General features: G+C 32.4%; 21 protein-coding genes and 1 long non-coding RNA gene across 27 annotated transcripts; 10 read left to right on the forward strand and 12 right to left on the reverse strand.

Annotated features, from left to right (window-relative positions):
• Window positions 1-4,133: 4,133 nt before the first annotated feature.
• On the reverse strand, window positions 4,134-5,157 carry LOC134831537 (lysozyme-like). Of its 2 annotated transcripts, XM_063845286.1 has the most exons (4): window positions 4,940-5,157; window positions 4,723-4,878; window positions 4,350-4,662; window positions 4,134-4,284 (listed from the first exon to the last, which is right to left on the reverse strand). In XM_063845286.1, exons 1-3 carry the CDS (start codon window positions 5,094-5,096, stop codon window positions 4,376-4,378), a joined length of 600 nt encoding a protein of 199 aa, XP_063701356.1. In that variant the 5' UTR covers window positions 5,097-5,157; the 3' UTR covers window positions 4,134-4,284; window positions 4,350-4,375. The 2 variants fall into 2 exon arrangements, with proteins under 2 accessions (XP_063701356.1, XP_063701355.1); XM_063845285.1 differs by having other exon boundaries at window positions 4,145-4,662.
• A 1,571-nt stretch (window positions 5,158-6,728) lies between these two features.
• Window positions 6,729-9,431, forward strand: LOC134829194 (slit homolog 1 protein). The gene is made up of 4 exons (XM_063842192.1): window positions 6,729-6,759; window positions 6,831-7,423; window positions 7,485-7,651; window positions 7,710-9,431. The coding sequence occupies exons 1-4, from the start codon at window positions 6,729-6,731 to the stop codon at window positions 9,139-9,141; spliced, it is 2,223 nt and encodes a 740-aa protein (XP_063698262.1). The 3' UTR covers window positions 9,142-9,431.
• Window positions 9,432-9,607: 176 nt separating this feature from the next.
• LOC134829195 (uncharacterized) lies at window positions 9,608-17,957 on the reverse strand. Its single transcript, XM_063842193.1, has 3 exons — window positions 17,257-17,957; window positions 10,224-10,669; window positions 9,608-10,161 (listed from the first exon to the last, which is right to left on the reverse strand). Exons 1-3 carry the CDS (start codon window positions 17,955-17,957, stop codon window positions 10,001-10,003), a joined length of 1,308 nt encoding a protein of 435 aa, XP_063698263.1. The 3' UTR covers window positions 9,608-10,000.
• On the forward strand, window positions 11,700-17,182 carry LOC134831950 (carbohydrate sulfotransferase 11). 2 transcript variants are annotated; one of them, XM_063845796.1, is made up of 4 exons: window positions 11,700-11,864; window positions 13,769-14,252; window positions 15,653-15,803; window positions 15,864-17,182. In XM_063845796.1, the coding sequence occupies exons 2-4, from the start codon at window positions 14,097-14,099 to the stop codon at window positions 16,646-16,648; spliced, it is 1,092 nt and encodes a 363-aa protein (XP_063701866.1). In that variant the 5' UTR covers window positions 11,700-11,864; window positions 13,769-14,096; the 3' UTR covers window positions 16,649-17,182. The 2 variants fall into 2 exon arrangements, with proteins under 2 accessions (XP_063701866.1, XP_063701867.1); XM_063845797.1 differs by lacking the exon at window positions 13,769-14,252.
• A 79-nt stretch (window positions 17,958-18,036) lies between the features above and the next one.
• Window positions 18,037-22,299, forward strand: LOC134831948 (DIS3-like exonuclease 2). 2 transcript variants are annotated; one of them, XM_063845794.1, is made up of 5 exons: window positions 18,037-18,246; window positions 18,418-19,400; window positions 19,459-21,278; window positions 21,553-21,928; window positions 21,991-22,299. In XM_063845794.1, the coding sequence occupies exons 1-5, from the start codon at window positions 18,147-18,149 to the stop codon at window positions 22,171-22,173; spliced, it is 3,462 nt and encodes a 1,153-aa protein (XP_063701864.1). In that variant the 5' UTR covers window positions 18,037-18,146; the 3' UTR covers window positions 22,174-22,299. The 2 variants fall into 2 exon arrangements, with proteins under 2 accessions (XP_063701864.1, XP_063701863.1); XM_063845793.1 differs by having other exon boundaries at window positions 18,037-19,400.
• Window positions 22,202-24,739, reverse strand: LOC134831949 (DNA replication licensing factor Mcm7). The gene is made up of 3 exons (XM_063845795.1): window positions 24,584-24,739; window positions 24,424-24,527; window positions 22,202-24,359 (listed from the first exon to the last, which is right to left on the reverse strand). The coding sequence occupies exons 1-3, from the start codon at window positions 24,615-24,617 to the stop codon at window positions 22,332-22,334; spliced, it is 2,166 nt and encodes a 721-aa protein (XP_063701865.1). The 5' UTR covers window positions 24,618-24,739; the 3' UTR covers window positions 22,202-22,331.
• A 1,361-nt stretch (window positions 24,740-26,100) lies between these two features.
• Window positions 26,101-26,849, forward strand: LOC134832023 (uncharacterized). Its single transcript, XM_063845910.1, has 2 exons — window positions 26,101-26,343; window positions 26,464-26,849. Exons 1-2 carry the CDS (start codon window positions 26,250-26,252, stop codon window positions 26,712-26,714), a joined length of 345 nt encoding a protein of 114 aa, XP_063701980.1. The 5' UTR covers window positions 26,101-26,249; the 3' UTR covers window positions 26,715-26,849.
• Window positions 26,850-28,650: 1,801 nt separating this feature from the next.
• On the reverse strand, window positions 28,651-104,782 carry LOC134832671 (large ribosomal subunit protein uL2). Of its 3 annotated transcripts, none has more exons than XM_063846778.1 (3): window positions 104,771-104,782; window positions 29,452-29,605; window positions 28,651-29,383 (listed from the first exon to the last, which is right to left on the reverse strand). In XM_063846778.1, exons 2-3 carry the CDS (start codon window positions 29,587-29,589, stop codon window positions 28,736-28,738), a joined length of 786 nt encoding a protein of 261 aa, XP_063702848.1. In that variant the 5' UTR covers window positions 29,590-29,605; window positions 104,771-104,782; the 3' UTR covers window positions 28,651-28,735. The 3 variants fall into 3 exon arrangements, with proteins under 3 accessions (XP_063702848.1, XP_063702847.1, XP_063702849.1); XM_063846777.1 differs by lacking the exon at window positions 104,771-104,782 and adding an exon at window positions 29,917-29,971; XM_063846779.1 differs by lacking the exon at window positions 104,771-104,782 and having other exon boundaries at window positions 29,452-29,623.
• LOC134832744 (NEDD4 family-interacting protein 1) lies at window positions 30,125-37,268 on the forward strand. Its single transcript, XM_063846875.1, has 2 exons — window positions 30,125-30,327; window positions 36,187-37,268. The coding sequence occupies exon 2, from the start codon at window positions 36,245-36,247 to the stop codon at window positions 36,914-36,916; it is 672 nt and encodes a 223-aa protein (XP_063702945.1). The 5' UTR covers window positions 30,125-30,327; window positions 36,187-36,244; the 3' UTR covers window positions 36,917-37,268.
• LOC134832742 (muscle M-line assembly protein unc-89-like) lies at window positions 30,313-34,623 on the reverse strand. Its single transcript, XM_063846872.1, has 4 exons — window positions 31,261-34,623; window positions 31,089-31,138; window positions 30,653-31,028; window positions 30,313-30,589 (listed from the first exon to the last, which is right to left on the reverse strand). The coding sequence occupies exons 1-4, from the start codon at window positions 34,121-34,123 to the stop codon at window positions 30,567-30,569; spliced, it is 3,312 nt and encodes a 1,103-aa protein (XP_063702942.1). The 5' UTR covers window positions 34,124-34,623; the 3' UTR covers window positions 30,313-30,566.
• Window positions 35,337-35,983, reverse strand: LOC134832123 (uncharacterized). Its single transcript, XM_063846022.1, has 2 exons — window positions 35,894-35,983; window positions 35,337-35,839 (listed from the first exon to the last, which is right to left on the reverse strand). The coding sequence occupies exons 1-2, from the start codon at window positions 35,973-35,975 to the stop codon at window positions 35,454-35,456; spliced, it is 468 nt and encodes a 155-aa protein (XP_063702092.1). The 5' UTR covers window positions 35,976-35,983; the 3' UTR covers window positions 35,337-35,453.
• Window positions 37,507-38,892, reverse strand: LOC134832743 (2-oxoisovalerate dehydrogenase subunit beta, mitochondrial). The gene is made up of 3 exons (XM_063846873.1): window positions 38,681-38,892; window positions 38,268-38,625; window positions 37,507-38,212 (listed from the first exon to the last, which is right to left on the reverse strand). Exons 1-3 carry the CDS (start codon window positions 38,796-38,798, stop codon window positions 37,588-37,590), a joined length of 1,101 nt encoding a protein of 366 aa, XP_063702943.1. The 5' UTR covers window positions 38,799-38,892; the 3' UTR covers window positions 37,507-37,587.
• Window positions 41,905-42,578, reverse strand: LOC134829968 (RNA-binding protein 8A). The gene has a single exon (XM_063843289.1). The coding sequence runs from the start codon at window positions 42,480-42,482 to the stop codon at window positions 41,991-41,993; it is 492 nt and encodes a 163-aa protein (XP_063699359.1). The 5' UTR covers window positions 42,483-42,578; the 3' UTR covers window positions 41,905-41,990.
• Window positions 42,589-43,094, forward strand: LOC134829969 (ubiquitin-related modifier 1 homolog). The gene is made up of 3 exons (XM_063843290.1): window positions 42,589-42,755; window positions 42,818-42,899; window positions 42,955-43,094. The coding sequence occupies exons 1-3, from the start codon at window positions 42,641-42,643 to the stop codon at window positions 43,070-43,072; spliced, it is 315 nt and encodes a 104-aa protein (XP_063699360.1). The 5' UTR covers window positions 42,589-42,640; the 3' UTR covers window positions 43,073-43,094.
• On the reverse strand, window positions 43,086-44,152 carry LOC134829967 (copper homeostasis protein cutC homolog). Its single transcript, XM_063843288.1, has 3 exons — window positions 43,970-44,152; window positions 43,826-43,905; window positions 43,086-43,772 (listed from the first exon to the last, which is right to left on the reverse strand). Exons 1-3 carry the CDS (start codon window positions 44,031-44,033, stop codon window positions 43,140-43,142), a joined length of 777 nt encoding a protein of 258 aa, XP_063699358.1. The 5' UTR covers window positions 44,034-44,152; the 3' UTR covers window positions 43,086-43,139.
• Window positions 44,263-49,676, forward strand: LOC134830760 (protein Daple). The gene is made up of 5 exons (XM_063844336.1): window positions 44,263-44,533; window positions 44,845-45,414; window positions 45,482-48,207; window positions 48,271-48,334; window positions 48,397-49,676. Exons 1-5 carry the CDS (start codon window positions 44,459-44,461, stop codon window positions 49,063-49,065), a joined length of 4,104 nt encoding a protein of 1,367 aa, XP_063700406.1. The 5' UTR covers window positions 44,263-44,458; the 3' UTR covers window positions 49,066-49,676.
• LOC134832842 (uncharacterized) lies at window positions 49,899-61,685 on the reverse strand. The gene is made up of 4 exons (XM_063847035.1): window positions 61,439-61,685; window positions 54,337-54,528; window positions 51,578-51,810; window positions 49,899-51,523 (listed from the first exon to the last, which is right to left on the reverse strand). Exons 1-4 carry the CDS (start codon window positions 61,541-61,543, stop codon window positions 50,377-50,379), a joined length of 1,677 nt encoding a protein of 558 aa, XP_063703105.1. The 5' UTR covers window positions 61,544-61,685; the 3' UTR covers window positions 49,899-50,376.
• LOC134829512 (cyclin-dependent kinase 14) lies at window positions 62,311-66,005 on the reverse strand. Its single transcript, XM_063842600.1, has 10 exons — window positions 65,730-66,005; window positions 65,190-65,267; window positions 64,979-65,134; window positions 64,713-64,903; window positions 64,432-64,523; window positions 64,192-64,366; window positions 63,868-64,129; window positions 63,593-63,805; window positions 63,347-63,526; window positions 62,311-63,285 (listed from the first exon to the last, which is right to left on the reverse strand). Exons 1-10 carry the CDS (start codon window positions 65,809-65,811, stop codon window positions 63,215-63,217), a joined length of 1,500 nt encoding a protein of 499 aa, XP_063698670.1. The 5' UTR covers window positions 65,812-66,005; the 3' UTR covers window positions 62,311-63,214.
• On the forward strand, window positions 66,688-67,554 carry LOC134830851 (zinc finger matrin-type protein 2). The gene is made up of 2 exons (XM_063844450.1): window positions 66,688-66,872; window positions 66,944-67,554. Exons 1-2 carry the CDS (start codon window positions 66,767-66,769, stop codon window positions 67,432-67,434), a joined length of 597 nt encoding a protein of 198 aa, XP_063700520.1. The 5' UTR covers window positions 66,688-66,766; the 3' UTR covers window positions 67,435-67,554.
• Window positions 67,485-69,474, reverse strand: LOC134830850 (phosphatidylserine lipase ABHD16A). The gene is made up of 5 exons (XM_063844449.1): window positions 69,311-69,474; window positions 69,158-69,211; window positions 68,025-69,076; window positions 67,693-67,963; window positions 67,485-67,624 (listed from the first exon to the last, which is right to left on the reverse strand). Exons 1-5 carry the CDS (start codon window positions 69,374-69,376, stop codon window positions 67,523-67,525), a joined length of 1,545 nt encoding a protein of 514 aa, XP_063700519.1. The 5' UTR covers window positions 69,377-69,474; the 3' UTR covers window positions 67,485-67,522.
• Window positions 69,880-70,497, forward strand: LOC134829196 (leucine-rich repeats and immunoglobulin-like domains protein 3). Its single transcript, XM_063842194.1, has one exon. The coding sequence runs from the start codon at window positions 69,880-69,882 to the stop codon at window positions 70,495-70,497; it is 618 nt and encodes a 205-aa protein (XP_063698264.1).
• On the forward strand, window positions 74,377-79,314 carry LOC134831961 (uncharacterized). Its single transcript, XR_010162031.1, has 3 exons — window positions 74,377-74,600; window positions 74,798-75,045; window positions 78,803-79,314. It is a non-coding gene; the product is annotated as an uncharacterized LOC134831961 (long non-coding RNA).
• Window positions 104,783-104,990: the final 208 nt, after the last annotated feature.

Below are 104,990 nucleotides of genomic sequence, written 5' to 3' on the forward strand. Positions count from 1 at the left end.
TATAAGAAAAGAAACGACACTAAACACTAAAAAAAAGTATAATTCAGTGAGAGATTAATAATAATAACAGAAACAGAAACAAACGACCACCATACGAGCAACGCGACACAGTTCATTCATAAAAACTGGTTCTCCTACACCTGATTGCAAAGTAACTCAATGTTCGTCATATACGGTCTTAATCGCATTATTATCCCATTCAGTCGTCAGTTCTGTGCGAGACATTGTTCTGATCGGTTGTTCATGCACTCGATGAAAAAAAGTGCTTTAACGTAAAAAAAAATATTTACATAAATAATTATTGGCGCACCATATGTCGAGTTCTAATTTTTTTTGTGTGTTTGCTGATTACAACATTTCGGGCGAACCAGATGAAAAGAGAACCTAATTAGCATTCAAGTGTTAAAAAATTAAAATTTGAACTATTTTAAGTAACATGTCACGAAAAAGATGTTAGAAAAAAATCTGAACATAATTACTTAGTTATCATAAGTGAACGAAAAAAATTAAGAAGTGACTTGATTTTGTGTAACAAAGAGTTCGCAATAACAAGAGACGAACCTAAAATGTGATCCCTTTGTTGGGATTAACAAGCAGAGTAAAATTCAAAAAGTTTATTGTCATTCACTTAAATTGATATTCAAAAAATAAAAAAAAAATATTCATCATGCCGCAGATAAGAAGGTAAGCGAACCGACGAAAGAACTTTAAATGTTTTATTTATTTTTGACGCATTTTTATCGTTTGCGGATGTTGTTACATTGATATCCCATTGTTTGCACAATCAATCGTTGTTGAACAACCGTCAAATAATTCGACGTCGTCGGTGAATTGAATTTGAAAAATTGAAGTTGGAAAGGTGTGTACCTACTGAGTTTGAACGCATGATTCAGTCAAGTGTCTCAAGGGAAAAGGAATTAAATGTATTGAAAGAAACACTTGCAATACTTTGAAGAATAATAGCGAAAAGTTCAAAAAGATATTTTTAAGGTCTACTGATTCGTCGTTCAATGTCATGAAAAGTTCAAATTACTCATGAAAAAAAAAATTAAAAAAATAGTAAAAACAATTTTAAAAAAATATTTAAAAAATTATTTAAAAAATATTAAAAAAAAAAATATTTTAAAAAAATATTCAAAAAAAAAAAATATAAAAAAATATTTAAAAAATTTTTAAAAAATAATTAAAAAATTTTTTAAAAAAAATATAAAAAAAATATTTAAAAAATATTTAAAAAATATTTTAAAAAAATATTTAAAAAATATTTTAAAAAAATATTTTAAAAAAAATATTAAGAAAAATATTCTAAAAAAATATTTTAAAAAAATATTTAAAATATTTTTAAAAAATTTAAAAAAATAATTAAAAAAAATATTTTAAGAAAAATTTTAAAAAAATTTTGATTTTTGAAATTCAAATGCTTGGTTTAGGATAATTTTAATTGATTTTTAACATAATTTTTTCAAATTGAGACAAAAACTCTCTTTTTAATATAAAATTTTTAAAAATTTTATGAAGAATCGAAGTAATTTTTCTTAAAATGAAGACTCGATAAAGAGTAAAAGGACAAAAATAATGAATTAAAAAGACAATTTTGGACATTTTCGATGTTCATAAATCCATTGAACAAAAAAAAACTTTCAATTTGTTGTTCAAAAGTGAATGTCATGCTTCAACTCCATAATCGCTTCCATAAATATCATTAAAACTCCCATAAATTCCATAAATATTTCTTCAATTCCCCAAAAAATGTTCGATATCATAAACAAAACCTACCTTTTATGTCTCTATTCTCTCCTATTATGATGTCACTTTACTTTCTTGCTACTTTGTTTGCCACACACAACAACAAAGCCCTCATTAAATTCACTCCGTATCTTAATTCCATTCCACGTAAAAACAAAATAATAAAATTAAAATTCTAGATATGCTCTTGCACACACAGAAACAATTTTCAGCCGGTGTGGCGGAAGTTTAATTGTTACATAGTTGTTGCAAGCTAATATCCTGTCTTTTTTCGTATATGATGGTGTGTTCATTGTTCTAGCTATTAAAACATTCTTTTTGTGCCTTTTTTCCCGTGTGTGTAAAATGCATTCGTTCACATGGTGCGTTAAGTAATCTCGATAAACCATCAAAATTATTGTAGCAAAACGGAGTTTACGTTAGTTTATTATTATAATTTCTTTCATTTTTTTCATCATTCATTCATTAATTTTTTTTTTCGTCTGTTCCGATTTGAACGTTTCTCGGAAAGATCAAATTTCAATTCATCAAAGTACATGATGGGACTTGCTTGTTATGTTTTTTTTTTTTTTTTTTGGACAATGGAACTTGTGTCATTCTTCAGACACACAAAGAATACTCGGGAAAGGAAAGAAGCAAAAAAAATTGTTTTATTGTAATAATTGTGTCTTGTCTGCCTACACGTATTAAGTAAATGTTAAATATGTTAATTTCTTGCTTTGTCAGAGACTTCCTTCTAACGCGTGTACATCGTCGTGTCTTGAGTATGGGATGAATATCTCTGCAAATCTGCATGACCCACGCGACAAGCGACAATTTTTTCGCATTACTCGCGTGTAGGTAGTTTAAATTGCGACGCGATACAAGCATTTGAAAGTTTTTTTTTGTGGAAAAAACTCCAATCTCCAATAATGTAACGAACGATGTCTCTAAAAATTGTCACAATTTTCAGGTTTTTTATTCTGGTTTACTTTCTCCGTACACACGACGCTCGACGAGACAGCTTTGTATTTAAATGAACGAAGGCGGACAAGGCGCCTTATGTTTCACTGCTCGTTTTACTACTCGAGTAGGTAAATAATAACAAAAAAAAGAGATCATGACAACAAATAAAAGACAAAAAAAAAAAATAAATAAAAAAATACAAATAAATATATAAAAAAAATATTTAAAAAATTTTTTAAAAAATTATTAAAATGAAGTTTACAACTTCTAAAATAAATTAATGTTGAAAAAAAAATAAAAAAATAAAAAATAAATAAATTTAAAAAAAATGTATTTAATGAAGTTTTTATTGGATGAAAATTTTTTGAAATTTTTTTTTTCGCGCTAAACATTCCTTGAGTCATAAGAATCACTTTTCTCCATGAAACATATGCTCGAAAACGCATAGTTTTTGCTACAACTGCTTAACTTCAATTTTTGTAGGGCAAAAACAATATAAATTTTATAATAAAAATAGTAGGAGGCTTCGTTAGAAATTATCGAGAAGAAGGCGAGATGACATTTCAATGTCTCGCTGCAAAATAATTGATATCGATGGCTTTTTTGCAGTCAATTAAAGTGATTTACAAACTCACAAAAAGCCCATCAATTAAATTAAGTACAAAATTGTGTTCTTTTTTTGTTTCAGAAATTGGTATGCGAGCCTCGTTGATGAAACAATGAATGAATTTCGACAATAGAAACGTGATCATTTGTTTGTAATTTCCGTTCTCGCATGTCATTTGAACGAGCGATCGCGATGATTGATTGTTGAAATGAAACTTTGGGACATTAATTGATTCGCGGAAGGTTACGATGGCACAAAAGTTGAAAAAAAACTATTTAAAAAAATTTCATAGACTAAATTCTTCGACATAAAAAAGTAAAAACGGGTCCAATGCATGCTGCAAGCTCTCATTAGTAATTTAAATTAGGCGAAACGACGTTAATTGCAAGAAATCTATGTGTGTGTGACACGAAATCAATCGCGAGTGGGTGTCAAGAAGGCGTCAAAATATGCTTCGCATGAATGAACGAACGGATTAATTTTAATTTAAATATCTCCCTGTATCATGTTTGAAAAATGTTTCTTAAACGTTCAGAAAATTATATATTTTTTTTTTAAAGAGATAAAAATTAATAAATAATTTGAGACAAGATCACATCACGACAGTATATGACAGTGAACTATCAACATTAATTTTGTCTCTCGCGAGAAATCGCTCCGAATACGAAACAAAAAATGAATAAAGAAAAAAAAGAAACTCACGAGTAATCTTATTTGGTTAAATATTTGTGTGGGCGGTTGTTGTAGTTTTTTTTTCATCTCTTTTTCTTGTCTTGTCTCTTATTATGTTTTGATCATTGTTATTTATTTTATTGTAGAGAGCAAAATTATTATAATAATCTTCAGCAGGAACATTTTTTGTTGAGATTTCAACTCAACGTCGACTGTTTCTTTGTCTTCATTTGTGTGAACTTCAATTTTTGGCTTCGTAAATCGTAAATTTTACAAAAATGCGAATATCCGAGCAATATTTGATCAATACTTGTCTACAATTTTATTCAAATGTTAAAAAAATACTTTGGCAAATATCAAAAAATGTTGAAATAATCACAATAAAATCTTTGTTTGTTCAATCAATCAATGAAGCATTAAGAGCGTCGTTGTCACAAGTAAGATGCCTGTAATAAAACTACTTGTATTGATATTTGCTGCGGAGTGGTCGGGATCCGGAATCAATTGCGTTGTGTCAAAGTCGTTTCTCATGAGAATTTTCCCATTTAAGCACTTATTCACGTCATCGATCCAACTTTGGAGATGCACTCCTTTGCATGAGGTTTCGTATTTAGGCCATACTTTGAACCCATGGGCAGCTTGAATCTTTTTTGCGCACGTCATGTCATCCAAAATGTTGTCGTTAATGAAATCTATGAAGAAATTTCGTGTTAAAAGCTTAAAAATTGGAGTTAAAAGTTGAAAAATCTTACCATTGCAGTCACTTTTGCACAATCCTCCTCCATTTTTCTTGCCGGGCGTGCAATAATCCATGCTCTGAATCGCAAATAATCCGTAGCTTTTGTGATAACCGTGCGTTGTTATCTTGTCGGTATTCCTTCCGCTCTCCGCATCCACTAAACAAACCCCTGTGTGAAGAAATTATGATGAAATTCCAATATTTACTCAAGTGTCAAAGTGTATGGTTACATGCAGGAAGTAACGATCGATCAAATCCATTGTCTTTCAGAATGTTTGTTACTTCGCATCTTTTGTATTCTTTTGCCGAAACGCTTTGAAGCAGAAGAACGAGCCCGAAAGCAACTAATTTAACCGTGAAATGATTATTGTTGTTAATTAGACACATATTTTGACGAGAGCAAAGCAAAATGAGACACGAACAGAATGAGAATTCGAGTAATACTGAAATATTTTCTCACATCATGCTTACGCAGTAGCTCTCAGCTTGATAAGACAAAAAATAAACAATAAATTGCGTCAAAAATAATCGCTTGAGCGCATTTTTGATAAAATTTCAGCTTTTACGAAGGAGTCAAATTCCAATCGATATCTAAAAATCGAGAAAAAAATGGTAATTCCCAATTTTGTGCTGATTATTCAAACGAACTTCAATTAGCATGTCATAAACATAGCAATAAATAATAATGAACCGAGAATTGTTTTGTAAACAAAAGTGTTCAAACTGTATCTATCTGTCGTTCTCAAAGAGTTACTCACATATGACGTCATATCACGTTCTTATCAATCCGCGTAAAATGTAGACAATTTCTTAATAAATTCATGTTTATTTTTCAAACTGACACTGTTGACACTTTTCTCGCAGGCTGATAAAAGAAATTTAAAGCCGATGATGCACTTTTCGCCGTTTGCAAACACTTTTTGACATCTTCTACCCATGGATTCACGAGACTTCCTTTGCAAGATGTTTCGAATTTGGGCCATGCATTAAATCCCTTGCGTTGTTGGATGAGTTTTGCACATTGCATGTCGTCGTTTATGTTGTTGTCAATGAAATCTGTGTGAAAAAAAATAATTAAAATTTAATAAAAAAGTGAATTTTCAAAGAAGATACTTTTGCAATCTTTTTTACACATGCCGCCTTGTTTGCCGGGTGTACAAAAATCTGTACTTTTGATTTGAAATAATCCGTAATACGTATTTCGGCCTAAAACAGTGACTTTTGAAGAGTCTCTTCCGCTTGAAGCGTCAATTAGACAAACCCCTAAAAGAGAATTTAAATTAAATAAAAATTTAAAAAAAAATTCATAAAAAATTTTTTTTATTTTTTTTTTTTTGTATAAAAAAATATTTTTAATTTTCATCAAAAAATTAAAAAAAAAAATTATTTTTCTTTCCATAAAAAAATATTTTTTAAAAAGCTTTTTTTTTATTAAAAAAATTATTTTTTTCTTTTTCATAAAAAAAATATTTTTTTATTTTTTTTTATAAAAATTTTTTTATTAAAATATTAAAAATAATAATTAAATTGATAACGAGAGGATTCCCTCAAGATCAAGCGCCGTTGATTAAAAAAAGTTCACAAATTACTTACAAGTTGGTAATAATGCTCTATCAAATCCATTTCTTTTCAAAGTTTTGGTAATTTGACATCTTGTGAAACGTTCTGTTAAACAATTTTTCAAGAGAACACAGAAAAAAATGAGAAAAAATAGTTTCATTCTCAAAATTCTGAATTGGATTAATTTTTGACGCAGCAAAGTTCGATTCTTATCAAGTAATGAAGGTCTTTCTTCAACTGTCGTCGCATTTATACCTGAATAAATTAGAGCGGAAATCTATGCAAATATTCATTTTGCTCGATTAAGAGAAATAATCGATTAATTGATTTGACAAGCTTTTTCATCTGTTCTAACATTTCATTTCAGATCCATTCCGCAAATTCTCCTATATTTGCTTTCGATAACAGTCTCTCATCACGCGTTTCGAGTAGAAAGAGGAGCCGTTATTATCAGTCCTGATGATCTTCATAATCTTCTACCATCGAGAGCGTTAACTAAATTAAATGGTAAGCTTTTAATTTCTAAAAAAATCAAAAAATAATAAAAATTTTTTTTTTTAGAAACCAACCAAAGTACAGAAGTCACAGTATTACCTTCAATAACAACATCTTCGACAACATTGTCTCCAATTGAGCAAAAACCCTACATCCAAAAGTCGAAAAACATCAAGTACGTCAATAAATTCAACCTGAAACAGCAGGAAGCAATTGTCTCAACGACTCCCGTCGATCCAGGTTATTGGGAGTGCCCGCTCGTGAATCAAACCAAAAATTTAGAGTGTGGATGCGACTTGAAATATACGTTGCGTTGTAGCGGAGACATTCGTAGCTTAGATTTGATAGCACAGAGTTTGAGAGAAGCCAAATTCGCTGTTTCTCTTCTCGATTGCACCTTGAAAAATGTCACAATTTTAAGCGAGGCACGTGTTTTCGAGAATATATCGTTACACGGTTTGGTAATTTCATCCGGCGAGATCAAGAGACTTCACAGAACGATCTTTGCTGGCATGAAATCTCCCGGATTATATGAATTAGGATTGCCAAATAATGCATTGACTGTCGTTCCATCGACATCTTTGCAAGTTTTAAGTAATTTGGATCGACTGGATTTGTCGAATAATAAAATTAAGGCGTTGATTTCATCGGATTTCAGTGTAAGTTAAAAATTTTTCTTTAGAAAAAATAAAAATTTTAATGAAAAATATTTTTTTATAGAACTTACAACAATTAACGTATCTCGATTTGACGGAAAATTTGATATCCAGTATTGCTGCGAGAACATTTTCGCCTTTACAGAAGTTAACAATACTGAAATTGGCAAATAACAGACTTGGCGATGTTGTTTCAAGCATTCAAACTGTCAGCAAGTGTTCAAATTTGAGGTTTGTATATTTTTTCTTTATCTTTTAATAAGGTTTTAATTATTTTTGTCATTAACAGGGAACTTGACTTGCGTGGAAATAACATTCGGGGACCTTTGGATGCTTCAATTTTGCCGTCTTTGAAAAATTTGCGAACTCTCAACTTGGATCGAAACGTTATTGGCTCGATAAAAACAGCAACATTCAGTAATTTTTCATCGCTCGTCTTATTATCGCTTCGTCAATGTCAAATTGATGTTTTGGAAGATCGTGCCTTCGATGGATTGAATTCCTTGCAAGAGTTGGATTTGGGTTATAATGGAATTGTATCGATTTCATCACTCATAAACTTACCAAAACTCGTCGTTCTTAATTTAAAACACAATTTCCTGCGAGCTGTGTCAGCTGATATGATTTCTCCCTTATCGCTTATTCAACAATTAGATTTGTCGGATAATGATATCACCACTGTGCATCCGAATGCATTGCGAAATGTGACGACATTAAAGAATTTATCACTTTTGAATAATCCGCTTGATTGCGATTGTAATCTCCGTAATTTACGAGAGTTTTCAACGCCAACGAAGATACTTTATGGAGCTGTTTGTCAAACACCGCCGCGTTTGGAAGGAGCTCCATTGTTGCAAATCCCGCCGGAAGCATTAACGTGCGATAATCAAGGAATTCCTGATACTTCGAGTTCGATAACGAACCAAATGAACAACACTTTTTTGAATTACAATCAAAATTTTGGAATGATCGAAGATGCGAGTGACGAAATAAAATTGGAAGAAGTACATTTGAGTATCGATTACGGACTTTTGATGATATGGTATATCGCAAATCCCTTAAAAGGATATAAATGTAACACATTATTCGTGTTCGAAGACATCGAAGGACGAAATGTTGTGAGAAACTCCTCTCCCGTAAATTGTGAAAACAGTCGTTCGAACCGTGCAAACTCCTTTACTATCCTGATTCCTGATGGATTTGACTTCAATCGAGGCGAATTGTACAAATTTTGTTTGACTTTGAGTACTGCGAACAGCAATTTCAATGATAATGTAAATAACGAACTCTTATTTGGCTGTTCTGACTTCATTGATGTAACGAAAGATGTCAAAGTAGCTCATAATACGATCAATAAAAGTACGAAACCATTGCCGGAGAAACTTCCATTGGAATCAAATGTCTCAAATAGCACCGATATATCGACTTTTGATAAAATTTCCGAAAATCCAGAACCAAAACCGATTCAAGCGCCGAGAAATGACATTCCCGATAACGATGAAGATGAGGAGGAAATTGAAGAAATTATTGATGATGACCTGAAAACACGTCGTCGCGTGTTAATAGCTCTCGGGGCAACAATTCTTATTGCGAGCGTGTGTATTTTTATTGTTGCTGTATTTAAAATATATGCACAAAAGCGTCGAAGACACATAAGTGCGGATATTTGTCACTCCATTGATAGCGAATATGTGAAACTCGAAACAACCACAACGTTATGAAATTACATTTTTTGTATTTATTTGCACAATTGTTCAAGTTTTGTGTGTTTAAGAGAGCAAATTTTCTAGTTTATGAACGTTGGGGAGAAGAAATGATAAGAAACTTTCAAATCCCAAGCGTTTTATATTTTGTTTTGTTTTAAATTTTCATTTTTTTTATTTGTGAACTGTGATAATATATTTATAAATGTAAAAGAATTTTTATAGTAGATTTACGAAACTAACAGAAATTGTAAGAAAAAAGACGTCGAAATTCAAAGCTTAGACTAACCAAAATAAAATCTCAAGACTGTGCCATTTTTGTACATAAATAAAGTTAAAATAAAGAGAAATTTTAAAAAAATTTTACCTTTTTTTTAATTTGACTTCATATTAACTATATTTTTCTTTGACATTGATTAAAATCACAAAATTTTTGAATAAAAAAATATATTTTGAGTAATAAAATTTTCATTTTTCGCATGCATTTGTCGATAAAAGTCTTTCACAAGCAATATCTGAAAGAATTTCTTTTGAACTTTGATCTCTGATGAACTTTTCAAATCCATTTTTGTCCTTTTCTGTGCCAATTATGTGTTGTATCTCATCAATTAATGAATATCGAAGATTTTGAATCAATTTTTCTTTTTCTACTGCATTTTCTCTCATTGTAATTTTACATTTTTCATCGAATTCTGATACAAAAGTCTTCACAAGAGACACCAATTGAGTCTCGTTTCCGTAAATTTTGACATTGAACGTTGTTGAAGTTGATTTTTGCACACGAACAACCATTCCTTTTAAAATTCCTTCATTTTGGTACAGAAGAGATGAGCTTACAAAACTTTCGTTCATTGGTATAACTTCAAAAAATGTTGTTTCAATTAAATTTTCTGAAGTTTTTATAGGTATGTAGTTGAATCCAAAATTTTTTACAAGAAAATCCTGAATTTCTGTTTCTTTTAAAGGGATCAAAAGCATAAACGAATGACAGATGAATAGATGATGTACTTGTTGTTACTGCAAGAAGATCAATTAGACCTAAAAAATAAAAATTTGTTAAGTTTAAAAAAAAATTTTAAGAAATTTTGATGAAATATTACATTCTTGTTTAAAATTAATCCATAATTCGGTACAAAAAAGCTCTTTTTGTGTAATTTGTACGTCACCAAAGTGCAATTGAAGATCGTGTTGAACATTTTTCTCGTCATTTACGTGATAATTTACAAAACAATTGAACGTAAAAACATCTTTTTGTAAGTTCACAGCCTTATCAAGTAATAATTTGACATCCATAGTAACAATCACGATGCCTGATTCCTCGCCATGTAAGTTTCCATTTTCACTAACGGTCCATTCTTCTTCAAATTTTGGATCTCGATGTAGATCCGTGTAATTTTCTTCTTCATTTTCAAAATTTTGTAACTTTTGTTTCAATTCTTCCACAGAATGAAAATCCTCAGCACATCGATAAAGACAAGAATTGTACTCGAAATCCGTTATTTCCTCGCAGAAAACTGTTGCTGTGATGTTTAAAGCTGTTATTGGTCTGAAATGAAAAGAAAAATTCAATCAACAACGGTTTTATCCAAGTTTTTTCTCTCTCAAAGGTGTTTTTGTCTCTCACATAAAACTGCGCATGCGCAGAAATCAGTTGTACAGGTACAAATAATCAGTTTGAAAGCCGCACACGAAACAATAACGGACCTGTGTTAATAAAATTGTTCGACAATATCAAAGGTTGTATCAAAAGATCATCGCGATGTGAACCGTAAAGAAATTTCCAAACAAAAAGTAGGTGAGTTAATTGATGATTTCATTAAAATTACGCATTTTAATGAAAAAAACTGACATAATACTCGTTAATTTTTAGCTTTATGCATAACGTCAAGTCGCTAATTGTCGTTGAAGTTAATTAACTCTTCAGTCCGTGTCATTCAGTCTCAACTCAACTAATCAACTGACATAAATATCGCTGTAAAATTGCCGCTTGTTGTCAGATTTGCTGCAAACAATACACGTGTGAGTTGTTCGTGTCGCTCATTTTCATTCATTTATGTGTTCCAACATCATACAACACAGCAAAAAGGCAGAGCAGAGAGAAAATCAGATAATGTTCGGTCTCTGGCGAATTTTCCGAGCTATGCGTGTTCGTACAATGCGAAAATTGAATGAAAACACGATTAGTGAGGAACTGTTGGAATTAATTTCCATAAATTTCTCCCCCATCAAGATCGACCAACTCCAATTGTCTCTCCCTATCTACCATATACACATCCGTATGGCATCTTCTGCGCACGATTGTTATTTTTCCTTCGTTTCCATACAAAACAGAATGAAAATATAGTACATCAGCAGCTGAGTTCCATATAACACACATAAAAATATGAATCTGATGTACGATTCTCTCTCCGCGATTCTTTGCGTTTCCATATACGAGCGAGTATCTTCTTGGTTGGAGACCGTAGTCTTGTACAGATATTTGTCGGATACACACACACAAGAAAACTGCAATTTTCTTTTAGTTTTTTCATTCATCCAATTCTATGAAAAGAAAAATAATAAAAAAAACATTAAAAAAATATTTAGTAAAATAATTTAAAAAAAAAAAATAATAAAAAATTGATAAAAATCGAATAACAGCAAGACAATCATTGAGAAAAGACTAAAATTGTGTAAAAAAGTGTTATATTTATAAATAACTTGACAATACTAAATACGCTGTCGAAGAAAAAAAAACTAATGTGAGAACCAATTTTGCAACAATTGAATTTTTTACTCATTTTCATTTCACTCCGTTCTTAGAAAGATAAATATTTGATAAAAATCACTTGTCAAGTAAAGTGTTTTCAATGTTTATCTTTTGGTCGTTGATTTTTTTCCTCTTTCTTTACGATTCGTATCTTTTGCCGAAAATTGTAAAAGTAAATAGAAACAGTAGACGAGTGAGAGATAAATTGATCAATTATCGCTAAAAACGACTTTTGTTTAAAATGACGTGAGGTTAAAAAAGTGACTTTAATTTAATTATCGCTCTACTGGATTTGGATAAAAAGACCTTGAGACTCCTTCAATTTTTTAAACAACAATTAGCTTCGTCAGTTGCATGTCATTCCCGTTCTACCTTTTTGCTGTTACTAAAGTCATTATTTATTTAGAAACTTCTATTGACAATCGGACAACATTATTATTATCGGTAATTTGAGCGACATTAACGTCGATGCATTTCATCGCAGCTCGCTGCCCTCCTGATAACAAAACTCGCACATAAATTATTCACAAAGCACATAACGATGATTTATTGGAAACGTTCTAATGTTTAGCTCACTTTACTCGTACGACATCATCATCATCGTCTAAATTTCGCTTGAACGTATTAAAAAGTGATAAAATTCTCACAAGGTCACTCGAAGCGCATAAAAGCACGAAAATCAACTTCAAGCACGTTTCATTGATTCCTCAACGTGCTTTAGATTATTATTTTTTTTTTTCGTTAAAAACCAGCCTTCTCCATGAAACTTTAATTTTAAACGAAACGAGTGTCTATTATACGTTCTTATGACTAACCAAGTAGCTAATTAGCATTCAATTCAAATTTATTTAAAATCCCACAAAAACAACTTTGATCCATTTATATAACGTTTTGTTCATCGCATTGATGGTTCGGTCATTGTGATGCATTTATTCGATTTTGGAGAATGAGAATTCAGTAGTAACAGCTCGACAGACACTTTACATATTAATGACTTGAAATTGTTTGTGTTATTGAGAGTTTGCCAACAATTGACGATTAGAATTTGGAAATTTACCTTTTTTTAGGCTGAAATAAAAATTTAAAATGTTTCATGTTAGAAGAAATTTTGTCTTCTTTTGTCAAAAACTTAAAAAAAAAAGAAATAATTTCTAAAGTAAATTTAGAATTTTTTAAAATTTTAAATTTTTCGAAAAAAAAAATAAAAAATTTTTTAAACTTTTTCGAATTTTTTTTATTTAAAAAAATAAATTTAAGTACAGTTCATTAAGAAAATTTAAAATTGTAAAAAAATATTTCAATTTTCAAAAAAAAAATTTTTTTTTGAAAATCACTTTTTCAAAATTTTTTTTTCATTAAAAAAAATCATGAGCTCATTAATAAATTAAAATTTTTATATTTTCGACAATAAAAAAATTAAAAATTTTTTAAGTCGAAATGTTTTAAAAATGTTTAAATTAAAAAAAAATTAATTTTAGTAAATTTCATTAAATGATTTTAAAATTTTCGAAAAAAAAAATTTTTAAATTTTAATTTAAATTATTTGGTTCGTAAATTTTATTAATTTTTTTTTAAGAATTTTTTTTTAACTAAATTTAATTTTTTACACTTTTTGAAAAAAAAAACTTTTTAGACCATTTGTTAGGATAAAATACGAAATATTTTTGTTCATTGCTTTATCCTTCAGCGGTGTCGCTGTCATAATTGCGGGCACTTTTCGATTTCATGCTCATCATTTTCCCATTATCTCATCATCATTCTAACTAACAAGCCACAAAAACAGTTCATCATCAGCATGTTTTTTCTTGTTGTCGCTATGCATTTAATGAAACATTCAATTAGATCAACATGAACAAACGCAAACATTTAGATAACTATCATTTTCATTTTCGATAGAGTGTAACGACGAAAAAAAATATCAACAATGTAGCCATCACATCAACTTCATCCGCAGCAAAAAAGAAAAATATCATTGCAGAACAAACAAAAAAAAAAGTTAAATAGGAGAAACTTTTTGTTATCCCAACAATTTGTGTCATAAAGTGATCCATAAAGCGGCAGTTTGTTGAGCAAACACAAAAAATCAAACCAAACATCGACGAAAAAGGTTGAGAATCGAACGGTTTTTCAATAAAAATGTGACACAGCTCGTATCAGTCACCGAAAATAGTTGATTTTTAGGAAAATTTTCGAGGAGAGGAGAAGAATTGAATTTAAGCGACGAATGAAAGCAAGTAATACATCGTGTGGTTGCAAGCCACAATGTCGGATCCTGAAACGATGCTTTTTGTTCTTTGCGACAATTTCCATCTTACCCTTTGGACTTATTTATATGCTTACCACAAATGACGGAAGTTATCGGATTACGAAGCATTATGAGGTAAGTTAAACCTGTTTAGATAGATTTTCATGTAATTTCCGACAAAGTTCAATAATTTCCGTGAAAACGCCCGGCAATTCACTTCCTGACGTTATTTATGATCCCCTTAAACTAATTATCTCTCTCCAATTGGCAAACAGCGACAAGTGAACTGAATAACAATAAAATAAAAAATAAGCACGAAATTCGTTTGATTGGAAAATCAATATATGAAAATTCGTGTTTCGTACGAACAACAATAGATTGCAATAATGACTATCTCTCCAACAACAACAATAATAATGCCTAATAATAACACAACAATGTCGTGCCGTATTATTTGAGCAACGAACAGAATAAAAATATGCCTTTTAATGCAGAATGTTCGTTTTTTTTTGACACCCACGTAAAAGCGAATGAATGAATTTTCCATTTTTTGAACTTTGCTGTCTGTATTTCACCCGAAATTGACACAAAAAAATTTTTCACGTACATCATATTCGAAAATGCCATTAAAAGTTGTGTAACTTGTCTAAAAAGTTGGGGTACGACGAGATTTGAGTTGACAAAAAGTTGTTGGAGTGTAAATTTGAACAACATATGAATGGAAATTTCACACTTTTCTTGTCTCGCACAACTCACAAGTCAGAATGAATTAACGCAAATTTACGGAAAATCGTTCAGCGGGAAAATTAGCTACCGTCTTGCGTGTTAATAAATTCACACGTGGGTCCTTTGCTAAAATTCGTTCTGCTTAATGACATGTAATTATAATGAAAATCTGACCGAAAGATGATTTTTTTCGGAAAAAGGCCATTCAAAATTTTTTCCGATGCTTTTGTCCCATATCCCGTTTTAAAAGTCGAAAATATTTTTTCAAAAAATTTTCAAAATTTTTTTTAAATTTTTTCGATTTTTACGAAATTTAACATGAATTTTCTTCTTCAAAATTTTTTTCATAAAATTATTTAACAGTAAAATTTTTTTGACAGTTATTTTTTTTTTTTTAAATTTTTTTTTTTTTGAATTTATATTTGAAATATTCTGAGATCAATTTAAAATTTTCACATCTCAATATTTTTAATATAAAATCAACTAATTTATTAATGATCAAAAATTGTTAAAATTTTGTCATTTTTTATGAAAAAGTATTTCAAAACTTTTTTTTATTAAAATAAAATTTTTTAAATTAAAAAAAAGTTTTTGGGACAAAAAGTTTTAAAAAAATTTGGAACGCCCTAATTATTTAACGAAACTTTCCATTCATTCATGTTTAATTTTTTTTTGTGTTGTTGTCGGGAAATGTGCGTGTTGTTGCCTTGTCATCAAAAACTGTTTTTTATTTCTGACCCGCCTTAACCTTTTATCGCCTTTTAAATACAGGGAAAAATGAATTAATTCTTCTTTTTTCTTCGTTTCAGTCGGAAAATGACACGTTCGATGGTACACATTCGCATCGCATGGCACAAAAATTGTTTCCGCCCGAAATGGAGGAGAAAATTGAAGAGCGAATGAGTTTAAGGGCAGCAAGACTTGCAGAGAAATGTTCCTATTATGGATTGGATGTACATGGTAAGTCTTATTTTTATATGTAATTTTAGAAAAAAATCGATAAATTTTTTGTTTTAATAGGAAACGATTCTCTTCACAAGCCAAATGCATGGGAATTTCTCATCAATCACAAACATCATCTGCTTTGGTGCAACGTCTTTAAAGCAGCTTCTACATCCTGGATGTACAATTTCAACGTACTTGCCGGTTATTCTCCGGAATTCCTGAAGAAAACGAAACTCGTACCTTTGATTTTAGCACGTAAGCGATATCCGCGACCCAGCGTCGAAGAACTCATCGAAGCACAAAACGGTTCAATTACCTTCTTAATTGTGCGACATCCGTTCGAGCGATTACTGAGTGCGTATCGAGACAAACTTCAATTTGCGCTTCCGCACACTTTGCATTCAGCACTCGGGCAAAAGATCATCCGAAAGTATCGCGAGAAGAAATTTCAACTAAAACCCTCAAAATACGCCATTCGATGGCCCATCTTCGGGGAGTTTGCGGAATACCTCATCGACGAATACAAAGCGGGAAAAATGCTTGACATGCATTGGACTCCGATCACGCAATTCTGTACGCCGTGCCAAGTGAAATTCGATGTAATCGCGAAATTCGAGACGCTCGACGAAGATCAGCAATATCTCATACACAAAGCGGGTTTGTCGCATCTCATTGCGCCGCAATGGAAAAATAGCGGAAAAGGCAAAAATACGTCGGATTTGCTGAAAAAGTACTATTCGACACTTACACAGCGACAAATTCGGGAGATATATGAAATCTTCAAATATGACTTTGAACTGTTCGGATACGATCCGCAACCGTACTTTGAGATGGCACAAGCGGATAATCCCGTAGAATAGAGCTGCTCATCATATCTCAGCTAATTTCTTAGTTTTAAACAACGTTAATAATAAACAATTGTGATACTTCAAAAAAAAAACTTCAATAATTAGAATGTACTAAACTACTTTTAAGCGCTAAAAAATTTAATTGCGTCCGTAAGAAAAATATATTTAGTAGTTGTAACTAATTAAGTAACAATTTTCAACTATACACTGATTTAAATCTATTATATAGGTGATAGGAAAAAGTTTCGGGACTAAAAAGCTAAGCAAATGTTAAGTTTTTGTTGAAATCCAATAATTTTAAGTTATCTGCTTTTAATTTTTTTTTATCAAAATTCTTCAAAATCTATCAAACCACAACTTATTCTATACTACTTAGGCACTTGCAATAGAATTTTCTCATAGATCTTCTCTTCATAGACATTCGTAGAACAGTTTTCCATCCAAATTTTAATAGTCGGTCAAAAAATATTTAATCTCAAGTTACAAATAATCGAATTTTTAAATAAAGTCAGTACAAAATGTTGCAATTATTGCAAAATTATTCGAAAACTGAGACAGCTTTGTTCCTTATGTGATTGAAAAATTAGATAAAATAAATATATACAGAAAACAAAAAATACCTTTGAGATGTAGCATTAAGAATTGGAAGGCCCAAGATGAATTTTCCATTATGAACGCGTTTCCAATTGTTTGCGTAAGGTACGAGAATGACTTTTTCCAATTGATTTTCACTTCTTAACCGTTTTGGAGCTGTTTTGAGTTCATCACATACATTTTGATAAAGATTCGCATACGAATCGAACGATTCTTGGCATTTTACTTTTTCCTCATGAAGTAATTCTTTCGCTTTTTTGACGATTTGATCATCAGGCTCTTCGAATGGAGCATTTTCCGTTGGATTTTCATCGTCAATGAGGTTTGTAACGATAGTTGATGAGTCTAAAAGACGAATTTCGATGCTCGGATGTCCTGAATTTGATAAAATTTTGATACTTTGTACGTTTTCATAACAAGTTAACAGCTCAAGGGTTGATTTTCGTTGAATTATGTTCAAATATTTGCCGGATTTGATCAAATAAAATACATTTCTCGATGAATTTTGGTAGTTGAAGAACAGTTGAAACTCCAAGGTGCTTTTTGCATCGATTTTTTTCAAGGTACAATTGTTTATTACTCCTCCGTCTTGTATTTCAAAGAGTTTTCCATCTTTGGAAATAAGAATATCGATATTTAACACAGGACTGACACGAATTTTCCGTAAAAATATAGAATTTTTGAGCAATTTTGCGGGAACCGCATTTTGTTTTGTTTTTGCTTTCATTTCTGAAACGTCAAAAAATCAGCTGTTCGTTTCTGTTTACGTTCAGATTAGAAAGCAAGTGCACGAATTTCTTAGATTTTACGCTTAAAATCGCTTTAGATTTACAAAATCACTGTAAAATTTGTAAATATTCTAAATCTACACGAGTTTAAGCTTAAATTTAATGCAAAAACCTGTCAAAGTTCAACAATGAACGCAAATGATGAAGTAACAAAGTCGACCGCGACGTCGACAGAAGAAAACAAAGCAGCAACAGAGGTCAGCGAACCCTCAACCGAAACGTTCAAAGGTAAAAACTGTGATGTCCTGCGTTATAGTGTGTCGTTTTTGCTTGATATGCGTTTCAAATGCGAGAAATTTGCACCTTCTGACGAGTTGGTTCTGAAATTAGTCCATTTTCGAATCCAAGCTTGTCACACGAAAGAATCGACACAAATCAATTTATCGTCTTCGCACTTAGATATGCTGATGGATGAGGATTTGCAACAAATTGTCAAGAAATATGAATCGGAACGAGCAAAGTCATCGTCAGCAGAGTCAAATTTGGAGTCGAAAACGGAAAATGTTGAGTTGTCAAGTTTGCATCTCAATATGTTGATGGACAAAGATCTATTTCGAGTTGTGACGAAATACGAGCTGACTCGTAAATTGTTGGCGGATGAAATTACAACAAAGAAAGAACCGAAATGGTTGTTAAAGGATACGGAATGGACAAAATCAAAGCCCGGGACATCATCAGAGTCGCCCAAAAAGTCGGATTATTTGCTAAATTTGGTTAAAAACAACAAACCAACAAATTTGACGTCGCTTTCTTCCATCGAAGAGCAGATGACACGAGAAGCGAAAGCTGAATTCCTCAAAAAACAGATTCAGGTAAACATCAAAGTAGCAAATGCACAACTTGAAAGGATCAAAAAGGCACACAAGGAACGCACGAATGCAAAAGAACCCAAAATTCAAAGCAATATTGCCCCAACTGCCAATGAAATTGCGAAAAAGGAGACAGTTCGTTCTCGTACAGAGTCCCAAAGTTCTTCGAATACGTCGAGCTCAACGAAAAAACGCAAAAATAAGGCGGAAAAATTGGTTCAGAAGCCATTGTCGATCAATAGCAGTCCTCTCACGAAGGAAGAATACTTGATTTTGTCGATGTTGATGTTAAACACGCCAATTGAACGTGAACAATATCTCATCAAAATCGCAAAAGAACGAAATTTATTGCAAAAACATTCATCAAACAGCAATATTCTCGTCATGAATCCCAAATACGGAGGGATTCTTCCAACTATTCGAGAACAGGCGAAACAAAATATTGATCAGATGGCGCCTTGTGTCTTGCAAGTCAATGGGCAACAACGACTTGTATCGAAAAATGGGGAACAAACGACTTCAAAAGCTCGAATGATTGTCAAGAACGGAGAAAAAGTCATGTTGAATGGAGCGGTAAGATTTTTTAATAAAAATTTTACAAAAAAATATTTTAATTTTTTAATATTTTTAGGCAAAAGATTCAAAATCCGAACGAGAATCCGAGGATAAAAAGCGAAAATTCAAAGTTGACAGTATCAAAAAGGAACTTTCGTACCAAGAACAAGTCATGCAAATTGTAAATGAAGTTGAAGAGCTTCCAGAAGATCCGTCATTGCTAAAACATAACTTTAAGATGCCCCGATTTCCCGTTAACGATGCCAAATATCAAGAAAATGTTGATAGTTTTGTGAAAAAGCTCGTTTCGGAAAACGCGGGACATTTGCACAAAGGCGAAATTCGTATCAACGCTAAAAATTACGGACAAGCCTTCGTTTGTGACAAAGAAGCTCGTGATGTGTTCATTGGTACGCCATGTCTTCGTCGTTTCGCATTACAAGGAGATGTAGTTGAAATTTACGTTCATCACGGCGTCGAAGTAGAAGTGCCCGAATCTCCGAACGATTTGAATGTAAGTCGAAGCGAATGTGAAGGAGGCGCCGCTAATGTTGAAGTCGAAGCAACTGCGCCGACAAAACCAAGGAAACTTGGATTCGTTACGCGCATTATTCAGAAGAAGCATAATCGACAATGCATCGGAACATTTTCAGAAACATTTTCGAAAGAAACCAAAATGGCAAGATTCGTTCCGCGTGACATCAAAATGCCTGTAATTTATATTCCGAAGCAAAATTGGCCAAATGCGTTGTTGTTGAATGATCCAAAAGACGTTGAAAAAGTTGTATATCTTGCGGAAATTATCGAATTCAAAGGCGAAAAGGCGATTGGAAATATTTTAAAGCCTCTTGGAAAGTGCGGCGAACTTGAAGTTGAAAACGAAGCAATTCTCGTACAAAATAATCTTGACATCACACCATTTTCGGAACACATTATCAATCAATTACCGAAATCTCCTTTCGTTATACCCGAAGAAGAGTATGCGAAACGAGAGGATTTACGAAAAACGACAATTTTCACTATTGATCCGCTTACTGCACGTGACCTGGATGATGCACTTTCATGTAAAAAGTTGGAAAATGGAAATTATGAAATTGGAGTTCATATTTCCGATGTGACTTATTTCTTGAAAGAAGGTACAGAACTTGATGATTTGGTTAAAGAGAAGGCAACTACGATTTATATGGTTGATAATGTGTATCATATGTTACCAAAGCCTCTGTGCTTTTTGTGTTCATTGCTTCCGGGCGAAGATAAGTTTGCATTTTCGGTCTTTTGGGAGATGAAGGAAGACACGACGATCGTGAAAACGAGATTTGCTCGCACAATTATCAATTCTTGTACACAATTTGCATACGAGCATGCACAAAAAATCATCGATTTGCCCGATGATTCTCCATTAGACGAAAAAGATTTTCCTCAAATTGCTAACGGAGTGTCGTTGAAAGAAATTCAAGGCATCATTAAAGTGTTACAGCGATTTGCAGTCAAGTTGAGGGAAAAACGGATGGCAAATGGAGCTTTGAAAATCGATCAACCCAAATTAAGCTTCCGTTTGGATCCAGAAACAGGAAAACCCGTGAGTTACAGCGTGTATGAACTAAAAGAAGCGAATCGTATGATCGAGGATTGGATGTTTTTAGCAAATTGTTCTGTGGCAGCGTTTATCTTCAAATATAAGCCTAAACACAGCATTTTACGAAATCATTCAAGACCGAGTGACAATGCGATGGATAATTTGGAAAATACGTTGAAGAAATTCGATTATGTCTTGAATGGAAGAACGTCGACAGAGTTGAGAGATACGATGGAACAAATTATTAATGCAAGTGCCTCGCCTGATGGAGCAAGAACAGTTATGAATGTTTTGTTGTCAAAACCGATGCAACGTGCAAAGTAAGTTTTTTTTCATCAAAAATTTTTTATTTTTAAAAAAAATATTTTTCATCAAAAATTTTTTATTTTAAAAATTTTTCATCAATTTTTTTTATTTTAAAAAAAATATTTTTGAACAAAAACTTTTTATTTAAAAAAAATATTTTTCATTAAATTTTTTTTATTTTAAAAATTTTTTTTCAAAAATTTTTTAATTTTTAAAAAAATATTTTTCATCAAAAATTTTTTATTTAAAAAAAAAATATTTTTCATCAAAAAAAAAAAATTTTTTTAGATACTTTTGCAGCGGAACAGCAACCCAATTGGAAGATTTCTACCATTTCGCACTCGCCGTCAAAATGTACACACATTTTACAAGTCCGATTCGTCGTTACGCTGATGTTATGGTTCATCGTACACTCGCAGGCATTTTGGAATATGCTCCTCCAAGTAATCGAAGCACGGAAGAACTTCAAAATCTCGCGAATATTTGCAACATGCAAAAGTACAATGCAAAAAATGCCGGAGACGAGTCCTCAGATTTGTATTTCCGCACGTATTTGAATCAAGTAAAGAGTATCAAGACCCGCGCTGCTGTAATTTCGCTCGGAACATACAGTTTGGAAGTTGTTTTGATGCAAACGGGACATACTGTTAAAATATTTTACAAGGTAAAATTAATTTTTTGAATTTTTTTTTGGTTAAAAAATTAAAATTTTTAATTTTTTGACAGTACCTCGAGCCTCATACGAAAGTAATTGCGGGACAAGGAGAGAAAATCACAAAAGTGTTAATGTTCTGGCCTACAAATGCTGACATCAAACCACGCAAAATAACACTTTTCAGTGAATTAGTTGTCGAAGTCACAACTCAAAAGATGAAATTGGCTATCAATCGTGTTTTTCCTGAAGACTGAATAATATCGTAACAAAAAAACAAAAAGCTGCTTTAACATGAAATTTTTATTGATATTTATTTTTCTTGAAAAAAAAAATGACAAACGAGTAAAAAATTTATTAAAAAACAGAAATACAAAAAGTTAGAGAGGAAAAAAATTAATACTAACAATTTATTTTAGATAAAAGTGATTTTGGTGCGTGTTTGATTCACTTGCCACACATTCAGCTCTTCATATTCCTCCAAACACATATCAACTTGATCAGGTTTGAAGCCTTTTGTCGTGCAGCGATCCATAACTTCGCTAACTTTGACAGTTTTGCTTTGCCCGGCGAGTTCTCGAACCAAAGCGAAGATTTTGTCGGAGGTATTGGGAATGTGCGTGCGACGTTCATTCGTTGTTGTTTGATTAAGTGAATCTTTCGACATTTCCAAGAGTCGCAATGCTTCGGAGACATCATCTTTTTCCACAGCATCAGCAAGACGAAGACGTGCAAGTGCAGTTGCAAGTCGTAAAATACCCAAAAGGTTACGAGGCGATGTGAATGTCATATCGCGATTATTACGAGCTTCACGACGCAACTCAACATAAGCTCCAACAATGTAATCCGTAAGTTCGTCAGGAATAACGGGATTCTTTCGTTTACAAAGTGAGATGTAACGACGAATGAGATTCATATCCATCGTTTTGACATTCGAAGCTGGTTGTACGCCATGTTGATGTACATACGTGATATGTTTCGCGAGACGCAAATCGTTATCGCGATCTGGTTTGTCTTGAATCAACCACAAAAGATCGAAACGAGACAACAAAGCGGCGGGCAATTGAATATTTTGCTCAATCGTACGACGAGGATTGTAACGACCAAATGCGGGATTAGCAGCAGCGAGAATTGAAACACGAGCATTTAAGCATGTCATGATACCCGCTTTAGCAATACTGATAGTTTGTTGTTCCATGACTTCGTGAATGGCAGTACGATCAGCTTCAGCCATTTTATCGAACTCGTCGATGCAACAAACACCCATATCAGCAAGAACGAGAGATCCGCCTTCGAGAATCATTTCTCCCGTATGAGGATCTTTCATTACAGCAGCAGTTAAACCAACGCCAGATGATCCTCGTCCCGTTGTATATTGACTACGAGGCGCCAATCGATCAATATAACCCAAAAGTTGAGATTTTGCAACACCTGGATCTCCCATCAAGCAAATATTGATGTTTCCACGGATTTTCATGCCATCAGGGCGTTTATCGACTCCTCCAACGAGAAGTAATAAAAGTGCTTTTTTCACATCCAAATGCCCATAGATCTCAGGAGCAATACTGCTTGCCAATCGTGTATAAAAATCATCTTGCGACAATTCTGCTAATTCAGCAGGCGTCAATTCAGCTCCCAATTCGCTTTCATCCGTTTTATTCAAACATGCGATGCGATGAGCTTCGACATATGTATCTGACAACAATCCTGAAACCATTTGACGGAATCCCGATCGTACAAGAGGCAAGAAAATTCCCGTAATAACAACATGATCTCCGGGTTGTCCGATTCTCGTGTTCTCTCCGCGACACAAAATCGTCAATGAACGCGGGATATGACCAACGGGAACTTGATCGCTGTGTTCCTGAATCTTGATTTCTTGGAATTTCATGAATTTCGATCCACGCGTTTGCAAATACAACCGACCGCCGGCTTTATTGACGCGACAATCCTCCGAAGGGCAATCTTGAACAGGCATAAAGCTCAAACTGTTCACGGGTTGATAAGTTTCGGCGCCGCAACGATCACAAGTGTAGGTAGCAACAACCATCATCGGCTTGACTTCTGTCGAACGCGTAACGATACCTCGAACAGTAACGAGTTTTCCCATATTTTCAGCTTTTACGTCACGAATAGCAACTGCCTTATCTTTGCTCGGAGCTTTGAAATAAACTTCAAAACGTTTCATGAGTTCTTGCGGAAAATTGTTGCGAGCGTCTCTGTCTTCGTTGACACGACGATTACGTGATTCCATGAGCAAACGATGCTCAATGTAAACATCCAACGCGTCTTTGGCAATTACTTCGCGTTCCTTGTACGTTGGAAGTAACTCGAAAATGACGTCGGAAAAGATGGAACAATAACGACGAGTGTTTTTCATGATGTTTGCCGCGAGTTCTTCATCTTGTTCAGCAACATCGTCAAGTTCGATGGTAATGGCGACCTGAGACAAACAAAGAAATTTTAACGAACTTTTCCTTACAGATTTTTTTTTTTTTGATGCTTACTTGTTCACGATGCGCCAATTTGTTCAATTGTGCAGCATATTTGAAAACTTTCTTGTCATCGTCATCCGTAACGCAGTATTCAACGAGAAAAGTTTTGATATTTTCTGCAAAATCGAGAGCGTCAAACAAAAGCAAAAGATGCTTGATGCAAGAAATTTACCTCTATCAGCAGCATATCCATCCTTAGCAGCCATTCTTTGATATTTTGTACTTTTATACGGTTAGTTTTATATTTTTAACTATTTATAATTATATTTTTAGGAATATTTATCGAGATATTCGTCAAAATTATTTGGCTTTGTGGTCTTCGTCTCGATTGAGCGGGAAAATAATGAGTAGGGATGTCAAGACTGCGCTTTTTGAATATTCGAAAGGACAGAGTGAGACGATCGAAAGTGATACTGTTCAATTTCAGCCGACTCACTCAGTCACTATGGATTTCGCGCGCAATTCAGTCACGAGCCTCACAACTTAACGATTAAGTCAACTCTTAAGTTGAAAACTTAAAATTAATTGTCTTAAGTTGAAGATTCAAAAAACTAAATTTTTATGTTGAAAATTAAAAATTATTTTTTTTTGTTAAAGATTCTAAAAATCAAGTATCATAAGTTAAAAACTTAATAACCAAAAGTCTTAAGTTAAGAACTTAAAAACCTAAGTTGAAGATTCAAAGTATGAAATTCTTAAGTTAACGATTCAAAAAATGAAAGTCAACTTAAAATAACGTAGCTTAAGTTGATGACTTAAAAACAAAAAATCTTAAGTTGAAATTTTTTTTTTCAAAATATTCTTAAGTTTTGTTTCCGTTAAACAAAAATTTTTAAGTTTTAATTAAAAATTTTTATTTAAAAAAGGTTGAAAAAAAATCATAACAAAAAAAATTGTTCATAAAGAAGACTCAAAGAAATCTTTAAAATTCAAAATTTTGCTCTTGTTTATCTAGTTTTAACCAGTTCTGCATTAATTTTTAAGAAACAGCTGTTCGTCGTGTGAAAGTTTATGCAAATCTTCAAAATTGATCCAACTTATATCATTTCGCGATACTAAATAACAAACATGAATATTACGAAAAAACTAAACAAAAAACAAGAATTTGTAATATTTTGTTACATAAAATTTGTTACATTTCCAGTTCTTTGTTATTACTTCAAAAATTCGTTACAAACAAACTTTTTGAAGGTTACTCAAAAATTCTTAAAAACGAATCTTCTTTTTTTTCAAAGTTGTTAATGACGTCGTAAATTTTTATTTATCGATAACTGTTTTGACTGTTAATTTGCTCACGTACATGTTTAATATTTATTTATTTACAAAAATCCCCATGTCTTATATGGCGACAAACTCAACTGTAAGAATTAAGAAAGATACACGCGCAAATAAGTGATTTCTGATCAAAACAGGTTGGATGACACAAAATGCCCTTTGAGTTGCATAAGAACAGCGCAGAAAAAGGTGATTGAACGAGAAAGTAAACAACAAATCAAAACCTGCTCCTTCTTTAACTTTGGGTTTTTACACAGAGTGAAATTTTGCTCATATGTGTATCACACGTTAAAGAAGTTTCCCATATTCCGGCATGCGTCAAAAAATCGAAAAATACATACTAATTTACTTACAAACAAAAAATAAAAAATAAAGACCGATAAAACTCACATGAATAACCGGCTTTTTTAAAGTTATGACTCTTCGCATATGGATATACGATACAATTTAACGTTAATTTTTACTATAAAAACGACGTTTGATTCGTTGGTCTTCTTTGTTTCTTTGAATCCGTAAAGGTGTGAGCACTGTTTCGTGTTTTTTTGGGAAAAAGTTCAAACAAGATGAAATTCTTGATCGTTTTTGCCGTTGTCATTGCTGTTGCATTTGCTGCTCCAGCACCGCAATTCGGCGGATTTGGCGGAAGTGCATCGAATGGTAAATAAAAAATAAAAAAATATTTTGAAAAAATTTTTTTTAAAAAAATCAAAAAAAAAAAATTTTAATTTTTTTTTGAATTCGTGGCAAATTTTTATAACAAAATTATAATTTTTTTAGCTTTCTCTAACTCTCAATCATTCGGCGGAGGCTTCGGAGGAGGCGGTTTCGGAGGTTCAGCTGCTAATGCAGGAGCTTCAAGTCAATCGTTCAACCAAGGAGGATTAGGCGGCGGTTTTGGAGGATCTGCTTCGAATGCATTCGCCGGATCTCAATCCTTCGGAGGCGGCGGTCTTGGCGGAGGATTCGGAGGTTCAGCTGCTAATGCAGGAGCTTCAAGCCAATCTTTTAACGCTGGATTTGGTCGTTAAGATGCTTTCTTTTCGAAAATTATCTCTTGACCATGCTTAGATTAACGTATTAACATCTTTACGAAACTTCAATTGGACCTCAATACTCAGATATAATGCTCAGAATTATTTTGTAAATTAGCTGTTAAGATTCAAAAATACAAAAAAAGCAAAAAAAAAAAAATTATTTGTGATATTTTATTTGAGAATCTTCATGTTTTTTTAAAAGTTATTCTTTGTAATTCATAATTAAGAAAAGCTTAAGTTGACTTTTAATAACGAGTTCATGAAGTTAAATTTTATCTCATCGTTTTTTTTTTGTACTTTATAAATTGATAAGTTCATTGAAGAAAAATGAAAAAATGAAAAAAAAATCGTTAAAATTCGTTAAGACAAAAATTTACTCAAGCACTTCAAACGATGAAAAAATTTTCAAACATTCAAAAAAAAATTTGGAACTTAGCATTGCTTTTTTTCAAAATTTAAAAAAATAATTTTCATTTAAAAAAAATCTTAAATTTTCGAAAACTGAAATTAATTAATATTTTCGTCAACTCCTGTTTTGAAGTGCAAAATTAAATCAAAAACTGTGTCAAAGCCATTTTTGTCAAATCTTGCTCCAAATGGATAAAAATTTATCAGAGGGGCTCTAATTTATCATTTTTAATCATTTTATAACACAAAACTGCAAAAAAATAGAATCTGAAAAAAACATTTTCCTTTGACATAGTTTTGTTTTGAAAACTAAATCAAGAGCAAAAAAACTGTGTCAAAGCAATTTTTGTCAAATTTTGCTCCAAATGGATAAAAATTTATCAAAAAATTTATCATTTTTAATCATTTTGTAACTCAAAACTGCCAAAAAATTGAAACTGAAAAAAAATTTTTTCTTTGACATAGTTTTGTTTTAAAAACAAAAAATGTGTTTTTTGTCAAATCTTGCTCCAAATGGATAAAAATTTATCAGAGAGGCTCTAATTTATCATTTTTAATCATTTTATAACTCAAAACTGCCAAAAAATTGAAACTGAAAAAAAAATTTTCCTTTGACATAGTTTTATTTTAAAAACTAAATCAAGACAAAAACTGTGTCAAAAACTGTGTCAAAGCAAATTTTGTCAAATCTTGCTCCAAATGGATAAAAATTTGTCAGAGGGGCTCTAATTTATCATTTTTAATCATTTTATAACTCAAAACTGCCAAAAAATTGAAACTGAAAAAAAAATTTTCCTTTGACATAGTTTTGTTTTGAAAACTAAATCAAGAGCAAAAAAACTGTGTCAAAGCAATTTTTGTCAAATTTTGCTCCAAATGGATAAAAATTTATCAAAAAATTTATCTTTGTCAAAAAAAAAATTTCTGTGTCAAAGCAAAAAAACTGTGTCAAAAACTGTGTCAAAGCAATTTTTGTCAAATTTTGCTCCAAATGGATAAAAATTTATCAGAGGGGCTCTAATTTATCATTTTTAATCATTTTGCAACTCAAAACTGCCAAAAAATTGAAACTGAAAAAAAATTTTCCTTTGACATAGTTTTGTTTTAAAAACTAAATCAAGAGCAAAAAAAACTGTGTCAAAGCAATTTTTGTCAAATTTTGCTCCAAATGGATAAAAATTTATCAGAGAGGCTCTAATTTATAATTTTTAATCATTTTATAACTCAAAACTGCCAAAAAATTGAAACTGAAAAAAAAATTTTCCTTTGACATAGTTTTGTTTTAAAAACTAAATCAAGAGCAAAAAAACTGTCAAAGCAATTTTTGTCAAATTTTGCTCCAAATGGATAAAAATTTGTCAGAGGGCTCTAATTTATCATTTTTAATTATTTTACAATTTAAAACCAAAAAAAAATTAAAAATTTTATGCTTTTGTGACAATTTCAGAGATTTCAAAAAAAAAAAAAAAATTTGAAAATTAAAATTTTGTTTCGATATGAGAAAAAATTAAAAAGACAAAACTTCGTATCAATTCATTTGACATTTTTTTATTGATGTAATATTTCGTGAATCAGAGAAGCAGAAGGTTGTTCACTTATTTATCTGCTTATTTCTTGTCCTTTTCCTTCAATTTTTCATCTCCCTTTCCGCCACGAATACGACCCGTACGACGAGCAGCAATAAGACCAACTTTGCGACCTGGAGGAGTTCCTCGTTTAACTGTCGAGGCTTTACCAATATGTTGATGGTTACCACCGCCGTGAGGATGCTCAACGGGATTCATGGCAACACCACGTACCTTGGGCCAGCAGTTACGCTTAACCTTGTATTTGTGATAAGCACGTCCTGCTTTCAAGATTGGTTTGTCGATACGACCTCCGCCAGCAACGATTCCAACCATAGCACGATTGAACGATGGAATAACTTTCTTGGCGCCCGATGGCAACTTGACACGAGTCTTGTGTGTATCGGGATTATGGGCAATGACGGAAGCATAGTTGCCTGATGTACGGGCAAGCTTTCCACGATCGCCGGTTTTCTCTTCCAAATTGCAGATGATGGTACCTTCAGGCATCAAACCAACGGGCAAAACATTGCCGATTTGGAGTTGAGCCTTCTTTCCGCAATACACGAATTGTCCCGTGTACATGCCTTCGGCAGCGACGAACAATTCCTTGCGCGTCTTGTAGCGATAAGGATCACGGAAATGAACGACAGCTAATGGAGCTCCGCGACCTGGATCGTGAATGATTTCCTGAAAAATTAGAAAAAAAAATATTGAATTTTTTTTGTTGAAATTTTATTTTTTTTTCAAAAACTCACCTTGACGACGCCCTTTAAGTATCCGCGACGTTCAGCAAAGTCAAGAGGGCGGAATTTAGGAGCTCCCTTGCGTTTTTTTGTATGGGCCGTGAAAACGGAACCCGCTCCCTTACGTTGTGCACGAATCACACGTCCCATTTTTTTGGGTTATCTTCTGAAAAGAAATCAAAAATTATCAAAATTAGTCACAATTTTTAACAAATTTTTAGATTTTTGCGAATAATTTCAAAGTATCATGTCAACATGCTCTCATCAATACTACACAAAACATTCGTATGCGGAAAGTGTGTATGCACGTGGCTATATATTTTCCTCATTTTTCACGTTTTTTGCCAATTTAAATTAACATTTTTCACTTTTAAATCACAAACGAGTGTCTCAACGATACTTTGCAACATTTTTTCGTCAAGAAATCACGGGAAATTGATGAAAATTCACGGAAAAACGACAAACACAATTACCTACCAAAAAAGCTGGAAACGAAAAGGCCTGTCAAACGAGCTGTCAATTGAACGATCCATTGCGCAATTCAAATTTATCAACATTGTGCACTGGGACGAACAAAATTTTCAATTGTGCATTGGGAATGGTATCTGAGACGAATGAAATTAATAAATGACAGACCCAAGGCACAAACATCACAAATTTCCAATTGCGCAATGGGAATGGGTAAATTTTCATCAAAACAATCAAGGAAGCAAAATTATATCGTGCGAGAAAAATTGAAATTAGAGCAATTTAGAGCTTTGGAAAACCTTGAAAAAATATCGGAAAAATCTCCGAAGACGAGTGCGATTCGTGTCAACGTGTTTATCTGACAAATTATCAAGAAAAAAGGATCAAAATTCAAGAAATTTCATATGAGGAAGTTTTAGTGTGAGTAATTAAAAATATTTATTAAGAAAAAAATTATAAAATCAACACGGGAAGGAATTTCGTGCTTCGTTGGTCATCGTTCGATATTAGAACGTAAATTGAACGCACAGAAGGACATTTCCGTACTACTCGTTATCTGCTGTTTGCTTCTCTAATTGATTGTGCATACACACAGAGACGTACAAAGCTGACTAATTATTGTGATAATTTCTTTGTTTTTTCACGTTCACTCAGGTAATCTAGTCGTCTTCTTCGTCGGAAACTAAAAACGCATCAAAATTTTAATACAAATACGTGAGTGAGTTACAAAATTTTATTTGTTTACCAAATTCTTCGACGACTTCTTCTTCTTCGACGACAACTTCTTCTTCTGCTTCAACGGGAGCTTCAACAACAGGTTCGGGCGTTGGTTCTTTGGGTCTTGGATAAACTCTTGGCTTGGTTTCGTTCTCAATCTCGATTGTGTAGATTTTTTTGGGTTTCGCGAGCTCTTGATACCCTTCGAATACCATTTCGTGTGTGAGTTCTAATTCACCCGCAGAATTTTTCGCAATGAGAATATATTTGCCCGAATCAATCATGCGAGGACGATTCACAACAAGTGTACAAGTGCCATCATCTTTGTAATAATATTCGTATTTGTCGGCAAATTCGACAGTCAATCCATCACGAATCCATTTGATACGAGGTTTTGGAGAGCCCTGTAAAAAAATTAAAAATCCTTCTTGACACATGTTTGAATTCTCACGTCATGTACTTACCGTAATTTTGCATTCTATCACAATATCATTGAAAGCAGGTCGATAATAGTCTGTTGTTGTTGTTGTTTTGCATTAAAAATTAAAATAAAAGAAGATGACGTAGAAAAATGAATATAAAGCAAGTGAAAGTAAACAAACACACACACTCACGTGACATAACACAAACACTTACCTACGAAGCCCGTAACTAAAACGGGCGGTGCATCAACAGCTGTTGGAGCTTCGAGCTCATAGACCTTCACTGTGCTTCGAGTTTTTGCTTCGCCTTGCGGTGTTTTCGCTATGCACTCGTAAACTCCCGAATCATCTGGCGTGACTTTCAATAACTCGAGTGTGCAAAATCCCTCTTTCGTGAGATTTTCTCGTATGCGAATGTCTTTTTCAATTGGCTCGCCATCTTTGGTCCACGAAACTTTTAATTTAACCGCATCCGATGTGCAACAAGATAATTTAATGTTACTTCCTTTAACGACAGTGTGATTCCGTAACGTTGTGATAAATTCAAGCTTGTATTGTTGCTTCTTCTTTTCCGCTCGACTCATTTCCGGAGGCATTTCAAATGGGCGATAACGTTTCTGAGAGCTTGATTCTTGTTTTGTCGTTTCTTGAGCAGTTTCATCTCCGTAAATGAGTTCATTTCGTTTGACAGGAACAGTTTCCATTTTCTTCCATTTCTTCTTTGGATCGGCATGTTCAACGCGATTCGCATGAACAAAGTCATTCTTGTCCCAAAACTCGATTTCGTGTTTCAGTTGCTCGAATCCATAAGCGTTTTCGACTTGAACGACGTACGTGCCGCAATCTCGTCGAACCGGCGAATCAATACAAAGTTTGTAAATTCCATTTGGCTCGCGTGTCAGAAGATATTTCTCGTTATTGACAACTTCGCGACAATCCTTGTACCAAATCATGTTAGTTAAAGGTAATCCGCTGATTTGTACTTCCATGATAAGTTGATCGACAGTGACGTCATAATAATGCCTTTTACGTGTAAACATCGGAGGTTGTCCTTTTTCTTCGGGTTTTCGGATGACTTCGACACGTGCCTGTGTGGAAATCTCACAGAAACGATTTGAAATGTAACATTTGTACAATCCTTCGTCACTAACGCCAACTTTTTGGATTGTCAAGCCGCCAATTGTGTCTTTCGAGATGTTTTTAACGTTCCCCGAGAACTCCAAAGGCTCGTCATCTTTGAACCATCTGCATTCGGGACGATATCCATCGATAGAAAACACAAGACGAGCTTGTCCTCCTTCAAGCACACAAACGTTCTTCAAGTTACTCAAGAGTTTGATGGCGAATTTCGGATCTTCGGGAATTTCAGGTTTACGTTTTTCTTGCGTTTCCCCATCTTCGCCGGTTTCTTCTTTGATTTCTTCCTTCTTTTCTTGCACTTTTGCAACCATACTTGAAATTTGCTCCAATTGTGATTTTCTTCGTTCGGCAATATTTTCCTTAATTTTCTTCTGTTTCACATCAGCATATGTAATTCCATGTACATGAGCATATTCCGTCTTTGGTTTAACTTTAACATCGTGCGCAATGTCAACTTTTCCTCCGGGATTCGACGCCATAAACACATAACGTCCCGAATCTCCTCGCTGTGGATCGTGAATTGCTAATTTGTAGACGCCATTTGCCTCGCGAATCGGCAAAAACTTTCCCGGCGCGAAATATTCGGGATTATCTACTTCCAAGCAATCCTTGATCCATTGAACTTTGGGACGAGGATTTCCACGAACACGAATTTCGAGTACGAGATCATCCGTTACCGACGTGTAATATTCCTTTATTGCTCGTGTGATGGTCGGAGGCTCGCAATTTGGATCTTCGATTTGTAAAACTGTCAATTTTGCTTCAGACTCGATCGTGAACATTTTGTTTGAAACTTCACATTTATACGTGCCCGCATCTTTGGAAGAGACATTTTGAATAGTTATCGAACCAACATTCAATTTTGAGTCATTTTTTAAGGTTTTTGTGAAATTTATTGGTTCGTTGTTTTTGAACCATTTGAATGTTGGATCAGGTCCGCAAACAGAACACACGAATTTCACAGTTGTTCCTTCCATTTGGATGACATCTTTGAGAGTTGCTTCGAAAAATAAGTGATTTCGAGCTTCAAGTTTTTCTCGTTCGCGTCGTTGAGCTCTCGTGAGTTTCTCTGGTTCAGGTTCTTTTTCTCCTTCGTCTTCGGGCGTTTCATTTTGAGGCAAATTCGCGCCAAGAGCTTTCGCCTTTTTGTATTGCTCACGTTTTTCCAATAATCTCTCAAAGGCATAGTCTCGCTGTTGTTCCTCTTGACTATTTTTCCTTCGACGACGATGCGTTGGCATCGTAATTTTCTCTTCGCCCATCTTTTTGTGTGATTCACGTCCCAAGAATTCAATTCGATGCACTTGCGTTTCTTCGCCTGCATCATTTTTCACTTTTATCGTGTACAAGCCGCTATCTTCGTGATTCGGATGCGAAATAACCAACGAATGTAACGTATCATTCTCTTCGACAGTTTGCGAATACCTGCCGCCGTTCAAGTGCAAATGATTTCCGTCTTTGTAGAATTTAACGACAGGCTCGGCAACGGAATCAACGCGACACGCCAACACAAGTTCGTCAAATTGATAAACATAGTAGTCCGTGACATTCACGAAACGCGGTCGAACAAGCGGCATATCCGGATTCGGCAACACTTCAAGGTGACATTTTGTCTCGATGTCGCCGTGAGCATTTTGTACGATGCATTTGTATTCGCCCGCATCCTGAGGCGTTAAACGAGCAAGACGAACGGTTCCAATGACGCCTTTTGTCATGTTCAAGCAATTTGTGTTCCACGAAAGGGGACGAGCATCTTTGTACCATTTGAAAACGGGATCGAATCCTGTCACAGAACACGTTAATTTCACCGAAGTGCCTTGTTTGGCTTGCACGTCTTTCAGTTCGAGCGTGAAATAAAGTTTGCGATGTGTGTCACACACAGCGAGCGAATGATCCGCATTCGCAGTTGACGTTGAAAGCAATGATTGTTGAACCATCGCACTTATCTTCTTCTTATCTCGCGAGCAATCAAAACGAAACTAAAATTATTGCAGGCGTCTGTTGCTACTTTTATACGTTGCGGAAGCAGAAGGATTGTTGATTAAGATTTTCTCAAAGATTTGGCAACGAATCAAAATCAAATTATCCAACGATGAATCGAGCACCGGGTGCGTACAGCGAGAGTAATTTATTTTAAGGAACACTCTCTCCCAATCAGCGATAAGACAACAATAAATAACAAGTTCAGGGACAAGCATTTCATTCATCATCGACGTATTTACATTTGAATGACGAGAAAATGGGTCGATGAACACTTTTTTGAACATTTTTAGACAATCTCGTGTTATCACATTCCAATTACGAGCGATCATCGACTCTGTGGGCTAAGAATAAATCCGTTTCAGGGGCACGACAACGCCCTCGATTCGACAAATTCGTCATCGACGGAACAAAATTAGAACAGAAATCGAGGAATCCCAAAACAAAACGACAACACATTGTAAATCGTATAGACAGGTGAAAATTAGTTTTGTTTCAAAACCACTCCTTAATGAAAAAATTTATAAATTGAAAAGCTTTCGCTAAACAAACAACTATATCGCATTATGTTGTTCTTTGAATTTAAATTAATTTTTCAAATTTTTATGAATTTTTAAATTTTTTCATATTTTTATGAATTTCAAATGAACTCCAAATTTTTATGAATTTTCATTTTTTTATAAAATTTATGAACTTTTAATTTTTTTATTAATTTTTCAAATTTTTATGAAATTTTAAAATTTTCATCAAATTTTCAAATTTTTAAATTTTTATAAAATTTTCATTTTTTATATACATTTTTTTTTTATAAAATCTTTAATTATTCACGAATTTCGATTTTTTTTAATAAATTTTTTAAATGTTTTAATTATTCATGAAATTTTCAAATTTTTATGAACTTTTTATTTTTTTTATGAAATTCTCAAATATGAAATTCGAATTTTTATGAATTCTTTAAATTTTAGCTTTGAATTTTTTTAAATTTTCTAAATTTTTACATAACAGACAGAATGATAGACAAGAAAGTTATTACGAAACGCATAAAAAAAAGTTTCATGACAACAGTCATTTCGCGTCGCGTCGTTGTTGCATCAGTATCAAAAAGCACAACACACATTGAAACAACTTTTATTGATTTTGATAGTCAAGTCACTCGATTCAATTGTGGTTTATTGTCTCTGCTGCTCATTTAAATAAAAATAGTGCCATAGTAAACGTCACGTGTCGCCTAATCTAATTTTGAATATCGATAAATAATTACATATTTAGAACGCGCGTTCGATATTATTATCTCGTTTTCTTCGGAGGACCTGTAGCTAATGGTTTTTTGTTTGAAACAGCTGCGGGACGTTTAACGGGTAAGTTGAATGTTGCGGGAGCCGAAGCAACAGCATTCAACTTTTGCAAAACCTTTTTCGGCGGAGCTTTTTTGCCCAAAGGATTCTTTCGTTGAACAACCATGGGCAATAACGAGCCTCGACGTCCTGTTTTACGAACTCCGGCACGTTTGAATTTCTTCATTGGCGGATACTCCTCTTGATCGGGAATCTCTTCTTCTTGTTCTTGTTGCTGCAATCCGGGAAGTGTGTCAGTGAGATATCGATCGACGGAGAAAATTGCACGTTTGAGGCGTTTCATGCCAGATACGAAAGCTGTTTTTATGATATTTTCCTCTGAAAATTGTGAAAATTGATTTTTGTACGAAGAAGATCAATTTATTGAGTTACCTTGAATTTTACGAGCATCAGCATTGCTTAGCCAGCAAATAAACACAATAATCAGGCAAATAATGTACGAAATGTAACGCATTGTTAACACTAACGGCTCTCACGATAAACTGATCAGAACAGATTTGATTGATTGGGTTGTAAAAATATTTTGCATGAGTTCTAAATTTGGATTATAAACAATCGTGAACTGCTTGGGTGAAAGGTGATGAATCAGATCGATGGCGAATGTTCAAGCAACTAAACATCTTGAACTGATATTAATTTTTGTCTTTTCTTTTGTTTCTTTTCAGGATTCAAAGTCAACGTTTCTCGATAAAAATTAAAATTTGATACCAAAAATCATTCAACATGCCACAAGAAGGTCAAGATTTGCCTCCTCCAAAAGCGGATTTCTCCGCGCCTCCTCCTTACGAAGCGAATTACGGCGCCTCGTACGACGAAGCAATTCACACAGCTGCAGGTGCAGGCAAATTACCGACTTACGAGGAAGTTCAAATGGAGAAAATTTTGAATGACGAATTGCCGTCGCAACCTTCGCTCATGCATCATCCTCCGCCGCCCGGCATAAATGACATTCCCGGAATCCCTCGTACGGCGCCTCAAAGTTACAATGGAACAGGACCAACGCCGGGAGCTTTGACGTTTATCGCAATCGATGCCGACGGCGAGAATTTGACGGGTGACAATAGTCTCCTTGGCACAGATATCATGTTTGTGACGGCATTTCTCATCGCGTTTCTCTTCAATTGGATCGGTTTCTTGATGTTGACATGCTTTTGTCACACAGTTGCTGCGCGTTATGGCGCCCTTTCCGGATTCGGACTCTCACTTGCCAAATGGACCTTGATCGTTAAGAACTCGACAGATTTTGCATCGCACGACAATTCATGGCTTTGGTGGCTCATCATGCTCTTTGGATTTTTGATCTGCATTCGTGCTCTTGTACAGTACATTTCCATCAAACGAACATGGCGATTGTTGTCGGCTTCGGCACAAGAACGACTGCTTTTCTTCTATTAGGACGATTTTTTAATTTTTTTTTTTGGAAAAGAAAACCAAACAATACATTCGTATTAAAAGTAACAAGAAAAATAGACAGAAAATAGTGAAGAAGACCACATTTTATAAAGATAACCAGAATTATTATTATGAATTTTTAGAACAGTCAAAACTTTTCACAGTATTTTCATACGTAAATACTTTCCTAATTAGTACTTACCTAAAAAAAATTGAATTTACATGCCATGTTTGTACTCAAATTAGCAAAAAATGCTCTCGCAGTACCTTTTAAGAAATTTTTGAATTGTGTGTTAATTGGAGTCAGGCACAATAATTTGTCAGGCACACGTATTTAAATACAAAAAAAGAAAAATAAACGAAAATTTGTAAAAAAAAAAATATTTTTATCCTGTTAAAAACAGCAAAAGAAAAAAAACCAACGAACACTGATTTAATGACAAATTTTTCCCTGTGTTAAATATGCAGTTCGTTTAAAATTAATGTAAAGCTTATGATGTTATTGTGAACAAAAAAATATATCTTGTAGAGTAATGTCATTAGAATTTAGGAAAAAAAAAACAAAAAAAAAATGGAAATTAAAAAACATGTAATAAAAATATAAAATTTCTTTTATTTTTAACAGTATAAATGCAAGTCTGGAAGACATAGAAATAGCAACAACCCCGATCATCTTAATAATTAACTAATTTATTCACAGCCGAAAGGCATCGATATTTGTCAGGAAGGTAAAATGGTTCGAAAACATGAGGGAAAGGCGTATCGAATCCCGTTACTCTCTGAACGGGAGCTTCCAAATGCAAAAAGCATTCTTCTTGGATTGTAGCTGAAAGTTCTGCGCCAAATCCGCATGTTTTGGGAGCTTCATGAGCAATCAATACACGCCCCGTTTTCTTGACGGAATTGCAAACAGTTTCCTTGTCCCATGGGAGAATCGAGACAAGATCGATTACCTCACAATTGATATCATGTTCTTTCTTTGCCATATCAGCAACTTCTTGTAAAACGTGAACTTGCGTTCCCCATCCAATCATCGTGATGTCGTTGCCATAGCGTAAGACATCAGCTTTTTCCAATGGGTATTCAAAGTAATCCACGGGAACTTCATCGACAGCAGCACGATATAAGGTTTTTGGTTCTAACACGATGCACGGATCTTTGGATTGAATGCACGAAAGTAACAAGCCTTTAGCTTGAATTGGTCCTCGAGGCACAACGACACGTAATCCAGGCGTATGAGCGAAATACCCTTCAGGACTTTGAGAATGGTAAAGAGCGCCATGACCAACAGCTCCGCAACTACAAAAAAAAAACATTTCATTAGAAATATCTTTAAAATATTTTAAATACTTACGGCGCTCGAATAGTTAATGATCCAGCATCGAATAGATTTCCGCTGCGATAACGACATTTAGCAGCTTCATTCACGATCTGATCGAATGCAGGAAAGATGTAATCAGCGAATTGTATCTCAGCAATCGCTGTTGCTCCCGTATTTGCAACTCCAATTCCGAATCCGACAATTCCTTGTTCGCACAACGGCGTATTGAAAACCCTATCTTTGCCGTGTTTTTGTTGCAAATTCATCGAACAACGAAAAACTCCTCCAAAACCGACGTCTTCCCCGAAGAACAGTGCACTTTTGTCTTTTTCCATTGCTTGATCGAGTGCTTTGTTGATAGCTTGAAACATATTGAGCTTCTCCCGAGGACCTAAAAGAATTGACATTAACACATGGATTTGACAAAAACAAATTTTTGAACTGACCTTGGAATTTATTTGTTCCGACGGAATCTGGATTGTACGTAAAGTGTGAAGACATGCGTGTCACGGTGAGATTGCAAGCATTTTTAAGCTTGTTGCTGATGGAAATTCTACTCAACATTGTTTTGAGTCAGATATTTTAAAATAAAATTTGGAAAACAGCTAAAAAAGTAATTACGAACTACGTTTCCAGGCGAGTTTTGTTGACGTTTCTCTTAGGCCATTAAAATTTGTTATTTAATTTTTTGTCTTGTCAAAATTTTGATGAGGGGGGTCAAAAATAAATTAAATTTTTATTTAAATATTTAAATCAAATATTATTGAAAAATACTTTGGATGTCTTTTGGATGGTTCGTAAAAACGTAAAAAAATGGTACGTAAAAAATACGTAATTTTTATTTTGCAAGCATATTTGATCATTTTTAAGCTTGATATTCATCAAATATTATTGAAAACTACTTTGGATGTCTTTTTGATGGTTCATAAGATGAAAATTAAAAATACGTAAAAATTAATTTTGATTTTGCAAGCATATTTGATCATTTTTAAGCTTGATATTCATCAAATATTATTGAAAGCTACTTTGGATGTCTTTTGGATGGTTCGTAAGCTGAGAATTTGAAAAATAAAAAATACGTAATTTTGATTTTGCAAGCATATTTGATCATTTTTAAGCTTGATATTCATCAAATATTATTGAAAGCTACTTTGGATGTCTTTTGGATGGTTCATAAGCTGAAAATTTGAAAAATAAAAAATACGTAAAAAATACGTAATTTTGATTTTGCAAGCATATTTGATCATTTTTAAGCTTGATATTCATCAAATATTATTGAAAACTACTTTGGATGTCTTTTGGATGGTTCATAAGCTGAAAATTTGAAAAATAAAAAATACGTAATTTTGATTTTGCAAGCATATTTGATCATTTTTAAGCTTGATATTCATCAAATATTATTGAAAACTACTTTGGATGTCTTTTGGATGGTTCATAAGCTTTGAAAAATAAAATATACGTAAAAAATACGTAATTTTGATTTTGCAAGTACACTTGATTATGTTTAAACTTTAATTCATCAAAAATTACAGAAATTTTGTTTGTATACCTATTTGATGGTTTTAAGCTTAAAATTCATTAAAATTTACAAAAATTTTGTTTAAAAATAACACAAAAAAATGATTTTTATTGTTTTTTAACCGCCCCTCATTCTTCTTCCAGGCTTGGGACTGGCATAGGTTTGACCCATGGCGAATTTAGCGGCGGATCAATGGATCCTTGTCAAGATTACAGCGATGGTTGGGTGATGGCGACTATTCGTTACGATGCAGAGAAGTGATGTGATCCTGCCATTTCCTCACGTGATCTGCCATGTTGTATCCGTATTTGTTGGATACAACTTGATGCACGAGTTTGAAAAGCTCGGTGCCCTTCAATTTGACAGCGCCATCCCTTTCCGATGCCCATCTGATCTTCGCACTGAACGGCTGCTCAAACAAAAAGTTGTGCAACGAGCTGATGACGTGTGGTTCATGTACGCCATCAAGCATATTCTGCAATTGCGTCGATACCAGCTGTTGAACATCTTGACGCGGTAAATCCCGATTCAAGTCGTTGAAGCGCTGAAGAGAGCCGAGAGGGAAGGAGAAGTCGGCAGCGTTGGCAGGAACAGGTTGAACCACAGAAACAGGTTCAGGAATCGCAGGCGGATTTTCGGAAGTCACAGGCGGATGTTGAACAGACTCCTTCAATGATGCCATTTCCTGCTTCATTTCTGCCATTTCCTGCTTCATTTCTGCCATCTCCTGTCTTGTAGCGGCCAATTCCAGCGACATCTTCTGAAGGCACGCGAACAAAAACTGCGTATCAGCAGACATTCCTTGCGGTAAAGCTGAAACGAAAAAAAAAACACAGTGAGCAACGTTTGAATTCAGTATAAACGGTTTTAAGACAAATTTTATTTCAAATTTTATTTCAATTTCAGCTAAAAGCTAAATTTTAGCTTCTAAATTAAAATCAAATTTCTCAATTAAATTATACAAAAGGATAAGTAAATTTTGCTTCAATAAAAAATTTTCTATTGAAATGTAGATAAAAAAAATTTTAGAAGATTTTTTTTTTTTTGATTTGTTTGATTTAAATTTTTTGAACGAATTTTTATTTTTATGCGCTCACATCATTTCAAATTTTTTAAAAATTTCCATATATTTACATTTTCACGATATCAATAATTCACTAAAATTACTTTTTGCACTTTGAGACTTATATTTATTAATTCGAATTATTTGTACTGAATGCAACGTCTGTTTAACACAGATTTACAACTTTCATGTACGAAAAGTTGATGCATTGTGAACAAATTTTTCTATTTTCTATTATTTTTACTCTTAAACTACACTTACGAAGAAGAATTCCATATCCTGCGGGTGCGGAAGCACCGCTTGAGGAGGATGATGCTGATCCAGAAGGGTTTTGATGGCTCATGTTTGGCGAAAGTTGAAAAAAAGTGCTCGATGATTATTCAATAAGAAAAATATCTCACAAAAGGAACGTTTTCCGTTACTTTTCTTATCTCGTAAACTATTGTCATCTTGTGAAGCTGGATAGTGTCAGTTGTCTGTGTATCGTTAAGGTGTACAGATATAAAATATTTATTGTTTTTATTATTTATTTATAAATATTATATATTTACAAAAATTTCTAATACAATCCAACTTTTAAAACTGTCAAAAAAGATTATTCTTCCCATTTTGACTTTTTTTTGGTGAAAATTTCTGTTCCATCGTTCTGAACTGCGATATAATAGCCTTGTGATTCGTATTTATGCTTCATCCAAGCAATATATCCGAGAGTTCCCGCAAATCCAATCACTCCAATAGTCATGATAACAATGTTCTACAAACACAAAATCGAATTTTTTAAGAGAAAAATCAAATTTTGGGATTGAAAAACTTACGGGCCTTGCATAAAGTTCAAAATTAATTGCTCTGAAAGCCATTGTCGATCGCATACTTCGTATTCCATCGCCCGGCATTTGTGTTCTTGTCTCAACTTTCGGATTTTCTGTCACAGGAGGCTTTTTTTCTTCCATTTTTGAGACTTTTTATGGGAGATTTCTCAAAAATTGAACTCAAAATGTGAATTTGACAGCTCAATGTTTTGATTTTTTGTACGAACGTACAACCGTGCTGTCGTACAAAAGGGAAAAAATGTTTAAAAAAAATGCGAATTTGTTAGTGAAATGATGATTTTATTGAGTTATGACTTGAAAAAAGGTATGAATGTTTGTTCTTAATCTCTTAAAAACTATCGAAATTATTTTCTACGACGATCTCCGGACTTCTTGCTCGTCTTTTTAGGTCCTTTCACGAAACACCAATCAACGGAGATTTGTTGTCCCAAAATTTCTGACTCGTGCAGAGCTTCTTTAGCTGCGAGCGCTTCCTTATATGTTTCGTACTCGACTAATGCATATCCTTTCAAGAAACCCGTACGACGATCCAAATTCAAATGAATGTTTTTGATGTCTCCGAATTCGCAAAATTTTTCTTGGATGTCGTCTTCTTGTGCTTCTTCGTGAATGGCTGTAACGAATAAGATCCATCCTTCGACAGAACGTTGAGGTCCGGGCTCCAACTCATTTTCGTCGTCTTGTTGAACACTTTCATAGTCGTCGATGTGTTCACGTTGAACAGCATCTCCTCCAAAGCCGCGTCCCTTACGTTTGCGTGCCTTTTCCTTCAATCGTTGAATTTCGTCATCTTCTTCGAACTCGACGGCATTATCTATATCCAAAACATCAGCCATTATATTATTATTTGACGAAATTTACGAGGAATTAAAGTTTTTTTTTCAAAATTTGCAAGGAAAGCGAGACGAAAGTTTGTTTATCGGTTGTTTGACAGCTCTCGTGTGCAGCTGTCATCCGCTAGAGGGATGAAAAGTTCGAAAGAAAATCCCGAAAAATGTCTGAAAATGCGTTAAACGTGACTTTAGAGTTCTCCGGAGGAGCTGAATTACTTTTTGGAAACAAGAAGAAGCATCAAGTGACTCTGGAAAGCGAAAATCAAGACACAGAATGTGATAAATTGGCATAATTCATCAAAAATTTCTCAATAATTGACAATGTTTTTGCATTTTAGGGAACATTAAACGACTTCTCGCATGGATGAAAGACAATTTACTCACAGAACGACCTGAATTATTCTTGCAAGATGACACAGTGTAAGAAAATAATCATTTTGCAATAGTTAAGAGTTCATTCAAATATATTTTATAGGAGACCTGGATTACTTGTGTTGGTTAACGACACAGATTGGGAGTTGTTGGGAGAATTAGAGTACAAAATTGCTCCTAATGATACGATCGTGTTCATTTCAACACTTCACGGAGGATAAAAGTCATATGGAATAATCTCACAAAATGTATATTTTTATAAATTAAAATGGAAAAAATTCAAACTTTTCAGTCTTCTTGGATTGTTGGTTCAGCAGAAGACTCCAAACGCTTCGCAATTTCAACTAATTCTTTGACAGATTCTTCGGAACAGACGAAAATCTTTTCAACAGCATCTTTATCGCTGTTGCCCAAATCGATACTTTGTTTCACTTTGAGTTCTTTTTCAACTCTGGCTGAGGCATGAAACTCTTTTGCTCCCGTTTCCTTCAAAATCATCTCCAAATTTTTCGCATTTACGCCCGATCCCGGCATAACAATCAAATCTGACGTCAAATTCATGAGTTGTTTGATTTGCGAGATTCCGTTCTCAGCTTTTGCGGCACATCCGCTCGTTAGAATGCGAGAAAATCCAAGTTCAGCTATTAGCAGTGCGTTGATCTGCAAATCCTTTGGCGGTAACATGTCGAAACAACGATGGAATGTTACGGGAAGATCGTCAACAGCATTCATTAGCGTTGTATTGGCAATCGCGTCAATTCTTCCGTTATCATCTAATGCCCCAAAGACAAAGCCATCAGCTCCGAGTTCGCGAAACAGTTCAATGTCTTCAACCATCGAATCTAACTCGAGTTTCGTGTAATGAAAATCATTTCCTGCGCGAGGACGAATCATCACGAAAATGGGAACGGGACGAGGAAGCTAAAAAATGAAAAATTCAATTAATTTTCGAAAAAATATTCTTCATAACTTACACTTTTCTTTAAAACTTTAAAAACTCCCGGACTTGGAGTTAATCCTCCTTCACTCAGAGCGCTACAAAGCTCCAAACGACCTGAAATAACAAGAAAATGCTATAAAACATCTTTTTTTTGAATAATGGAAATTGTAAAACTTACCGGCTCCTCCATTTACGGCATTAATTGCTGATTCAATGGAATCCACACAAACTTCCAACAACATGATTGACTTCAGAATTCGTTACGTGATAAAATTTCCAACTTTTATTGCACTTTTAATTGATTATTTCGGGATTTTCCGATTTTTCGATCAATTATTGGAAGGTAAACATTCCATTGAATTCTGACGTTTTCCGAAAAATTCACATTGAGCAGTGACAATCTCGTGAAAAATGCTCGTTAGGTAGCATCTCTTCCAATTTTCCAACAAAATTTGGAACTTCCAACACAATTTGATCCAACGTTTATTTTTCTGCATTTTCACGAGTTTTCTTCATTTTTTAAGTCTTCATTTGAGCACAACTTTGTAATTTAAGGCATCGACATTGAAGGAAAGATGAAAGTCGCAAGAAATTAAATTAGTTCGACGCAAAATCGACATTCGAAAATTTTGGTGAATGAATTGCAGTGAAAAACTAACAAACTCAAATGGCAGAGAAAAATACGAAAAAGGATGTTGAGGAGGAAATTTCGACCTTTATGAGCGGCGCACTAATCTTATGGGTGAGTTTTGAGGATAAATTTCAATTGCGCTCGACTTTTAATTAAAGCATTGCGAAACAATCACTCGTGTGTGCGTACTGTTGTTGTTGTTGTTGTAAAGCCCCATACAATAAACGAGTTTAATGTTTCTTTCTTTGTATTTCGATCTGTGTTTCCATCTGTAAAGTCGCGACACATAATGCGGATTATTTGCATATTTTTTTGAATTAATTAGTTTAAAACAAACGTAAATTAAAGCGATTAAAAGTGCTAAATTTAGTCGACGCGTGTTTCTGTTGATACATTTTAATAAGTTTCTTCTAATTTTTCAGCTCGAATCATGTTTGCCTCGCCCGGAAATCTTAACCGGATATCAGTCGTTATTCGATGGCGTAATTATCAACAGTGTTTGTTTACAAATCGATCCAGAACCGCAAAATCATCTCGTTAAAACTATTGGGCTTGAAGGAGCAGCTTTGATTCAAGCACGATGTCGCAACTTTTGTGCCATCGTGAAAAATTTAAAAGCTCTGTACGAAGAAGAGCTTGGGCAAACGGTTCTAATGTTGCCTGATTGTGCGATTTTAGGTCGAGAACCTGAAACGAAAATAGGCGTCGAACAAATGAAGTTACTTTTGACCTTATTACTCGGCGCTGCTGTTCAATGCCCGAACAAGGAGATTTTCATCGCGCGCATCAAAGAACTTGAAGTTGAAGTACAAGTTGCGATTGTAGAATTGATCAAATGTGTAACAGACGATCAAAAATTGGTTTTATCGCAAGAAAATGTCGAAAATCTAAATCCTGATATAATGTGTCAACATATTGTCAGACTTGCAAAGGAACGAGATCAATATCATTCGAATTGGATTTCAAGTTTGAATTTGGAAGGAGATGATCAGGTAAGAATTTTTTAAAGATTTTTTGTTCAAAAATTGATGATTTTAACATTTTTTTCGTTTTTAATAGACAAATTCTCGTAATAAACCTGCTCAATTGACTGCTGTTTCATCGAATTCTTCAACGACTTCTCAATCCAACAGTGAAAATAATCATTTAGCAGTCGAATTGGCTGATATGAAGTCTAAATTGCGTAAAGTTCGACAAGAATTGGAGGAAAAATCGGAAGCTCTGATGGAAGTAAAAGAAGATCTCGAACACAAATCTGCGCAATATGAAAAATTACGATTGGAAAGTCAAGAATGGTATGCTGAAGCACGCAAATCTGCGGCATATCGTGACGAAGCAGATGTTTTACGTGAAAAATCTGATCGTGTTGATCGTTTGGAGCTCGATTTACAACGGATGCGTGAGAAATTAGCGGATGCCGAGTTCTACAAGTCTCGTGTCGAAGAATTGCGCGAAGATAACAGAATGTTACTCGAAACAAAGGAGATGTTGGAAGAGCAATTACAGAAATCCCGCAAACGAAGTGAGCACGTGATGAGTCTCGAGTCGGAAATTATCAAGTACAAACAAAAATTGAACGATTTAACGTTGGAACGCGATGTTGACAAGTCAAAATTGCAAGATTTGTTGGAGGAAAATGCTCAGTTACAACTTACGGCGAAAAATTTGGTTTCCGGAAATGATTTGAGTTTGTCAGCAATGTCTTTGGATAGCGAAGACGGTCCAACGTCAGGAGATAATAGTCTCTCCGAGCAGCTAAGTAGCAATGCGCAATCGAGAGTTCTCAAATTAGAGTTGGAAAATCGTCGACTTCTCGCGCAATTGGAATCCTACAAAGAAACTTCGTTCCAAGAGTCGTCAAATAAGATTTTGGATCTCGAAAAAGATAAGAAACGATTGTCGTTGAAACTTGAACAAGTTCAAGATAATTGCAATCGTCTCGTTCAACAGAACTCCGAATTGGAAAATGTCTTCAAAAACGCCCTCGAGGAGAACAAAAAGCTTCAAGATGCTTTAGACACTAAACAACAAAATGTCGACAAGTACATCCAAGATCGTGAATTGGATCGGAGCAAAATCGGGGATTTGGAACAACAAATCGAGACAATTACGAAGGAAAAACAACGAATTCAGAACTTGAGTGAAAGTATCCAACGACGCGCAGATGATTTATCGCGATCGTTAGACATTAAAACGAAAGAAGTTGAAGAAACAAAGTCACGAGTCAAAGAATTCGAAGTCGTAAAGGCAAATTTGTATGAGACAGAGGCTAAATTGAGTACAGCAGAACGAGAAGTAGCAACATTAGCGAAAGAAGTGACCAAATTCAAAGAAAGTTTGGAACAGAAAGAGAAAGAATTGGATGAAAATGTGTTGAAAATTGAGACACAAACGAAAGAAATGCAAACTTTGATAAAAAGTTTGGAAGAAACAAAGGAATTGGAAGTAAAAATTCAAAATTTAGAGAAATTCAACCAAGAATTGGAATCACAACACAAAGTACATGAGGAAACCATCTCAACTTTGCAAAAAGATTTAGTTGCTGAAACACTTGCCAAGCAAAAATTACAAAAAGGACTCGATAAGCTTGGTTTGGAGGAACAAGATATGGATAAACAAGAGCTGAGTGTTGAAACTTTTGTCGAAAAATTGGTAAAGAATCCCGAGACATTCAAAACTGTTCGCGAAGTCATGTTGGAAGTTGGAAAAACGCAAAATTCTCCCTCATCAACGTCTTCTACGATGTGCGTCTTATGTCACAAGCAAGAAATCTTCACTGTCGAGAAGGATATCGAGTTTACAGCTGATCATGTGCCCTCCAACATCCCAACTGTCAAAGGCAAGAACAAGGTTATCTTGAATTTGGAGATGAATGAAGCTTATCCGCAACTCAAGGCAGAAAATGATCATCTTCAAACAACGAATGATACACTCGAAGCAGAAAACGCTCGTCAAAAAGTCGAAGTTGCTACACTTCAGAGTCAAATAACGTCATTGAGTACTCAACAAGTTGCCTTACAACTCGCAAATTCGCAACTTGCCGCCGAAAAAGACTCGCTCGTGAAACAATTGGATCTCGTAAAGACAAACAACACGCAACTTCATCAAGATCATGTCAGTATGATGTGTTTGCACGAACAACTCGGCTCAGAATATGATGCCTTGAATAAGGAAAAGGAAGTTCTCAAAGTAGAAAATCGTGATTTGAAGACCAAACAACGAGAATTGAAAGAAACTAACGTAGCTTTGGAGAAATTGACACAAGAACTTCGAGCTGAACTTGAAACGATGCGTCAAGGCAACATGAATCTCGGAAATTTGCGCGCCGAGCATTCGCGTTTGAAAGATGACTTTAGAAATTTGTTCTCCAATAGTGAGAGACTCAAGCAAGAGTACAAAAATATCCATGAGCAATACAGAAACTTGCGGAATGAAAATGGAAAATTGAAGTTACAGAACACAGAATTGACGGGCGAGATGAGTGCCAATAACGAACGTGTTCGTGAACTTGAATGTGAGTTAACGAAAGCGAACAATCAGTGTGAAATGTTGTTCCAATTGAATTCGAGTCTCGATATTGATCGAAAAACGTTGATGGATCACGTTTCGCAACTTCTTGCTCAATACCATGAACTTCTTTCGCACTCGTTGGAAGACAAACAACATTATCACGACGAGGAGAAGAACTTTAATGACAAAGTCAATCATCTTTACCGACAAAAAGAGAAGTTGGAAGAGAAAATTATGGAACATTATCGAAAATTAGAGAATTGTTCACCGAAAAAGTGAGTATATAATTTTTTTTTCTTTCAAAAAACTTTTTTTTTAACGAAAGTTTCTCTTTACAGAAAAACTTTTGGTTCAAGCCTTGTGAATAAAGTTCGTAAAGCAATAAATCGTGTTCCTAACAGAGTGAGTATTCATCCGAAAAGTAATTTAAAAGCAATTTTTCAATAAATTTCTTTTATTTTTAGCAAAATCCTCGTTCCTGGATTGAAGATCCGCGCATCAGTCAATCTCAATTCAACTTAGGTTCTGAATCTGGCGGAAATGAATCCGACAACAGCAATGAAGAACCTACAAATTCAACCGCAAACTTTGATCCGCCTCCGCCGCTTCCTCCTCCATTGAGTCGCAACTCTCAATTACGCCAATCATTGCAACGTAAACCTTTGGATCCTGTCAATCCATTGTTACGCGGCGGCGTTCGCAGCAGTTTACAATCTTCAACGCCGCGTGACGTCGCGCAATCGCATCGCAACAGCTTTCCAAACATCGAGCCGCCAGATTTGTCGGTAAATGCTCTCGGACAACCAGGTACCCGAAGAACTGTTTATCTGATTGGCGAAACGCAAAATGGCGAAGGTTCACGTACGAGTTCTCCAAAGCCTGCAGCAGCTTCGACGCCAATTACGACAAATGATGCAAATGCGACAACAACAGGCGATACGCCAAATACGTTTCTCATGTTTAACAAAATCTCGAATGTAACGTTGCAAGAACCCGCAAGTGCTTCTGGTATCAATGGAAATAACGAGGAAAAGGCAAATAGTGATACAAGTAGCAAAAATGGCGGAAAGAACAAGAAAAATGAAGCCAAAAATCGCGAGAGCGCAATTTGGTATGAATATGGTTGTGTCTAAAAAGAAGAAGTTTTCTCTCTAAACACTCGGAAGTAACGTGAAAAGTATTAATATTAGCATTTAAACACATATTTTAAGCTTTTTTTGTATATTTGCTGTGGCCTTTTAACCCAAAACATAACTTTTCATCAGTAGCTGTATTACTGAACAACTTAAAGTTAAGAGTACTAAACATTTTTTTAAATATTTTCACACCCCGTATGAACAACGAATTTTAATTTAATTTAATTTTATATTTATTTTTAAAACCACTTAATCCATTTTAAGTCATTTTAACGAATTTATGTTAGAATTTCACCTTTTGTGTTAAAAAAATTATTTTATAAGTTTCATTGCCTATCGATTGATATTTCTGTATTTCCTAAAAAAACATGAAACCATGAAAAATCTGAAATTGTGATAGAATTTTCAAAGCCTAAAAATATGAAGCCTTTTTGATGAATTGGAGATCTTTTGCAATAATTGGAGATCCAGAATTTTTTACCGATCAAATTTCAAATATATAGAATTAAAAATAAAAATAAAGGCCTTAAAGAATAATTGGAATTAAAAATTTAGAATCTCATGTATCGAATAGGATATTTGTAACATTTTTTACTTAACAACAAAAAACGCAGCTTAATTTTTAATAAAATTGTATTAAAAATGAAAAACTTTCGTCTTTTATTTAAAATTTTGATAAAGCTCAAAAATTAAAAATCCAAAAATAAAAAAAAAAGTTGAAAATATCATCAAAATCTTTTTTCATATTTTTTCAAAAAATTTAAAAAAATTTTAATTTTTAAGAATTTTGTTGATAAATGCATGAAGCCATGAAGAAATAAAACAAAAAATTGTTATTGGATCCCAAAATATCAGAACAAGACACTTTATTGAAATATTTTTGAATCGTTTACATCTACTTGGATTAAATAAAAAATAAATTTTTCGAAAAAATTTGAGATTCGTCTCCGCGATGGTGACTTCAGGTTAGTTTTTCGATATCGACTGTTCTCTCATGTAACGATTAACTAATAACTTTTTACATTACACATCCTTTTAATTACAATTTTTTAATAATAACTTTTATTCATCACATTTTTGGGTGGTTTTTTTACAATTTTTGCAAACTTTTAATTGATAACAATTTAGAAATAATGATTAGAAATCGGTAATTCTTGTGTGTTTGTGATTGTATCCAATCAGGTTTTTACTCATATATTTTGTATTATGTACTTTAAAACAGATTTTGGACGGATAACTATAAATATTTTTAAAAAAAACATAAGAAAGAAACGTTTTTAAAGGAAATTGTGAAAAATCGTTAAAATCTTAGTTTTCAGACGTCTTTGCGGAGTCTTCGGGAGCAACAGCAGCAACATTTTCTCCTTTAGGCATCATTTGTACCGGAATGTTGACAGGTTGCAATAAACTGCGAGCATATCCTGAACGTCCCATGGGAAGAATATTTGGGTTTTGTGGCGCATTTTCTGCTTCAGCGGGAACTGTATCGGGTTTTTGTTCGTTATTCGATTCAGTGTTTTCGGTATTTTTTTCTTCTTCAGCTTGTCCTCCGATTTGGATGATTTGAGGACGATTCTCTTCGTCGGAACTTTCGCTGGAGTCAGATTCCTCATCGATTTCATCTTGAATGTAACGACTCATCTCACGACGGAAATTCGTTTCGGCGATCTTTTGGATGTTCATGAGGTCTTCGGGCGTAATGCCGGCACGTTGAAGAGCAACGTTCAATGGAACGGGATGCAATTGCATACGACCTTGTTCAGGTTGACGTTGTTCGGGCTCTTGTTGTTGTGCTTCGGGTTGTTCGTCACGATCGATGGATTGTTCAGCGATGCGAATTGGTCCGGGAATTGCAATGCGATGCAATTGGATACGAACTTCAGGTTGATTTTGTTGTTGCTGATTTTGAGGCATTTCGGGTTCTTGACGAATGGCATGGAAAATTCTCAATTGGGGTTGTTGAACGGGAGGCGCTTGCATAATTTGCGGAGGAATGGGCAATTCTTGACGTGCTGATTGTTGTTGCAATTGTCCGAGTTGCGAAGCGATGATTTCACGCAAGAAAGGAGGAAGTTGCTGCGGGCCAGCAGATTGCATTTGAGCCATCATTGGATGCGGTTGTTGTTCACGAGGAGGCTCGACGCGCATTGGCATGTGTGTCAAAGGTCCCATTCCGGGATTTGGCATACGTCCATAAGGAATTGGCATTTGCTGTGGTTGATGGAAAGGAACAATGAATTGACGAATATGGATTTCGGGCTCTTCACGTTCTTCTTCTTGTTCAGGCTCAACATTGCTTTCGCAAACGATGGCAATACGTTCTCCTGTAACGACGCGTTTTGGTTTTTGTTCCGTTTGTAAGTTGATTCCGAAAGGCAATTGAACCATCTTGGCGGGAGCTCCATCTTGCAATTCTTCGGCACGACGTCTTTCGACAACGCAGTTCATTTTTGTTCTAAAAAATGTAAAAAATTGAATAATTTTACTTTTAAAATCACATTGAACTCACTTTTGGTTTTGGTTTTGCATGAATTTACTGGCCAATTCATTCAAATCGATGTCGAGTGGCAACTTGAATTGCACACGATTCATATCTTGACTTTCATCACTGTCGGAATACGATGAGTCAGAGGAACTTGTTTCCTTAACATCCTTATCTTTGCGCGATGGTTTTTCGATGTCATTTTCAATATCGTTGTCGCTGATATCTCGTCCTTGTAATGCGGCAGCTTTTGGGATGTCCTAAAAGTAAACGAAAGTAAAACGAATTAATCTCTTGTAAAAACAGACAAAAACTCGTAAAAATAGTAATAAATGATAATGAACGGTAATCATAACAATGTAATAGACGCATAACTTTCACTTTCATTTCGTTATTTTTCTTTCATGTTTTGATCAAATAGTGCAACATAAATCAAATAAAATTTAATAAAATAAAAATTTGAGTAATCATGCACGAAGGCAATCATCTGACTCACCCGAATTGGTCGACCCGAATGTCATGACTTGCATACAAATTTCACATTCATTCATGCTTTAAAACTTTTTTGACTTGCGATTTTTTTAATCAATTTTTTTTTGAATACTCTACTAAACACGAAAATAGCTAAAAATCGCATGCATATGGTGTTTTTAGAGAAAGACTTACGTAACGAAATGAAGCGTATATTCGACTATCGAAGTTGCAACAATATAACAACTTGATGTAATTTTTCAACTTATTCAATCCGATTCGATCAATTGATATTTTAGTTTAGTTTTTTTTTCGTATGCATGGCACGCATGAAATAAAAAGACAATAAAACGTAAATGTTTGAAAACAAAAAAAAAATATTGAATGCATCGAGAAACAATGCAGCTGAAGTGAATCAAAATGCATGCGATGGAATATTTTTTCATTATAGGAAATAATCCATCAAACTAATGATGTTTTGAATGTCTTAATGGAATGAATGAACTCTTCTTCTTAGTTGTTTATTGTCAACTATTTGTAAGAAATCGAAACTAAAATGTGATACTTCTTATGGAATGTTGTAGAAAAGTGAATCATTGCAGTTTCAGAAAAAAATTCAAAGAAATATAATTTTAAAAGAAAAAAAACTTGAAAATTTTCATTCGAAAAAATTACTTGAAATCAAATTTTTACTAAAAATATGAAAAAATTTTCATTTTTTAACGAAAAATCAAAAATGAAAGAAGCAGAATTTTAAAAGCAATAAAATTGTAAAAAAAATTATTCGTAAAAATGACTTAAATTCGAATTTTTACTGAAATTATAAATAAATTATCGATTTTTGACGAAAAGCTTAAGTCAAATTCAAAAAAGGAGCCGTCTGGTATTCCATTTAAACAACATTTTAATCAAAAAATAATGACAGGAACCAATTCACTTCTTTTATCTCCAATTGACTACCTTTCAAAAGCTACTTCCTCCATTAAAACTTCATCATTATCATTATTTGCCATGAAAAAATACTAATAATTATCAATGATTACGTCTCTTTTTTATTTTATATAAATCGGTCATTTTTATTGTTTTCCGCTTTTAGCAGCTATTGTCTAATTTTTTTTTATTTTTTCCTCATATTTTTTTTTTGCTATGTTTTGTGGGAAAATTATACACATGAACAAATTTATTGACTTTAAAAATATCGCCTTGCTAATTGTTTATCAGAACGGAGAGATTTTTTTGTTTGTTATTGAAGCAAAAAACGATCAAACGGAAAAATGATCGATGATGCAATGAAACATTATCTAACAATATTTCATAAACATTTTTTCCTCTATGATAATTTAGATCAAAAATGCATTTCAATTGTGCAAAGTTACCGCAGAGACAGCTCGTTACGTAATAATGAGCGAGTTAATCATAAGTTTCGAACACTTCTTTATTTTATTACATGACTACCAAGTTTACTACCTTTTTGATTTATTTATCATGGGTTTGATACAAAAAATGCGGGTAGGCAAAAAAATTCATTCACAAAGAATTTCCGGATTTTCAGTTAAATAAGGTGTCTAACGAGTGTAGTTAAACTCACTGCAATGCATGAGAAAATTATTCTTTTGTTTAGTTTTTCAATGACATGCTTGTTGTTCGAAGTCAGCAGAATTTACAGTTTTTGTTTGTTTTTTTCGTTGTTAATGTGTGTCACAACAATGGATGACTTGTTGCACTTTTAAACTTTTATTTTTTTGCGAAAACGGTGTCAAAGTACACAAAAATTGCGTAAAATGATCCAGATCTTTTGAAGGTGAATTTGATGTCAAATTTCGTTAACGATGCGCGATGCGATAAAATATCAATCGAACGAACTCGTGACTCGCAGTACAAAATTCTAGCGTAACTAATTATTTAACGTTCTGTCATGACTTGATTAATACATTTCGTTACCAACTCACTGTTTTTTGATTGTTTTTTTTGTTCATGATTTTTTTTTTCGAATGAACAGAATTTTATTTGCACTTCTTGTTAAATAACATCGAAAAAACAATAAAAAAAATCACATTAAACTGTTAATTAATGAGAATGGAGCTCAAGTATTTGTTCGAGGTACATCGATTTCGTTCTAAAATTAACATTAATCTACTTAATACAATTAACATAACATTTTGGTAAAAAAATAATTCTCTTCAAAAATACTTCGTTTCAATTCTTTTTTAAAAATATCCAAAGAGCCAGTGTTTTTGAGTTCGTCATTCAATGCGTTGAATTCGACAGATTGTGATGGGCACCATTTTGTGAATTAAAAAGTAAAAAAAACTTACTTGTGCCAACATCTCCAACATAATTTCCTTATCCAAGGCATTCTCGAGCGTTTGCATTTGGTCGCACATGGCGCGACTTTGCATATAAGTAGATGCCAACATGAATCCGCCCAAGATGAAGGACGACAAGATGATGGTAGCGGCGATAATTTTTGCAATTTTCACCGAATTCGCTTGACGTTTGACGTATGCCTGAAAACAAACAAACGAAAAAATGAATAAATTAACGAAAAAATAAATAAATAAAAAAAATAAAAGAAAGTTCCGTTAAGAAATCTCTTATGAAAGATAGAAAGAAACACGGCGACGAGAGACATGAATATTAAAATGTAAAAAAAAAAAATAATATTTATACAAATGAAGCAGAAACACAATTTTTTTGGACATCCAATTTTTGTTGGTTTTGCTTTCGTAAGCGCGCGCGTTTTGCGGTTATTGCCTTTAAAATTATATTTTTATGAATAACGGACTTTTTTTGTTTTGTTTGATTGATTGCTCAATGGTTGCATGAAAGTTGACAACATAAATGCTCTGCGGAGTAATTACGTCTCAATTACAGCTAAAATCCATTAACATCTTCATTAACCTCTGCGTTGCATATTTTTCGCTTGTAACGAGATGACAATGGAATTGTTGCAATAAAAAAAAAGAAAATAAATGAAATGCTAAACTGCATTAATTTTTTAACATTTCTCTATAAATTACTCCCAAAGAAATGTAAATATGTAAAAATAAAAAATTATAATGGAACAAAACAATGGCGAGCACTATTGTTTATTGTCATGATGCACGTTTAACAACAACAAAAAAGGTTTACGACGACGCGAGGGCAATATAAAAGAAATTAAATTATTTATTATTATTAAATTTAGAGAGAGAAAGAGACAGTTCAGAAAAGAAAAGAGAAAGTCTTGCTTGGTAGATGATCAAAAATAATTAAGTTAGTCGTTCAATCACGCATTTCGTTTACAGCGAGTTCTTATTGTTCCGCCATACTGGATTCGTCGCATTACTTCGATATCGAAAGTTAGGAGTGTCATGAAATCACGTAAATCACGCGTCACAAAGCTTGTAAGTTCTCTCCAGATTGGTATGTCGAATGCAAGAACGTGCTTTTGTGCGCAAAACTATAAATGAGTAAAACAATGAAAAATGTCGCTAAATTAAAAAATGATGTAAGGCACGCCTCAATGCTAGATAAATTAAGAAAAAAAAATTTTTTTTTTCTTTTGAACTTTGCTTTATGAGTAATTATTTTATTAACGCATATTTGTCACGTTAATGTTTTTCTCAATTTTTTTTCAGGTAGTATTGTGAACCATTTCATGAAAATTTAGATACAACAAAAGCAATAAACATGAAATTGTGTAAAAAAAATATTTTTTTTTACTTGAATTTCAATTTATAAAATTGAAAAAACGACACATGTTGAAATTTTAGAAACTGAAATTCAAGCAAAAATAAAAAAAATATTAGATTTCAAATTTAATTTTAACATGTGTCGTAAATTTTATAAAAAATTATTTTTTTATTTTTTTTTTAATTTTTCTTAATTCTTTTATCTTCAAAGAAAATTCTTCAAAAAAAAAAAATTGAAAGTTCCCTCAAGATTTTCAAATTTCTTGATGAATTGTTTTTCTCAAATTTGAAGTCAAATAAGAATTTCTTTCAATTCACCATAAAATATGTCTCCATAATAACGAAAAAAAAATTAAATTATGAGAATTTTTTAAAATTTTTAGAATTGTTGATGCCAAAGGAAGTTTGATTTTATCGAAGACAGAACAAAGTTTCTGTTATATAAAATTTTTCATGACAGGGTAAGACATTATTTTTTACTTTGATAACGAAAAATTTCACGACATGATAAAACTTATTTTTTTGGCAGCTACTAAATTATGGGAAATCATCAAAATCTCGATCTGAAGAAACTTCTTGAAATCCGCATTCAGGTTTCTCTCTTTCAGTCACGTGCAAGTCTTCTGTTCTATTCTCATTGGATTAAAACGTGCTTTCGTATTTATTTAAATGTAAGTGTTTTTCCCGGAAACTGCTAATTTATTCTTCAAATTACATTCAAAACCATCAAGATAATTCTGCGCAAAATAATTACTTTGGTTTTCAGAATTCCCAACAAAGTTGCGGGTGATTGGCGATCTGTCGGTAAAGATGAACTGCTTTACAATTAAAATGTCGCCCGTTAGACGAGGCAGCCACCAAATAATCGTTATGATAATTATCCTCAATGTGAGTTTTGCTTGACCGTTCATCCAATGACTTTTTTAACCTTAAACTCTCTCCCTCTTTGTCTCGCGCGTCGTTTTAATCGCTTTAATTTGTAATAATTTTGTAAAAAACAAAACGCAATGACCATAATGACCTTTAAAAAAAGTAACACTGTCATAAAGTTTAATGGCTTGTTGCTGCGTGTGAGAAATGCGAAATAAAAGTGAATTTCGGTGTTAGACAGTACCTTGTAAAAGATGTTGATAAGAAAGTAAAATTAACTTTTATAACAATCGAATCTTTTTTCTCACCGAATATAATGAGAGAGACCTTATGTAACCATAACAATGTTAATCTCGTCCAAGTATAAATAATGATGATGAAAAATAACAACGTTTAATGGTTACATGCGGGTAGATTCACTTGTTTTGCTCTTAGTCGTCGTTGTTCGGATGGTTCGTGCTAAATTTAATTAATTTTTTGCTGTTTTTTGTTATTTGCTTGCAGCTCATGGGACGCAGTGTTGTGTAACCTGATGAACAATTTTTCGATGTTTTCTTCAAATTTTCAAGAATTTTGTGTCTCCCTTCACTCTGTGGTTCAAAAAACGTTCTTGAAAGACGTCGCCAAGGGACATGTGATGAAAAATTAAATCAATCAAGAGAAGAACCACAAAACATCATTTACGTCGTATTCACAACCACATTCGAGAAAATCGACTTTTTGTTGTCTTGTCCCTCAACAACGAACATTCATAAATTAAAAGTCATTATATGATCTTATGTTCGACTGGCTGTGTGTAAACGAGCATTTTGCGCCTGTCTTGTTAAGACTTCGTCGACGAATATTTACTAAAGCTGCTATTATTGCTTTATTATATTATTACTGCTGCCGTGGCTTTTTTTGTGCTATTTTGAAATATTACATTTACCCGTGTATTTTACTTATGGATTTTCAAGGTAACTCAATTGTTCGTTCAAAGCAAGCATTATTTCAGTATTTGTTTTGTTTATTTAGAAATGACGTCGACGAGATGCTAATGAATGAACAAACAAACTGGGTAAGATTTTATCGAGCTATTGAGAATTACAACTTCGCAGAGACAATTAATTAAGATTCTGATCAGGAAGCGTTCAAATTGTTCATCAGCAATAAACGCGTTCCTTTCATATTTATGCAAAATACCCGTCAAAACGCACATATCTTCAGGTAAATGACCATTTTTACTCAGAAACTATCTTTCTCGTATCATGAGTCACTCCTCGATACCGATAAAGGTGAAAAAATAAGTCAAAATTAAATTAAAAAAAAAATAAAATGAAACCGGATTTACGTATGTTTGTTGTTTATTTGGCAATCCAACCGGTTATATCTGCTTCTTTTTAGATGGCTCTTCTTAACTTATTTTTTTTCGTTCAAGAGATTGTTAAAGCCCAACAATAACAAAATGAAAGCAAAATCGATGCTAGTTGAAAAAAAGTCTTTAATGCAATATTTGTGGAGCAAACTTAGCTCAACTAATACATTCATGCAGTTATTATTTATTTTTACTTTCATTTTAATGCAAATTCGTATAATCTGATGATATTTATTATTATTTTTATTTACAGTACTGCAAACGAAAATAAACAAAGAAATCTCTCTATGGAGGAACTATAAGACTGGAAAAGCAACTTTTCATATAGATGACACGAAAACGGGTTGTGACGTCATCAATAGTTTCATATATTTGCCATTTTTAGAGAAGGCTTTTTGCTATATGTGTCAAGTAGATAACTTCTTGGTATTTTTTTCACTTCCGTATAATTAAAACTTTATTATATATTTTAGCTTTTGTGAGAAATCCAAACATCAAACGATGGTTTTTGCATGTATCATCTTTAAAACTCGTGACAAAGTTGAATGGGTTGCATTTTATTCAACGACATTTGCATAAAATGTACACAAAAGGAGTGGAAATAGAAATGATGACGGGACATTAAACTGTAAAACGTGTAAAAGTGAATCTGTGGTAAAAGTGAAATGGCATGAAATGATGAACTTGGCCTATATTGAGCAACAAGTTTCTCGTATCGAACAATTTTTAACGTTTGGAATCATCCTTTGGCTAAAAAATTAATTTCAATTAATTCAAACCAAGCAATTTAACAAATTTTTTCAAAGGAGGGTGTTTGAAATCACGAAATTTCTCCAAATTAAGAGAGCTCGTTAACATTGAACTCCCCGTAATTGATTGTTCGAATCACAAATCGATTCGTTTCGACATTTTTTTAAAGCTTCCACGTAATTCTCTTAAATATTTATTCAACTTTACTTCGTTTATTGATAAATTTAAAGACGTGGTTAAGTGTGAAGGACAAATATTTTTAAAATATTTCATTCAAAAAATTTTCTGTAGGATAAAAATTACCAAAAATATCCAAATGATCGTTTTGATGATCGGAAACCATCATTATTATTGTCGTTACGAAAAAAAACTTCAAAAAAACAAACATCCGTTGTCACAAACACACACGCATATTAACCGGCTTATGTTTGAAAACGGGTACATTGTTATTATAGTTCGTTGCCAAATAAATTCGTCGATCGGCAATATAATGGCGAATATTGTAAAGTCATGAAATTATCACAATGACAAATTTCATACGATCATGATAATAAAATTATACCCCGAGCACTGATAATGGAAGCTGCTTTTTTTGTCGCTTGCGACGATGGTGCGAAAAAAGCAAAAAAAGTGACGACACAGAATTGAATTTCAATCGGCAACTAATTGATTATTTATGAGCGAAATTGCGCATCTAATCCATCAAAGTTGGATCAAAAGCACGTAAAATCAAGGAAATGATATTTTCTTGTCGCCAACATACTACTTGTTGACAAACATTCCCTTTTACATAAGTTTTTGATTTGGTCAAAATAGTAAAAAAACGTAATTTTTTCATAAACATAAATAAAAATCAACACAAATAAATGAAAAGTTAATGAACCAAAGCAACTCGAGTGCGTGTATGTGTAATTTTTCACAATTGACTAACAACGGCAATCAAGAGTAGAGAGTAGCAGAGACATAATTAGTGTGAAATTAGTCATCGAGTCGATTTTTCAGACTCTGACTGACAAAAAATTATGTAAATGTACGTGATTGCCTTGACAAGTGCTTCGATTCTAAAAATAATTATTATTAAAATTTCACGAAAAAAAAAATATTAATAGCAATAAATAATGTCAATACAAGCAGAAAAAGAGCAACATTAGAAAGTTTCAAGCAATTTCACAAAACCTCATTGTACTCGCAAAAAAAGTGTTACTAAAGTGAGAGACACACATCATTTCATGCGAATTGCTCTGTGTACGAAACAAATATTAGATAATAAAGTTGGTTTTAGGAAAAAACAGCTTTACTTCGACGTATTGCACTTTTATTGTTTGTTCGAATCTCGGTGTTGGATGAAGAAGATGTACACAGCGAGATCGTGGATTGTTTAAAAACTTGTTATTTTTATTGAGGACAGCGTACTTTGTTAGTTTTTTTTTGCTCGTTGTACTTTGCGTTGCGTAATTATTAACATTTTTTTTAAAGTAAATATATAAAATGGCATGAATAGCAATTTGTTTTGAATTTTTGCCCGTTGCAAGAAGAGTGCTTGAATGGAAAATTCCGTTCGTGAGCAACTTTTGCATTGTTCAAGAGGGAAATGAACTTTTGCACATTTTCCTTTTATGGGCAAAATGTACAAGCGGAAAATTTAATGTGCTGTCAATCATGAAATGTGACAAGAATCGGACAATTGATTGTTTTGAAAGTACATTTTGTTACAAAAATGTCATAAAATGCGCAAAATATCAACTGAGATCATCTTAATGGGCAATTTAAAAGATCTTTGAGAGACAATTGACGCTTAAAGTGACTTAAGTACGTTTTAAGGTCATCGTTGCAGATGTTTCAAGACACTTTTTATTTCGCATCCATTCATTTTGGAAAGTTACATGCAAAATATCATCACAAAAAGTTGTCGTTCGTTCATTTTACGCAGACACTTTTCTCATAAATCTTCGCAAAATTGCTTCTTTTTGCACACAATAGACTGTAATTATTTATTATGTTCATTAATAAAGCGAGCTGCTGCGAGAGATCGCTTATCAATCGTTTTACACGAGTGTTCGAGTTAAGAAAATATCGAGTTTCAAGTTTTTTTCTTTGGAAACGATTTTACAAAGAATGCTTATTTAAGCTGTTTTTAAAAACAAAAACAAAAAATGTCTATTTTTGTTTGAAACGAACGACGAGACTTGATTACGTTGCACGAAAGTGAAAAATAGTAATCTTTCGTCAAAAAATGAACGGAAGACGTGTAACTATCTCTCTATCTAAACTGCATCGTTTTTGCATTTTTTGACCTCTCGCGTTTATTTAGCTCTTTATCTCGTTAGTCATGTCAAGTCTCTTTTGATTTATTTGTACTTTTTAATGAGGATCACGAAAGATTATAATTTTGCGTGAATTGAGCGTTCACTTTTTGCCTCTTATAGCAATTTTTGAAAGGAAATGTACTTTAATCATCATTAAGTGACGTCAACTTAATATTTTATTTTCAATTTTTTCTTATTTTAAATGAAAATTTAATATTTCAATTTGTTGAGTTGATATTTTTTTTTTCAATTATTTATTTTGTATTAAAATTGAAATTTTATGAAAAAAAGTACAATGAACAGTTTTTCATTATTAAAAAAATAAGACAAAAACAGTAAATGATCATTTAACAGTGCGATGATTTTCGATGTTAATCTCTCGTCTCGCGTTCGTCACTTAATTTTTTTTTCTATTTAACTATTTTCGTTCTTTCTTCATATAATTTTTTTTTTGAAAACTTACCGGAGGAGCTTCACTGCCAACTGTCGAATAAACTTCCGACGAAGCGTATTCCGGTTTCATTTGAACCACTAAAGATTGGGGATCTTTTTCCATCTTGGATTCCATACGGATGAAAAATAACACTCACGAAAAAATAAAATTTACCGATAAATAGCGAAAAATGAAAGCTAAAGAATTTTTTTTGATGTTTTTTGTTAGTAATTCACGTTCGTACTGTGCAACAGTCGCGAAACGTCTAAAGTCTCAGTCGAATGTGATTCAGGTAAAATTGTGAAACTTGAAATAGTGTCGATGCACGTAGCAAACAGCCAGAATTATTCAAATAAATGGTGCCTGTAGTAACGTTGTACAGTCACGCTTTACAAGCCATACACAGCTGAAAGTGAATGTGAAGTCAAAAAGTGGGGAGAAAATACGTACCGTGTTCAGCTATTGCGACAATATGAAGCTTTTTACGTGGGCAGCTCGAGCATTGAATATACGACAAAAAAGCAACTAGTTAGGTTTTTATGGAGCTTTTTTATATGGAAATTACGTGGTTTTGAACGACTTGCCAACAAAAAAGGGGGAAATTGAATGATTTTTGATCTGAAATCGTTTTACGACTTACGGAAACGATATGAATTGTACTTTATTTTTTGAAGTAGTTCAAAATGTTTTAGTTTTTGCATTAAAATTTCAAATATTCGTTGAGAAATTGAATTTCCTTGATGTCGAAAGCCTTCACTTGTGACCTTTTTTATTGCAAAGTCAGTTTTTATTATAATAATTTTTGTTTATATTTTTATTAATTATTTTATGATAATTATTTCATAATATATAAAGTTTTTTTTTTCACTAATTAATGAAATTTTCACAGGAAAAAATGTACCTTTCTAATACTTTTTTAAATTTATAAATTTTTTTAATTATTTTTTTTTATTTTTTATTTCGGGTGCAACTTTTCTAATAATTTTACAGGTTTCTTTACTTTCAAAAAATTCTTTATTTATTATTATTTTATTATATTTACTTATTAAAAATTTCATTTAAAAACTTTTTTTTTCAATTGATCTCACATTTTAGTTTCAGGATGGCAAACAGTCATCGTTTTAGTTTCTTCTTCCATCTATTCGTTTATTTATTTTATATATTTTATTACACTATAGTCTTCAAATTCATTCAATATTCAATCCAAAAAACTTTATAAATTCAATTTATTGCCAGATGAGAGAATTGTGTAGAAAAAGAAAAACGAAAACTTTAAAAATTAAGTTTTTCTCCCTTTATTTAGATTTTTTTGTTAAGTTTCTCTCCAATCAGATTCCAATTGGAAGCATTGTTTAAAACTAATTTATTGTTTTTTCTTGCAAGTGAATTTTTTCAACTTTTTTTTACTTGCTTTTTTATGTATTAATGTAATGAGAGGTAATCATCATCCCTATTGGATGGTTATTTATTTATTAACTTTTGTGTGTTTTAATTTCTTTCAAGTGTTTCTGTTAAATATTTTGCAGTACATAGTTGAGAACTACTTAATTTGTTAGTACTTTGTTGTCTCTAATTTTTTTTTTTAATAATTTCAGCGCTCATGAATTTTAAAAAATTTCATGCGCTTTTCTGTTAAATTTTGTCTTTCTTTATATTTTTTTGTCAAATTTAGACACTTTCTAGTTACTTTTATTATTTACTTATTAAGTTTTGTTGTTATGTGTTAAAGTTAAGTTATGTTTGTTCTTAATTAGTGGTTTTTTTATAACTCCGGTGTGTGTGTTGGTCAAGTTTTTATCAAAGTTTTTACTTATGATGCATATGACGAGTTGTCTCTGGATATAAAAAGATGCCGTCTACACTAAAAATGGAGACCTCTGAAAAACCAAAAAGAGAAATTAATTTTGCGGTTAAAAAAGTAATGAAAGATGATCTCACCGTCAGGTAGTTCAAACAATTTTTTTGGCAACGGGGCAAAATATGGATGTGTGAGTGCTTCTTCGGCACCTATTCTATTGTCGGGATCGAGTTGCAGTAATGCGCCTGCCATCGATTCGCCCTCGACAATATCATACAAGCGTGGAAAACTTAAGCCGAGTTTGCGTTGACGATAAAAACCTTAAATGAAAAAAATTTTTTTTTCAAAATTTTGATTTTTTTTTTTAATGAAATGAAGATTTTTACCTAATTTATGAGGTTTGTATCCGGGTAAGTGTGTTACGCCGGACCACGTTTCCTCAGTTGGCGTTCCGAGCATCTTGAAAATCTTATCCAATTGATCGTAGGTATCACGTATTCCGGGAAAAGTTGGCATTCCTGTAATCATTTCGACAAATATACAACCAACACCCCACATATCGAGAGATGTTGAATATTCTGTGCTGCCTAATAGAACATCTACAAAAAAATTTTTTTCTCGTTAAAATCGATTTTTAAAAAGATGAAAGGAAAAATCTTACCTGGAGGACGATACCATAACGTAACGACTTCGTGTGAGTATGTATGACTTGGAACACTTTTGGCGCGTGCTAAACCAAAATCTGCTAATTTTAATTCTCCTATTTCACTAATCAATAAATTCTGTGGCTTGACATCACGATGGAGGACTCGACGTTTATGGCAATAGGCTAAGCCTCGTAAAAGTTGAAATAAAAATAATCTGACATTCCTGTGATCGAGACCGCCGGGATGTCGTTCCATATATTGCGAAAGATCAGTATTCTACGAGAAAAAAAATTTCATTAAAATTTTTTCTGAAGAAAAATTTAAGATTTTCAACTTACCACAAATTCGAAGACAAAAGTCAATGTTTCCCTTGTATGTACTATATCGTGCAATGTTACAATATTGGCGTGCTTAAGTTCCTTTAATAGCGAAGCTTCTCGAATGGCGGTAAATGGGGCACCTTCTTCTTCCTGAAGACGAATCTCTTTCAAAGCAACAACTTGGTTCGTTAAACTAAAATAAAAATTTAAAAATTTTTAATAAAAATTTTTTTTTCCAGATCAAAGTGCATGACTCACTTGCTATATCCTTTAAATACTGTTGCATACGATCCCTCTCCTAATTGTTCAAGTTTAATGTATGCTTCAGATTTACCGAACGGTGAATCACCCTGCAAAAATAACACGAAAATCACATTAAAACCGATTCACGTGAATTCGCGGAATCTCAAAAAGTTTTTAAATATAGGTAATTATTCATAAAAAACGAGGAATCGAATAATTACTGTGCAATTTTAAGTTGATAAGCCGCCTTATCAACGTAATTAATCGAAATTGTTCGTGATTCTGCTTTTGCTTACCCCAAATGCACTAAATCTCTTCCTGCGTGGATTCATCTCATGCTTATTTAAGAAGACCTCGGATTTGGGTCGAGGAGGCTTTTTTGGGCGCATTATGACACGCGTTTCCTCCCGAATATCCTCATCCAAGAGTTTACTGTCTGACGACACAGACAATTGTCTGTGCACCGTTTGATGATGGTTACCCCAATCTACAACGAGAAAAACATACACTCGGTAAAAAAATCAACACACGATGAGAGAAGAATTCCGAGATAAACACTCACGCTTATTGTAGGCTGACTTATCGCTCGGTATATTGCCATTTGGTTCTAGCCTGTCTAGATATTCCTCGGAAGTATATCCATTGTACGATTTCCCTGTACTGCTCGAATTTCGCCCGTGACTCGCCAAATTGTCGTCTGTTTCTTCACGGGAAATGGCTGAAAAATTAAAAATTCATGAGATTTTTTGGAGAATACGGAAACGGAAACTTACATAATCTTCCAAAACTGTGCGATAATCGCTTCTTAAGCTTCTGTAGCGTGCCAGCTTTCTTCTCTCGCATTGTAACACCTTAATAGTTTTATGATGTTTATCCAAACAGCGGAGGAAAAAAAAGAAAATAAATACACGTCGAGTTAGTACATGAGAGAATACGATGTTTGTGGTTGTGTGTGAGAATTTTACGGTAGAGGCAATAAATAAAATTGATAAAAAGTTATATCTTTGCATTAATAAAATATTCTTTGATCCTTTTACATATATTTGCTTTCGGTTGTGCATACAAAATTTATTTAATTTTAATCAGATCGCCCTATCCACACATACACACACACACAGCACAACCTACATCACATATAGGAAGAACATTGACAAAGACGAAGCCATTAATATCGCTCTGTACGTATGGGACTTCTGTGAATTGAATATTCGATTTTTCACACAGAGATTTTCCTGCAATGTTCTCGCAATGTGACTTTTGGGCGCCCTCAAATGCCTCGCAAATGAGAGACTTTGGCACGAGACGAAACCTACCATCTTTATTTTTGGTGTTATTTTTCATAGTTGTCGTCGAGGAAGATTTTCCAATTATTTGGGCAGATTTATCACAATACATTCGCGATTTTTTGTGTGTAACTTTTTTGTGTCTTATCTTTCACCGAAATGCACTTAACATTACTATAATGTGTAAACTAAGGTTGGACGATTGTAAAAAAGAGTAAAATAACGTGAGGTTGCTGCTAGTTTAATCCGTAAGTTAGAATTTTAAATTGTTTTCTTGGATCAAATTGTAAAAATAGCAATTTTGTGGGTGTACGTGTATCATTTTCGTTCGTCTCAAATCATATGGGTACTGTATTCCGCAAACAAAACTCACGCGCGCCATTTCGAACGAAAACAGCAGTGAGTCGTGTGAATGTGATAAATATGAATTAGCGTGAAGGCGAATTGGATTCTGAGACGAACGAAAATGATAAGGACGATACAATTTTCAAAAATGTTTTTGAGTTCTTACGTTTTCTTAAGTTAGATTTCTTAAGTTAAGTTATATTTTTTTAAAGCCAAATTTTCAAATTTTCATTTTTTCTTGAAAAATGATGTTCAATTTTTCAAATCTTAAGAATTTTTAATCTTAAGTAATTTTTTAGTCAAATTTTATTTTTTTCCTAAAAATGTACAATTTTATATTTCAAATCTTAAAATTTTTTAAAATCTTCAAACTTAAATCAAATCAAAATCTTATAGTTTTGAGAACATTTTAATCTTTTATTGTGATAGCATCATTATTTTTGACCTTTTATTTTAAATTTTGAAAAAAAAATTTTTTTTTTAAATTTTTTTTTGAAAATTTTTTTGATATTTATTTATTGAACATCTGAATGTTATTTTCACTTTAAAAAGAATTTTTAAAAGAAAAGAGACAATTAAAGTTTTAAAAAATATTTGAAATCTGAAACATTATCGACAATTGTATCATCCTCAAATACGTCATTTTGGTACGACAGATCAAAACAATTACAAAAACTCAAAATTTTCCGTGCATTTTCTCAGGACTTTTAAACGCTCTCAAGATGTCGATGCGCCCTGATGATCATCGACGTAAATGGGACAAGAAAGAATACGAACGCAAAGCCTTAGATCGGATTTACAAGGATACAGAACAACAGGAAAAAGATGGTAATTTGTTGTTTATGAATAAAATAAATCGATTTTTATTCCAATTTTTTGAAATAATGAAAATCTTCCAGATGAAGCAGTTTCTCGTGAGCCTCTCAAACGTCGCGAGTTCAAAGTCGATTTGGATAGCAAACTCGGCAAAAGTGTCGTTATCAGCAAAACAACTCCGTCCTCGCAATCCGGCGGATATTATTGCAATGTTTGCGATTGTGTCGTTAAGGATTCCATCAACTTTTTGGATCACATAAATGGCAAAAAGCATCAACGAAATCTCGGCATGTCGATGAAAATTGAAAGAAGTTCGTTGGATCAAGTACGTGAACGTTTCAATTTGAACAAGAAAAAGGTTGAGCAGAAGGCAAAGGAAAAAGAATACGATTTGGAGAGTCGCGTAAAGGCAGCAGCAGCCAACGAAGAAAAGTACAAAGAATACAGAAAGGAAAAGAAACGGGAGAAAAAACGCAAACACGAAGAAGCATTTACAGAAGAAGACGACAGTGCTGCTGATATGGCAGCTTTGATGGGCTTCGCAGGATTCAGCGGAGGACGAAAAAACAATTGAATTTCATTTAATAAACCCATTTTATTTTATCTCAAACTCAAATCCCGCAAAATTCCCATTTTTTTTTAAACATCAAGCCGAAATGCGATTATTTGTACTTTGAAATGTCAAAAAGTGTATCTGGTCTAAAGTATTCTGTTGGTAATGGAGTGCAATGAGTCGATTTGAAGTCAACAAGGTGTTTCTTGATCTAAAAAAGAAAGAAAAAAAATCTCATGAAAAAATTTCAATTTTTGAATTTTTTCGAAAATTTCTTACCAAATACAAGACAAGTTGATTTTTGTCTTCTTCTTCGAGACTTTCGCCAATGTAAACGGGGTAACTTCTATCACGTCTTTCGAAATATGATTGGAAAAGTTGTTCACAGAGCCTTTCATTGGCTGCTGTTAGACTTGAATTATCCAAATGCTTCGAAAGGATATTGAGAGCATGCTTTTGTTGCTGTTCTGCTTCAAACAGAGTTGGAAAACGGAATTTCAAAAGTGCAATAAGTAAATTATTTCCACGATTTGATGACAAATCTCCTTCTCTGAAATAAAAAAAATTTTTTTTTGAATTAAATTTTTCTTAAAAATTTTCAGAAAACTTACTCTGTTGCGATAATTTCATCTTCTGTTCGTCGTACGAGCAAAACGGGACCTTTGTATTGTTTAATTAACTCCGAATTATGCAAATTTACGTATTCACGAATGGCAATTCTGACAACTGACGAGAAGAATTCGGGCATGCGAGGAATTGCAAGAGGTAAGATATCGTCAAAAGTTGCATCTAAAATGCATGCTTTGACGTCATATTTGGTTGCTAATGTTAGAGTTGAAAATGCTCCGATACTCCATCCGTTCAAAATGATATCTTTCACGTCAAAATTCAACTTTTTCAGGGCGAATTCCATGACGGCGTTAACTGCATTTTTATCTTGCGACGGATATGGAGTGCCTGTAGATCCGCAAAATCCCGGATGATTCCATCCTAACACTGAATATTTAAGTGCTAAAGGTGTCGACATGATACCGAATTCGTAAAAGCCTGCATTGCCCTCGGAACAAAGCACCAAAGTTTTTCCGTTGACATGTTTCGCACGGTTATCGACGAAAATTGAGTCAATTTCGTTGTTATCGCACGTTTTCAGCTTATAACGCGTTGCTTCCTCTTCTTCAACCAACTTACTTCTGCCTTGCAACAACATTGGCGCTAAAACCAAATTCTGAACAGCTCGAATGCTTCCCGGATAGATCAATTTTATGCCGAATGTATGAATTGCTAAATACGCTAATATCCGACACGGAGCAGATACAGTTGAATTTCTCGTTGTTTGTTCCTTTTTGCTTACTTCACAAGGACCTGCTGTGAAATCGACCGGAAAATCGCTGAAATCAAAGTCATATTTTCGCATCGCACGTAAAGCTTCTTCATTTCCTCCCGACGACGAAGCTTTTTGGAAAATTTTCGCAAATTTCTGATAAGTTTCGTTCGTTGAACGCCCAAATCCGCGCAAAAGGAATGAAATGAAGACAATTGCCGCTACTCCTGTGCCGAGTTTCGCAATTACGGGCAATCCTTCGTTCGTGAAATACTGACGACGGTAGGCGAACATCAAAATTATCGGAGAGGCGTACATGGAAATGCTCCAACAAACGTTCAACTGCGGTAAAAAAATTGTTAGATAATATGTTAATTAGATGTGCTGCGGCATGGAAAGAAGAAAGTGAAAGTAAGGATTTACCGTCGACAAGATTTGATCGCCCCAACGTTCCAAAGTGTTGGCTTCGTACAATTTCTAAAGAAAAAAATGAAATAAAAAGGAGACAAAGGTAAGATATTGTGAAATCTTCAAAAAAAATGACGTGACTTCATAACATTTGTGAAAGAAAATTACCTGTGTTCCATATTCTTTGTACAGTCGAGGACCGAAAAGCTTGTATCTGATGAACTCTGCTACCATCGTAAGTCTCGTATTTCCTGTGTCTTCAAATTTATTGCAAGACAATCAATTTTTTTTGTGCCTTGCCTGCTGTTTTGAATTTGATGAAACACAAAAAGTACACTCAAACCTCTCTGATATTAATATTTTGAGGGAGAATTTCGTTGATATACGCGAGTTTTTAGTGTAATCGAATAGAAATCCATTCAAAAATATCAAAACTCAAACTTCGTTAAATTTTTCGATCCGAAAAATTCTTCAATGTGATAACCTTTGATGACACACAATTAATTGTAAATAGATTAAAATCGATTTCAGTCGAAATTTCACTTTCATTCGTGCAACAAGTCAAGATGAAAAGTTTTTTAATTGTTTTTTCGTACATTATCACAGTCGATGCTTTGTACAAATCTCATTTTAACTGCTATTATCGCATTTATGAAGAAAATTTTCTTTCTGGAAAAGGACTTGAATGTTCTTACAACGACACTCAATACACAGTTTATCATGACAACTTTCCATCAATGTCTAAAAAAATCGATTTTGGAGGCAGATTCGATACGGAACGCAAAAAGAATGAAATTATGAAAACTTTTACATCTGAACTTTGTGACGAATTTTACTTCGTTGAACAAATTTACGCAGAAAACTTGGGAATTCAGGATTTCGAAAAAGGCGCATTTCGTAATTGTGAAAATTTGCAAGAATTGAGACTTGCAAAAAATCATCTTGAATCTTTGACGGACCTGAATCTTTTCAGATTTCGAGAATCTCGAGCAAAATGCGATGTCACGATGAAAAAGTCAAAATTGAGAATTCTCGATCTCTCGGGTAATAAATTGTCATTTATTGATCCTGCAGTTTTTGAGCCATTAACTTCATTGGAAGAGTTGAATTTGAGTCAAAATGAGTTGGAAACACTTCCCGAGTTCAAATCCATGCCTGAAATGAAAAAGTTGTTAATTGGCGGAAATCAATTTACGGACTTGGATTTACCGAAACTTCATGAAAAATTTGTTGATTTGGAATATTTGGAAATTTGTCCAAATACGAGAATCGAAAACTCTCGTATACTTCAATTGTTGAATTATCTTCGAAGACCCTTGAGAATCGACACGAACGAGAAGGAGTGCTCCAAATAAAATTCCGCTGCAAAAAAAAAATCAAAATAAATTAATTAAAAGATTTTCAAAACAATTTTTTGCTTTCAAGTACTTCCCCCATCATGGAAAACTTTTTCCGCGACATTTCTACATTGTCATCGCTCCCGATATAATTTATTAACGAACATACACATATGCCATAAGACACGCCACACGAACTTTGAATTTTTTTTCGCATTGCCAACTTTTCATTAATTTTTCAAATGTTTGTTCGTTCATTATAATGAGAAAGACATGTACATAAAAGCGCAGAGACACAAAAAATGTTTGAAAACAATGCTTTTATTGTTCAATTTTCAAACATATGTGAAGTCTCGTGTGTTTGTCATAATTTAATTTATTTTTGCGTTTTAAAATATAAAATAATAATTATATTTTCGTACAAAATTAATAAGTCGAAAAAGTTTTTCTTTCTTTTTCAGTCTCTCTGCGACGACAAACACACGGAAAAAAGGGAAAAACGAGTCACTGAATCGAACACGGGGATAATAAGTCACAACATCACAATCAAATCAGCACACACACACAAAAAAGGGCGTAATGTTATGTCATGACAATGCAAAATTCATCTTTTCTCTAAATTATAAATATTTTTGGCGAACCACACAAACGAGACATACGAGAAATTTTTAATATTCATGCGAAATGTTAGATTGCCGTCATTTTATCATTAATCCACAAGCAAGCTGGAGAATACAATTGGCGAAATTGCGCCATGTCATCATAAACGTCGTCGTCGTCGTCCATTCAAGAGGATTAACAAACATTCGGTTTATTTATATTTGGTGGCATGTTTATGCGTCTTCATCTCTCGCTCTCGAACATTTTCCTATATTTAATGATTCGCAGGACACGATTTACAAATATTTAACAACATGACATCATAATAATAATTTTCGTGAACTGGAGGATATGTTCGAGTGAAGAAAAACGTAATAAACTTCATTCATTACGAGCAATGCAAACAAATAATATTTTGTGAGAGGGATTCAGACATTGATTATGATTGAGTGCATGTAATTTTTGTTTCATTCTAACAGATTTAGAGTTAATTTTGTTCTTTTTCTTTTAGGTTTCTCACAAAAATTCATTCACAAGGTCTTCATGATAAAAGCAGGTGCATGCCCGAAATTTATCATCAAACATTGTCACAGAAAACCTCTTTAACCAAACCGATTAACGACATTTCTTACACTTGTAGATGTGTTTCATGCGATAAAATGTTTTTTTTTTACAATTTTTATATTAATTTTGCCCTACAAAATATGTTTCTGAAAAGAAATCTCGAAATCTATGCGTCTCAGAGCATATGTTTCATGGAGAAAAGTGATTCTTATGACTCAAAGAATGTTAAGTGCCAAAAAAAATTTTCACCTATGAAGGCTTCATAAAATATAATTTTTAAAATTTTTTTTTTAATTTTTTTTGTAAATTTTGTTTTTGTAAATTTTTTTTTTTTTTTTTTAATTTTTTTTAATATATATTTTTTTTTTCTTATAAGGACGAGTGAATAAAAAGGAATCGTGATCATCGACCTATTAATAATAAATTAATGGAAGGTGCGTAGATAAAAGAGACATTTTTATCCGTCAAAGTGTATCCATTACACGCAGAGTCTTCGTTTCACCTGTCTAAAAATCTGTCATGCGAATTTCTTCGGTTTTCAAGCAAGGAGCGTTGAGGTTGTTGTGAAATACGATGTCAGTCATGAAAAACATCCTCCATGGGAATACAATGCGCTAAACAACAAATAAATGCAACTTTATATATTTTTAGAGAGGATAAAATACAATTTTGTTACAAATATATATTCTCTTGTCTCAACACTCGTTCGTCGTTGCACAAAATGCTACAATGGAGGTGTGTGCCTTCTTTTTCAACAAAACAAACTATAAACCACTCGCTCACGTATTTTCGTTGCACGTTCTCGAAAATTCACTCTTCCGCACAAAAAAAACGAGCAGAAGACATCATCAACAGCCGAGATAGGAACACGGAAAGTGCAAAGCTCTTCTTGATGTAAAAACAGTGTAAATGATTGTAACTTTATTTAGTTTTAGATAGACATGAGAGACAGTGTGCATCATCATCATCGTTGTACGAAGAGAAACAAATCTTTTTTATATTTATTTTTGATACGAACAACATGTGCATTTACTTTGCAATAATAACAAAAACAGCAACAACGACAACGTTGAGGATGATACCAGACAACGAGGACATGCATTAAATGAAATGAAAAGACTATTATTATTAGCAACACAAAAACTCGAAAGCTACGAATCCGCTTTTCTCTTCTCTGCCATGCCATGTCAGACTAACGAATGCATCGATCGACTCAAAATCACTTGTTGGTTTATTTCAGGATATTAAAATCAAAAGTGAACGTCATTTTTCTACTCGTCGTCGTCGTCGTCCATTATTTGACGAGATGATTGTTTTAAGTGATTCCAACAATGTACCGAGTTCGAATCTATCTAAAAACAACGCCGTAAGTGTGTAAGCAATTTCCTATCAATGTTCAATATGTGCCCCTTTAAAACTTTGGAAACGCATAGTTTTGATTTATTGCACAAAATTTCGATGAAAAATGAAAAAAAGTTTAATGGGATTCGGAAATGATGGTCAAGACAATGAAAATTCAACTTTTTCCTGTAAAAAATTTTTCGTTGTCATGAATCATCTTTTTTGTTTTTTAGGATTTTGAAGAAAATTTAAAGAAAAACAACTTTAGCAACAACATTTCATTGATTTGAAGCTCCATCATGTAAAATTTTAATAAACAACCTCGAAAAAAGGGAAGTTGAATAATCGCATAAATTACAATTCAAAAACATAGCTGAGTAAAAAAACCAAAAAAAAGTCTAAAGAACCGAACAACAACCCACATATATTCCTAAATATGTAATAATAATATTACGCGCCAAGTGCAATAAATATTAAAAGAAGAAAAAGCGAAAACGTAAAAATTACAATCGAGAATATATGTTTAATGTAAAATATATTAGACTAAGTAGAACGTTTTGTCTTGTTCATGTTTCATATTTATCGTTTAATGATAGTCTTTGCAAAAGCAAAAATAACAAATTTGATTTATTGATGTGTTATTATTATCAAACAACGAGCGCAGAAAAAAAAGAGTTACGAGTGCAACAAAAGGATTAACCTACAAAAAGGCGCAATGCGAGGAGAATCCTTACAACATGTTCCAAACAACATGATTTTATGTGAGTAAAGTAAAATTTAATAATAATAATAAATACTTGTGTCGAACAAAAGTTTAAGTCGTTTAGGCTCCCTTTTTCATTTCAGTTTATGATTATTATTTTGCCTTTTACGACGTAATGATTTACATATTTAGAGACAATCGAGATATTTTTTGGACAACAACGCAGTAAAGATCAAATCCTTTTTCGGGTTAAAATTTAACGAGCCCATAAAATGACCTATTATCAGTCTATTTTCATCAAGTCGTTAAGTCAAGATGAGCATCGGATATGGAAATAGGTCGAAATTCATTAAAATTATGTTAATTATCACACTAATAGTTATTGTGCCTTGACTTGCGATTTGATGGGCGATAAAATTATTGAAAGTTTTATGATCGACAATATTTCATCCGAAATCATCCACGAAAAAAAAAGTAGTAAAAAAATATAAGGGAGGTTTGCTGCCATTTTTCTCTCTTTCTCTTACACAATTTTAATGCTTTTTTTTCGTTGTAGGTAGACGACGACGAGGTATTTATACGAAAACAATAACATCCAGTGCGCGGTGTTTAGTCAAGTGTATCAAATAACTTTTTGTGTACAAATACGATGTTTTAAGAGAGTTTCTACGTGAGGCAAGAGGCAGCATATTGAACATTATGGCTTTTCAATAAACTCCCAGTCGTCGTCGTCGTTTGTTGTTGCCATAGAAAGGAATGTGTTTTAATAAATATAGTACACACACAGTAACTTGGCTTGTTGCAAAATGAATGAAAACGAGTGAAAATTGTGTAGTAAATTGTTTGGTGTGCTGATACGAAAAATAATAATAATAATATAGAAATCCTTCGTCGGTTGGGCGCAAAGAAGGAGGTAAGAATCGCATGGAAAGAGTTTCATCGAACACAAAAATAACAACGCTCTGGAATGGGGTTTGTTTTTGTGTTTTTTCTGTTCTGTTATTTCTCTATGACATGCGGTATAGCTTATTTGTAATACATGGGTGCTAACAAATCCAATCTACACAAAAAATAATACCTACTTTAACAAACGATTCCTTTACATTTCAGGAAATTCGATCGATTTTTCTCAAAAAACTCAACATTTGCTGCCTTTTTAATTAATTTCATCAAAAGTTTCATAGAATTAGTTACTTATCTGATAATGAGGGCCTCAAATATGAAGTCGACACGTGGCAGCCAACCTTTCTGCTCACTTTTACAATCAACGTGTGACAGCAAATTATCATTTGGAATCATTTTATCATCAGATAGGGATAAGTTTTTGGACATTTTTCGTCGAAACGAAAGGTTTTGAGGTAAAATGACGCATTCTTGCGTACAAAAAGCATCAACAAACCATAAATAATGGTATTTTTATTACCTTAACGAAAAAAATATGCCTCCGTGTGGTACAATTTGATGATTTACGATTCCTCATAAACACGGGCACACACAAAAACTCATAAAAAATGAATAAATATTTAGCTATCTCTCTCTCTGGAGCTCTATAGATGAGATATAATTGATAAATAATATTAACAATGGTTCCTCATTATATTAATTTTATTACTTTTAATTATGTTTTCCATCGCCCGTCATTATTTTATTACTTTTTCATATGCAAATTGTTTTGTTTGATAATTGTTTATTTCTTTTCCAAGAATGTGTAATAACTACTCGTTATCTTCGAGCAAACAAGAAAGTTTATGTCACCTGTCGTCCTGCGCATCGTCCCTGATGAGTATTTAAGTTTTTTTTTCTAACCTTGACAAAGAGATTAAAAGCCGTACTTTATTACAAATAATATTTTGTTTGTTTGAGCGTGAGGCTTGTTGTGTTGTCTATTTTGTTGAATCATGTTAAACATAACAATAATATATATTTTAAAAGGGATTAAAATGGAACTGTGTTATGGCCAGGCTTATAATTTATATGGCTTTGTGTGTTTTTTTTCAGAGTTTTCTCTCTTGTTCGATTTCTAACGCGGGTTCAAATCTAGAAAACAAACCCATTCATGGAGATTAAAGGACAATTTTATGGGTAAAAAATGGATTAAAAGTTAATTTATTTGTATTTTGTTAGATTTTTTTATGTCGTTGGATCCTTGTGTGTGTTATTTTCTCGAAAAGCTAAATTCAGGATTATTTTTCACCCGTTGGTCGACTTTTTTTTTGTTTGAATGAAATTTTTGATGAGATTTGGTTTCGTTTTATAAATATTTTTAATCTTTAATCAGATAAATTTAATTAAAATAGTGATTAAAATATTCATTCAACACTTTTTTATTACATTTTATGACAATCCATCCAGTCGACATTCCATCAAAAAATGTTTTTTTTTGCGCGTAGGTGAAAATAATATTTGCAATTTTATTTATTATTAAAATAAAAAAAATTCAGGAAATGATAAATAATGCAAATCATCAGAATTGGAATAAATTTTTCCATTTTTAAAGAGTTGCCGATCAATTTTGCGCGTTATTTTCGGTTTTATTTATATTTTTTTATTGAACTTCCTTATACGGAATAACCGTCGGATCCCAATAAAATTTGTTCTTTACATCATGTTTCGTTTCAATAAACAACTCAGTAACATAACAACTCGTCGAATGTGTAAGAAGGGTAAATAAAAATTGATCCCCCGAAAAAAATGGAATTTTTTGTCCAAAAGCCACACATTCACACATCATTCGAAAAAAAGGCATTAAATAAGAAAAGTTTTGGCATTCTGCTCACGTTCACTGTCTACGACGATACTTCTCACATTTTCGCCATCAACACTATTTTATTTTATTTTTATAAGAATACGAATCGTAAACTTGTTCAAGCATTTGTCTTGCTGCACGAAAGATCTTTACTAAGTTTATTATTATTTACTAAAGCAAAATCCTTGCGGCTTGAAATTCCCTTTTTCTTTTTATTATTTGTATATTTCTACAAGCCAAAAAAAAAGACGAAAATGGAAAGAGTAAGAGATGTTTTTGTTACTTTTACTTCTTGTGTGTTGTTGTAAGGAAATGTTCGTCCATGTTCATTGTTATTATTAGAAGAGAGAATTAACACGTTGATGACTTTTTGGGTTCACAATTTTCCCATTTTCTCATTTGCTCGTTAATATTCAACTCGGGTATCACTGAGACTTATCATTGATTCACACACTTCAACAACGAGATTCATGATAAATGTTCGTTCGTCACTTCTTTGCGTATTCGGGAAAGTTAAATTTATGTTCGTTTATGAAAAATCGTAAATTGATTGATTTTGTGATAAAATGTGAAATATTTCGCTTTGATGATATTATTTTTCGGCATGTTCTTTTATCAAAATTTATGATTTATTGAAGAACGTTCCTCGACTGTAGTAGATTCTCGTCTGCTGACCGTGAGTTAAATTTTAAAATGGATTTTGCGTATTTTTACATGTTTATTACACCTTTTTCTCGTTCCTCCTGAGTCACGCAGAATAAAACGAACGAAGTTGCTCTAAAACGGAATGAAAATTAGCATGGGTTAAAAATTTTTCAATGTTTCTTTAAAAATTTTACAAAAAACTTACCCTCTCTAATGCTTTGGGATGCACTTAAATTAACACTTTTGCACAAAATAAAGATGTTCCTTCACACAATTGGATTAATTCATGGTTTGCTTGACGTAGAAGAAACTGACGACTTGATTAGAGACCGCTATCTTCTGCATGTTTCATGCGTGAGGAATGCCAAACACTTTAACTTAACGCGAAAAGTGTTGCACGAAGAATTATCATGCGAAGAATGATTGAATAATGATCATGTACAAGTCCCCTTTTTGGCTCAGAAATTTAATTAAATCCATAAAATCGGAGAAAAATCACACAGACAATCGGAAATTGAGTGAAACTAAAGCAATTATCAACATTTCCCTCGTAGACGATTGAATTGTCTTTTTTGAAAAGTCTCCCTTTTTGCACAGAGAGAGGAAAAAAAATTCCATACAAACATTTTTTCACGATGAATATGCCTTTTGTCTATGAGGCATGTCTTTCATTCACGTTGAAGATGTAATGTGGAAAAATTCTTGCGTTAAGCCAGAGAGTAAAGTGCTCCATGCCATTAACAACGCCGAGTTTGGGAGAGTAATCATAATAAAAATCGCATATTGTCCCTTTTTTCGGTGCAAAAAGACAAAAAATGTTTTGCATGCTTGAATAATTCGTTCATTGCTTCACATTGAATCTCTTGAAACCCGAAAATATATATTTTGCGGTTAATTTACAAATCCAATTATTATAGGATGGTGACATTCTTCGTATATTTTACACGCGGTCAATCGTATAATGATAATATGGAGTTCAGAAGTTCATTAAAGTTCAAGTAATTTGTCGTTTTCATGCGATAAAAGTCTTTTTTTTTTGTATGAAAATGCGCTTTTGTGTACGATTTTAACAGAAAATTCTTTCATAATGAACACATTTTGTCCTTTCACATATATTATAATAATTTTTCTGCTTGAGAAAAGTGCATTATTTATGGAAAAAGTTGAGTGTTTGGATAATATTTGTGGATTATCATCTCCTCTTCTTCGTATTGTGACGTCTTTTTCTGCGGCAAATTGAAATCCGTTCCGAAAAAAATCTCTATGCTGAATTTCCTTTCTCCCGAAAAAAGATTGACATGTCAAAGGTAACATCTGTATGAACAAGTGCCTCGCGCGCGATTATATTGTGTGCTGTTCTCCTCACAATAACAAGCCGTATCACAAAAACATCAAGTAGGCAGCAAACAAAAAATCTTTCGTGCGTGATTTTCTTTTGTGTGTGTGTTTGTAAATATCTTGCTGTTTTGGCATTAGAATAAATTAGAGGCGCAAAAATTAACACAACACGTTTAGTGTATATTTGAAATACGAAACCCCTCATGTTAAAAATGCCTTTTTAAACAACATTTTTTTCTCATTCCATGCCATATAATCCATGATTTTAGACATTATTTTATTAATAAAGCGTTTCATTTGCACCCCTTTTCGCTTTATTATCGCCGCGCGTACAAGAGAGCCTCGTTAAAATAAAATTAATATCATGTTTTTAATATTATTAACAGGCAGTCGACGTTCCCGGGGAAAAATTAACAGACGGCGAGGCATGGAATTCACTCTGCACAGCGAAAAATGGAAATGTGTTTAACAAGAAATCTTGTTTTACAACTCAAAATTATTTTTGGTTTATGTTCAACATGATAAAATAACAGCAACAACAACAACAAATGTTATTATGCGAAAAACTTCGCGCAAAACTTTTACTGACAAATAGACATTTTTTGAACATTTTAATTAAAAAGTGCTTCGAAGACGTTGACTCACGTTAAAGTGCGAAATGAAAACAAAAAAGTTATGAAAATAATCAAAACGTTGTTTGCTTTTCTCACGCAGTACAAAAATTATCGATATATGATTAGATGGGACTGTGACAAACCAAGTTACAATAATCCGAGCAAAGTATTTATTGCACAGAGCACCCTTTGTGTAAATATCAAATATAATAATAATCTAATGTCGCATCGAGTTGAGCTGAAAATATTTGTTTAACAATTGTGTGGGATCATAAAATTTATTTTTTTTTCGTCATAAGCAGATAATGATAATAAATATGTGAAAATTTATTAATATTTAATGCAAATAGCGAAAAAAACGGGAAAATTTTTTCATTCACACGGATGTTGTTAGTGAAAATCTCATTAAATTTGTCGTCTCGCGTCTCGTGAAAAGATTTTCCATTCACAATTCACTCAACAAACGACTTCCTGATGCGCCGTCTGGCTTACGTGAATGGAAAAAAATGAATGAAGCAGAAGAAATAATCGGAGCAAGCAACTCAACTCTTGCTAATTGAAATGCAAAAAATGAATTTATAGCGTGATTGATAAGAGGTTTCGCACAACTTTTTACTTCACTTCAACAATATCATAAATCTAACGCTGTTAATTAGATAACACGCAGTTTTCGGTTTGTGCATTGTTCTGCTCTTCAATGAGAAGCACTTGGATGCATGTCGAACAACGAATTGGCAAAGAAATGGAGGAAAAAATGTTGTTTTCTGCATATCTCTCGGCGTTTTGTGTTGCATAAAAAATCTCAAGAGGTACAGGAGATGCAGGAAATTGAGCTAATTTTCGTTTATAACAACATATTTTTGTTGTTTAATCATCTCTTTGAGTGAAGGAGTTTCCGGTTATTGTTCAATATGCTCTCAAGTTATGAGAGGTACTTGATATTTTGATACTTTATGACAGGAGTGTGTTCATTAATAAAGAAAAAATGTTTAAAAGGTACAATTAATCGAAATTTACATGTACTTGAAGATGAAAGTTGTTTAAAAATCGATATGAAGTAAGTAAAAAATTATTTTTAACAGAAAAAATTTTTTTTTTCTATATTATATTTATACATATTATTAAAATTTTTTAAAATAAAAATTTATCAGATGGGCTCTAATTTATCATTTTTAATAATTTTGCAACTCAAAACTGCCAAAAAATTGAAACTGAAAAAAAAATTTTCTTTGACATAGTTTTGTTTTGAAAACTAAATCAAGAGAAAAACTAAATCAAAAAAAATTGAAACTGAAAAAAAATTTTTTCTGTGTCTAAATCAACAAAAACTAAAAACTGTGTCAAAGCAATTTTTGTCAAATCTTGCTCCAAATGGATAAAAATTTGTCAGAGGGCTCTAATTTATCATTTTTAATCATTTTATAACTCAAAACTGCCAAAAAATTGAAACTGAAAAAAAATTTTCCTTTGACATAGTTTTGTTTTGAAAACTAAATCAAGAGCAAAACTAAATCAAAAACTATGTCAAAAACTGTGTCAAAGCAATTTTTGTCAAATCTTGCTCCAAATGGATAAAAATTTATCAGAGGGCTCTAATTTATCATTTTTAATCATTTTATTACTCAAAACTGCCAAAAAATAGAAACTGAAAAAAAAATTTTCTTTGACATAGTTTTGAAAAAAAAAGCTGAAAATGTGTAAAATGGCAACAAAATATCAGAAAATTATCTTTAAACATGAAATTTACTTCAACAACATCAAAGAACTTGAATTCTTCGAAGTTGGTAATATCATATCTTTCGATATTTGTTTCACCCCGAATTGTGTGAGTATTTTTTTATTTACATAACAACGCGTGTCACTTAAAATTCATATCATTTTTCCATTACAACTTGCGTACATTGCGTATTACAAGTCAATCTATTATTATTTTAGGTTTTATCAACAAAAATATCCCAACGGTGGTTATTTGACTCGACGATAAACGAAAGTGAGAGAATGTTTGCCAAGATAAGCTAAAACACGTGTCCTCAGAGACGACTTACGATGTCCCTCTGCTTTTCATTTTGGTAATACAAAAGGCGTAACTGACGACTCTTCAGAATGACTTATTTGTAGAAATGCATTGTGTTGGCTTTGTTAAAGGGTATGAATGACATTATTACGCATTGATGGATAAAATAATAAATACAAGTTTAATCAAAATGCGGATTAAAGTCGTTTGTGATGCTTTGACGGATTGTTCACATGGAAGTTATCGCTTGTTTTGGAAGAGTGAAAGTTGCTCGATCGATATTTTAAAACGTTGCACCCCCAAAAAATTTATAAACTAATATTTTATGTCTTATTACAACAAATTATTCACTTGTAGGTACGACGCATCGACGAAGAGACACCAGCTGCACTTAATTCCATATGAAAGTCAACGTTGCACGCTGCAAAAGACGACGAGAAAATAAATGCGTCAATTAATGAAGTTATAAATTCTTTAAAAGTGCTTTCGTTGCGAAGAAAAATTCGTGTGTACGTGTTAACAACCCTTTTATTGGTGCAACATATGTTACCTCGTCGCATTATAGACTCAATAGGAAAACGAAAAATAGAGAAATAGCAACAAAAGGCGTTAAAAGACGCGACACTTTAAACTTTTTTTTTGTTTCAAATATTGAGGTGTTACCCCTTTAACCCCTTTCCGCTATTTTTTTTTATTTTATGGAAAATGACTCAATTGATTTCAATTTTTAATGTTTACAAGATGTTACGCGCGTTAAAAAATGTCACAATTGTAATAAAAGCGGATAGAAATTGAAAAAGGGGTTCAAATCAATAAAATTTTAAAATTTGTGTTAAAGTTTGTGTTAAAATTTATGTTTTTTGTCCCGTGAAATGTTATTGTAACAATCTCATGTGTGACGAATTCCAACAGATTTTTCCTTTTAAACATTTTTCTGTTAAATTTCATTTTTTTGGGGGGAATTTTTTAACAAAATTTCGGAAATTATGTCTTTTAAAGTATCACTTTAACAGAAACAAACCTCGAAAATCGTCTGAAAAATGTACAAAAATCATCAAACTAATATTATTATTCACGAGAACAATTGTTGACAAGTGTCGCTGACACGTGTCGTCGTCGTCCTTTTCATCGTTTCTGAATTGACTTCATCGCGTTATCCTTGATTCATGATTATTGGGATTTTTTCGTGTGTGTGTGTCTTTTTTTATTGCCTTTTAATAAGCCAAAAAAGAGGAGGAGGAGGAGATGGGAATGACATCGAAATGTTTTGACTTGTGGGTTAATGATGGTTTCCTTTTTCACACATCTTTTCTTTGTATTCGCGTAAAGTTGGAAAAGTGATGGATTTTCACCTTTTTCAATGCAGAGATGAACCTCATGTGTGTCGATTTTTCAATCATTTTGCAATAAATCAAAAAAAATCGACAAAAAAAGTACACACATGAATATTTTATCCATCGCCCTCGATACTTCGATAACAGGCAACACAATAGAGTGGATAATAATCGTTTTTTATCGTGTTTTTCCTTGACTTTTCTTTTTTTTCGGAAATTTTTCCCGTCGTCTCTCGTGTGTCGAAGAGCTTACATTACATTTTTACAACAAAAGAGCCGTGTTTTTGTATGAATAATGTCTTACTAATGCTATTTTTTGTGCACAAAAGTGTACAAAAGTTGGGATTTTAATATCTCCATTGGGAGACTTTTGTTGTGCTTGTAACGCTTTTTTTATGCGTGCAAATAATCGATGAAAAATTCAAATTGAACTGTAGTGGTTTGCAGCATTGATTCTTTTGAAAAATTGTTAAATTTGATTTTATGAGGCGATACGATTGATATGTTAATGTTGATATTGGGATAAAAGTTGAATGATTGGATATTTGATCGCTTAGGACGTCCCAAATTTCAAAAGTCAAAAATCCAATGGGGCAAAATAAAAAAAAAAATTGAAATTTTCGTAAAATTTTTTTTGGTCTTTAAATTTTTTTTCAAGGAATTTAAAAATTTTTTTAAGAATATTTTTAATTTTCAAGAATTTTTATATTGAAAAACAAAATTCAACATGAATTTTCTTTTCCAAAAATTTTTTTAAAAAAAATATTTTTAAAATTTTTTACAGGTATTTTTATGAAATTTTTTTTTAAATTTTCAACTTAAAATTATTTTAAAATTACCAAATCTCAATTTAAAATATTCATTAAGGAACAAAAATTGTTTAAATTTTGTCATTTTGTATGAAAAAGTATGCCCGATTTCGATAAAGAATCCTTGAAAATTTGGAACAACCTTAAATTGATTTCTTTTTTTCACTCATTCCTGTGAAAAATTTTTAAAATTATTTTTTTTAGGAGGTCCTTGCCCTCAATTAACGCGCAGAAAGCATCGTCAACTCATTTGTCACTTAATTTCCTTCGAGGAAAAAAAAAGTTTTTTCCTTCAACGCACGAAAAAATAACGACAGGGGATGCACAACATCAATCTGTCACTCAAAATTAATACAGATAGCTTTAATATTTTAATAATGTCTCTTCTAAGATTAGTTCACAACATCCAACGAAGACAGTCAACAGCCGTCATTTTCATCATCATCGTTAGCAGGACAATTTAATTATAAATTATGTATTCATCAACACACACTTTGTGATAAAAATATGAAAAAAAAAATCTCCTCGTTTTTTGTGTTTGTGCGCGTCACAAGTCAATTCCTGCCAAGTTATTAATGTCTATCTGATTATAATGATCCTCTTTCTCTCTCACAGCTTTTTTGTTCAACTTTATAAGGGGATGCAAATATTATGCAAGAGACAACAACAACATGATGTTTACTACCTCGAGAAAAAAAGATACAGAAATTAATCAAACAGGAGGCGATAACACACACACGTTCGATCGAAAGCTCTATTTTTTTTTGTCGAGAGTTGATGTCAACAAAAAGGGTGAAAACGCGGGTATGGGAAAGTGTAATTAAGAATTTTTTATAAACATCGTTCTTGTCGTGTCATTTTTATGTCGTTTATTACTTAATAATAAAATAAATACGCGAGCGATGCAATTTATCATCATCGTGTGTGTTTATGTCGTGACATTCTCCGTTCCGTAAGTTAAAATCGATGTAAGATGTAAAAATTGTACGAAAATTAGGGATTCATTCATTTTAATTAAATAGCATCTTTCTCGTTTGTCACCCATTATTAACACGCCGAAAAAAAATCAAATTGTCAAAAAATTGGGTAGGAGGAGAAGGGAAGTCTTGTTAATAAATCTAAATTTCTAAATTTTTATCTAACAAACACAAGAAAAGAAAAAAATCATAAAAGACTCTTAAAAATATCTATTCATCCATCCATTTAATTAAAAAATCCCCATTTTCACGTCTCCGTTCTTCCGCTTTCCGATCTGCGCTATGTAAATAAGTTTGTAAACAAATAATAAAAAATACATAAAAAAGCGACCAAAAGCGAGAAAAAAGAATGTTTAACCCTTTTTAAAATAATCGTATTATATTTTAGATGCTCAAGGGCTTATTTGCTCTTTTTTTGTCTTACAATTTTTTTTTTCGTATTTGTTGCACCGCGCCGTAAGGTACGTACGGAGAGAAAGGAAAGTGCGGCGAAAGGCGAAAAACGGGCGGGCGGCAAAAAAGTATAAATTAAAATTAATGGAAATAAAAGAGTTTAACTAAATGAATAATAACGTAAATTTATTCGTTAAGATGTTTGGTTGGGAAAAATGGTCGTTTTAGCATACACACAGAAGATATATTGGGTAGAAAAAGGGTCATTTGCGGTCTAATTATTTAATTACATGAGACAATGAACATTCGGGTATTTTTGTCTCCCTCTTAATTTTCGGAGACATTTTGGAAAAACTAACAACTTTGGGGATTTGATTTCGTCTTTCGTTTATTTTTTTACTTTATTTATTAATTGATTTAAAAGCAGCTAATTCAACCTCGATTCAAGTATCGAATTTCAACATACGTAAAAAATGTTAACCTAATGGTTGATTCAAGTTTACACGTTTTCAGTTTTGTATCGATGTGACGTGACAGTGCTTCGAAAGACGCACAGTTGAGTCGTCATATGAGCATACATATTTTTTGTGAAAAATATACATTTCGCATTTTATTTTTTATGTGATTCGTGAAAAAACAATGTAATATGTTTATTATAAATTTTATTATGTTATATCATATATATTATAACATTATAGTTTCTGAGATTTTTTCTTATCTCAAAATATAATATGAAATAAAAATATAAAAAAATAATAATATATATTAAAAATAGGTAATATATAAAAAATTTATATTATGTATTATAATACATATTTTTTTTATATTATATCATATTTTGAGATAAGAAAAAATTAAAGAATTTTTTTTTTTTTTTTGAAAAATAATCTTGAAAAATTCAAATTTTCGAGAAAATTTCATTATTTTCCTTCTCAATAAGATTATTTTTTAAAAAAGTTAAATAAAAATCTAAAATGTGAAATATACGAAATAATGTTTTAGGTTCAATATTTATATTTTATATTGTATATTATAAATATATATTTTATTTATAATATTATAATATGTTTTATATTATATTCAGAGATAAAAAAATTAATTTTTTTAAAATTAAAATTAAAATTAAATTTACAATTAAACATATTTTTTTTACAAAAAAAAGAAGTTCAAAATTTCGAAAAAAAATTTTTCTTCTCAAAATTATTTTTCAGTAAAAGTGTATTAAAAATTTAATATCGTGAAACGTATTTTTCTCACAATACCCATCAGAACTCATCAAATCAATGACAGTTGTAAATATCGTATTACTTTTGTAGTGTTTTTCTCTGTTTTGTATTTATTTGTTTGTCTATTCAAAACATATATATATCGTTCTCGACGACAAGAGTATCAAAGTAACTTCACTCTATTTAAATATAAATATGATAATATTTAACTAGCAATATAATGCATCAGTGAATCAATTCATTCGGTATAAACGCCAATAATTTTAGGTCTAAACGGAATAGATTCCCCCTTTTATTTTATATTTATTTATTTTCGTTCTCTCGTAAAATGTTTACCAGTCGACGATATATTAACAGTGCTCACATGACTCGATGTTATTGTTTTCAATGGGATTCCTTTTTTTTATTTATTAGAGGGTGTGTTTGTTCGGCAGTAAATTAAAAAGAAGATGAGCACGTCATTCAAGTATTTGCATTTTTTGACAAAAACATCAAAGGAAAAAATGAGGTTGATTAGAAAAAGAGACGAAGCAAAAACTTGTTAGAAGCCTACTTTGTAATCCAGTCTTCTTCGTCTTTTCTTCGTCTCATTCTTTTTTTTTTCATGACAATTTATTTTTATTAACCACAAAATTCATGTTTCAATTTTGTTCCTTACTTAAGCACTTACGCTACTGGTTTCTGCTCTCTCTCTAATTTATCTACGAAGCTGTACATGAGAATGTAATTATTATCGCGGCGCACAACTTGTTACAACACAGAAAATAAAATTGAAATAGATACTGTACAAATCGAAACATTTACAAAAGAGCTACATCGTATCGTACGTCGTACAATATTCCTCCTTTTATATTTATTTTTTGTGGTATTTATTTTGTCCTTGTTAGTTTTGCTCTCTATAACATGTACAAGTTGCCTTACACAAGTTTTTCACAATAAAAGGGCAACATATTCTAACAGTCGTCAGTCGCCAAGTGAAAAAAAATTCGTAGAAGGAAAAGCGCTGTGCTGAGTATTTCGTTGTACGAACGAGAAATAATCGATTTGTATGCTTGCACTTGATACTGTTTTTTTCGTCGTCGTCGTCTCTTTGCTGCCATTAAATGTTTGGCTATAGCCTCGCCTCGAACGAAGGCGGAGTTTAGGTATTTTTATTTTTGATTTTTTCCCCGCGTTTTCGAGCACGTCGTGTGTAGCTCTATCCTTTTCTTCGTGTTTTTAATAGTATTTTGTACATGTTTTTTCAGTGTTTCTGCTCATTTGTAATTGAAACGAGAAAAAAGGCATATAACTGATGTTTCTTTCTGTGGTTTTTTTTCTGTTTCACTGAATTGGAATTCCAAATTAGTTTGTCTGTGTGTCATACGAACGCACATACAGATGATATGGCTTAAGGAAAATTGGATATTCAGCAACAACAACAACAACGACGACGACGGGCGTCATGTCATACTACCATGAAAAAAATCCCGCTGCTTACTTAAATATTTTTCCCTCTGTGTCGTCGTTGCTTCTGTACGAGTTTAGATGAAAATAAGTTGCTTTAGCTGTTATGTGCGGTAGCAGTTTCTTGTTGTTTTGGGAAATATTGTATCGCATCAACAACAATAGGTATCGTATGCTCAGCGAGGTAAGTAGATATAAATGCTAGATGGATGAATGAAAATGTTCCACTTAGTACTAATGCCTGTTTTGGGGGATTCTGTAATAATAACAATCATGTACTTGCGTGTCATGGCAAATTTTTTCCTTTTTTGCTGAAACGTTATTTTTTCTCCCTTCTTCTTCGGAGCAAGTGAAAATGAGAGAAAATGTAGCAAAAGCCTGATGAGTAAACATATTTTTTTCTTTCTTTATGAGAAAATCAATAAAATCGAGTTCATTCGGCATTTTATTGCCCACAAAATATCTTGCATTGAATAAATTTGTCGGAGTTGAATGAAACTCGTATGTGGCTTCTTGTCTTTAGAGTTTGATTTTATGGCTTAAGAATACCTATCTTCAAAATGAGAACGCCACGAAGAAGTCAATATCAAATAGATAAGTTGTTGTTGTTATCATTTATGTGTAAAAATATAAAAGAAAAATCAATAAATTGGCTTCTTACTCTTCTTTCGTCGCTTCGTTGTACGATACAAAACACAAGACAACAAATGAAAATAACAAAACGCGTCTTTATCAACTCCGAAACGAAATAAATATGCAATCGCTATCTTAATGTCTTCCTTTTAATAAATACTAATAAAAACGGCTACAAAACATGGTTAAACCTGGTTTATACTACTACTTACTTCGATTCCATTTTTATTACATATTTTCGATTTTTGACAGAATTTTTTTTTTTAGAATTTTTATATTGAGTTTGCTCTACAAAATTTGTTGCTGAGAGGTAATCTCGAAAACTATACGTCTCAGAGCATATGTTTCATGGAGAAAAATGTTAGTTATGACGTGCTCGATGTTTTTCACAAAAAAAAATTGACGAATTTTTTTTTTTAAATATAAAAATTTTTTTAGAAGTTGATAACTTTAAAAATTTTGTTATTTTCTATTTTTTTAATTTTTTTTTTAAATTTGTTTTTAAATTTAAAAAAAATTATCAATATTTCAATTCATATTTTTTTTATTTTTTAAATTGTTAAATTTTATTTTTTTTTTAATTTCAAAAATGTTTTTTTTCTATTTTTTAAATTTTTTTTAATTTGATATTCCGAATCGGTTTTATCAATTTTTTGTTATTTTACGGGTGTGTCGATTCCCCACAAATATATAAAATTATTTAATTTAATGATGTTGATAATATGCCGAAACAAAAAAAAAAACTTAAAAAATTACAAAATAACATTAGTTTTCGAATGTTTAACAATATATTTTATGTGAAAAAAAATATATTTAAATATATTGATTTTATAAACTCACACATAATACACTCTCTCGTGTGTGATGAATAATAAAAACCACAAAAATATCTCTTGTTATATCCCTTGTTAGCTAAAGTATTTTTTGATGTTTTAAACTCGATGTTTGCTCATTTTATTATTAATTCGTTAAATTTGCATTTTAGTCATCTCTCTCGCACATTTTTTTCTTGTCTTTCGGCGAATTGAAAAAAATAACTTTTTTTTGTAAGTCTAATTAATTTATGAAGACATGCCTCGCGATAAGCGACAATGATGAGTTACAGTCGTCATATCATCGAAGGAGTTTGACAAAGTAGTTTTGCTGCCGAAGATTAGCAGTTTTAAATATTTTTTTGTTTTTTTTTTCGCCGTGTAGAAGCGTGAGAACATTCACTAATCCCTCGTGTTAAATATTTTCAATGATTCATAAAAATGTCGGTCGATTGCTTTTCAATAAGTTTTTAATATTAAGACAGTAGCTGAAAACATCACAAAACATGACTTTCTTGAAAGAACAGGAAAAAAAGAGTTCTATTCGGCATCTCATTAACAACACCCGAACACGAAACACAAAAAATCAATATCACGATGTCATTAAGATAATTTAGTTGCTATTAAAAAGAGAAGATTCGACTGTCAAACTAGATCTTCCGTCTTTTTGAACGACACAAAACAACGACATAAATGAAGAAAAGAATGAAAACGGGAGCAGAAAACGATTAAAACTTAATTATCTCGTTTGATCTCGATGCCGATCTCGATTTCGGCAATATTTTGGATCAATAAATCGTACAATAATGTGTCATCTCATAAAATAAAAATAAAAAACCCGATCAAAGCCAATTTTTGAGGTAAAATTGAATGTTTTGAAAGCACCTGCGATGTTTCGTTGCTCGCTGCTCAAACAAACAATTAGAATATTGCCTGCTAAAAGTACGTTAAATATTTTGTTGTTTGTTTGGCATTTATTTATGGCGCAACACGCGTTATTATTAACAAAAATGGCTGGGTTTGTTCATGTCAATTGCAATTATGTTCCTTGCGACGTACATACAATTACACAAGTTTCTCATGATTTCCCCTCATTTTTCGTATCCTTATTAATAATAAGTAATAATATGAAAATGTCGCTTAATTAGTACCGAAAAAAAGAAATGAAATATCTAAATGACGGCAATAAGGAAATTTTGTTGGACAAACAAACGAAAGTAATTACAACTAATTGTTCCTTGGAGCACAATTTCAGTTTTTTTTTCGAGTGTGTTATATGGCTTGGTTTGGATTGATTGGAATTCAGTCACATAATCGCCTCTTGAAACATTTTTTTGCCGCTGTTAACTAAACAAAACACGTAATTGAAGTACAAACAATGTAACTCTCCTACAAAAAAATGATTATTATTGTACTTCTTATGGAAAAATAAAGTACTTACCAACAAAAATGGAATCCAGAAAGTGGGCAGAAATTAATCTAGCAACATTTCAAGTACTAACTTTTTAAATATTTAACAGCTCATACATTTTTATAGGTATTTACACACATTTACATAACAATATTTGCAGACACTTAACTTTTTCTTCGTTTCAGAGAGGCATGACGAGTAACTTTATGATCAACTCAACCAATTATCGGGCAGTTAATGATGTTTTATGTAAATATTTGGTTGCAATAACAAGCCATTAACTTGTGAAAAGACACTTTCTACCACGAAAATTCGCTCCAAAGTCTCCAAAAGTACCTGAAAGAAGAAAAAAACCAAAGAATTAAAATCAAAAGATAACCAACGAGAGAACGAAATTTCATGATAACAATCAAAAAACCGCATACACATGTCAAGCCATGAATTTTTTCATGCATCCGAAGGACTTGAACTGCGCTGCACATAATAAAATGAAAACAATGCGTGTTAAGAGAAGAATCGCACAAATAATGCATTATTCTGACGCCATTTAACCAGCAATGTAAGCATCTCATCTTATCTTACACGGACCCATACACACGATGATCACGTAAGAACTCGTCTCGATCATGCTTTGTATTTTTTTTTATCTTTTTGGCATCGCATCGCCTCTGGATCTTCATGTTCATGCGCAATTTGGACAATTTATAAGATGCTTGTTTACCATAAATGGATCAGATCGCAACGACGAACACAAAAAAGAGCTGAAAAAGAACAAGAAATGGTGCAATAAAAGCGCCTTTTATAACGATCAACACACAAAGGTGACACAAATTTAATAATAATAATGATAATAAGACAAAACCAAAAGAAGGAGTTAAAAAGTTCGTCTTATGATGAACGTCGTGAAGGAAGTTAATATAAAAGAGATTACACAGAACGCGTGTGTTTGGAAAACTTATAATAAAATAAAAATTATTGTTGTTGGATTGTTTGTCGTCGTCGTTGTCGTCGTGTATAAATATTCTCCTTCATTAAATTGTTGCATGTTAAAAAGATAATAAATGTTAAAAAGTGTTTTCATGTAACTTTTACTAAGAGACTTAACTTTGCGACATACCTCGTCTCTCGTGTGTGTTATGACAAAACGACAACATTAGAAAAAAAAAAATTTAAAGAAGGAGTGTGTTATTTTTTGCTTCTACAGCATGGAGTGTCTCAAAGATGACAATAATCATAAAAGAGTAATCAACTTAACATAAGAGTGTTGTCAAAAAATGTGTTTTAAGACAATCGACGGTGATAATTTTCTCGGTTTGTCTTCTTAATGACATAATATTTCATTATTTTTTATATTTTTCAGCTCTCTGGATACCTTTTGATGTCTACTGAATATCGCAAAAGTTGATATTTACCTAAAAAAAATCATAAAAATTAAAAAATGCGCTTTTGTGTAAAATAACGCAATATTTTTCTTACCGAATGTTAATCGTCACATCACTCAACATTACCTTTCACGTGTTAGAAACATGAAAACTCCTCGATTCTCGGAACTCCAAAGAAGTCGTCGCTTGTCAACATTTCATCAAAACAACAAAAAAACAAAATTTCGGTCAAACTTGGGTATAAATAAAAAAAACTCGTGCTCATGTCATAGTAACGCAAAATTTATGTTCTACTTAACTTTTATTTAACTTCCAATTTATCTTCCCGTCCCTCGATGCGAGTCAAACTTCTATCTATCTACAAACAATCAGAAAATAAGTGTAACGTAAAAAAAATCAATATGGTCAAGGAAAGGCATTGTCAAGCATATGTCCATCTGTAATTGCTGTCCCTCAATGCGATGACGACTGAAACGAAAAAAAAAATGTATGTGAAGTGAATAGATCATGATCGGATTATTTGATACCATTTTTATTGAATTTTGTCCTTTTTTCCTCGACTTTAGCACCAGCAGGGACATCGAAAAGCAATAAAAGAAAGTCTTGTGTCACATATTGTTGTTACTTTTAACTACAACAGTGTAACGGGGCGATGGTAAATCTTCTTCAACGGGCAACGAGCACATTGGAGGATGAGATACACAATTCAATTTAGTTCGAGTGCGAAATAAAAAGGAGATTATGTTTTACAAACGAACGACAACATATCGGTTGGCAGGAAATTAACTCACATCCCGTGCGATTTTTTGGCGAATTCAGTCTTTAGAGCTAAAATGATTCAAAAAATTAAGAAAAAAATTAATTTTAGGGATCAAAACCTACCTGATGAAAAATTTTTGGCCTGAAAATCATTAAAATTGACCCTCTCTACGAAATGCATCCCATACGCAAGAGACACGAGAAGAGATTTAAAAAGAAATCTAATTTCGCTCCGTGCATTGTTTGGTGTCTAAATGCGTAATTGGATTAAGGATTTTGGAAAATTGACTTTTGCACTCTTTTGTGTTCATTTCCGTTCCTCGCATCTGTTGTCAGCAACTCAATTTCGGGACTCCATTAAAATTTTCTTATCTACCCAACGAGAGACAACACAATAACACGTTTAATGTCTTGTCTAGCCATTCGATTCCTTCGAGAAACAATGATTTCTGTGATATAAATTGATAAAAAAAAACAATCAACATGATAACAAGGGTTTCAAATTTTTCTTACCTGACGACTTGATCTCATAAATCTTCGTTTTTTTAGTGCTTCAACACACAAAACAATGCAAATATTTTTCTCGTTGTCGTCGTCATTCATCGTCATACGAAAACTAAAAAAAAAAATTTAACACAAAAACGAGACTCCATTTAACAACAAATTAAAAATAAATACAAGAGTTAAGTAAAAATGCTTGTAATAAGATACAATAAACATGCAAGTTGTTTGCGCTGTGTGCGTGTTGCCCCGTATGTGTTGACCAAAATGAATATCAAAGAGCGGCAAGTTGACGGCGATACAAGCGAGCAACCGTAAATGTGTTAAAGGAGACGACGGAATGTTTTTTCGTGTAACTGGATGAGATTCTAAAACTAACAATTTTTCATCTTTAATTAGTGCGAGCGACGAGCGAAAAAAAAAATGTGTCAATTTTGTACATTGACAAATGTTTGGCGGTACAATTAAAAATAATAAATTTCGCCAACATTGTTATTTGTCGCGTTCAATAATGAGAGAGGCGTTGTTCCAACAAGAATTTTTGTAGTAAAACATTTGTTTTTGAATGAGTATTTTTAATTTTTTTTTAAACGAACGCATTTCTTAATGATTGTTCATGTGTATTTTTTTTCTATTTTCAGAGACAATCTTTTTTGGCAACCGTCAAAGTCTTGAATGTTTATCACTCACAGTTGTTTGAACATGAAAAATATGTGATAAAAGACTCAAGTACATGTGTTTGGCACACAAATAACATCTAAAAGTCTATTATTTCGCATACATTAGAGACGACGAGAAAACATCGCATCGAACACAAAGGCAAACAATGCGAAAGGAATTTTTTTGCGACGTCAACGACGAAAATGTCGAGCTGCGAAAAAAAATCTACCAGATGCAAAATTGCATTTTCATGTGTTGTTTTATGCCTTGTCGAACACATTGAATAAAAATGTTCGTTCTTGTTCCAAATCGTCGTAATTATACAAGACACAACCTCACGTTGACGACGATGAACGACGACGAACGACGAGTTGCACAATAAAAATTTAAATAGATGACAAAAAGATGACCCTCTGCTGCAGGTCATCGATAAAGATAAATTTCGCTCGTCTAACGGCTTCTGAATGAAAATTCGCGCTGTGAAAGAAAATAATTATTGTTTCTCTGCAGTCGAGTCGTGATGCATTTCTGCGTATAATTAACATGACCCTGATGGCGAAAAAAAAAATGAACGTTTAATGAATGACTTTGATGCAAAAATGTGACACATCTGATGGATAAGTAGTGCAAAGAAATAGTTTTTTTTTGCCTTTTCTCTTCGACGATGATTAAAATAGTGACGAAATGCGTGCTAAATGTTTCAAATTCTTGTGTGTCTTTGAAACGAAGTCACACTTTTTCAATCAAAACAGACGAAAAACAGACATTCCGTACCCCATGCTGTTACAAAAAAAGAGATATTATCAGAAAATGTGTTAAAATCTAATAAATAAACATCATAATATCACTTACATTTAGCTCGATACGGGATGCAATTTACGTTTCAATCTTGATCTGTCCCTCATCCCAAAAAAAAAACAACGAGCTGCGAGCTAATAAAATGAAGATACTTATCAATAATAACATTAGGATCACTTTATTTGTCGTCTCGGACCATTTTTAATTTGAGCACAAAACGAAAACTGGAAAAGAACAGAAGTTAAAACGTTTTCTGTGTTTCAATTTTATTTTTTTATTTGTTTTGTTCATGTTTGATATTTACTGCGACGAATTTTTTGTTTCATCACTCAGATTAGATTTTTTTTTATAATTAATGTTCGTTTTTTTTTTTCGTTACAGACTTGAATGAATTCATTCATTGATCCTGTTGATGTGATGTAAGATGATAGATATACAACAAAAAAATCAAAGATGGAGACAAAGACAAACCAAAAATGTTTTCGGTAGCTTTCTGTCAATCAATTCAATGTTTTTTTTGTATTTAAAATTCATTTTCGGATTATTTCGTTGATTGTCTATTAAAAAAAAGTGACCTTTAAGTTCCATGGTCGAGCTAATTGTCGAGCACATAAATTTAAATTTAGTCCATAAAATGTAATTTCTAAACATAATAAGATAATTATAAGCCATTATTATGTCGAAATCAATTTAAAACTTGAATGATCACCCTGTTCAGTGGTAAACTGTTGTTTAGAGACCAACCAATACACACACGAGGGCATTGAAGTTGATTAAAGTTGACAGATGATCATCGGTCCCGCGTACATGTTCAAATGTTAAATTTATTATCATGCCCGTGGATGATGATGATGTGGTCAATAATGCGATGGTCGTTGTAATTATTGCCATCAGCTTAATATTATAATTATATATATATGGAGCAGAGTTTCTGGTTCATGTTCCGTTTATTGGAAAAATATCATAAAACGCCATCGTGTTGTTGTTTTAAAATGCATGCGTTTGTTTTTCTGTATACGTAGCGGTCTAATATTAGCTAACCGCATAGCATGTGTCTGTACAAGTGTGATACATAAACCAATCATTTTCGAGCTGATTGTTCAAAACTAATGTAATTAAAGGGCTTTATTGTATTTTGTGTGTTTTTATGTTCATAGTTTTGTTCGTTCAGTTTTTCGTTGAATGGTCGATGAAATGACGAATGGCGGAAATATTTTTAATTTCATTCGATTTTTAATTGAATTTTTTGAAATTTCATTCTTTTAAGGTTGGAGCGCCTTTGGTTGGATGAAAATCAAAAATAAAGCCCAAAATTTTTGAAAATAAAATGAGGGCAAAATAAAAAAAAAAGTTTTGAAATACTATTTTCATACAAAATGATAAAAATTCAACCCATTTTTGAGCGTTAACTAATATTTTTGATTTTTTTAACCATCTACTTTGAGATTTTCTATATTAAACAATATTTCAAGATATTTCATTTAAAAATAAAGAAAAAAAATATAAAAATTAACTATAAAAAAAAATTGATAAATAAATTCAATAATTAATTGAAAAATATTTTTAGTGAAGCAAATTTATGTTAAAATATGATTTTCGAAACAAAAATTAGAAAACTTTTTTTTTTTAAATTTTTAATTTTTACTAATTTTTTTTTTGAAAATCGTATTTTAACTTAAATTTTCTTTCCAAAAAATATTTTTCATAAAACTACTGAATTTATTTTTAAAAATTTTTTGACAGTTATTTTTTTTTATCAAATTGATGATTTAAATATAAAATATTTTACCTTAAAGTAAAAAGTAAAAAAAAACATCAAAAATATTATTTAACGCTCAAAAAATTGTTCAAAATTTATCATTTTGTATAAAAAAAAATATTTTAATTTTTTTTTATTTTAAAAAATTTTGGATTTCATTATTGATTTAAAATTAAATCCTTAAAAAACAAAAAATATTCAGATTAAAATTTGTTGAAGCTTTTAACAGAAAACTTTCCTTCAGAGTCCTATCAATAAAATTAATAACTTCTTTCGCTTTAATGCTCATGCCTTTCCATTTTTTTTCTCCTCATACACCTTGCTCTTCTTTCACTCCGTTCCATTGCCTCATCTGTTTCCCGCAACAACAACAAAATGAATTTTTTGCTTCTTTCAACTTGACTCGATCTTGTTATCTTGCTTTCTTGTAGATATTTTTTTGCTTGTAACGACTTGTAGTATCTACAGACGAGCGAAAAAAAATGTACAATTTTTTCTTGTTTCACTTTATTACAAGAGAGGAGCGAACAAACTTGAAAAGTTTTCAAGAAAATGCGGCAGTTTTGTTCGCTACTACTCCTTTTCTCTTCATCTTTCTCTTTTACTGTTTTTTTCTTCTGTAGCTGAAATTCACTTGACAACGACGAGATGTGCGCAAAAAAAGTTAACACAACAGAAGACATGTCAAAAATGGACTGCATTTTTTTTGCTGCTTCAGTATCATCATTAATATGGCGGAACAACAATTATAAATGTTGGCGATATTCGATAAATAAACGTTTCGAGAAGGAGAGAGACTACTTGAATATTTGTCTTGATGTGTTTTTTCGGGGGAACAAGAACACGAACGAAGATGAATGGTCAACTTCCTTTTTGTGTTTTTCTCTCTGTTCGTCTCGAGATAACAAACAATGTTTGACCAGTAGTTTTTTTTTCTTTGGATCAACGTTGATTGGCATGTGGTTAGAAGACTTTTATCTAAGAAAGTAGTTTGTTGCTTGTTTGACATCGAATGTTACTTATGTTTCCCCTTCTTGTTCACCGCACTCAAAGTTTCTTCTTTTTTTTAGGAGTAATTGACTTAAAAAACGTTCGTTCTCTGCCTCCCACGATTTAATCGACAGGGAAAAGAAAAAGTTTCTTCCGTACATTAATTATGGATGATGATACTCCTGTCATCTTGTCCAACTTCTTGTATTTCTTTAATTGACTTTTCAAGACGACGACAGTTAATGGACACTTTTAAACCGAGATTTTTATAAATTTTTGATGATGCTTCGTCGGAAAAAGTCCGAAAACTCGAAACATCTCATAAAATGGTTTTATGTATAATTTAGCAAAAAAAAAAAAAAAAACGACAAGACTTTATCTGCATTTTACAACAACAAGCAGCGAGCGTTCACTTAAAAAGGAAATTCATTGCCGTGATGATGTTAAAAATAAATGCTTCGCTTATCCAACAAGAAAAAAATATTTATACAATTTTTTTATTGCCACACAAAAAAAAAGAACAAGAACAAAAGATTGGCGAAGAGATAACGATGAGCGCCATTTTATTATTATTATTGTTGTGCACTGGATGCTGAATTCAGTAGCTGCTATAATATATAAAAATATAATAATAAATAGCAAATATGCTTCAGAACAGCAGCAGAACTGCCTTTTTTCTGCGCTTCTCTCGTACACGTAAAAAACGTTGAGACACGAAAAAATAACTCTATGGGCGAAAAACGGGTTAGATTGATCCATTAAGGGATCAGGTTGACCCCTCAGGAGTCAAATTGATCTCTTAAAGGAATTTTTTGATCCCTTAATTGATCAATTTGCTCCATTAAGGGATCTATTTGACTCTTGAGGGGTCAACCTGATACCTTAAGGGATCAATCTGACCCGTTTTTCGCCCATAAGGAACAAAACATAAGCAGCAAGCAGGCAAGGAGAAGTGCACATCACATCATTTTATTATTATTATTGTTATATATTATTATTTCAATGCAACGACTGCACAACAAAACAAGCAACGAGCGAGAGAGAGAGAATAAGGCGAAAGAATGGCAAGTAACAAAAAAATACAATTCATGCTTCGACTTCGTCGTCTTCGTTCCATTCGCTCATGCTCATGTAATAAGGCTCATTAAGTAAAATTATGCGGCGCCGCCAATATGTACAATCCCATCAATTCATACGACGTCTCGTGCATTGTATTTTTTTTTTCTTTCTTTTTTTTTCGCATTCTCAACTCACAACTTATTACATTATGTTATTTTGTGTTGTTTGTCAAGTTAGTAGCAGCAATTATTCTGTACCTATGTACTGCGGAATAGCCAGTAAGGTCGAGAGAAGCCATTTTGTCGATTTGCCGTTTATGGATCGATGTTAATCAATGCAAAGATGCCTGCTTCTGAGCAATTTCCCAAGATACTCGAGAAGTATGAGCAAGAAGGCGGGCAAATCAATCAATAAAGAAAACTCTCAAACACTCAATAAAAAAAAAATGCAAATCGGAAAAACTTTCGTACTACAAACCAATATTTGTCTTGGCAAAACACTCGGAAAAAAGTAATAAAAAACGCTTGAACAAGCGAAATGTCAGAGTTTCTAATTTAAAATGTCTTTAAAAAAGTTTTCCGGTACGTATTGATGCTTTTTCCTCGCGCTCAAGTATAGGAACTGATCTGCATATTTTTCAAATTACTTTTCTTCTTTTAGGTTTTTTTTCTCGTGCCTTATAGATTTTTAAGGAAAATCGTTAAACATCATTAAAATTACGACAGGTTGATTTTTTTTTGTAAAATTCAATTTCAAGGAAAAAAATTTTTGTTTTTATTTTACATGCAAAAATATATCATTTTTGGTGCATTATCAACTATCAGCGAAAACGCAGTAGAAACAGCAGAAGCGTGTTTATGTCAGCGTGCTAAAAACATAATTTTAAAATTTATTGCAATCGCACGTGTTTCAAATTGTTTTATGATGTGCTTTTTGAACACCACTCTTTTCTAATCATCATTGCATTATTTTATATTATATGAGCGAGACAGAGACTCTTTTTAAGTGGCAATCCACACAGGAGTTCCGTTTGCGTTCTTTCCATATATGAAATTTATATTCAAAAATTTTTATAGTTGGCTATAGAAAAGAAAATAATGCAAAAATTTAACAAAGCGTGAAAATTTAACAGCTTTTTGTCATCACATAATTTTCTGTTAGTCGGAACAAACCACATTATTATGGCGCATCAATAACCCCTTTTGTCATATTTTACACTACGAGTCGCCTTCTTGTTATTATTGTATTATGATAATAACGCCAACTATCGCTGTGAATGGAAAATTTTAGTACGAAATAAGGAATAATAACAGGAAATCAGTGTTATTTTAAAACGTTTGCGCGGCGCCCACAAAATTATATTATGGCAAGGTATTTTTGATAACAGGATTTCCGCAATGTTTTCGTAAAAATATTGATTTTTGAACAAATTTTTAATCTAATCGATCATTTATGATTCAAATTTGACAAATATTTGTAAACAACAAAAAATATAAAAATTCACTCAATATATATAAAGTTGAAATTTTATGCTCGAATGTTAAAATTGTTTGTCAAATCTTGCTTGAAATGGATAAAAAATATTAAAAATCAGAATTACTCTAATTTATCATTTTTAATCATTTTATAACTCAAAACTGCCAAAAAAATTTAAATTGAAAAAAAAAAATTTTTTGACATAGTTTTGTTTTGAAAACCAAATCAAGAGAAAAACTAAATCAAAAACTATGTCAAAAACTGTGTCAAAGCAATTTTTGTCAAATCTTGCTCCAAATGGATAAAAATTTATCAGAGGGCTCTAATTTATCATTTTTAATCATTTTATAACTCAAAACTGTTAAAAAATTGAAACTGAAAAAAAAAATTTTCTTTGACATAGTTTTGTTTTGAAAACCAAATCAAGAGAAAAACTAAATCAAAAACTATGTCAAAAACTGTGTCAAAGCAATTTTTGTCAAATCTTGCTTCAAATGGATAAAAATTTATCAGAGGGCTCTAATTTATCATTTTTAATCATTTTATAACTCAAAACTGTTAAAAAATTGAAACTGAAAAAAAAAATTTTCTTTGACATAGTTTTGATTTGAAAACTAAATCAAGAGAAAAACTAAATCAAAAACTATGTCAAAAACTGTGTCAAAGCAATTTTTGTCAAATCTTGCTTCAAATGGATAAAAATTTATCAGAGGGCTCTAATTTATCATTTTTAATCATTTTTAACTCAAAACTGCCAAAAAATTGAAACTGAAAAAAAAAAATTTTCTTTGACATAGTTTTGTTTTGAAAACTAAATCAAGAGAAAAACTAAATCAAAAAACTAAAAACTGTCAAAAACTGTTGCTAAATTTATCATTTTTAATTTTTGAAACTGCATTCGTTGTTAATCTTGCTCCAATTATATCAGAGGGGCTCTAATTTATCATTTTTAATCATTTTATAACTCAAAACTGCCAAAAAATTGAAACTGAAAAAATTTTTTTTCTTTGACATAGTTTTGTTTTGAAAACTAAATCAAGAGCAAAAAACTGTGTCAAAAACTGTGTCAAAAACTATGTCAAAAACTGTGTCAAAGACATTTTTGTCAAATCTTGCCTTTTATAATTTATTTTTAAACATTTGAAACTGAAGTGCAAATGAAGGCTTAAAATAATTTAATAATATTTATGAAATTTGGATTCTGAACTGTAACATTAAATTTTTTTTTAAAGAAAATATTTTGAAAGTTATATTTTTATTAACAATCAGATACAATATGAAAATTTCGAAATTTTAACAAATTTTGTATCTAATTTATCATTTTTCAACAAAATCGTTACATCCAACCTTTTATTATATTTTCAAACATTTCATGATGAATTTTTACAAAAAATGAAAAAATCAATTAAAAGAAAGAATATTTCAACTTTCACTCACCCGTGTCCTCGTACATGTCATGTGAAACTTCAATAAATCAAATTTTTACCGAAAGTCGAGTCGAGCTTGTTCATGAATCGAGTCCTTTCAAAAAAACATAAATTTCAACAAATATCGCTTCTCTCTTACACTTGCTAGCCTCTTTCGAGTCGAAGAACACGAATATTGTAATGCATGTTGTTGTTTGATATTGTTGTTTAATATTATTATTTTATTAAATTGTGCGCCTTTATATTCTTCTCTCTTTTTTTTTTGCTGCTGTGGCTGTTGTCGTGTTGTTATCCGCCACATGAACAACTAAAGCCTACAGAATAATAATCAACTGAAGCAAAAAATGAAACAATAAAGAGTGTACTTCTTAATTTATTCTGGTTTGAACCAATGCGATTCGCCACGCCATATTAATATCACACAACAACACAACACAAAAGACGAACAAAAAGGCCTTTTAATCGTTGTTGCCATGTTTATTTTTATCCTTTTTCTCTGCTAAGCGAGTGGATTTGCAATACAAATCAGGTATACATAACGCAAAAGTTAACATTATAACAAGAAAACATTACAATATTAATATATATGGTAAAAAACGTGTAAATTAACATAAAACAAGCGAAGATGAATATCGCGGCATCGATTGTGTCGATTTAATGCAAATAAGTTTTTATTTTATTATTATTTTTAAAATGTATATTAAAATTCGTCTCTCTTTGCGTCTCTTCCACAGATTCACATAAGGCATCAGAAGCTAAATTGGTGCGATTTGGCATGGCGTGAAACAACCAGAAACACAAAACTCCCACAAATTCGAAGCAATTTCTCGTTTTTTTTGACGAAAAACGTTCCTGCCTAATGTCGCCGCTCAATCTCTGAATGGAGCTTCTTATTTACAATTGAACTTTTTTTCATCCATTGAACAGAAATTTGAATTTTAAAATGGATTGTTCATTTTTTTTTCGCGAATCATTGCATGCAGTTAATAATATTGCGAGGTAACACGTGCGAAATGTTTGCAATTAAAAATAAATGTTTTTTCGTAGGTTTTCTTGCGTCGATGACAATCTCAGGAGAACTTGTCAAAGTCGATTCTGGAGTCGATCAATGGAGAAGTTTCAGAACGCAGCAGAAAAAAGAGTAAAAGACGTCGCTTAATTAGCAATTTAAAACAGCGCGCAACAATTAATTCTTTTTAATGTGACAATTATAACCGAACGCTATTAGTACGTTTTATTGCCAAGCTTTTTTTTTCAGGTCATGTCGAAGAAGCAAATGGCAAGAAGCGAAAGGGGGCATGCACTCACATCTTTAAATGTTCATTTCCTTGCCTTCTTACACTATTAATCTTGATATTTATTGCACTTTGCAATGAGAGAGCGAAAAAAATGGCGATTTAAATAATATTTTTTTCGTTGTTGCTGTTATTCGTTGTTAATGTTCGGTCTATGACATTAAAAAAAATAATAAAAAAATAAATTTACTATAAATAATGGTGAGCTGCAGAAGAATTATTATTTAAATCGGTGCTGCCTGACTTTCTTTCTCTACATATTTTCACTAAAAAAAATTGTTATTTATTTATTTTGTTTCATTTTCGGCAATTAGCTCGCTAAAAGAATGAAACAGATGCAATTTGAGTAATTTAGAACAAAAGAATTTCTTTTCTTTTAAAGGCGCTCTCTGTTCAAGACACAAAATGCAAAAACAAAGGAGGTCCGTTTCTGGCAAATGAAAAGAAATTTAAATAAACAGTCGTAAAAAAAGTGAAACACGAGACTTTGTGAAAATATTTTTTGGGAGGGTGTGCAAACCCCTGCGGTGCAGAAAATTTCTAAAAAGCCACACAACGACTTTCCGTTTCGTTTTGTCCTCCGCATTCGAGTCGTTATGTAAATAAATGGTCGTTCAAAGAGAAAAACAAACACGTGTTATCAATATAATTAATGATACATTTGCAAGACGACACAAAAAGTCCGTAACTGCGTTTGATTTGAAAGTGATTTTTCTTTTTCTTCTTCGTGATGTTGTGACATTAATATCCTCGACACACAATGAGGGGGTGATTTTTTTTTTGTAACAATTCTCATTCGTGATTAGTTTCAGTTTGTTAAGAACAAGCAAATCGAATTTCATTGTTTTGTGTAATCCTCTGACGCATGTCGATTGTCGTCTTTCTGCGATATAATTATCTAAAATTTACAAAAGAAAAGAAAAAAAATGAACATCATTCAAGCAAGCAAGCAGAAAATCGACTTTGGGCCCATAAAGAACGCAAAAAACGGCGGTTAAAACACCACGAAGTCAATAAATAAAATGATAAGCTTACCATTTTTTGATTTATACGCATATTATTTTGATCCAGTTCCTTCGTTTTATTCGACTGTGTGTTTCTGCTAATGTTCACGAAAAAAGGACAAAAATTTTCCGGGATGTCTTTTTAACTTTTTTTACAACTTTGTATCATTTCTTGTCTCGTAAGTGCATTTTTGTCGAAGAAAAAAGTTGAAAAAATCCCTTTCGAACGATTTTTTTACGGGAAATGCTAAAAAACGAAAGAAACATAAGTCAAACATTAATAGCATGAAAAAAAGATTGTGACATTATTCTTGATACCCAAAATCTCATATTATTATTATTATATTTCTTTTATTTTTATAACGTTTGTGCGTTTGTATGGAAAAGTGTCATCTATTATTGCGTGTAGAGGACACGAAACAAACCCCTCATGGAGCATTATATTAAGCATGATAAACATTATTTTGTCCCGTCATCCAATTTTGTCGTTTTTTTTTCTCTTCTGTGAGGCAACATATCATCTGAATAAAATAATATTTTTGAGAAGTGATTTACCTTTTTTTGCCTTCTCTTCGTTTTTTGAAACTTTTTATGTTTCGGCAATATTGCTGATTTGGCGATGCGAAGAGAGACACAGATTGTTTTAGAGTGCTATTTAAATTTATGACACTTTTTGTACATATAACATCCGAAAAATAAATATTTCTCTATTATTATTTATATTTATGGATTTATATTGACTTTTGAATATTGAAACCAATTTATTTCGTCACACAACAATTTTTAACTTTTAAATTGACTTCAATTGACAATCGTCTTCTTTTTCTTCTCTCTCGACGTGAATTAACATACCCTCCAATATTTAATGCACTTTTGTCGGAAAACAATGAAAATTCATGTAAAAGCAAATTCCTGATCCTTTTAATCCAACTGGTTTACAATCTTTTTTAGGAGACATACGTTCACGTACGAGACACGAAATTTGCATATGAAATTCATCAAGAAATGCCAACGAGACTTTCACAATAATAAAAATCTAATCTCCTTTTTGTTTGCCTTGTTGATGATGCTATGACAAAGTATGTTGGGTGAAGAGCTGACATTATCAAATAAATAAAAAATCTAATCCATGTCATTGTTAGTTGTGCACGCATTTCGAGCCCTATGTGAGACGACAAACTGAATAATGTTGAATTCCAAATTTACACGAGTATTTACAAATGTCCCTTTCATTATATTTTTATGTTGATGTCGATTGCAGTTTCTTCTATTTCTCTCTCCTGTTTAAAAAAAAATTGAATTGAATTAAGATTTAACGAAAGTTTAATTAAGATTTTCTTACCTCACGGCATCAAATTGATCTGAATTTGTTACTTTTTGAAGTAAGGTCGCTCCAAATTTTTGTAGTATATGTTCCATATACTACTTTGTTTTTGGTGCACAAAAAGGGCCCATTTTGTGAAACGCCGGCCTAAAAACATCGAAAAATTGTCAGAATCAAAGGCGGTAAGGTGCTAAACGACAGTAAACATTCCAAAGAATTCGAATTGAGGCAAAGAATCTCCCGACTTGAACAAAAAAATCTGGGGCCCTTCAAAAAATTTTTTTTTTTCAAAATTTGTTTTTTTTTCAAATTTTTTTTTTTTTTTTTTAAAAATTTAAAAAAAAAAATTTTTTTTTCAAAAATTTAAAAAAAAAAATTTTTTTTTTCAAAATTTTTTTTTTTCAAAATTTCAAAAATTTTTTTTTCGCCTGTACATCGGAAACGCAAAATTTAGAAAACGTCCAAAACAAA

The sequence above is a fragment of the Culicoides brevitarsis genome, chromosome 2 (assembly GCF_036172545.1).
Source record: "Culicoides brevitarsis isolate CSIRO-B50_1 chromosome 2, AGI_CSIRO_Cbre_v1, whole genome shotgun sequence".
Taxonomy (NCBI): Eukaryota; Metazoa; Arthropoda; class Insecta; order Diptera; family Ceratopogonidae; genus Culicoides; species Culicoides brevitarsis.

What these genes read in the sequence shown, in the direction of transcription:
- LOC134829196 (XM_063842194.1), top strand. Translation starts at nt 69,880, where the DNA reads ATGTCTAAAAAAATCGATTTTGGAGGCAGATTCGATACGGAACGCAAA.
- LOC134832742 (XM_063846872.1), bottom strand. Translation starts at nt 34,123, where the DNA reads ATGGTTCAACAATCATTGCTTTCAACGTCAACTGCGAATGCGGATCAT. An exon ending in TGATAGAATGCAAAATTACG is followed by an intron (nt 31,029 to 31,088) that starts GTAAGTACATGA and finishes ATTTTTTTACAG; the next exon opens with GGCTCTCCAAAACCTCGTAT. An exon ending in AGAAGTCGTCGAAGAATTTG is followed by an intron (nt 30,590 to 30,652) that starts GTAAACAAATAA and finishes ATGCGTTTTTAG; the next exon opens with TTTCCGACGAAGAAGACGAC.
- LOC134829968 (XM_063843289.1), bottom strand. Translation starts at nt 42,482, where the DNA reads ATGGCTGATGTTTTGGATATAGATAATGCCGTCGAGTTCGAAGAAGAT.
- LOC134829195 (XM_063842193.1), bottom strand. Translation starts at nt 17,957, where the DNA reads ATGAAAGCAAAAACAAAACAAAATGCGGTTCCCGCAAAATTGCTCAAA. An exon ending in CTTAATGCTACATCTCAAAG is followed by an intron (nt 10,670 to 17,256) that starts GTATTTTTTGTT and finishes TTTTCATTTCAG; the next exon opens with ACCAATAACAGCTTTAAACA. An exon ending in GATTAATTTTAAACAAGAAT is followed by an intron (nt 10,162 to 10,223) that starts GTAATATTTCAT and finishes TTTATTTTTTAG; the next exon opens with GTCTAATTGATCTTCTTGCA.
- LOC134829512 (XM_063842600.1), bottom strand. Translation starts at nt 65,811, where the DNA reads ATGTATTGTGATAAATCTGCCCAAATAATTGGAAAATCTTCCTCGACG. An exon ending in TAAGTCAGCCTACAATAAGC is followed by an intron (nt 64,904 to 64,978) that starts GTGAGTGTTTAT and finishes TTCTCGTTGTAG; the next exon opens with ATTGGGGTAACCATCATCAA. An exon ending in GTATTTAAAGGATATAGCAA is followed by an intron (nt 64,367 to 64,431) that starts GTGAGTCATGCA and finishes TTTTTATTTTAG; the next exon opens with TTTAACGAACCAAGTTGTTG.
- LOC134832744 (XM_063846875.1), top strand. Translation starts at nt 36,245, where the DNA reads ATGCCACAAGAAGGTCAAGATTTGCCTCCTCCAAAAGCGGATTTCTCC.
- LOC134832123 (XM_063846022.1), bottom strand. Translation starts at nt 35,975, where the DNA reads ATGCGTTACATTTCGTACATTATTTGCCTGATTATTGTGTTTATTTGC. An exon ending in TGATGCTCGTAAAATTCAAG is followed by an intron (nt 35,840 to 35,893) that starts GTAACTCAATAA and finishes CACAATTTTCAG; the next exon opens with AGGAAAATATCATAAAAACA.
- LOC134831949 (XM_063845795.1), bottom strand. Translation starts at nt 24,617, where the DNA reads ATGGCTGCTAAGGATGGATATGCTGCTGATAGAG. An exon ending in TGGATATGCTGCTGATAGAG is followed by an intron (nt 24,528 to 24,583) that starts GTAAATTTCTTG and finishes TCGATTTTGCAG; the next exon opens with AAAATATCAAAACTTTTCTC. An exon ending in AATTGGCGCATCGTGAACAA is followed by an intron (nt 24,360 to 24,423) that starts GTAAGCATCAAA and finishes TGTTTGTCTCAG; the next exon opens with GTCGCCATTACCATCGAACT.
- LOC134830760 (XM_063844336.1), top strand. Translation starts at nt 44,459, where the DNA reads ATGGCAGAGAAAAATACGAAAAAGGATGTTGAGGAGGAAATTTCGACC. An exon ending in ATTTGGAAGGAGATGATCAG is followed by an intron (nt 45,415 to 45,481) that starts GTAAGAATTTTT and finishes CGTTTTTAATAG; the next exon opens with ACAAATTCTCGTAATAAACC. An exon ending in GAGAATTGTTCACCGAAAAA is followed by an intron (nt 48,208 to 48,270) that starts GTGAGTATATAA and finishes TTCTCTTTACAG; the next exon opens with AAAAACTTTTGGTTCAAGCC.
- LOC134829194 (XM_063842192.1), top strand. Translation starts at nt 6,729, where the DNA reads ATGATCTTCATAATCTTCTACCATCGAGAGC. An exon ending in AATCTTCTACCATCGAGAGC is followed by an intron (nt 6,760 to 6,830) that starts GTTAACTAAATT and finishes TTTTTTTTTTAG; the next exon opens with AAACCAACCAAAGTACAGAA. An exon ending in TGATTTCATCGGATTTCAGT is followed by an intron (nt 7,424 to 7,484) that starts GTAAGTTAAAAA and finishes ATTTTTTTATAG; the next exon opens with AACTTACAACAATTAACGTA.
- LOC134832842 (XM_063847035.1), bottom strand. Translation starts at nt 61,543, where the DNA reads ATGGAATCCAAGATGGAAAAAGATCCCCAATCTTTAGTGGTTCAAATG. An exon ending in TGTTGGAGATGTTGGCACAA is followed by an intron (nt 51,811 to 54,336) that starts GTAAGTTTTTTT and finishes GTTTACTTTTAG; the next exon opens with GACATCCCAAAAGCTGCCGC. An exon ending in ATGCAAAACCAAAACCAAAA is followed by an intron (nt 51,524 to 51,577) that starts GTGAGTTCAATG and finishes TACATTTTTTAG; the next exon opens with AACAAAAATGAACTGCGTTG.
- LOC134830851 (XM_063844450.1), top strand. Translation starts at nt 66,767, where the DNA reads ATGTCGATGCGCCCTGATGATCATCGACGTAAATGGGACAAGAAAGAA. An exon ending in AGAACAACAGGAAAAAGATG is followed by an intron (nt 66,873 to 66,943) that starts GTAATTTGTTGT and finishes AAAATCTTCCAG; the next exon opens with ATGAAGCAGTTTCTCGTGAG.
- LOC134832743 (XM_063846873.1), bottom strand. Translation starts at nt 38,798, where the DNA reads ATGTTGAGTAGAATTTCCATCAGCAACAAGCTTAAAAATGCTTGCAAT. An exon ending in CGGAACAAATAAATTCCAAG is followed by an intron (nt 38,626 to 38,680) that starts GTCAGTTCAAAA and finishes CAATTCTTTTAG; the next exon opens with GTCCTCGGGAGAAGCTCAAT. An exon ending in TCATTAACTATTCGAGCGCC is followed by an intron (nt 38,213 to 38,267) that starts GTAAGTATTTAA and finishes TTTTTTTTGTAG; the next exon opens with TTGCGGAGCTGTTGGTCATG.
- LOC134831950 (XM_063845796.1), top strand. Translation starts at nt 14,097, where the DNA reads ATGAAAGCAAGTAATACATCGTGTGGTTGCAAGCCACAATGTCGGATC. An exon ending in GGATTACGAAGCATTATGAG is followed by an intron (nt 14,253 to 15,652) that starts GTAAGTTAAACC and finishes TCTTCGTTTCAG; the next exon opens with TCGGAAAATGACACGTTCGA. An exon ending in TTATGGATTGGATGTACATG is followed by an intron (nt 15,804 to 15,863) that starts GTAAGTCTTATT and finishes TTGTTTTAATAG; the next exon opens with GAAACGATTCTCTTCACAAG.
- LOC134830850 (XM_063844449.1), bottom strand. Translation starts at nt 69,376, where the DNA reads ATGGTAGCAGAGTTCATCAGATACAAGCTTTTCGGTCCTCGACTGTAC. An exon ending in GATGAAATTATCGCAACAGA is followed by an intron (nt 67,964 to 68,024) that starts GTAAGTTTTCTG and finishes TTTTTATTTCAG; the next exon opens with AGAAGGAGATTTGTCATCAA. An exon ending in ATCAACTTGTCTTGTATTTG is followed by an intron (nt 67,625 to 67,692) that starts GTAAGAAATTTT and finishes TTTCTTTTTTAG; the next exon opens with ATCAAGAAACACCTTGTTGA.
- LOC134832671 (XM_063846778.1), bottom strand. Translation starts at nt 29,589, where the DNA reads ATGGGACGTGTGATTCGTGCACAACGTAAGGGAGCGGGTTCCGTTTTC. An exon ending in ACTTAAAGGGCGTCGTCAAG is followed by an intron (nt 29,384 to 29,451) that starts GTGAGTTTTTGA and finishes CTAATTTTTCAG; the next exon opens with GAAATCATTCACGATCCAGG.
- LOC134831537 (XM_063845286.1), bottom strand. Translation starts at nt 5,096, where the DNA reads ATGTGTCTAATTAACAACAATAATCATTTCACGGTTAAATTAGTTGCT. An exon ending in TCGATCGTTACTTCCTGCAT is followed by an intron (nt 4,879 to 4,939) that starts GTAACCATACAC and finishes TTCTTCACACAG; the next exon opens with GGGTTTGTTTAGTGGATGCG. An exon ending in GTGCAAAAGTGACTGCAATG is followed by an intron (nt 4,663 to 4,722) that starts GTAAGATTTTTC and finishes ATTTCTTCATAG; the next exon opens with ATTTCATTAACGACAACATT.
- LOC134831948 (XM_063845793.1), top strand. Translation starts at nt 18,147, where the DNA reads ATGAACGCAAATGATGAAGTAACAAAGTCGACCGCGACGTCGACAGAA. An exon ending in AAGTCATGTTGAATGGAGCG is followed by an intron (nt 19,401 to 19,458) that starts GTAAGATTTTTT and finishes TAATATTTTTAG; the next exon opens with GCAAAAGATTCAAAATCCGA. An exon ending in AAACCGATGCAACGTGCAAA is followed by an intron (nt 21,279 to 21,552) that starts GTAAGTTTTTTT and finishes AAATTTTTTTAG; the next exon opens with ATACTTTTGCAGCGGAACAG.
- LOC134829967 (XM_063843288.1), bottom strand. Translation starts at nt 44,033, where the DNA reads ATGTTGTTGGAAGTTTGTGTGGATTCCATTGAATCAGCAATTAATGCC. An exon ending in TGCCGTAAATGGAGGAGCCG is followed by an intron (nt 43,906 to 43,969) that starts GTAAGTTTTACA and finishes TTGTTATTTCAG; the next exon opens with GTCGTTTGGAGCTTTGTAGC. An exon ending in TTAAAGTTTTAAAGAAAAGT is followed by an intron (nt 43,773 to 43,825) that starts GTAAGTTATGAA and finishes TTCATTTTTTAG; the next exon opens with CTTCCTCGTCCCGTTCCCAT.
- LOC134832023 (XM_063845910.1), top strand. Translation starts at nt 26,250, where the DNA reads ATGAAATTCTTGATCGTTTTTGCCGTTGTCATTGCTGTTGCATTTGCT. An exon ending in TGGCGGAAGTGCATCGAATG is followed by an intron (nt 26,344 to 26,463) that starts GTAAATAAAAAA and finishes TAATTTTTTTAG; the next exon opens with CTTTCTCTAACTCTCAATCA.
- LOC134829969 (XM_063843290.1), top strand. Translation starts at nt 42,641, where the DNA reads ATGTCTGAAAATGCGTTAAACGTGACTTTAGAGTTCTCCGGAGGAGCT. An exon ending in CGAAAATCAAGACACAGAAT is followed by an intron (nt 42,756 to 42,817) that starts GTGATAAATTGG and finishes TTTGCATTTTAG; the next exon opens with GGAACATTAAACGACTTCTC. An exon ending in TTCTTGCAAGATGACACAGT is followed by an intron (nt 42,900 to 42,954) that starts GTAAGAAAATAA and finishes TATATTTTATAG; the next exon opens with GAGACCTGGATTACTTGTGT.